Genomic DNA, 144179 nt, shown 5'->3' with positions numbered 1-144179 from the left:
AGTCTCCCCACCATTGATTTTTGCTATCAAATGTCACTTATGCTTCTTAAAAAAGTATCCATAATGCGGACTTAAAGCAAAATCATAACTCCTATTCTTTCAATGTCATAGCAGAGCATTATCTAACCAGCCCACCTGATTTCTGAAGTTGGTAATCTATGTTTGACTCAATATTTACTACAGTTTGGGGCCTAGACTCTGTAAAGTAAGATATTAAGTTGTAGAGTTGAAAATTAGTGTTGTCCACTAAAAAAGCAAATATCTCTATCCAGGAGAAAAGATATCCGCAAAGCTTGCCATTTTGCTGGGCTGTAGGACATTAACCAGTTTCGTAGCTAACTTGGCAATATGATTTCAGCACTATTTTCTTTGACTGACTGTATACACCAGTCTTTCCTATCCTCCCTCAAACCTGCTTTACTATCTGCTTGGTTTTCTCATTAACACAAAGATTTATTTAATCACACTCAATGTGTGTAGGAGGGTCCTTTAACTTTTTGAAAATGATACTTTGAAATTTCCTAGGGCTTGATCCTGGCTCATCTCATAGACCCTTCCTTCTGCTGCTGCTAGTCGGAAACCTATGTAAAGCAAATAAGCACTCAAAGAGTTGAAAATTGAACAGATGCAGCACTAGAAAAGGCCCAGAAACTCAGTCTAGAAGGAGGGAAAGGAGAGGGTTTTGAACACTGAATGAGTTAACCTATGTGGTCTCCTTTCAGCCATGTAACAGCTCTGATGCAAAGGCATCAGCCCACTTTCTAGGTGAGAAAATTGAGGCAGGGAGTGGTTAAGTAACTTGCCCAGAATCACACAGCTTTGGAAATGGCAACACCCAGGTTTGAACAGGAAGCTGTCAATTCCAAACTGATGTGTGCTCGTCCCTCCACATTCCCCTCTGCCATATTCTTAAAGACTTCAAGGGGTGAGGCTGTAAAAGAATCATTGAAGTGGAGAGAAGAAGCAGGCCCCACCAGGCCAGGATGGAGAGCAAGACAAGCGGGGCTTGTTCCACAGAGAAGTAAGTCACGCATGTTCACACTGACAGGAAGTATGCCCAAATCTCCCTGTGATTGGACAGTGGCTCAGAATAAATTTTTTTTTAACGTTTATTTATTTTTGAGAGACAGAACAAGACAGAGCATGAGTAGGGGAGGGGCAGAGAGAGGGGGAGACACAGAATCCAAAGCAGGCTCCAGGCTCCCAGCTGTCCGCACAGAGCCCAATACGCGGCTAGATCTCAACTGCGAGATCATGACGGGAGCCAAAGTCCAAAGCCTAATGGACCGAGCCACCCAGGTGCCCCAGAATAAATGCTTTAAAAACAAAAACAGGGGCGCCTGGGTGGCTCAGTCGGTTAAGCAGCCGACTTCGGCTCAGGTCATGATCTCGCTGTCCGTGAGTTCGAGCCCTGCGTCAGGCTCTGTGCTTGTGGTGACAGCTCAGAGCCTGGAGCCTGTTTCAGATTCCGTGTCTCCCTCTCTCTCTGACCCTCCCCCGTTCATGCTCTGTCTCTCTCTGTCTCAAAAATTAATAAACGTTAAAAAAAATTTTTAAATAAAATAAATAAAAACAAAAACAAAAACTAACAAAAAAAAGTCTTACAAACCTAAATGACAACCTGAGTTGTCCCTGTTGGAGTCCCTGGCTCCGGTCTGCAAAGGGTTGGGGTGGGGGAGGGGAAGGAGTTGGTTGGTTGGGAAGAACTGGGCATGCTCGGTGCTGCCCCCCCATCTGCTGGAATTGAAGGTGTCTGCAGGGGCTGGGTTGATGCTCTGCGGCATCTGTGATGCTATCCAGCTCAGTCTAAGGCCAGGTGGCCAAGTTCCATTCTGGGGTGACGTGTAACACATCCAGGCCACAACCTCCCATCTACCTTGTATCAGTTACAGAGCTGACATTTTTTGATCATCTGTCTGACTCCTGCTTTATCTATACTTGTTAGGTTTTACTGGTGTGAATCACACCTCTCTTCCTTCACTGAGTTTGGAGTACTTGATGCTATAGGAATATGCTACACAAATTAACAAATTATACATAAAAATCTATAGAATTCAAGGTAGCAACACTAATTAACATGATGTGAGAGATGGATTCTGTTGTCTCCTAGATATTAAACCACTGGCGCTCTTGTTGGCATGGTCCCCTAGGGAGCCCCACCCACTCCATCATTCTCTTTCCTACCAATTTGACACTTTCCTTGAAAGGTACACCTTGGTATCATTTTGCCTTCATTGAGTACAAACTCATCATTAATAAGACTACCTCAATTCTTGCCCTATTAACTCAAGGTAATGAAAATATTTCTATTTGGCACTAATATGTCCCCAAACATAAATGCAGACACAGGCCTATACATACACAGTAGTTCTTGGGTTATAAGGTGTTGACCTAGATCATTGTTTCTCGAGTTTTTCATTATTATCCACTCAATGAGCTTCTTGAGACATATTTTTCTCCTAATCCCATCCATGAAATTTTAATACCATAGACATACGGTATATTCATTATATGCCATATGTATAGTTAAAGATTTTAAAAGATTACAAATTTTTCATCACACTCCTCTAAGAATCAATTCTTACCCCCTAAGGAACAATATCATGCCCTTTGATAATGCATAATCTAAATCAGTGCTGCCCAACAGAAATCTAATACAAGCCGCATACTGCATATAATTTTTAAATTTTCTATTAGCCATATTAAGCAAATAAAAAGAGACAGGTAGAATTAATTTCATAATATATTTTATTTAATTCAGTATATCCAAAATGTTATCTTCCAGCAGATAACAAGTACGAAAACTTCCTAATGAGATATTTTATGTACTTATTTCTTACTCAGACTTTAAAATGTGTTCTACACTTCAATTACAACTCAATCTCTATTAACCACATTTCAAGTTCTCTATAGCCATATGCAGACAATGGCTACAGGTATTCACTTAACTCGAAATGATCAACTCATCCAAAAGCCAGGCTTACTTTCAGAAAGCTTGCAAACTGCAGAAGATATGTGTGTGGACCTCCAGAGACCCATAGATTGCAGTTTGGAGAAGCACTGACTTGGACAGTAGGAGTTTATAAGAACCCATCTAGTCAAACTTCAGTGAGCAAAGGAACCCTGCTCCTGCTGGTCAGCAATTGCAGCAAATCAAATGGTCAAGGGAGACTCTCAAAACCACTTGTCTCCTTACTCAGCTCCTGAGTCCCCACCTCTACTCTCTACTCTCTGTTCCTCGCGTCATACCCCATGCTCCTCTGCCTCATGGCTTCTCATTCTTGTCTTCCTTCCAAGTGTACCCTCCCCATACCCCCCGCCCTTCCACTGGCTGCCTCCAATTCCAGTTCTGATCTGACAGGAGCTGATTGGGTGAGGAGGTGGGCATCTTTCCAGGTTATGGCACCTCTTCGAAGTGGAGCACTCCCTCCACCACCTTGATGGAGGTCCCCTCATCAGAACGGGCTCCAGGCAGGAGGACAAAGTGAGGGAAGAGCCTGCCTACGTTGCCCACTCTAGACCCCCTTTCTTGGAGCCCCAGCCAGCCTTCCTGGCTTTCCAGAGCTGAAGGTGTCTCCAGAGTCTTACCTCGCCAGCCACACTGAGAGGAAAGAGAGAAGGGGGAGTAAGAGAACAAAGAGACAGCCACTATCCTCCTAAAGTTGCAACTCAAAACTTGTCACACACACACACACACACACACACACACACACACGCAGTGGTCCCATTTTTTATGATCTTCAGGACTCTACTTTGTCCTTGACCTATTTTCAGAATGCCACTTGCTTGAACATGGTTTGTGTGGAAGAAAGGAAGAGAACGGAAATAAGAGAACTTCCAACCATCTGGTTTTGGATTGCATCAGAGAGCTATTTTTGTGGCACAACCCCCTACACACACACACACACACACACACACACACACACACGTACATATAGCTACCAGTCTTTGTGTTTAGGAGAACATTAAATGCAGTTTGCATTCCTTTAGGACAGTGATTGGACTCTCCCCTGCCCAAGAGGATATTTGCAATATCTGGAGACATTTTTGGCTGTCACGATTAAGGCTAAGCATGCTGGTAGCATGTAGTGGGGAGAGGTCAGGCATGCTAAGTATCCTGGAGTACACAGGACAGCTCCCCGTAGCAAAGAATTATCTGACCCAAATGTCAGTAGTGCCAAGGTTGAGAAACACTGAGCTTTAGGGAAAGAAAATTTGTTTCACTGGTGAGGGGTTAGGGAGACCTAAACGCAGAAGAGGGGGAGTAAAAGAATGAGGGGATCTCAAAGCATGTTGGACAACTGAGAGAGAGCAGCCTGCCATTGAAAACACAACCCCCATTTGTATGCTGGAGAGATGTTTTTGCTACGTTATTGCAATAGGGGGAAGACACGGGTCGCTAGGATGACCCAGAAATGGGATGAAATGTAAGCCTCTGAAAGTCTGGGTGCCACGCTTGGGCCAGAATCCAGAACTTGTTGAAAGATGAAAGCTTGTCTACTGCCCCTGATACTCCACAGAAGAAATGTAAAAAATACTGGAGTGGGGTGCCTGGGTGGGTCAGTCCATTAAGCATCTAACTCTTGGTTTCAGCTCTGGTCATGATCTCATGATTCTTGAGATCAGACCCTGCATCGGGCTCTGTGCTGGCAGTGTGGAGCCTGCTTGGGATTCTCTCTCTCTCTCTCTCTCTCTCTCTCTCAAGAGTGACCTCTCATCACACTCTCTCTCTGCCTCTCTCTCAAGATAGATAAACATTTAAAAAAAAACAAAAAACAAAATAAAATGATTAAAAAAAATACCAGGGTGAGAGATGGCCAGCCCACAAAAGAACACAATAGCTTGTGTTAAACTTCTGAACCAGTCACGGGTAAATCCGAGGGGCTCTCCACCCTCTCTTCTCAGGGCACATCGCACATTGTGTACACACACAGAGCCTTGTGGAGATGGGACTTCACGATTCCTGGTAGTTTCCCCATTTGTTCTTCTATGAGTCCAGCCTTCTTCTAAACTCTTTTCAACATTCTGGGGAAGGCCCTACTGCCATCTTCATCTTGCAGGTGGGAAATCTAAGGCACAGAGAAGTTAGGTCAGTGGCCCACGGCCATACAGCTGGTGAGACGTAGAGGCAGGATTCAAACTAGGTCTGTCTGATTTGATCTGTCCTGGCTTGACACTTGACCACCAGGCCATGATGCCGTTCAGCATGGAGATCTCAGTTAATGGAGGCTGACACCTTCAGATTATTAAAGCCAAGACAAGCAGATGTTTGAATCCACCGAGCATCTCCCCTAAACCATAGCACCGACAGTTCACTGGGCCCAGGGAGAGCACAAGAGGCCCAGCTCTCACAGACCGCCGTATTCTTCCCCTTCCCCTCTCCCCTTGTGCCTACTAATTGGAAAGTCCAGGCTCCACACTTTATCTGAACGATAGAAAGCAAATTTCAAGGCACAAGAAGGCAAGCTTGTTCCCAAGGACTCTCTCAGTAGTTTTAAGGAGTAATTGAAACTCGTAGTTGACCCCAAGCCTGTGGAGTTGGCACCAGGAGGAACACAAGCATTTTATAAATGCTCTTCCAGGAGGGGAGGTGAGCTCACTTCCTGAGGGAATTACTGCAGGGGGTGTCTGCGGGGGCCAGCCCAGGCCCGGCTTTCAAACATCTGAAACGGCCCACGGTGTAATCAGGCATGAATATTGATTCAAATAAATTATGCATGTTTATACACTCGTTTATTATTTTATTCACACGCTCGCTCCATGTAGTTAGCCTGGGCAAGTGCCATGGGGCTAGTCAGCTCTTGGATGCTGTAAAAATCAGTTGCTTTGAAATATTTGGTGGCCAAAAGGAAATCCAAGTCGTTAGTGAAAATTATAAGCAAAATGACAGCAAATTTCTATCATCTGGAAGGGCCTTGGCAAGTCCAAGTCATCGGGGTCAGACATTGCCCTATTCCTCGGGCTTTCATGAGACCATGGAAGAGTGAATATGGACGGCTCCAGAGCATTCTAGCAATTATCATTTTAACAAATAGGGCTCTTTTCTAATATTCACATTCCTTTCGCATGGCCTCATGAAAACACAAACATTCACTCCATCCTCAAAAAATGCAGGCGCTCTGGGAGGAAAGAGCTACCCGCTCAGCCCCGAAGCCAAGCTGGAGGAACCAGAGATTGGTGTCAGGTCTTGGGTTATGAAGCTGATGGTTTCCGACTCAGTTGATAATCTAAACCATACCTCTGGGGGCATTGTCATGCCCTGCTCCAGGGGCCCTTCAAGAAAGAAGACATCTCTTCCAGAAGAGACCCTTGGAGGCACCCTTCCAGAAGCTTTGGCTTACATGTTGGGTGACAGTAGTCGAGAGTGGGCAGACAGGCCTGTCTGCTCCCAGATGGGAAGTAAGGTCACCAGGGAGAGCCAAGGCCCTGACAGTTCTGTGGAGTCTAGTTGTGCAGACTAAGACCCGAAGGAGACCCTCCACATGGGAGGCTGAGCTCTGATGGTCAGGGTCTGCCCTACAGATGGAGCTTTCCCCCAAGAAGCTGCATTTAAAGCTATTCCCGAAGCCTTGTGTTTTGAGGACTAAAGCTGATACTGCCCTTTTCACCCTCATATGATTTCTGGTGTTTTGTCATTCAGTTACCAGCCCAAAAGGGAAATAGAACAAAGAATTCTGCTTTCCTCAATACATGATACAAGGAAACTTATATGCTTCTACTTACTGAAAAGTCCCTGAAATCAACCTCAGTACACTATTTTTTCTCTTGATAATTATTTCAGAAGGTACTCATGCCCCAGAAACTTGCATTATGGGTTATGAATGTTTAAATTAATACATGAATTTACGTCTGTACTTTTTATGGATTGTTTTCAAATTTCATGGTCTGAGAGAATTGAAAGTAAAGTAGATAAAACCCAAGAACAACAAACTCATCTCTGAAAGAGATAAAAGTTTTCACTTTCTATGTTATGTGTTTCTACAGTTTTTTAAAACAATGAGGTGAATTATTTATGTAATAGGAAAAAAATTGTTTTTAAAGAAATGAAAAAGCAGCAACTTAATTGTAAACACTTAGACTCTTGGAGAAAAGAAACAGTATCCCAAAGTTGGGAGGGAGAGAAGGAAGGAAGTTTAAAAATTGTGTCACTATAATCCCAAAGTACAATTCTCAATAGTTTTTCACTGAAAAGATTGATCGCTCTGGTGTCATAATGGACCCAACCTCAGAGTTAGAATCCTAAGAGCCTGAGATGGAAAGTGGCCCTTAAGTAAGTGCCCTCAGCGGCACGTGGACTCAGCTGTGGCTTCCAGGCACTGAATATTAATGGAATGGGCATCTGGACATCTCCGGACACCAGCGGAAAGGAAATTTTCTAATGGAAAATTCTAGGTGCTAATGGAAGAGAAAATGGTAAATGTGAACCAAATTAAGAAAAAAGATCAGCATCGGGCTAGTTACATCAGTAGAGTATATCTCTCTAATCACAGAAAACAGTATGGCCAACAGGCCTTTGAAGCCAAATGTCCAAGCGACAGATTTGAGTGAAATTAATCCCCAAAACTCATTGGCAAGCTACATGCTGCATAGTGTTTCCTCTGTAGCGATACCTCCTAGCGAGACATTTTTCTCAAGGTTTTCTCACAAGGAGATCCTATATTGGCAGATTTATTAGTCGGTGTTATTATCCTTACAGAACATTCTATACAGAAAGGGAAATACTTGTTCGTTAACTTCTTTGTACATTCTTGACTTGGAAATAGTTGTTAAAAGAGTGATGAAATGGAGTGAGTCCTAGAGCAACGTCCCTCTACTGCGTCACTCCTTGTGAGCCCTCCTTCCCCTGGAACCCTCCCCCCACACACACAAGTAGGCCAACACAGAGGAGGGGCCGGCATCCACACCCACACACACAGTGCATGCATAGGCAGACCACATGTGTACATGCACCACACACACATACCACATACACATCACACAAACTACACACACCACACACACACTACACACATACACACACACACACCACATACACCCCACATACACACCACGTATACCCACACCACACAAACTACACACATACACACACACACACACACACCCCACATACACACCACGTATACCCACACCACACAAACTACACACACCACACGTACGCAGCCACACACACTACACTCACATACCACAAACACATATACATCACAGACACACACTACACACCACACACACTACATACACTACACATACCACACACATACACACCACACACACCACATACACAGAAATACACCACATGCACTACACACACCACACATATAAACCACACACATACATACATAACACACACGTACCACATACACACATACACATCACACACACGCTACACATACCACACATACACATATACACCATAACACATACCACACAATACCACACATATACACACCACACAAACTACACACACCACATAGATGCAACCACACACACTCCACACAGCACACATACACAACCACGCACACAATCCACGCGCATATGCATCACACACACACACTCCACACACCACACAGACACACCATACACACATATACACCACACACTAAACACACAGCACATATACACGCACTGAACACATACCACATATACACACCACACACACACATACCACACACACAGACACACCACTTACATACACCACACACATATATATACCACACACACCCCACACACACCACGTATACACATATACAGCAACACATATACACATAAACACACACATACACATACCACACACACATTCACACACCACACACACACTACATGCCACACATACACGCACACCACACCTACACACACACCGCACACACACACACACAGGTACACACCACACATACCACGTGTCCACGTATACCACAGACCGCGCACACATACACACACTACACATACCACACATATGCACATGTGCCCGTAAGCCCTGATTGCACAGGTAGCAACCCCACTGTGCCAGTCTGTGGTCAGTATCTGAAGAGTGAACAAGGCTTAGCTAGTGCGGGGCCTAATTTCGGAGACCTTTGTGCCACTGGGTAGCCAAGTGTAACAACATCCTGTGCTACTTCCAAGAGCACAATAGGCTGGGCCTCTTTCAGCTGGGAGGGGTAAAGGGAAGGGGGAAGACATTGTGAGTCACGAATTTTACCAAAACAAAGTGGACTGCATTCCACATTCTAGAAAGTGTGAGCAGCACCGATTGTATGAGTGTGTGAAAAGGAGCAGGAAAGCCCAAAACAAGCTGAGCATTCTTCTCAAGCATTTTTAAAGCAAAATGAACACTTTTTTAGAGAGGCAAGCTGTGATTTGCCATTTTTCTGGGAAGTCCCTACGTTTCCATCATTAAAGGAAGAGTTAAAAGATGGTAAATACTATAAGCCCTTAAATAAAGTGAGATTCATCTCCAAAATCTAGTGTCCAGCAGGGAAAAAAAATCAAGTGACAAAACCAGGCACAGATTATCATCCCACTTCTGAGGAAAGAGAACTTTATTCCATGGTCACATCTATGTGTGTGAATGCACAGAAAAATGACTTGAAGGATCCACCCCAAACTGCTAACAACTGTTATCTCTGAAAAAGGAAACGGAATCCCCAGTGAGGAGAAGCCAGTGATGAAGAGGCTTTTCACAGTATTCCTAATTCATTTGACTCTCCAAGAAAGAAAAATTCACTCTGGTATTACCTGCAAAATGACAAAGGCAAGAAAAAATAATAGAGGAGGGAAAAAAGAAATTGGATTTACACACATAAATAAGAATTACAACTTTTTTTTTAAACGTCATGCTTCAGTCGGCAGGATGCCCTGGTATTTTGTGTGTTTTTAAGCCGAAGGCACTTTCAAGGTCACTAGTGGAAAGCAAAAGACTTATAAGACACCGAGAGCTTCATTGTAAGTCTCTTGTGGGTCCCTAAGCTCTGAGAGGAGTCTAGGAGCTCCAGGGACTTGATGGCAGCAGACATCACTGTAGGCGGAAAGGTTCCAACTCCACCTCAGCCTCTTACTTGCTGGGTGGTCTGGGCTATTCCCTTCCCCTCTCTAAGCCTCGATTTCCCAGTCTGTAGAATGGAGTTAAAAATAGTATTTACCTCACCGGTTGAAAAGAGTGACAGAGATAAAATTCTATGATTCAGAGAGGCACTTAATGGGGCACTGAGGATATACAATAGTTGTTCTAGAAATACTGACTACCGTTATTAAAGAAGCACCATGAGGCATTCCCACCAGAATGCATGATATCATCCCAAATCCAGAATGAACAAGAAGACTCCACTCACACACTCAGCCGTCTACGAGGAGTTATTGAGCACTTTCCATGCACCAAACGCTCCTGGTACTGCATGCACTCCAGGAGTACTCACTCCACGAAATGAGTGGCAGTTCCAGCAGAAGGAAAGGTGCTAGGTGCCTCAGGAGCACATGGGTGTGGGTGGTGGAGAATTCAGGCCAGTCTTAAGAGAGGGGAATCAGGTCAGGATTCTCAGAGGAAGCAACATCTAAGACTGAAAAAAGTCAGGTAGAATGAGAATATGTCCCAGACAGAACTCAGGAGCAAAGCTTAGCCGTGCAAGCAACTCAGCAGGTAGTCAGTAACACAGATAGTTCAGGTGGAGCAGGCGATGCAAATGCAGGGGAGAAGCTCGGGAGGTAAGCAGAAATAAAAGATAGTGTACATCTAATAAATTCTCCTCCCCGGCACATTACACACCCAGTTATAGGTTTTCCCTGCTGGGCTGAACACTGCAGACTGGCTCATTGCTCTGTCAATGGAAAAACTATGTGTCAGGTCAGGGGAGGAGCCTTTACAACAACGAAAAGGCAGGACCAGGTTGGGAGATATTGGGGGAAACTAATGCCCACAGGTAAGAAGAGACATCGTCGAGTGTTTGTGAGTGTCAGGTATGAGCCACAGACAGATGAGGGTAACTAAAACCTAAATGATATGAAACTCCCACCTTAGTTTCCCTTTGCAGACACTTGCAGGTCAAGATTTCCCAAGCCTCATCTCAGGGAGTTTCTAACACAGTGTACTCAGCTGGGCCAACACAGTAGGAAAGTGCCAAGGTGACATGTAGTGGGGAACAGGTTCTGGCTCCTTCCAACAGAGCACTTGTGGTGCCCAAGAGAAAATCAACAGACCTACACTTTGGGTTTGAGCAGATGAGCACGGGAAAGGGTGAATTCTTGGAACTAGAATGAAGCCCAGGAAAATGAAGAGGTTGATCTGATCCCAGATTCTCTAGGTATCGAAAATAATGTCATCAGTATTCCTACCTTACCTTTCACTCCCTTTTCGGTTAGGTTAGAAAACTATGGCCCGCTGTCTAGTTTTCCTTTCTGTCACCAACGCTGGTCTATGGATTGTTATGGACTCAGCTTCAAAGCAATAACAGGTTGAGGAATCCCAATGTCCAATGCTCACACAGGCCCCAGTGTCTCCAAAGACCTAGGAGCCATATGTTGTATCACAGGCTCCCACCCCCACCACCCACATGATCGGACCTGGGTGTAGCCACTCCTTGGACTAGCCAAGTGAGAAGGAGCTGGGCCAGTGAGATTCTCTCACTCTTGCAAACTTTACTTGAGAGACAAGAGAATCCAAGCTGAGAACCCGAGCCGAAGGGATGCAGAGAGAGGAGACACATGAAGTACAGTAGAAGCCACAAGAGGCCATAAGCAAACTGAAGTTACAAGGAAGCCACGTTTTGAGGAAGAAGACAACATGAGCCGAATGGAGAGGAGCTGGTTGGTAAACAAAAGAGGAGCAAGAAGACACCATTAGAAGGAAAGGCTGAGAGAAAGGCCACGAAGGAGAATGTAAAACACTCACGAAGAGATGCTGGTGCTCTCAGGAACAATGCTGCATCAGGGAAGGAGCCCCAAGTGTTTCCCAGATCGCCATCTTTCACCTCCAGAGAGGCTGGCTCCTTCACTAATATGGTGGGCTCAATACTTCTCACGTACCTCAGCCAGCCTGAATGCACTTCCTGTCCTGGGGTCCAAAGAACCTGGGAACACAGATGAGAGACTCCGAGAGGCCTGGAGGAAGACATACACCCTAAGGACTAGGAGAACATGGGTATTTTTCACCAAGTCTCTGCTACCAATTTCTGAGGAACTGTGAAACATAGGAGTAGTGCCGAAAATACAGACATAGAAAATCTTTGTCTGGGTTTTATGAGGGGGGCAGATCGTGGATCCTACCACCTTGTGAACTTTGACTCTATTTTGTGCAAGATTCTAGGGCAGAAAAATCAGACCAAAGGAGGTGGTCATAGGAGCCAGCAATGGCTTATGAAGAATTGTTTGTAGCAGATTTAACACATCTGCTTTTCTAAAACTGGAATGGAAATTCAAAGAGTTTCTGCTAGACTATGCTTTTAGAGGAGTTGACTTTTTCCACCTTTGCCCCCGTGTGGAAGGCATTCTTTAAAATACAGACTTTAAAATCAAACACATCCCAAAATGTGGTGAATTAGGCACTATGACTCCTCAGTCCTTGAACATTGTGTCCTTCAAGTTTGACTTTCTACATCTAATAACATGTGATTTGTCAGCCTTCCTAAATTCTCCCTAATTACCACTATTTTTGTTAATAAGAGAACATACCAAATATGTACCAGATAGCCAGATAGCTAAATTTATTAGTTTGCTAAGACTCTTCCTCCTGCAAGTCCTCTTTTTTTGAAAAGTAAGCAGCTTTTATCAGTAATTTATTTCCAGAAGCCAAAAAGGCTGTATATCAACTTTCAACTACCTCCTGTCCCCAGAATCCCCCACTCTCACAAGCATGGAGAAACCAGTTTGTCTTACTGTTTTCAAGGGGCCCAGCCCTGTCTGCCTTCTTCTTGGGCATCCCAACTATGAAACCTGGCAGCAATTCTGGTTTTTGCATCAGTGCCTGATGCAACTCTTCAGTGAAACTGGGTTAGGGTGGGAGGAGATATGTCAGAGCTCAGGTCTTATTGGAAGCTGAACCATGACTAAGACATAGGAAATCAAGACTGAGGCTACCAAAGATCTCTCTTCTGTCTCAATAGCTTGGATCTTCACTGGTCTTATCGTTCTTTATGTTTCTAAATCCGATCCAGGATTTCCACTGCCAGCCATGGACCCAGCTCATGAGATGAGCCAATAAACTTGAGCACATTCCTGGTTCAAAAGCTTGAAGTGATCAATAAGACATTTGCTACTGTCCCATCTATCTCATGGAATGAAATTTATGGAGCCATATTGGGATATATGGTGATATTGTCAAACCAGACGTCAGACTCATCCTTGAGGAGATCATGGAGGTATTAATATTTTGAGCCATCAAGATCTTTCTTGGTTGAACTCCAGTTGAAATCAATCGTTGTCCACATAGTCTTGTTCTCTTCCTATCAGATGAGGAAATGCTAGTACTGCTTGAACCACTGCATCACAGCCTCAGCACTGGGGGCTCTGACACAATGGGATACAAGATTTTTTTATTTCTGTCACTGTATTTTTGGTCTCTGACTTATTTTTGTTGTTGTTGCTGTTCCTAAGGATTTCCATCTTTCCACTTCCACCTGTTCTTGCATACTGTCTACTTTATCCATTAGAGCCCTTAGTATAATTTTTTGAAATTCCCAGCTGGATAATTCCAACATCCCTTCCATATGTGGTACTGATGCTTGCACTATCTCTTCATATTGTGTTTTTTGTCTTTTGCTATGCCTTGTAATTTGTTCTTGATAGCCTGACATGGTGTACTGGATGAAAGGAACTGCCATAAATAGGCCTTTAGTAACATGGTGGTGAGGCACAGGGGGTGGGGGTGGGGGTGGGAGGGAAGCATTCTATAATTTTGTGCTTAGATCTAAGCCTTTTAGTGACACTATGACCCTGGACTGTGAACTTCACAAGTGTTTCTCAGTTTTTTCTCCTTAGATGGGACAGGATGGCTATAGTGGGCTGGAGTTGGGTATTTCCTTCCCAGGGTCAGGCTCTGGTAAAATAGTTTCCACTGAGTGCAGGCCCTGTTAAGAAGAGCTAAGTGCTCTAGCCTATTTCAGAATGGCTCCTTTTCTCGTCCCCTGCTGGGCAAGAGAATTTTTCCCAGATATTTGATGTTTACTGTGAGGACCTGGTCAAGCTCCTGGAGGTAAATCTCACAAAATTGTGGAGAGTTCTCCCCCTGAAGAGTTTTTAACTCTTAGACTTGTCTACTCTGAGCCCCCCACCATTTACCAATTCCAGTTCCTGCTCTCCCAGGTGGCACTGGTTCCCATACAGCTTCTACTTGGCTCTGCTCTAGTAAGCCATGACCTCCTATCTCCCCAGCCCTGGGGACAGAGGTTTGCCCTGTGTCCTCACTTCTCTTACAGATCCAAGAAGAGTTGTTGATTTTCCAGTCTGTTCAGGTTTTCACTTGTTTTTAGGATGGAGTGGTGGCCTCAAGCTCCTTCCACGAAGAGCTGGAAGCGGAAAGCCCCAAGAATTTTTTTAAATCCCCTTTGTCTCCACCATTATACCATGAAACAAGACAGGGAGCATGACTACCACCATCCACATTTTATGTTATCTTTGTTTTTAAGATGTACTTATTTGAAATGTATTGGGGAAGTTGCAGCGAGTGGGGAAAGCATGACTTCTAAAATTATAACAGCTTCATTACAAATAATTATCTCCATTACAGTCAACATTTTTTTGAGTTTTTTATTTATTTTGAGAGAGAAAGAGACAGCCCAAGTGGGAGAGGAACAGAGACCGAGAGAGAGAGAGAGAGAGAGAGAGAGAGAGAGAGAGAGAATCCCAAGCAGGTTCCATATCGCCAGCACAAAGCCCAAAGCAGAGCTTGAACTCTCAAAACCATGAGATCATGACCTGAGTTGAAACAAAGAGTTGGATGCTTAATTGACTGAGCCACCCAGGCGCCCCTCCATTACACCCAACATTTTATGTTATCTTGGAGTACATTCTAGAAATATGCTTGAGAAATAAAAAATACCCTCTGATCCATGATCTGACTTAAACCAAAAAACCTAACAGAAATCAGGGAAAATAAAGGCCACTGAGCTAAAAGTAAGTGCTTGACCCTTTGGTGTCCAAGGGCCTTTCATGGAAAGTAGGGATCATCAAAGTCTACTGGCTTTACATGGATGCTTAACTGTTGTGCTCTGTGCATAGTGACACGACTGGTTCTGGCAGAGGGAATGCCTGAAAGGACAATGTTTGGGAAATGCAGGCAAGACCCAGGTAAACATTTCTTCTGAATGGAATTAGTGCTGGGAGGAGGAGAACAGTGATCCGAGAAGACCGTTTCTTTTGGTGATTTTGTTAGTTGTCTGCGGCAGATACTGCATATTATTTCAAACATCATCTCCTACTCTGTCTAGTACAGGTCCCTTCTCTATAGAGTCTTAAAAGGGGGAAATCCATCCTTCCCAGACTCCCTGAAGAAGCACTTGTTGCTCTCCAATTGGATCCGATTATTGTCTGCATTTTTATGGGAGTAAGCAAGCGTTCTAGATTATACCAAACAGATGCATCCATGAGAGACTTGGAAAGCGTCAGTGAGTGATGGAAGGCAGCACTCATGAGGGAAGAGGGATCTGTGGCAGCCATGGCCAAGGTCTCCTCTATGGTCCCAGCAGCATGTGGTCTGGTTAGTTGGCAGTGGGGGCAGTGAGGTTTCTGCTAGAAAAGTCTCATTGTGTGGTTGGTGTTTCTTCTGGTTGCTTATTCCTGACTATGTAGTGTCCAAGCTTAGCTCCCTGGTCCTACCAGAAATTCTGTACTAACTCTGTTTGAACTAGCTGGGTGGATTCTGTTGTTTGCCTTTGAGAAAACTTGGCCTCCTCATGGTTTCCAGGCAATGAGGTGGCAGGGAATGGCCACACAATCCATTCATATCTTTCTCTCTTCTCCAGTGCTTCCACATGACCAGATAAGGCTCTGAAAGATGAATCATCTGAAAGATGATTCTGATGGGCCAGCTAAGAGACCTGAACCTAATCTTTAAAAGACACTAGAAAGACCAATGTGAAAAGTTCAGAATTTCCTCACAAACTCTATCCTGAAAACACTGCTGATATCTTTATGTTTGAAGGAACCTATCTTGAAGAAATTAATCATATCCTATATTTTATACAGGAAGCCCACTTCAATGACCTTCATAATAGTTAAAAATTTTTTAAGAAAAAGAACACTTAAAGGAAAATATGCAGTCCAATTCATTAGTGAAGAGTTTGATAAGTTGTTTTTCTTTCATCTGTCACTTCTTTTACATCTCTGAATTCAGAACTTTTTATTAGGCTTTAACATAGGGTTTCCATGTTTCATTGAGGTTCTCCTCAAAAAGATTTTTTTTAAGCAACTGCATTTATTCTGAGAACATATCTATCTCTGCTACCTTCCCTATTAGGGCAGCTTATCCTTATTTAAAATCTGGAAGTTGACCTAGGACTATAGGTTTACATAATAAAAAGAACTCATGGGGCATCTGGGTGGCTCGGTCAGTTAAACATCCAACTCTGGATTTTTGGCTCATATCATGATCTCATGGTTCGTGAGATCGAGCCTGTATCAGGCTCTACACTGGCAGTGTGGAGCCTGCTTGGGATTCTCTCTCTCTCCCACTCTCTCTGTCCCTTCCCTGCTTGCTCTCTATATCAAAGTAAATAAATAAACTTAAAAAAAAAACTCATTCACTGAGTCACACGTGAAAACCATGACCCAGAAGCTCTGGGCACAGAGCATATAAATACTCAGTAAATAAATAATAATTATGGAAGAGGGTATGAGTTTGTAAACAAAAACTAGATGCCTCTTATTTTGAGCCTGAGTATAGAACGATGTCAGGAGGATGGGGACGAGAAGGTTTTAAGCACTAGAAAAGGAATTTGATGTCCATAAAAAAGATTTCACCATCTTAGGAAAGGATAGCTCCTCTCGCTCAGTTACCGATGGCAGAAACCTGGTAGTTATTCTCCACTCCCGTCCCTTTCTCACTTCTCATAGATGATCCATCACCCAACTTCTCCATTCCAGCTCCAACATGTTTCTTGAATTCATCCATGTCTTTCCAAGTCTTCTGGCAACGTCAAAGTCCAGCTGAATATCATCTCTGGCCTGGACAACTGAAGCAGCCTCCTGACCAGCCTGCCTGCTTCCTTGCCAGGCCTCCTACCAGCCATTGTCTTCATAGTAGCCAGAGCCAACGTTAGCCACAGGGCAGCAGGCCACACCTGCCTCCACACCATGCTTGGGTCCTGCCCACCTTGCCAGGTCCATCTCAGTACCATCCACCATGCTTCATCACGTTCCCCTTCCCATTAATTACAGGCCAACCTCTTTTTTTTCTCAGAGCCCACACAGGAGAACATCTTATCTGCCTGGAATGTCCTTCCCTGACTCTTTGTGGCATTCACTCAGCTCTGAGCTAACTGCCACTTTTCAAGCCAGGCTCTCTCCCACCCCCTCCCCCACACCCCCATACCTCATGGTATGTCCCACCCCACTGCCCCTTATACTCTCCCAGCACCTGTTCTTTTCCCACAGATTGTCTCAGGGTTTGTAATCATATATTTACTCGTATCTTATCCTGCTTATGTCACTTCCCCACTAGACTTTAAGCTTCTCAAAGACTGACCCTTCCCTATTTTATTCACCATTGTGTTCCTAGAACGTAACATTGTTCCTGGCACATAGCAGGTTCTTACGTGTATCCATTTTAACTTCTGGACAGATCAAAAAGCTGCTTAGGATATTAATTCAGAAGGATTTAGCAATAAGCAACAAAGGGGGAATTAAACTTAAATGAAGAAAACTCTGGTTGAAAAACGGATCTGGCCAGTACCTCCAGAAGCTGGGGGGAAGAAATGACAACTAATTACATATACTGCTCACTCTGTGTTGTTTCCACCTGCCAGTCTTCAAAAATATAGATAACGGTCCTTGAAATTGGAGTTGCAATAACCAGTTTGTAAAGGAGCTCACATTATCTACTAATGTTACAGATAAGTGTACCCAGAAATCCACTCTTACTGTATAAACAACAGATGCATGTGCAGGAATGCAGGAATAATACTTAATTATTCATAACAGTCCTACACTGGAAACCACCCAGTGACCACCAACAGTAGGCTAGATACATAAATTATGGTTTAGTCATGCAGTATAACACAACTACCACCATAGACGGCAACAAGGATGAATTTCACAAACTCAATGATGAGGAGGCAAAAAAAAAAAAAAAAGTCAGATGCTCAAGCCACAAACTGTATGATTCCATTTATACAGAACTCAAAAAAACAGACAAAATTAAACTATGGTGTTTAGGGATACAAGCTTAAATGTAAATGTATTGATCCTATTGATCCTAAGAAAGAGCAAGAAAGTGATTGTCATAAAATTGGGGTACTAGTTACCTTTAGGGAGCAGTGGGGCCATGAGGGGGTCTCTAATTGCTGATAAAGTTCTATTTCTTGACCAGGGTGGTAGCTAAATAAGTGTTTGCTTTCGGGTAAATATTGAACGGTGTTTTTAAAAACTAAATATGCATAAGAATCACTTATTTTTGTTTTGGAATAGAGAGAATGAGAGAGACAGTGGGGAAGGGGCAGAGAGAGAGGAAAAGAAAGAGAGAGAATCCCAAGCAGCATGGAGCCCGATGCAGGGCTCAAACCCACGAACCCACAAACCGTGAGATCATGACCTGAGCCGAAGTCAGACGCTTAACTGACTGAGCCACCCAGGCGCCCCTAAAAATAACAATTCTCAAGCCTGAGACCCAGAGAGTCTGATTCAAAGAGTATAACTCAGTCCCAGGAAGTTACACTTTTTTTTTTTAATTTTTATTTATTTTTGAGAGACAGAGTATGAGCAGGGGAGAAGCAGAGAAAGAGGGAGACACAGAATGCAAAGCAGGCTCTAGGCTCTGAGCTGTCAGCACAGAGCCAGACGCGGGGATCACTCACAAACTATGAGATCATGACCTGAGCCGAAGTCGGACACTCAACCGACTGAGCCACCCAGGTGCCCCCAGGAAGCTATACTTTTAACAAAGGACTTGAGAGATTCTAAGGCAGGTGGTTCTCGGGCCAGACTTGGGAAAATAAACATTGACAACCTCAAAGTTGGAAAGGACTTTAAGGGACAGTCAGAAAGCTTACCCAGATTCCCAATTTATCGCTTGGCATGAAGGGCTTGGGGGCTTCAAGGTCCTTCCTTCAAGCCCTCCTTTGATCCAGGCATGGAGCCCATTGGTAGGGGACAGAGATACAAAGACCACTTGCAACCCAGCAACGGTTTAAGTAAACTTAGAAACAAAGTGAGGGAGAAGCTCAGAATTGTACTGCAGTGTCTCTAAGGTCACAGCTGTGTGTCTCATGAGAAAATTAACCACTGCAGAGTTTCTTCACTACATTTGATCACTTTTGTAGCTTTTAAAAGAGTGGCCTTATAATCATCACTGGGCTCAGCGTTGCTTATTTGTCAGGTGCGAAGGGCCATGATCTTGCGATGTGTGATATAGAAAACCAGGCCCGTCTTGGTGGAGGTGTTAAATCTGCAAGCACCCATGTCCAGTACAGCTGTGCCCTGCTGGAAAGACTGGTTTCCTAGGGAAATGCAGGCGGATGGAATGCGCAGACCCATTGTTTCCTTGCCTCTCTAACAGAGAACTTCCCAGAGCTTTCTCTCTGGGCAGCAGCTCCTGGGCCCCAGGCCTCTCCCAGGTGCCCTCCCCACCCCCACCTGCACCCGCAGGGCTCTGTGCCTCACAGAATGGTATGCAAGCAGTGGTGATAACAGGGAGGCTGCTGATCAACTCTGCTGGGCTGAAGTCACCATTGAAAACCACTCAGCCAGAACTAGCCAAATATACCCATTCATCAGAACCACTTGCCTCTTAAAGTTAGGTCCTAATCCCTAATGCTACTCACCAAAGAAGCCTGTGTTGTGTTGTGTTGTGCTTCAGTTCCCTGGAGACTTGTGATATCTGCACTCGGTGGGGTCTTCCCTTTATTTTTTGCCTGCTCCTCAACCCCTCTTGGGTTCTATGATTTTTCAAGGACCTGTGCTCAGGATTCCTCCAATGTTGACTGGAGCCAGACATGTCTGGGCACATCTGGAATCCCTATCTTTCCTTTCCTGGACGGAGCGGACAGCTTTCTCTGAAAACCCCTCTACTCTGATGATCCCACCTGCCACCTGGAGTCCTCTCACAGCCGGTCCCCAACCCCAAGCTTCCCAAGCCTTATTGTTGCCCGGATTGTTTCCCACCAGCCAGAGGAGTGTGTTTTGTGTTTCAACCTCACCCTCCCATCTATATAACCCCATAAGCAAAGGGAAGCTGCCGGAAAGGGTGTATTCCTAAGCTGGAGAGTTACAATCAGGGTGGGCTTTGAGGAAAATGATCAGGGGGCAGTAAGCTTCCATTGCTTTATTGAATTTGGAAAGTCTGTGAAGGAAAAAGTATTATGCATATGCAAGCATAACCTCTTAACGCATTTTCCAAGGATCTCAAATGAAAAAATTTAATACACAAAATGGGAAGAACTGCAACTTTGTGGGTGGTATCCTGGAAAAAGCTTTGGGCCAGGACGAGAGAGAGAAGGATTCTCTTCTCATTTCTGCCAATAAATAGTTTGAGGCCTTACGCAAATTGCTTGGTCTTCGGTTTCCTTATTTCTACAAGGAAGCATTTGGATTTACCAACAATTTCTTCCAGCTCAGAAATTCTATAAATTTATGGGTACACATTATTCGTATTCTATTACATGTAAGGACTATGTGAGCAAAAACTTGACCTCAAGACTTAACTGTGCTACTTGTCTCCACCCATCTTTTCCCTCCCTGTCCCAGGCAATATTAAATTTCCAACAATGCCTGCTGGGCCAGCGTCCCACCTGCGCACCACGCATGTATAGTCATTTGTGTCCTCAGTAATTAGCTTATTTCTCTCCCACCTCATCCCTGGATTGCAAAAAAGAACAAGCTATACAGTATAACATAACATAATAGGAGCAATTAGGGTTGGGGCAATGTCAATAAGCCTGGAAACTCCCAACGAGAGAATAAGATATTCAAGTCCCATAAAGTTGTTATCGTTCCATCTCAGATTTGGCCCCAAACTTCCTGGAAGCCAAGGAGAAAAAGGAAGCCCCACAGATAGACAATTAGCACCTTAGAACAGAAAGTTCACAAACATATGAACCAGCGCTTTCAGGGATGTGTGGCTTCCCTATATCCTATTTCCAAAAGATCTCTGGGGCTTTTCATATGGGAACAAAAATCAACAAAGTGGATCCTGCACTCAGCAGCCGGCCCTCAGTGAAATCGGTGGGAGAGAGCATCTGGCTTATTTTTGTACCATTTCTCATAAAACCTGCAGTAGTCTGACTATAGCTACAAAGTCAGGTGATAACCAGTGCTACACACGAAAAGGAAGAGGCTTAAGGGGGACAATGAGTGATGAAGTTGACCAGAACTGTTTTCATAGAATAGTTAGGCAAGTCCTTTCTGATTTGGTGGCATCTGAGCAGAGATCTGGAGGAAGTAAGGGAGAGAGTCTCCAGAATCCCTGAAAAGAGCATTGCACGCACAGAGAGAGCAGCAAGTGTAAAGGCCCTGAGGAAAATACCAGCAGGAGGCCAGGGTGACTAGAGTCGGGTAGGTGCTGGGACTAATGATGGGGAGATGGCATCAGAAAGGAATAAGGTCAGAGGCAGCGTGGAGGACAGATTGTGTGTGGCCAGCAGGGCTTTGGCTTTCACTGTAGGTGAAATGAGAAGACATTGGAGGCTTTCAAGCCCAGTGTGATTGATGTATGTGCAGCAGGGGCATCTGGGTGGCTCAGTTGCTTAAGCCTCCGACTTGATTTTGGCTCAGGTCATGATCTCCGGGTTCATAGAATCGAGCCCTGCATCAGGCTCTGTGCTGACAGCATGGAGCCGCTGAGGGATTCTATCCCTCTCTCTCTCTGCCTCTCCCTTGCTCGCACTCTTTCTTTCTCTCTCAAAATAAATAAGTAAACATTTTTTTAAAAGAAATAACTGCCGCAGCTTCTTCCTCCTTCTGAAACCCCAGAAGCTACAGAGAGAGCCAGGACCCCTCCTCTGCCATTGATGGGATCTTCGCAATCCAACCTGAAGATTCAAGGTATGCATAGCCCTGAGAGTGAGCAGCTCCTTAAATTTTGCCTCACCCTGGTCCAGAACTTGGCTCCCAAGACCAGAACCCCAAGAGGGCTAAGACAGTAGTTTCCAATTGGTCTTTGTTCCTTGTATCCTGTGGGTTCTTCAGAGAGATAAACACCCACCCCTGCTTGCTTGAACAAGTATGTTCTGTTTCCATCTGTGTCAGAGCTTCTGTTTTTTTGTTTTGTTTCGTTTTTAAGATTTTATTTTTAAGTAGTCTCTACACCCAATGTGGGACTTGAACTTACAGCCCTGAGATCAAGAGTTGCAAGCTCTGGGGCGCCTGGGTGGCTTAGTCGGTTAAGCCTCCGACTTCAGCTCAGGTCATAATCTCGCGGTCTGTGAGTTCGAGCCCCGAGTCGGTCTCTGTGCTGACCGCTCAGAGCCTGGAGCCTGTTTCCGATTCTGTGTCTCCTTCTCTCTGACCCTCTCCCATTCATGCTCTGTCTCTCTCTGTCTCAAAAATAAATAAACGTTAAAAAAAATTAAAAAAAAAAAAAAAAAAGAGTTGCAAGATCTACCAACTGAACCAGCCAGGCGTCCCAGAGCTTACGTTCCCTGTCAGTCAGTTATTGCTTGCAAAAAAATCTGTCTGGGAAAAAGGATTGCAGGATATTCACCAGACTGTCCTTGGTTATCTGTGGTCATCATAGGTGGGTATGGGAGGGAGGATAGAGGAAGCCAGCAGGCAAAGGTAGAAGTTATTCTAAATTGTTGCAACTATGTACTATAACCAGGCATAAATTTTGTTCCTTTTAAGGGAACATGAGGGGCACCTGGGTAGTTCAGTCAGTTAAGTGTCTGACTCTTGATTTCTGATCAGGTCATAATCTCACAGTTCATGAGGTCGAGCTCCTGAATAGGGCTCTGCACTGACAGTGGGGAGCGTGCTTGGGATTCTCTCTTCCTCTCTCTCTCTGTGCCCCTCCACTGCTCATGTTCTTTCTCTCTTGCTCTCTCCTCTCTCTCAAAATAAATAAATAAAAATTTTTAAAAAATAAAGGAAACATGGTATGAAAAAACTAAAACCTGTAAAATTATTGGAAGATGCTGGGATATGACCATTCTGAGGTGGTCTTTCGTGGGTGCTGTTCAGTCTGGATAAGGAAGAGAAAACTGGAAGGGAGAGAGGACGGGGAGTGCTTTGTCCTGGTGGACACCCCAAAACTTTCTGGATTTAATAGTAATAAAAGGTTGAACTTGATGATTCCACAGGAAGCGTGTTGAATTGGATGGTTGTCTCCACAGACAGAACCAAACAAGAAGCAGGGTATTGAGAAAGCAAGCCTCTTTATTGGTATCCTCAGGCTACCTTAACAAACGCTGCAAACTAAGTGGATTAAAATAAGCAAGTTGTATCCCCTCATCTTTTGGAGGCTGGAGGTCTGAAATCAAAGTATTACTAGGGCTGTGTTCCCTCCAAAGACTCATGGGGAAAAGCCTTCCTTGCCTCTTCCAGCTTCCCACAGCTCGGGACATCCCTTGGTTTGTGGTTCCAGTTTCAGCCTCTGGCTTCACATGGCCTCTTCCTCCTTTTCTCTAAGGTGTCTCTGATAAGGATCTTGTGTTGGACTTAGGGCCCACCCTAAACCTAGGATGATCTCCTCTGGACAGCCTTCATTTAGATATGACATTCCAAGATATGACATATCTTTTGGGGAGCCACAACTCATCCCATCCAAGGGACACTTCTAGAGACAACAGCCCACAATAAATGGTAGATGTTACGGCCTCCACCACCTGGGAGAAGCAGGAGTGCAGCCCGAGGGTGTTGCCAAGATAAAGTGAGATGTCAAGCACAAAGTAACTGCACATAGTAAGAATTCAACCCCACACGTGTAAGAAGCAGGGGAGAAGCAGGGGAGAAGCAGGAAGGGGCACGAAGCCAGAAAGCAAGCAGCTAGATGAAGGCTCTGAAGTCAGCCAAGCAGGTGTGATGGGATCAGCAGGTCAATGAGGTAGCTGGCACAGGGGACAACGTGATGACTGGGTGTGGCACAGCAGTTTGGGCCCTGTCTGCACTTTAGAATCACCTGGGAACTTCTTTAAAAAAAAAAATAAAACTCAGTCCCCTCCCTCAAAGATTCTGATTTAATGGGGTTGAATTGGTGCCAGGGCATTCATACTTTTTAATGGTCCCCAGAGGATTCTAACGTGTGGCTCAAGTGGAGGAACACTGGTAGCTGAAAGAGCAGTTGAGGGAAGTTGTCCAAGACCTGGGTTCTTCTCCAGGCTCTGATGCTCTCATTGGACCAGTAAATTCACTTCTCCCTGGTGATGTGGTGTCGCTCAGAGAAAATAACCGAGGTTGCTTTTTTTGTGCTTGTTAAACACTCCCTCCACACGATCATCTTAGCTTTGCTCCTCTGCAGGGCCAGTTTTGAGACCTTTCGTGAATGCATACTGCTCTGATTTTGCTCTCCATAGGCTTCTGCACAACTGGAGTGATTGCACTATGCTTCGGGACTCCAGCGTGGCCAGCTGTTCAAATTGTTACAAGATTTTAACGTCCACGTGATGTGTCTATCTAAGGAGACCCGTATTCTTTCAGAGCGTTCCCCAAATGTCAGCCACGGTTATTTAAAGATCCCCTCCCCATCGACGGCACGGCACCATGGCTCACTCCTTTGTCCCTCTATTCTGAGTACTCTTTCCCCCGGGGTCTGAGGAAACGTCTTTTTTTTTTTTTTTTAATGTTTAAAAGAGAGACAGTGTGATCAGGGGAGGGGTAGTGAGAATCCAAAGCAGGTCTATGCTCTGAGATGTTAGCACAGAGCCCATTATGGGGCTCAAACCCACGGACCTTGAGATCATGACCTGAGATGAAGTCAGACACTCAACCGACTGAGCCACCCAGGTGCCCCTAAAAAAAAAATCTTTTATTCTCATATCTAGCTTGAGCAAGAAAGAAGACACAAACTCACCAGAGCTCTTTGTATTGCAATACTTACTTATCTCTAGGCCTTAGAGTTTTATTACCCATGTAAAAGTGTTACGGGTGACCATACAATATCTTGAGATACTAAATTAAGTGTAATTTTTTTAACCCTCTCCCCCATGCAAGCAAGTAGCCAGGCCTGTGTTGATCCTCACAATCATGCTCTGGATCCTCAGAGGGCAGCTCAAACAGAGCACAGTCTTAGGTGTGCCCTCTTGGGTGTGTTCCCCACGAGAAGCAAGCCCAATGAGCAACATCCAGCATCTTGGGCTCTGAGATAACCCACTGAGTGTGGCCAAGGAGCTCTTCTATTCAGAAGGGGCCCTGCCATCCTGTTTAGACATTCTAAACACCACACCTGAACTGCAAAACTAAGCTACATTGGGAACAGGATAAATAATCTGTCAGGGATTGAGAACTAACATAAGGCTGAAAATAAAGATTAAATGAGCCCCTCCTGGGACAGAGAAGAGGTAGAGGTAGGAGTTTCCTGGGATTGGTATCAGCATAAGATTTGAGTGACTTTTTATTTTTTTTAATGTTCTGAAATTCCACTGTGAAATATCCAGGTTTAAAAATAATGCTAAGCCCTCCTAAGAATGCAAGTAACAGAGACAGGAAACAAACAAATCTCCTAAGTTACTGTGCTGTGGTAGAAGAGCACTGAATTGGGAATTGATATAGTTGGGCCGGCCTTCAGTGCTACCTTGTCATTAACTACTTATGCGACCTTAGGTAAGATTCATAACCTTTCCAGGGCACATGTTTTCTCACCTACAAATGAGGAAGTTGAATTACGAATTATTAAAATGGCCTCCTAGGGCACCTGGGTTGCTCAGTCAGTTGAGCGTCCAACTCTTGGTGTCAACTCAGATCATGAGCTCATGGTTCGTGAGTTCAAGCACTGTCAGTGCAGAGCTGGCGTGGAATTCTGTCTCTCCCTCCCTCTCTTTCTGCCCTCTCCCACTCACTCTCTCTTTCAAAACTAAATAAACATTAAAAAAAACTTTTAAAAAATAAAATAAAATGACTTTATACTGGCGCCTGGCTGGCTCAGTCAGTTGAGTACCCAACTCTTGATTTCAGTTCAGGTTATGATCTCATGGTTCATGAGATCAAGCCCCACATTGGGCTATGTGCTGACAGTTTGATGCCAGCTTAAGATTCTCTCTCCCCCTCTCTCTCTGCCCCTCCCCTACTTGCACACATGCACTCTCTCTCAAAATAAATAAATAAACTTTGAAATAAAAAGTAAAGTAAAATAGGGGCACCTGGGTACTCAGTCGATTAAGCGTCCAACTTTGGCTCAGGTCATGGTTTCACAGTTCATGAGTTCAAGCCCTCCATTGGGCTCTTTGCTGTCAGCATGGAACCTGGAGCCTGCTTGAGATCCTCTGTCTCCCTCTCTCTCTCTCTCTGCCCCTACCCCACTTGCTCTTGCACACTGTCTCTAAAAAATAAATAAACATTAATAATAATAATAATAGACAAAATAAAATGGGTTTATACATTTAGAGGTACAAACTTACTTTATTTACAAGGTAAATAAGTCATGGGGATGAAAAGTACAGTATAGAGATTATAGTCAGTAAGATGGGAGTGGTGTTGTTTAATGACAGAAGATGACTACACTTATGGTGAGCACTGAGTAATGTATAGAATTGTTGAGTCATTATGTTGTATACCTGAAACTAATATAATAATGTATGTTAATTATACTTCAATAAAAATGAATAAATAAGTAAAAGAATTATGTTAGACTCTTAACAATGATAGGTAGATACATACATACATAGAAAGATACATAGATACATAAATACATAAGTAAATAGATAAAATGGCTTTCTACATACACCATAATCCAAATCCATGGGAGTAAGCTAAAAATTAAAAGGGAATTATTATTTGTTTATAGTGAGGACCAGCATTGAGCTGGGTGTTCAGTGAGATCTGTTACCTCAATAAAATTTTACAAGCTATAATGACACAGGTGGTTGCCCCACTCTATATCCTTTCTACAGCCAAGAAAACTGAGGTTTCTTGGCCTGAGTAATTTTTCCCAAAGTCACATAACTTGTACGAGGTGAAGTTTGGGATTGCCTAGCTAGGTTTATTTGACTCCACAACTCGTTAAAACATGATTCGCTATACTTGCGATTTTGTTTGTGAGTTTTCATTGTTAGTTGGAGCCTAGCACAATCCATGAAACACATGGGTTTTTGGGGAACGAATGTTGACTCTATAATCCGTGATCAAACTGGTTCACCAGAAACCCACAGCAGCTAGAATAGTGCCTAGCACACAGTAAATGGTCCATAAATATCTGTTGTTAGTAGACTACTCCCCCAACATATTAGCCCAACATGCTGCTACATCTAAAAGGACCAACAGGTTCAAATGTTTGGTCTAGAAGGATACCGGAAACCATGAATGAAGCAGAAATAGCATATCCTTAACACAACAGGCTATGTGCTATTCACCATGCATTGTGGCTGGCCCTGCGAGGCTTTATCTCCCTCCACTCTCTACCTGCATAGAGAAGTGAAGGAACTGGAGAAAATTCAGAGTTGAAAGTGCTTTTGTGAGTGAACAACCTTAGACTATGGACTCTTCAGGGATCCTGGGTGGCTCAGGCAGTTAAGCGTCCGACTCTTGATTTCGGCTCAGGTCATGATCTCACGATGGTGGAATCAAGCCCCACATCAGGCTCCACGCTGGGCATGGAGCCTGCTCAAGAAACTCTACCTCTCCCTCTGCCCCTCTCCTCATTCACACTCTCCTTCTCTCCCCCGCCCCCCCAAAAAAAGACTATGGACTCTTCAGTCTCCAATGCTCTCTTCTCAGTCACCATTGTCTCACCAATCAACAGAGTTGCTACTTTTTCAATCCGTGGTTTGTCTCTAGTCAGAAAGCTACCAGATGATCTCCAAGGCAATGTTTGTGTTCAAACATTCCAAAAAGCTAAGCTGAAAAAAGGCAATTGTGCTTGACATGACACTTACACTGATTCAAAGATACACTGAATTAGATCACCACAATCTAATTTTAGAATATTTCCAATGTCCCTCAAAGAAACCCTATACACATTTGGAGTCTTCCTGGTCCCTGCTTAGCCATCCCCTTCTCCAAGCATGGATTTGTATAGATGATAGATAGCTAGCAAGCTAGATAGAGATTCATTTATTACATATATGTGTTATGTATGTAATGTACTACATGTATATTTTGTTATGTATACACTACCTGTATATTATATATTATATATATACACAGTTGACAAACAACATGGGGGTTACGGGTACTCACCACCCACTCAATAAAAAAATCTGGGTATAACTTTTGACTCCCTCAAAACTTAACCACTGATAGCCTGTTGACCAAAAGCCTTACTGATAACATAAACAATTGATTAACACATATTTTATATATTATATATTATATACTGAATTCTTACACTAAAGTAAGCTAGAGAAAATAAAATGTTATTAGGAAAAGCATAAAGAAGAGAAAGTACATTTAGAGTACTATACTGTATTTATCGAAAAAAAATCCATGTGTGAGTGGATCTGCCCAATTCAATCTTGTGTTCTTCAAGGGTCAACTGTATATTTTCCAGAGAAACAAAGTCAATAGTATATATGGAATGATGTAGAATATATGATATTTACATATATAAGGATATATATTATATGGCATATACAAGGATATATATCCAACATATTGAAATATACATTATATGAAACATATATTAAGATGTAGATGTTTCTCCAACTAGTAATATTTCTCTGAAGAACTCTGGCTAATATACCAATCTTTCCCCTGAACTGATTCATTGTCTGATTCCTGTGTCTTAGGCTCTGGATTTCTCAGGAAAGACTTCTGGGACTCAGATATATGTGGGCAAGTCAAGGAAGCAGCATACCTTGCTCAGGCAGCTTTCTTGGGCTGACATCAATTCCCAGAGAGCGACTTCCCTGTGAGTTATCAGCAACATTCCTGGCAGCTTGGAGAATGAGGGCCCTGTCTTGAAGGGGGAAATTGGGCAGCATACGACAGCATCCACTCTACCTTAAATGTTCCCATGTTCGCCAAATCAATGTGAAATTTGAAGATGTTTTGACTAAATCAATCGAGAGATCAAAGTCATCCTTTGTAGTCTGTGAAGAGGTCTTCCTTAGCTGTCTAAGAGCTCTAGCAAGCAAAGCTGAACAAGAAACAAAGAAAATTCGTCCTTGCTAAGGGACAAAAGAATTGTACAGCAACTGGCAAGGGCACGGAGAAGCTAGTGTTTAGATATTAAAAGAAAATCTTTACTTACACAAAACACTGGCAGTCAAAATGGAGTCTCACACACAAACACAGGCAGGCTGACAGACTGACAGAAAGACCAGTCGTTCTCAAGGCAAACATCTTAAGTTACAGCAGCTCTTGGCTTATTTATTTTCCCCATTAGGTAGTGCATTCAAAGGACCTTCATGTGATACACTGAAGATCAAAGTACATTTTTTCAGAGGAGAGAAAAAAAAAACCCAGAAAGGACCAACTATTCCAAATATACATATGTTCTGAGTTGTGAATATTTTCCATCCTTTGTTGTAGGAAAATAAGTTGAAGACAGGAAAGAACTAGGTGATAGAATCAATTGTGTACATATCTTTGTCAAGAGAGGACGACGCCAGATTCAGCACAATGTGAGCCTGTCTGGAAGCCGAAGCTTTCAGAATGTAAAATAATCAGTGACTCCCTTGCTGGCTATATCGTCTGCTGCTATTACATTTGAGACATTTGTAAAAGTCAATTTTCTTTTAAAGAAAAACAATAGCATATTGTGACTTCTAGATACCAAAGCATTTTCATGGTCTCAACCTTTTTTTTTTTTTAGCCACAGACAAGAGCTTTTTCTTGCAGAAAGTCCTATTTCCCCTTCTATTTCAAATATAGTATAAATTAAAGGGCCTCTTCTACATTACACTCGTGCTCCCACGAAAAGAAAAATCACACATTACATTCTTGAAAATTCCCCAATAGAAAAGTATTCTAATGTACATTTAGCAGCACAGTTCAACACATATTGATTATTGGCCTTCTGTGTGTCAGATATTACGGTAGGTACTGAGGCTATACTCATTGGCTAAGACACAGTTCTTTTACATATATATATATACACACACACATACATTTATTTATTTATTTATTTAGAGGGTGGGGAGGGGCAGAGGAAGAGGGAGAAAATCCCAGGAAGTCTCCAAGCTGTCAGCGCAAAGCTCGACGCAGGGCTCAAATGCATGAACTGTGAGATCATGACCTAAGTCAAAATCAAGAGTCAGGCACTCAACTGACTGAGCCACCCAGGTGCCCCAAGATACAGTTCTTACTTTCAAAACATGAGGAAGACAGGCAACCCCAATGCTTGGTGGGAAGTTTCAAGACAGCACATAAAGGACCGCTCTCATGACGCCGTGGAAGCCACCTGCCCGGTCCTGGGGAGGGAGTTAGAGGACAAGGTAAGGTTTCATGGAAGAAATGGCACATGAGCCTAGTCTTAGAGGCTGAGCAGCAGTGATGCATGGGATGCATGAAGCAGGGATGCATGAAGAATCCCGGGAAGGACCTTCTAGGTTTGGGGAATTGTAACCACAGGCCCCTCCTTGTTATTGTCGTTCAAAGAAAGGACAGGGTGGGAGGAGGTGAACTGAAGATGTGGGCAGAAGACAATCGTGGAGGGCTTTGAATGCCACATTAAGAAGCTTAGAGTCATTAAAGAGGATCACAGCCAGATCTGCTTTTAAACCAGTCCTTCAGGCAGCCGCACGGAGGAAGAATTTAAAGGATACAATACAGAATCAGAGAGACCAGCAAGGTAGTTCTTACAGTCCAGGCAAGAGATGGTGAGAGCCAACCAACTTCATTAGGCAGGGGCACTTGGGAGCCAGACAAAAGGGCAAATGTGACAACAATTTTCGAAGCATTAGGAGGACTGGATTACTGACAGGTTTCAGGAGTGAGGGACAGGGAGAAATTAAGGGTGGTTCCCAGGTCTCCGGATTGGGCAACTGGGTGGAAGGATGGATGCACAGGCTGTTAGTCAGAATTCAAGGGAGTAGATACCAGAACAAAAGGATAAGGAGTTTGATTCTAGGTATCTTGAATTTGAGGAATAGTTAGATGTAGATGTGTCTAAATCTTTAAAGAGAAGTCTGAGCTGAGCATGAACTTGGGACTCATTCTCATTTTCAAGCATTTTAAGGGTATGGATTTTTGTCTATTGTTATGTGTTTTATTCACTGCTCTATATCCAGCCCCTGGACCAGTGCACACCATAGGTAACTATCAGGTGAACAGCAGTAAGTTTATGGGAGTGAGGGAATTGTTTAGGTAGAAATGCAGAACAAGAAGTCGCCAGAGGACACACGGTCACATTGAAACAGATACTCATTGGGCATCTCCACTTCTCACACTGCCAACACCAACTTTATATTTCAAGTTTAGTAGAAACTACAAAGGAATTGCCAGTTAAAATTACACATCATAATTTCAGTACTTACTGGGGCACCTGGGTGGCTCAGTCAGTTGGGCGTCTGACTCTTGATTTCAGCTCAGGTCATGATCCCAGGGTCATGGGATTCAGCCCTACATTGGGCTCATGGAGCCTGATTAAGATTCTCTCTCTCCCTCTCCTCTGCCCCTCCCCACATGCTCTCCCCTGCCCGCACACGCACACACACTCTCTCTCAAAATTAAAATTAATAAAAATTTTAAAAAATAATTTCAGTACTTCCCATCATGCAATTACCTCCAGAGTAATAAAGCACAAGAAAAGCATTTTCTTAATCTACAGTGGGGAGACAAATCCATTTTATGTATTTCAACTGATTTTTATGAGCTAACGTGGATATTACAAATGGATGAGAAACGCACACAAGCCCTTGCAAACACAAACTCCTAGTGTTTCATCTAATTTTTAAAAACTTGGAAAGAACAAATTACATAATAATAAAAATGAACAGTTTGGTCTCCAGATCTATGTATTTGTGCCAGCTCAAGAAATCCACTTAGGTGGCACCTGGGTGGCTCAGTCGGTTAAGCGTCTGATTCTTGGTTTTGATCTCCATTTCGTGAGTTTGAGCCCTGCGTCAGGCTCTGTGCTGGCAGCGTAGGGCCTACTTGGGATTCTCTCTCTCCCTCTCTCTCAGCCCCTCCCCAACCTGTGTGCACACTCTCTCTCTCTCTCTCTCTCTCAAAATAAATAAATAAACTTAAAAAAAAACCCTCCATTTAGAAGACTCAAATACACTTCAAAATTATTATGTTGAAGAGCGAATTTATGATCTTGCCCCCAACTCCTGGTGAATGGCAACATCGTGCATGCAGAAACACAAGTCAGAAAACTGGGAGCCATCTCCCACACCTCCCTCCCTCCTGCTTGTCATAGCTACACTATCCCAAGTCCTGTCAGCTTCACATCTTACCTACCTCTAGAACCAAGTCACTTTCTCCCCCTCACTCCACGCTACTCCAAGGAACTGCCATCTGCCCCCTGGACTTCCCCCACAGCCTAGTAATTCTCCATCCCTCCCTGTATTGTCTCTGATCTTCCCTCCCTCCACCCCAATGTATTTGGTGCCAATCTGAGTATTTCTGTTTTTTCAAAACACAAACCTGTCACATTTCCCTCCTATATGAAGCCCTTCATTGGCTTCCCAAGGCTCACCCAATAAGGACAGATCTCCTTAAATGACCTAGAAAGCCTTCAAAACACAGCCTCAGCCTCTCTCTCTCCAATCTCAACTAGCCCACTGCCCACACTTGCTCTGGGCTCAGACTTTCCTTCAGAATCTAATTACACCATCCCCCTCCTACCCCAGGGTTTTTGCACTTGCTATTCTCTCCATTTGGAACATTCTCAGCCCCCACTCTGTAACCTAACCCATTTGGGCCTTGGTAACCCTACTATCCTTCATGTCTCAGCACAAACATTCCTTCCTCAGCCTAGGTCAGATTCCACTATTAGGGGATTTCACGGAACTCTACTGCTATTCGTCAGAACACGTGTCACTTTGTAACTATACACATTCTTCACTATATAATTATACATTCATTTGTTTAATTAAATAATAACTGTTTGTTGGACCATAAGTCTTATGTCTGTTTCTATTTTTTTTTAATTTTTTTAAATGTTTATTTATTTTTGAGAGAGAGCGAGCACGTGAGCAGGGGAAGGGCAGAGAGAGAGGGAGACACAGAATCTGAAGCAGTCTCCAAGCTCTGAGCTGTCAGCACAGAGCCCCATGCGGGGCTTGAACCCACGGATCATGAGATCATGACCTGAGCCGAAGTCGGACATTTAACCAACTGAGCCACCCAGAAGCCTTCATATCACTTTCTTGAACCCTATTATACACCCAGCTCCTAGATCAGTGCTTGGTACATAGTAGCTGCTAATAAATATCCACTGAAGTAATAAATGCATGAATGGGTAGGTCTGTGCATTTTTCTCTACAATGTCTACTTTGGATATTTGGGAGGATTGGGAATTATTTACCAAAAAATATCTCCCAAAACATAAGTACCACATGTTTTTGCACCTACCTCAGTTATTATACAAGCTATGCCCACACCTACTCCTTGACAAAAACATTTATTTATTGGTGATTCATCTGATTTAACCTTTCAAGTTGAAGTGAAAAACTAGATCAATACTCATGTAAGAATGTCAGAGTCCCTCCCCTTAAACATTCTGTCACTAAAAAGACGGGATCAACGAGAAATGGCAAATCAAAAGCTAATTCATTCCCTCCTTTACCATAATACATAATATGGACACTTTTTAAAGTCAAAATAAAACAAAAATATTTTTTAATGTTGCTTTGAACAATCCATATAACTTTATGGAAAGTTAATCAGGATATTGCTGGTTAAATATAGAATTTTAAAAGTGTTAGGCAAGCTTTGTAAATATGTTTTAAAGAACCCATACCTATATACCTTAGTCAGTATTTCACATGGTTGTTTTCTCAGCCATAGCGGGAGCAGGACTCACTGATCTTTTTATTGCCAAGGGCTCAGGCCCACATGCTCACCACCCACTAGCAATAAATGCTCCTGGAATAAATAACTGCCAGTTTCAAAACTTTCATTAAATGCTTCCTCTTTTTTCAAAAATAACTAGAAGGCATTCAGTTCAAAATAGTGTCCAGAGATTGAATCTTCAGTGTTTATATTTATTATTTTTCCTATCTTCCTCAAAAAAAAAAAAAGATACTCTGTTTAATCAGAGAGAGAGTTGTGATGTTTTTCGCACCACCTTCTAAGGTCAAAGCTGCCTGACAACAGATAACTCTGTCGCAAGGTAAGAAGGATGGCAAATCGAACATCAAGAATTACTATGTCAAGAGAACAAATCTGGAAGAGTTGGGTAGTCTTTTCACTGCAGCAGCCCCTGGAGAGTTGCCCTTTAGATCAGTTGTGCTAATTAAGAAGAAGAAAAAAAAAACAATTTATGACTCAATTGGTTAAAAGGCCTCAAATCCTGCTGGCAAGAAGTTTTCTTGTAGAAATTTTGGGACCTGGACCTGTATAAATAGGCATGACTGAGTCCAACATTGACAACGAAAGTCTTTCCTCATGTTCAAAGTGAATGTCTTAATGTATGTTTCCCCAGAAGCAACTCTGAGGAAGGATTTGGGTACAAATAGCTTATTTAGGAGTGGCAAGTGGAGAAGTGCAGTAGAGAGAAACAGAAGGGAAGACAGCCAACAAAAGGTCCATTATCAAGAAAGTCATCCCTGTGTATTATTGGAACTCAGTCCCACTGGGGAATTCCAGAGCCAGGCAGAAGCGTGGGATTCTAATTTATTCCAGTCAAAAGGCAGGAGATCTGGGGTATGTATACACCAGTCTGACCTTACTAGAAGGCTACCTCCAGAGTTGTTCATTCCTCAGCTTCTCCAGCCTGCTGTGAGGGCAACAGAGCAGGTTTGGTGGCCAGAGAAAGCCCTCTGGCAGAGATAATGCAGCTACCAACAGTTGGATTGGGCTAGCATGTGCTACTGGGGTAGGGACAGAGGATAGAGCAGGGGCACCTGTTCATAGCATCTGCCACGCTGTTGAATGGTACAGAAATAATTCCTATGCCTTGAGTGCTTGCTCTGGGCAGAGTCCTTTACATTTATGATTTCGTTTTCCAAAGCACAGCAGCCCTGGGAGGTAGATATTATTATGATAATTTTACAACTAAAGGGAGAGGGTAGGAACGTCTCCAAGGTCATGCACTAATGTACGGCTCCAAAGTCTAAGTTCTGAACCACTACCCTATGCTGGAAGGATTATCCCTGCACCTCAATAAATATACACATACCACCCATTCCTACACCGTGGAATTCACGCAAGACCAGAGTATCCTTCCTAACCGTCGGGCCATTGCACTCTTTGCCTTTACTGGTTCTTTCACGTTGGCATCGAGAGCTGTGCCAATTATTCAACAGTCAGTTGACCAAATACAGGACAACTTTGTGCAGGGTAGCGGAGCTCTATGGGCCTTTCACTGAAACTTCCAAATGAACATTCCGTGTGGCCAAGTGCTCAGCGAGAAAGAAGGTCTAATGAATCTGCATGGTGTATGACTAAAAGCAGCGCCTGAACCACCCGAGCTTGAATACAATTATAAGGGGGTCGTCCCAGTGCTCAGGGCACAAAGTAACTGTTATCTGAAGTTGGAAAGGAATTTCCTGAAATAGCTGGTAATTGTACAATGAATCACATCATAAATGCTTCCTATCCCCCAGTCCCTGATCATGACGACAAAATTGGACCAGTTAGGGCATTGATCTAGACCATGAAATTATTTTCAGAGGCTTTCCCTCCAACAGAGAAAAATCCATGTACCTAAAATAGCCTCCCTTTAATAGACTGTTACAGTAATAAAGGGGTTTATTTGATGGAACTTGCTGTGTATACTCAAAGTGAATTTGAACCAACCAAATTTCCATCCTCCTGAGAAAGTATGATAATAACTTCCTATGCATTTATGCATTAAAGTCATAGCATTTTTATTTTGTTTTGGGAAAAAAGTTGAATTATTCAGAAGTTATACTTCTAACTTCTCAGAATCCTCACTTTTTCTTCTATAATTGCTTAAAGAATCTCCCTAAATTCTTTGACTCTATGGAAAGCCCACTACTAAGAAAAAAATAATAATCTGTCCCATTATCCTTTTTAAAACTACAAAACTATTAAAAAACAACTAAAAAGGTAATCGCATCCAATACAAGATCAAATGTTTAGGAGAAGCAGGAGCTAGGAGCTCAGCTGACACAAGGAATCTTCCAGGTTCTGCCTGATGCTGTTAACTTTCTCTGTCATGCAAAGTTTCTACCACGGTTTGCATTCTCCGGAGGCCAAAAAAAAAAAAAAGTGTGAATGGACCCCACTGTCTGCGACAATTAATTACTAGAAGTGTTACTGCAGAAAGGCATCTGGAACAACTTGAAAATCAAATTAGATCATGAAACATTAGGGTCTTCTGAATTCCAGCTGATAAGGAGTCCCCTGAGATCACCTCTTCTAGAGGGAATTTGGTTTGTTCTTTTAACATAGACGTTGTAAAAAGGCTAGTGTGTAGTAGCATGAAAGAACATTTTAGCTACCCTTGGGAGGAAACCACCAAAACATGGCCTTAGGAATGACTGTTTCATAAATGCAGTGGTGGGGACTCCTGAGGTCTCTGTGATGTCCTCTCCCATTTAACCAACGACCATCTCCTTTTCTCCCAGACACAGCAGGCTTCCTTTAGAGACACACTCTTCTGAATACTAATTCAAACACACTGTGGTTCATGCTCATATGTAAAGGATGCCCTTTCTCTACTAAAATGTTCTCCTCCATAAAGCAGTGGAATAGCTCTAATTTTGAGACGAACTGGCTAGGCTTCACATGAAATAATAACTCCTAACTCATAAAAACTCAATCAGAAAAATAAATGTGGATGAAGAGTTTGTGGTATGGGGAAAATTGCGAGGTATTGGCATTGCCATCATCAATGTTGTCTTGATTGTGACTTGTGCCAGCCAAATACATCACCTGTGCATATCAGCACAGATGTGGCCGTAAAAGCACTAGGCTGTGCTAAAAAAGATGCTAAGAAATAAGAGACTCATTTTTTTAAAAATGAGTGAGGGTAAAGCTGCAGTTTATCTCATACCTAAAGAAAAGCAACTCCCTATCTTCAAGCTCAGCAGATAAAAGATAACGCAAAAAATTAGAAACTATGTACATTGATATGGAAAGGAATATTTAAAATTTAGTTAATGTACAAGATAGAGCAGCAGTTTGATACATTACCTTTTGTATAAAAAAGGGGCATATATGTATACAGGCTTAATTATATTTAAAAAAATCCAGAGCCCCTGGGTGGCTCAGTCACCTGACTTCAGCTCAGGTCGTGATCTCACAGTTCATGGGTTCAAGCCCCACATTGGGCTCTGTGCTGACAGCTCAGAGACTGGAGCCTGCTTCAGATTCTGTGCCTCCCTTTCTCTATGCCCCTCCCCCGCTTGCGCTCTGTCTCTGTCTCTCTCTCTCTCTAAAAAGTAAGCATTAATAATAATAATAAAAATAAAAAAATTTTAAGAGATAAAATCCTAAAATGACGTCTGCCTCTGCAGGTAATTTGGAGAATTTGAAGTCAAGAGTAGAACAAGGACACTTTTCATTCTCTCTATAGAGAGCTTTTTATCGTGTCCATGTATCTCTTCTTTTTAAATACTGAATATTTGGAAATGCACAGCCTGTTTAGAAAGCAGGAGCAGAGGGGTGTCTGGGAGCATCAGTTGGTTAAGCATCCAACTCTTGATGTTGGCTCAGGTCATGATCTCATGGTTCGGTTCTTGAGCTCGAGCACCGAGTCGGGCTCTCTGATGACATCATGGAGACTGCTTGGGAATCTCTCTGCCCCTCCTCCCCCCCCAAAATAGATAAACTTAAAAAAAAAGAAATTCCTTATTATAAAAAAAAAAAAAAGCAGGAGCAGAGAAGCAGAAAATCCAACCTCACACATGTTAGAGTTCCAAAAATTACACAGATTAGAAAGAATAAGTGGCATGGAATTAGTATTCATTTTAGGGAAAATTAAGACCTTGATAAGACACTAATTTGGGGGGGTTGGTGAGAGGCAGAATACTGGTTCCCCACATCCTAATCCTGAGATTAATAATTGATTAATATGTTACGTTACCTGGAAAAAAGAGACATTGCCAATGTAATTAAGTTAAGGGTCTGGAGATGGCGAGTTTATCTCTTGGGTGGGTGAGTGATGGGAGAATGAAGCTTAACCCTGCAGGGAAACTCTGGGCACAAAACACAAGCCTCGGAATTATCCAACCCAAGCTGAAATAGCGGGGTGTTGATGCACCATCCTCCGGCATTCTGTCTGAAACAGACGCTTTGATCTGCTACATGGGTGGGGGTGAGGGTGGGGTTTGATTCCTGGGTGCTGTGGGGCAGTGTGGGTTTGGTTCCTGGGAGGGAGAAGAATCTTCAGGCACAGTACTATGATCTGTTTCTACTCACAACACTTCTGACACAAAATGTGTACGGTTTCCCCGCCAAGCAGGTCTCTCATTCTCCATGGACACTGGGTGTCCTACAAGTTGATTCAGTTTTGACCCTAACTACCCAGAATTAGCACAGATCCCACAGGTTAAGGGCTCAGCCCCACAGGATTGCCCCCCACTTCAGAAGCCAACCACAAGTAGTGGGTCCCCAGGTCATGCACACCTTTGTGAGGGGTTCCTACAGCCCTATCCTCAATTTGTTATAATGACTCTCAGGACCCAGGAAACTGTTTTACTTACTGTTTCCAATTTATTATAAAGAATAAAAATGAACAGCCAGGTGAAGAGGTACATATGGAAAGGTCCAGAAGGGTCTGGAGTACGGGCGTTTCTATTCCCATGGAGTTGGCCCATGGATATGTTCACCAACTCAGAAGCTCCCCAAACCCCCACACTTAGGGGTTTTGTAGAGCTTCCATCACATAGGCACATTTGATTACATCATTGACCGTTGGTGAGTGAACTCAGTCCCCAGTCCCTCTCCTCTCCTCGCAGGCTGTAAAAAGCTACTGATACAAATGAAGGCAGGGAGGCGGGTGGTCCAAAACTTCCAGCCTTCTGATCACAGGGTTGGTTCCTCTGGCAACCAGCCCCCTCCCTAATGCCCTCCTGGGGCCCACGGAGAGTCAGCTCATTAGCATAAACTCAGGTGTGACTGAAAGGGGCTTATTATAAGACATTCTTCTCACCACTGTCACTCAGAAAATTCCAAGCGTTCTAAAAGCTCTTGTGCAAAGTCCAAATATGCTCCAGTACAATATCACACGCAGAGATGCAGATTCTAGCAGCTGGAAACTGAAGAACACGCTGATGAGTCATGGAGGTACGACGGAGCACTGCTGGCAACCACTCTTTAAAAAATTTTTTTTAAATGTTTATTTATTTTTGAGAGAGAGAGCGCACGCGTGCACTTTTGCGCACGAGCAGGGAGCAACAGAGAGAAAAGGAGACAGAGAATTCGAAGCAGGCTCCATATTGTCAGTACAAAGCTGGATGCGGGGCTCGAAACCACAAACCATGAGATCGTGACCTGAGTCGAAAGCAAGAGTTGAGCACTTAACGGACTGAGCCACCCAGCCTCCCCTCCTGGCATCCATTTCTGAGGTCAATGTAGTGACCTACCAACCATCACTGGGTGTCTCTGGCAGATACCTGTGGATGGTTCCTAACATTTCTGGGGCTGCATCTGACCAGGAGCTTTGTTTATGCTTTTACAAGTTGTGACAGCGGGATCCGTGGAAAGCAACACAGGAAATAAAAGAGTTAAAAAAAAAGGGTGAATGTTGAGGCCAGAACACAGTGGCAAACACGAGGTCCCTGTGCTATCATCCCACTCATAGAAAACACTACTGATCAGTTATGTCACTCTCCTCTTTGACCTGAACTGACTCAAAGTACTCTTCAACATCAGATGATTGGAAGCCACTCACAGACTATCAAATTTGGCTCTTAAATTTTTAGCTACAAACTTACCTAAAACAACACACACATATTATTTTATTGTCTGTAGATTAGAAGTCTAACTCAAGTCTCACGGGGCTAAAATTTAGTGTCAGCAGGGTTGTGTTTCTTTCTCTAGACTCTGGAGAAAATCTGTTTACCTGCCTTTTCCAGCTCTTGGAAGCTGCCCATAATCCTTGACTTGTGGCCCCTTCCTCCAAAGCCAGCAATGGCAGGTGAGGTCCTTCCCAAATGGCACTTGACCTTTTCTGTCCCCCTCTTCTGCTTTTAAAGACTCCAGTTTGGACCCACCCATCCAAAAAATCCAGGATAAACTCCCCATCTCAAGGCCCTAACTTAATTACATTAGCAATGTCTCTTTTTTCCAGGGAATGTAACATATTCACAAGTTCACAGAATTAGTATATGGACCTCTTCGGGGAACCAATATTCTCCCACAAAATCCTCCCCCCCAGTGGTGTTTTATCAGTGTCTTAAGTTTTCTTAAAATGAATCCAGATTCTATGCCATCTCACTTATTCTTTCTAATCTTCATAATTTTTGGAACTCTAACATTCATAAAGTGGCATAAAATTTTTACCAAAGCTGTTCTGGGTGAGTAGGCAGAAATACTCTAAAGGTTTGTTAGCTATGCATTGTGAAGACTAATTCAAATCATAAAGTCATCTAAGTGTTTGAAGTAGACAGAACTCCCTCAAATAATGCAGATTGGATCAGAATCTATCTTCTAAAATCAGCTTTATTATGGGGTGCCTGGGTGGCTCAGTTGGTTAAGCATCCGACTTCAGCTCAGGTCACGATCTTGCGTTTTGTGAGTTCGAGCCCCGTGCTGGGCTCTGGCTGACAGCTAGGAGACTACAGCTGCTTCAGATTCTGTATCTCCCTGTGTCTCTGCCCCTCCCCTGCTCATGCTCTGTCTCTCTCTACCTCTCAAAAATAGATAAATGTTAAAAAAAAAATTTAAAGAAAATAAAATAAATAAAAAACAAAATTAGCTTTATTATGGAGGAACTGACACCAGCAAACACTGGCTCGACCAAAACTCATATTGATGAACATGTAAATATCTTTGAGCGTACAAAGAGATATTCGCACACCCATGTTCATGTAAGTGTGATCGGTAATAGCCCAAAGGTAGAAGCACCCCAAATGTCCATCAATGGATGCATGGATAAACAAAATGTGGTAAATCCATATAACGGAATACCATTCAGCCTTAAAAAGGTATGAAATTATCACAGGTTACAACACAGATGAACCTTGAGGATATTACGTTAAGTGAGATAAGCCAGTCACAAAAGAACAAATACCGTTTGATTCCACTTAGATGGGATACCTAGAAGAGCCAAATTCGTAGAGACAAGAAGTCAAATGGTGGTACCTAGGGACTTGGAGGAGAGGGGATAAGGAGTTAGTGTTTCATGGGCACAGAGTTTCTGTTTCACAAGATGAAAAGAGCTCTGGGGATGGATGGTGTGATGGTCACGCATCAGCGTGAATGTACTTCATGCCACTGAACCAAATACTTAAAAACGGCTAAAATGGCACGTTTTAGGTTATGTGTACTTTACCACACTTTTAACAATGAAGATCTTTAAAAAGTGTTTAAATATCTGTAAGCCTAATTGTTTTAAAAATTGTTTACAGGGGCGCCTGGGTGGCGCAGTCGGTTAAGCGTCCGACTTCAGCCAGGTCACGATCTCGCGGTCCGTGAGTTCGAGCCCCGCGTCAGACTCTGGGCTGATGGCTCAGAGCCTGGAGCCTGTTTCCGATTCTGTGTCTCCCTCTCTCTCTGCCCCTCGCCCGTTCATGCTCTGTCTCTCTCTGTCCCAAAAATAAATAAACGTTGAAAAAAAATTAAAAAAAAATTGTTTACAAAACAGTTGCAAGGTTTCCCATGATAATATGAGAATATAGAAAAGTTCTTTCCTACGAGCAGACGCTTTTCAGCAACGCAGAAACTGGAGAGTGAGATTTACATACACTTCCAATGCTTAACAGTCTGGAGAAAAGCTATTACCACATTGTTTCCACCAACTCCTTTGTCCTTTGCACAGGAAGTTACAAAGCCCCAGAAAGTCCTAGAGTTTTGTTTTATTTTGTTTTGTTTTAACCTACAGGCTCTGTGGTGCAATACCCAGGCAGCGATTATTGGTGTCTGGGCATGAGCACAGGTGAGAAAGTAGGTCACCCAGGGGAAGCACCTGGGGTTAGGGCTTCCAGTCAGTGAGCAGGCACTGAGTTAGACAAGGCTGTGGATGGACATTGATAGGAAGGTGCTGGCAGCTAGGCTGGGCATTCGCCTTCCTTCAGAAAGTGATGGGACCGATTGAAGGTTTTTGGCATAGGGCTTGCTTGAAAAACCTGTGCCTGAGGAATGGGATTTTGTCATCATGCATGAGAACCAGCTGGAAGACTATTATAATAGTCGTTGGAGAAGTCCTGAGTGCCGGGGGGCCAAGAGGCACCTATGAGGGAAGAGAATGAGCATGAACTAAAGGACAGCGGGAGGGGTGGTGGGGTGGAGGGAGCCATGCAACTGCTTGAATGGGGGTAGGGAGTAAGCCGGCCAAGAGAAAAGAATAAAAACAGGAGTGTACATAGGGTGCCAGGCATGGACGGACATTGATGCCTTTTGGGTGGGGGATGGGAGGGAGAGGAGTGATATTTTGGCTAGAGCATGACAACTGAGATAGAGATTATAAAAGTCCTGAGTTATAAAGGAATTGAAGGACCAGAACGTGTGGCCATACAGCACCCACACCCCTGCGTGACCAAACTCTGTCTGCTGGAGCTCAGTAGCTGCCGGTCCTTCTGGACAGGACGCAGCAGTTTGCAACACTATCACTCCCTAGTGTTTCCCCTAGAGAAGCTTGTGTTTCTCTGGCCACTTAATTTATTATATTTTTTACCACTCAAAAATATTTGATTTTTTGGGTTAAAATATGTCTTTCTTCCCCCCTCTTGTTGACTGAATTTCCTACTTCTCTTAAAAGAGCTTCCTTGATGGGGCGCCTGGGTGGCTCAGTCGGTTGGGCATCTGACTTCGGCTCAGGTCATGATCTCGTGGTCAGCGAGTTCGAGCCCCGCGTCAGGCTCTGTGCTGACAGCTCAGAGCCTGGAGCCTGTTTCAGAATCTGTGTCTCCCTCTCTCTCTGACCCTCCCCTGTTCATGCTGTCTCTCCCTGTCTCAAAAATAAAACAAACATTAAAAAAAAAAAAAGAGCTTCCTTGGGGCGCCTGGGTGGCTCAGTCGGTTAAGCACTGGACTTGAGCTCAGGTCATGATCTCATGGCTCAGGAGTTGAAGCCCGGCGTTGGGCTCTGTGCTACTGTCCCTACCCACCAGCTCCTGGTAACCACTGTTCTGCTCTGTTTGTAGGAGTTCCACTTTTATTTATTTATTTTTTTAGATTCCACATATAAGTGCTACTATGCAGTTTTTGTCTTTCTTTGGCTATTTTACTTAGCATAATGCCTTCAAGATCTGCCTATGTCCCGCATAGCAAGATTTCTTTCTTCTTAATTTTTTTTTTTTTTTTTTTTAGAGAGAGAGAGCATCAGTGGGGCTGGGGGTAGAAGGATAGAGAGACAGACAGACAGACAGACAGAATCTCAAGCAGGCTCCATGCTCTGTGCAGACCCAGATGCAGGGCTCAATCCCACAACCTTGGGATCATGCATGACCTGAGCAGAAATCAAGAGTTGGACACTCAACGGACTGAAACACCCAGGCACCACTTTTATTTTATTATTTTATTTTATTTTATTTTATTTTATTTTATTTTATTTTATTTTATTTTATGTAGAGAGAGATTTCCTTCTTTTTAAAAGCTGAATAATAATACTCCATTGCTTATATATATACCACATTTTCCTGATACATTCATCCATTAACAGATATTTAGGCTGTTTCCATACTTTGGCTATTGTGAATTATGCTGTAACAAACATGGGGATAGCACAGATGTCTCTTCAAGATAGTGATTTCATTTCCTTTGGACATATACCTAGAAGTAGGATTGCTGGATTATATGGTAGTTCTACCTTTAATTCCTTGAGGAATCCCCACACTGCTTTCCACAGTAGCTGCACTAGCTTGCATTCCCACCAACAGTGCCCGAAGGTTGCATTTTCTCCCCATCCTCTTCAGCACTTGTTATGTCTTGCCTTTTTGAAAATAGCCATCCCAACCTCTCACACATAGGTGATATCTCATTGTGGTTCTGATTTTCATTTCAACAGGTACAAATTTTACATGCTTAAATTTTTAATGTTTATTTTATTTATTTTGAGAGAGAAAGAGAGTGCACATACACAGGTGAGCAAGGGGGGGGGGGCAGAGAGAGAAGGAGAGAGGACCCCAAGCATGCACGGCACTGTCTGCCGAGCCCGATTGTAGGGCTTAAACTCAAGAACTGTGAGATCATGACCTGAGTCCAAATCAAGAGTCGGACACTTAACCGACTGAGCTACCTAGGTGCCCCTAAATTTTGCATGCTTAAAAAAATGTTTCTAGGGGTGCCTGGGTGGCTCAGTCAGTTGAACATTCGACTTCGGCTCAGGTCATGATCTTGCGGATCGTGAGTTTGAGCCCCACATCAGGCTCTGTGCTGACAGCTCAGGGTCTGGAGCCTGCTTCACATTCTGTGTCTCCCTCTCTGCCCCTCCCCCACTTGCACTCTGTCTCTCTCTTTCTCCAAAATAAATAAACATTAACAAAAAAAAATTTTTAACGGTTTTAAATTTCTGCCACTTGCTCATGCAAAGTTTTAAAACATGGTAACTAGGAAAAATTTTCAGAAATCATCATTGAAACATCTTGAAGAGACCATTATTTAAACCTTACTCAGAGTCATTTTAGGCATAAAAGCTGACATTAAAAGTGGTATTCATGGAAGGCAGTCCAGGTTTCTCAGTCAAACACTTGAAAAGGTTTCATTTGGAAGTTTTATACAAATTTCATATATAATGTTTTCCCTAAATTTTTATTTATTTATCTAGTTACTTATCTTTGTTATAATTGTTATGTTATATAATATCTTTTATAACATAAAAAGATGTAAAAATTCCAAGCCCCCCACAGATAGGTGCCTTCACATCTCCGCCAGTTTATTCCATTGTGTTGTACCAATTCTTTCTATGTGCATCATGGCATAAAAACATTGAAAAGCACTAGAAACACCAGAAGAGAGAGTATCAAGAAGTGATTGGTGGGGCCAGATAGAATTGTATGTCTGCAGAAGAGGTGGGGGGCAGGGATATGAGTGGAACACTCAGTGGTGGGTGGGCTGGTAGCCTGTTTCAAATCATGAAGGTTAAACAGAAGTGTTCACCTGTATAAGCAAATAATGAACTGCAATCCATAAGCTGCTTTCTCCTTGGCTTCCTCCAGGCCAATGCTTGTTTGTAACTGAATATTTCTTAAGCAGTCTGTCTGTCATTTTACCCATAGCTAAGTCACTTCTTAATAAAACATCCTATCAACATGCAAATTCACAAGGGAAGAGAGTTGAGGTTGCCATTTTATGGATTTTTACTATTACTCACATTTAGAACCCCTCACAGTGTTTATAGTAAATTAATAGCATTGCCTTACATACAAAGAATAACTGAAATGTCATTGTAAGATGATCGCATCAAAGAGTTGGTTGACTTATATAATGCAGCGTGTTTTTTTTTTTTTTATCCAGGTTTGAGCCCATAAAGTGCCATCAACTACACACATTTCCTGACTTTCAGCTTGTATAGCCTCATTCCCCTGGAAAAGATTGCTCGGGTTTCTAGTCTTTACCTAGGGTATCATGTTGATACAGGAAAAGCATGAAGGTGGTAGCTCAGAGCTTAGCCAAGTCGGGGTCCAGAAATAAGGACTTCTAAGAATAGGGTTTTCTTTCAGGTGCCTCTGGCTCTCCCCCTCCCCCACCCCCCAAGAATGCCCTTTTTCTCTTCCTTTGACCCGGTCAATAACCCTCTTCCTTTTCTCAGCATCCCCCTCCCTAGACCCTGCCCTCTCAGGAGACAGGGCTCAGACTCACATTCCCTGTGCTCCTGGGTCCTACACCAGTCATGTTATTCTACAGTTAATTGTTCTTCTTCATACCCTGTTCTGCTATGAGTTTGTCTAGGACCAGGATAATGTCTTTTTTTAATGTTTTTATTATGAAATAGATCATGCATTCGAAAGTATATTTGTCACCTGTATGTACATTTTAAAGAACAATAATAAAATGAAATTTTTTTACAATTTCTTTCAGTAGGCTCCATGCCCAAGGTGGGACTTGAACTCACGACCCTGAGATCAAGAGTCGTGTGCTCTACTGACTGAGGCAGGTAAGCACCCCAAAGTGAATCACTTTTGAAACTTCCCAATCCCTTTGCCTCTTGCACCCCTAGAGGTAACCACTTCTCTGAGAGGGTTTGTCAAGCTCTTGCTTTTCTAGGTACTACCTGGTTTTGACCTTTGTATAAATGGAATTTATGTATGCATTTTTATGAGAATTGCATCTGACCTAGGTATTTCACCCAAGATAACGTTTGTAAGATTCATCCTTGTTGCTCTAAGGTAGCTAGGTCTCGTTTATTTTCACCTCTTGGTAGAATTCCATTGTGTGATTTCTCCATAGTTTACCTTTTCTACTTTGATGGACATTTTAGTCATGTCCATTTTATGCTATTACAAACGATGATGCTATGAACGTTCTTGAATGCACCTCCAGGGCTTCATCTTTCTCGTAGAGATATATCTAGGAATGGGATTCAACCTTTCTAGGGGATGCCAAATTATTTTCCAAAAGCAGTTTTCCAGCCTGCACTCCAACCAGTGGTGCCCCAAAGTTCCCACTACTCACAGTCTTGGTTAAACTTGATATGGTCAGACTTTTAATTTTTTGTCCAATCTGATGGATATGAGATAGTATTTCATGGCGTTTTTAAGGAAGATGGCTTTTTCATTCCCCAATTCCCAGCACCCAACAGAAGACTCTGCAGCAGGAGCTCACAAATCTGTTATCTGATGAATCAACAGCAACAATGCAAGGTGACAAGTGCCAGTAGAAACGAGAATGTTAAGAACATATTTGTAAATCTTTCTGCGTATCAGGATCACCCAAGTATCCTTTTATTTTCTCATTGACATTTTATATGAAAAACTTCAAACGTACAGCAAAATTGGAAGGATTTTACAGTGAATACCCAACCTGGATCCTACCATTAGCATTTTACCACACTTTCTCTAAGGAGTTTCTTTTGAAGAATGTCAGTTCCCCAGGGCTGAGACTCTGATTCTATAGCTCTGGGATGGGAGCAAAGAATCTCGTTTTGTTTCTTCGTTTCTGTTTTTAAACTCCCCAGGTGATTCTGATGAGCAGCCAGCCTTAGAAACCACTGCCTGAAGGAACTTGCAGCAATAAATAAAGAAGACAGATTTATAATTAGCCTAACAGGGCTCATTCTTTGTGGGGGGATTAGAGTTCTGCTGCGTGCCTAAAGCCATTTTCCTAGACCACCAGCATTCCTCGGAAATGTGTCACCCCATGTCAGATTGGCGGAGGTGTGCGCAGGTTCCTGGGAAGTGGTGGGTCAGGTCCTCCTCGCCCCAGAAGCCAAGAAGCACCCAGGTCCTGTCCACCCTGTTCCCCACTCTGATAGTTGCAGGAACTTGCCCTTCAGATCCAAGCCAGCTCCTTTCAACGTTTGGGTGTTTTTAGGGGCTGAACTATATACCCCCCAAATTCCTGTGTTGAAGCTCTAACCAGTACCCCAGAATGCGACTGTGTTTGGAGTTAAGGTCTTTAAAGAGGTAATTAAATTAAAATGAGGTCCCATATGATGGGTCCCAATCCAATATGACTGATGTCTTCACAAGAAGAGGAAATTTGGGCACAGACACGCACAGAGGGAAGACTACGTGATGACCTAAGAAGATGCCAAAGAGAAAGGCCCCAAAGAAACCAACCTGGACAAGACCTTGATATTGGACTTCCAGCCTCTGGGACTGCGAGAAGATAAATCTGTTGTTTAAGCCACCCAGTCTGTGGTACTTTGTTATGGCAGCCCTAGCAATCTGATACAGGTGTAGATGGAAAGGCTCCAAGTGTGGGGTCAGATGGCAGGGCAGGCAGACCCAGGCTCCCACTCCCTTCTCCCACAAAACAGGCCTCCATCAACAACTGGCCATGGTTGCAGGAGAAGGTGCCACTGGCCCCAGGGCCCTCCCCACGGGGCTGCTGGGAAACAGAACGTACCTTCACTCCAGGCCCTTGTTCCTCAGTGGGGTCTACCCCACAAACACAAGGAGGAGAACTGTCTATACGTAGGAGGGGTCTTCAGAGCTACCAACAGTCCCGCCTGCGGCTGACTGGCCCCCCAGAGCACAGCACCGTGACAGGGCTCAAGAACGTTTCACCCCTTACACCTCAACCCTTCCCCCTAAAAGCTCACCCACACGGAGCCTTGATTCACACAAACTCTCTCACTCACAGCGTGAAAAATGAACTGTGGCTCATGCCCCCAGATTTTGAAGTACGTAGCTTAGGTAAATGCATTTCGGTTCTGTGCCTCTTCCCACCGGTCTCAATCATGACAAATGATGAATTCTGAGTAGCAATAATGCCAATTGTGTAAAACAGCCCTTTGTGTCAGACAGAGGCTGTTTGTTTGTTTGTTTTGTATGTACCACATTTAATATCTCTTTTAGTCTTCCTAGGTACAATTAGAACCTCATGGTAACTTTTCGGACCTGCTTGATTGCAATCAGCTGTTTCTCCTGGCCCTGACCCACCAGCCACCACCGTCACCCTCCCCACCAGCCAGCCTGGCCACACCTGCCTCCCACAGTTTAAAAATCTCCTTTGGCAGTTCATTTCTTACCACATTCTCCCTTGGCAAGGCTTGTCCCCTGCAGGTCTTGTACATAGGGGATTGTCATCAGGAGTCCTAAGTGGACTCTCTACACGAGCCCTACATGAGCCTCTCCACTCAGTAATGGGGTCCCCTGGAGCCTTTGGTTTCACACTTTGCAGATCTCACCCCACCCCTTTTGTTTCTAAACTGTTTGTTTGGATTCTTCTATTCTGCAATCCCGTTTTACTTCTTGTTGCTGTTTAAACAATTCTCCTTTTACTATTTCAGCATACTCAGCACTGCTATTCAATTGCTCACTTGGTTTCCTAATTCTAACCAACCACCTTTAAATATTCCTTACCCCTCCAGGCTTCAAAGCCCCCCGCTCTTCAAGTTGGCTTGGCTGTGGGTATCTTCCTGACAGGAAGGAGGCAGAAGGTGGGGGTGGCTCATTTCAGAATTGGGATCCCTACACTGAACAAAATTGCTTTTTATGAGAGCTTGATCTGTCTATCCAGGATCAAAGAATGGCTGCACCTGAGGTGACTGTGTGCAAGAGTGGTGGATAGCTTCTTAGATGTGGACAAATGTTTCTTCTGAACCCTCAATCAGTCATCTGAAGCATTCCAGTCGCTGGAGGTTGCTCTGAGGGAGGGATTGAGTGAACATGTTTGGCACCCACTTTTAGCGGGAGCCAGGAAAGAGGGGAACACACAGTGAAGAATGTGTCTGGGAGCACCTGGGTGGCTCAGTCAGTTAAATGTCCGACTCTTGATGTGGGCTCAGGTCATGATCTCAGTTTGTGTGATCGAGCCCTGTGTTGGGCTCTGCGCTGACAGCGTGGAGCCTGCTTGAGATTCTCTCTCTCCCTCTCACCCTGCCCCTCTCCTTCTCTCTCTCTCTCAAAATAAATAAATTTTTAAAAAGTTACAATGCAAGCATTAAAAACTAAAGAATATGTCTGTGTGCATACATATGTGTGTGTGTGTGTGTGTGTGTGTGTGTGTGTAAGTAACAAGGTTAACAACTTAATCTCAAGTAGCGACAGATAGTCACAAAGGCAGAGCCAGGGATGACCTTGCCCATCAACAGATTTGATTACGCCCATGTGATTTGTTTCAGACCTGTTTCAAGAAGTCCCTCTGTTATCTCCTCTTTTGATGTGTCCTTAATGTTCCCTCTGGTCCTGCCTTAATGCCCTCAAATCTCCAACTTTAGAATTACTTCTCTGGATATAGGACCACAAGTCCAAGTTGACTTGCAAAAATATTGCCTAGTAGCCTTGTCAACCATTAACACCTTGATGCCAATTGGCTTATCAGACTCACAGGCTAGAGCTGAACTCTGTTGCCTGGAAGCCTTGTCAGTCATTGACACCTCCATACCAAGTGGGTTATCAGACTGGACAGTGCTAGAGCTCGTTTTGCAGGAAGGGATGGGGCACAAACAACTTTCGAAGGGTGGAGGCAGCTGTTTGGTGACAAAGAGCCTGCCCTGGTGGGGAGTCTCAGAGAAATGCCAGAAGGTAACAACATATGGGGCTCTGGGCCCTGCAGAACACACATATTTCAGACTTGATGATTTAACATTTCTAGCATCTAGGAGTAGAGGGAAGAGGGGGACAGCACCGAGATTATTTTCAAAGGCTGATTTCAGAGGAAGGAAAAGACGGGCAGGGAGTTCTCCTGCTCTTGGGAGAAAGGATTTCCAGTGAGTTCCCTCCTTGCTGACCTTTTAGGTTCCAACACCACAGGCTTTCTCTCCCTGTTTCTTTACATCACCACTGGCCAATTCGAACTATTTACACTCAAACTGTCTTTGCTCCAATTATAAAGCATTTGACTGAAATAGAACATAATATGAACACATTCAGTATGAACTAATGGATGTAAGACCACAAAATCTGGGTAGCTCTGTAATCTCCCTGTTCTGCACTATAAAGGGGGACAGGAGGCTCACACAGCTTCAGGGCTCTTCCCTGCACAGACGCCGTCCAAAGCCAAGGACTGTTATTTTGTGTTTGTAATTTTGAGTCCCTAAAGAAGCACCCCCATCCCAAACTGCATAAGCTCAGGCCCCACCAAACGTGGACCCACCCCTGATTATCAGCCTTGGCCACATGCTCAAGGATCATGTGGCCAAGTGTGCTTGCTGAGGGTGGGGAGAGGGGCTCATTTTAATGAGGAAAGGCAAACTTCACAAGGTCTGCTGGAATTTCTCTGCAAAATTAGCATACCTAGTGACTTGATATTGTGGACCTTTTAAATATCCTTTGCTAAGCTGTTTCTCTTTTTTCTTATTCCCCACCCCCCTTTCTCTTTCAAATTCTAGACTACTCTATTTGGAGACGTATTTATATCTTCCTCTTCCTCACCCCACCCAAGTTTATAGGAGGTTCTGAATAGAGTCTTTTGATATGACACCAAAATGTAGTGTTTCCGAGTGAAACGTTGGTGGGTTTGTTTTTCCAATTATTATGACTCTTAGGATTCCTGCTCAGCTTGGATAAATGGATAATATCTATTTAAGACCATTTTTTACTTAAGTCAATTGGTATGAAGTGACTTTCTGGACCAGCCTAATTCACAGGGCTGCCCAGCATTCCAATGCTTAATTACCTAGTGCGTCTCAAACATAAGCACTCTGGAAACTCAAATACCCTGTTAAAGAATGGAATATCATCTTTGGGACAAGGAGACTTGTCCTAGGGACCTAGGGACCTAGGAGACAACTGTGACTCCTAGGTTGGTTGTATGCTTTTTTTTTTTTTAATAACACCACACACACACACACACACACACACACACACACACACACGGACACACACCCCTCCCTAATCACACTGTCAGCCCAGAATGAAGTGAGAAAAGGCTGGTTTTACCTAAAGGGCAGCTAGTTAACTCTCTATATTTTCAAGAAATTATCTTACCCTCCCCCTCATCTGTAATTCATCTATATTCATAATGTGGACCATTTAAAATAGCACCTTTCATCTGTGTGTGAAACACAAGTGTAGCCTGCAGGTTTGAGCAGATGAAATGTTAAACACTGTAGCAGGGTCTCTCCGGAATAGGACTTTCCATTTAGGGCAAGAGGCTGAGAGCCCTTCCGCATGGAGGCACTTCCGTCTAACCCCATCACCCAAGCTTGCCTCGTTTGGGAAAGCAGCGTGGGTGGGAGCATTTGGGTGGCATACCCCAAAAACCACAGTAATTGGAAGGGAAAAAAAGCAAATATCAATTAGTAATTCCTCAGCCAGCTACCAATCTTGGTTTCCAAGGGACTCCACCTTGGGCTCTTCAGAAGCAGCAGCTTCCCAGGGACCTCGGACAGAAACGACGCGAATCTACATACATCTTGGTGCGCTGAACATTTCCCCAAGGGAGGCTCTTGTTATCTGCCCGGCTTCCCTGGCTCTCTGCCTCCCTGTCAGCCTGTGGGCCTGTCAACCAGAATGATCCCAGCTTCTCAGGGCTTCCGTGGGAATGCGAGCAGGAAAGGGCTTTGAGAATTGAGGACAGGCAAGGTGGTGGTGTTCGGCCGCGCTCTGGGCACCCCGCATTTCCCGGAGCGCTGGGGATGCTGCAGTGAGCTTCCCTGCTCCCCTAGCAACCCCCGCCCCCGGGTTCGGGCAAGTGGCTAAAAGTTAGCAAATAAGGTGGGGGTGGGGGCAGAGCACAAGGTGGGGAAGGCGAGGTGGCGAGCCGAGACCCCCCGCCCAGCGGCCCCCCGCCCAGCGGCCCCCCGCAGACAGGGCCGCGGGGGGCGGGGAGGGGGCGGCCGGGGCTCGCAGGAGCTCGCGCGGCTGGGCGCCTCCCAGGAAGGCGGGGAGGGGAGCGCCTGTTTACCCAGGAGGGCTGTGCTGATAGCACGTTCCTCGAGTTTACTTTGCTTTCCTTGAGTTTATTGTAAAGGGGTAAAGTTTTCGGATCTGTCACGTGACCCTGACAGGTCCTGCCTATGGCGCGGCAGACCACCCACGCCGAGGGCCATGGAACTGCTTAATAGAAACAGGCTTGTAATTGTGAGTCCGCGCTGCACTCCGCCGAAAGCCTCCGGCGGCCCAGCGCGCCGGGGTTTTTACACTTTCCGTTCCTTTTGTAAAGACGGAGGAGGAGGAGGAGAAGACGAAGACGAAGACGAAGAAAAAGACGACGACAGGGAAGACAAAGAGACCCGCAGCGACAAGGCTAGGGGGAGACGAGGGAAGACGGGGAGAAGACGGAGGAGCGGAGGACCAGGAAAGGGGGGCGAGGGGAAAAAAAGGAATTGATGTGAAATCCAAGCCCAGCGTCCGCGCCATCGGCACCCGCGCTCCGGGCAGGGCTTGACGGCCGGCTATGGTGAGTGCAGCCGGCGCGGCCGCCGCCGCCGCCACCGCCGCCTTGCCCTCGCGCCGCATGCGCCCCCGGGGCCGCGGGGTTGCGGGGCCGGGCGCCCCGCGCGGCGGACAGAGGGCCGGGCGCCGGGCGGCAGGGTGGGGGGCGGCGCGCCGGGGCCGCGGGGCTGGGTGGGCTGCGCCGCCGGGGCGCGGGAGCGCCGGTCCGCGTCTCCACGCTCGCTCGCTCGCTCCGGGCCCCCGCCCCTCGAGGCCGGCCCCGCGGAGCGGGGCGGGGGCCGACGGCGGCGGCGGGCCCGGCCGGGGAACGGCTCCGGGGGGAGTTCTCACGGAGGGGGTCGCCTGGGATCCCATTTTCACGCTTGAAAGGGTCGCCACCTTGGCTTCCGCTCCGCAGCCTGCTGGTGGCTCCCGACTCGCCAGCGGAGGCAGAGCTGGGTCGGAAGGGCTGGTGCGGAGAGTGACAGCGCCGGGGGGAGGGTGCGGACCGGGAGCGCGCGCGCACCGGACCTAGTCCTCTCGTCTCGGAGGCGCTGGTGGAGACCTGCTGGAGGGCACGGGCGCACGCTCCCGCACCCACACCCGGACGCCTGGAGTGCGACACCCTGGGCTAGGAGAGAAGCACCTTAAAATCCCGGAGCTCACACATTCCGCCCTCCTTCCGCCGTAGGTGGGAAAAAGGGCCAGAGGTGCTTTTCTGAGTTCAGGAAGGGAGCACGGGTGGGAGAGAGGTACGTGTTGACTCTTGCGCCCACGGAATCGGGCGTTCTGGTGCCTGCCACCCATTAGAGAGGTCGCCGGCTAGCGGGGTGCTGAGTGTGGCCTCAGGGGAGTCCTGAAGTGGGGTGGGCTGATTCAAACCCCTTTAGACCCGATGCCACACTGGGCCCACAGGACCTCCAGAGACTGTACCTCTGGGATGACATGTGCTATGCCTCCAGGTATTTAAGTTCATGCTAAAAACGACTCCTAGTGTGTGGATGAGCAATCAGTCCAAAGTTTTCAGGTGTCAATTTACAACACCTAAGAAGAACCATATGGATTGTTGTCTATGGAAGACACCCAGAGACCAATCTTTTCCTAGACCTGGGAGAGAAGACTACTTTCTTCCGCTTTTATCCTCCCTGGGGAGGGGAAATCTAAAAGGACTAGACAGAAATAAAGACCCACAATGGGTGGCTCTAAATTTTAATAATTGTGTAACTGAGGTCTTGAACTACAATAGTGCTTTTTCAGGACTATTGCATTCTGTGTGTGTTCCGTTTTTGTTTTGTTTTTCCTCCAGTAGTTCAACATGCAATTAATTGCCTCCACAAAGAAAGACAATGCTTTTTGGTGTCATCCTTTGTTACTGTAACTTATTATTTCTGGGTGGTACCTCAGGATAAATTGTTGCCCCAGGTGCATTGTGCACCCATGTTGTAAAACAAGGGGCTTTCAATTGAAAGTTTGTGTGTGTTCAGTTGTCACCCAGCTTCCTTCCACAAGGCTGTAAAATGCCTTTGAGTCCAAGACCTTTTTATATTAAAATGTTGAATCAAGGTGGACACCAATAGACCCATTCTCAATTTGGGGTATTAGCTTCATTTCAAACTCACTGTAAGAAGTGTATCTAATTTCTGGTTATAATCTAGTCCTAATCTAACAAACTATTTGAATAGGAGTTCACACCATTTGGAATGATTTTGTGGGGGGGGGGAGGCTGTTTTTACAAATTGTCTTCAACTTTCTACAGATAGCAAAACAATATGGATTAAAATATCTGTCTTCCCTGTTTTTATCCTCATTCTCTCTCTCTCTCTCTCTCTCTCTCTCTCTCTCTCTCTCTCTCTCACACACACACACACACACACACACACACACACACCTTTTATTTTCTCCCGCCTCTGCCACAGTGTATAAAGCCCTATTGAGACATGTAGGCGTGATGTGTAAACCGGATTAGCAGTATGAAAGAAAGACACACAATAAGCTGGAATTGTTTTACTTCCCTTTCATTTCTCATGCCTATATCTCTAATAAATTTGTTGCTCCAGCAGTGGGTCAAAGGGATCATGTTGCTCAGCTTCTTTTTCATGCAAGACCCAATGGCAGAGATCACTGAAATGAATGGTGTGCCTTCTGCCAAATGCAAAGCTTGATACAGATATATTAGATGGGGAGATAGAGATGAGGCAAGAGAGAGATGGAGAAAAAAATGTTCAAAGTCTGGGTCTTTCCAGAATACATCTCTATCCACTGGAGCAATGTGGGTAAGAAGATACTTGAGAAGGGGGGAATCAATACAAGGATCAATGCTGTGTTTTCTTTCAAGTTCATTGTAGGCTCTGGACATTTTCTCTGCTGCATAAAGTCTAATTCCCCTTTTCAAACTAGTATTTGAACCTGGAGTAATAAATGTGGATATTTCTGGGATCTTCTCAGGACATCTCCCCTCTGCCACCCCACCCCAGGCTCACTACAGACTCAAAAAATGCCAGTGTTCCTGGGTTTGTGCTGTAGACCCCTCATTTACTCCTTTGTGGAATTGGGAGCAGCTTCCCATTAAAGGAGATCAGGGGTAATTAGCAGCATTATTTTGACAAGTTGGCTAGAGCTGTTCCCTTTCCTCCAGTCCTGGGGAGGGGGGAATAGGGGAGGAAACAGAAGGTAGAAGGGGAAGGGGAGGGGAGTCATACATAGGGGTTTCACATTCTGTGGCTGCTGAGTCTTTTTTTTCACTCCCACCCCTGAAACCTTTTAGACTCATTTTCTACCATCACCTTTTAAATAAATACAAAAACTGCCAATGAGAAAATAATAAGGCATTCTTAGGGAGCCAAGAAAATGTGGTGGATGGTGGCATACTTGCTCAAATAGAATAGACTAGTTATCCAAGGTACCTGCTTTGAACTGTTCAGGCTCTGGCCCATCACTCACATCTTGCACCCTGGGCTCCCCACCCAGAAACAGACATTACATCAAATCCCCAGTTCCTCTCCCCATCCCAGCCTCTCAACAGGCATACTGTGGGACTTAATATAATACTTGCACTTCTTTGCATTTGAAAAGAATATTAAACTCAGGCAAAATTATAACATGGCCCAGAGATCAATTGACTGGAATACATTTACCCCTTTATTCATTTCTACTCTGCAAAAACCAGCTAAATCACACTAGATTTTAAAGACCCATTTAGTTGCATCTGAGTAACCAGTGAAAAGTCAAATCTCACTATGGTTTCTCATTACTCAGCCAAGTCCACAATTGCTTATCATTGCAATGTCCAGATACAAAGGGCAGATATTTCATTTCCCAGTGTTATCACTTGGATAATTGGATGTCAATTTTGAGATGTGTGTGGTGTGGCCATGGATATTTGAAGTATTGGAATGGAGAAGGGAAAATATATGAAGGATTCAGATTTTAAAAGTTTAAGAATATCTGTTTGAAAACTACAGACTCCTATGAAGTCTTGGATAATGATGGGGAGACCCAAATGACAATTGATAGATTGAGACGATACATTCCCCTTTACTTGGAAAGGGGAAAGACAGCACTCAACTGTTGCTCCAAAGAGGGCCAGCAACTCCTGCTGGTTGAAAAGGCCCCAAGCTCTCACTTATCTGGTAACTCTCAGGAGGGGAGCCACCCTGCAGAAAGGCCAAAAGGGACTGTCTCCCTAGCAGACACCTTCCCAGGCCTGGCTGCTTCAGCCAGCCTCATTTCAGGTCTGGAGAATCCTTATGGCTAGTTGAAGTTAACAAACCCGGTGTGGCACAGCAGTCCCCTGCACAGGGCATGCATATTAAAGCCGACAACGCTTACAAATGTAAATAAGGGCAGATTGATTAGGAACAACATTATCGCTGGGAATGTCGCACTCGCATGCATCAGCAATGAGGCAAATTGGGGGCAGCCTCAGCCCTGACCACCCAAGTCGAGCAGGCTTTTACACTGGCTCCTCTTCCCTTTCTTAAAACGTTACAGAAACAAGGCCAATTAGATCCTCAAAGTAATTCATCTCTGTGTATGAAAAAAGCAGACCACAGGGGAAGCGGCGGGTGGGGGTGGGGAGATTAAGATAGCGCTTGTTAGAGCCCAGGCTGGGGACTGCGTCCTGGAACCGATGGGTAGAATTTACAGGCCTGGACTATTGTCTGAGATGCTGAAAAGTTAACCTATCAAACAGCGGGTGAGGAGGCTGAGGGCGCTGAAAACCCGGGAGATCAATGTTCAAAACGTTTAGGAATTAAGTCAAACTGAGGGAAATGAGCCCGAGTGGAAGAGGCTTTACCATTGAAATGGTGCACATGTAGAAGCAGTCAGAGCGAGAGGATATGCAGCTGCGTGCAGAGAGTAATAAGTAACCATGATGTGTACATAGCCTATAATTTCAGTTTAGAATTCCATAATCCAAGTGGCTATACTAAAATTGCTATAAATAAAAGATTAGAGGCACAACTAATGTTCTGGTCTCAAACGCTGTAAAGGAATTTGAAAAGACAAACATAGCAATAGCAACCTATGGCTACATGATTACCTTGCTACATACATACAGCACGACTCAAATATCAAAAGACTGACATGTAAAACTAGGGGCACAACCCCCAACTCTCTGAAAAATAATTTCCAGCGGCAAGCACTTAAGAGTTTGACTTGAAACGTCTGCAGAACCAGTCAGTAAAAAAAGTTAGAATGAATCACCTTTCCTGCTTTATGTTCTTTATCAAAGATCAGGATAGCGCTTCAAGATTAAACTTGCTATGTGTCGAGCCCAATCTTCCTGCGATATTATATTTTAAGGTAGTGTCATTTTAATTGCACGGTGCTTGCCTTCCCTTCTGGATTTTAGCAGCCCTCCCAGAGCTGCGCACAAAATCACGTGCTCCTTCAGAGTTTTGAGTTTTGAATTTGCGCGCTAGCCGAGTGCTCCGGTCCTCCTGTTGATCTCGAAAACATCCTCAAGACACTTTTACTGTCTTTGTCTCTATTCTACGAGCCACCCTATTCCGCCCAGGGTCCCCCACACGTTCCGCCGGTTTGGGATTCAGGAGACAGGGCCTCCCACTGACACCAGGACGGAGAAAAAGCTAGAAGGAAGGTGGTGAGGCTGGGTAGGGAGGAGAAAGGGTTCACGTGAAAGAGGAAAAAGAAAGGAAAAGGGAAAGGAGGGAGGGGGAAACCGCCAAAGAGGAAGAAAGAGAGCGGGGAGGGCTGCCGACAAGCCCCCCGCAGGAACCGCGTGGGCCTCCCGGGTGGCCGGCGCGCCCCGCTGCAGTCCACTTCGGGCAGGGGCCGCGGACGCCCGGCAGCTGAATGGGAAGGGAACCCGTGCGCTCGGCCATTGGCCGGCTGCAGGGAGGCCGCGCGGACATTGGGCAACGTAAGGGGGCCGGACCGCCTTCAGGAATGTACTACGGCGCGTTCGGCACGTCCGTCCGCGCCGGCGGGGTGCGAGCCTCGTCTGGGCTCCCGGGAGGCCGCGCTGGAGACTTGGAGTCCGCCCGGCTCGAGCCAAGCGCACCGACTTCCCTACCTGCTCCGCCTGGGCCGCGCGGGGAGTCCCGGAGCTCGGGTGCGCGCGCAGGCGGAGGCACGCGCGCGCCTAGGCCTCCCGGCAGCCGAGTGCGCGCCGTGCTGGCCCGGCCCTGAGTCACGTGGCCGCATGGGCTCCGCCTTCTCCCTGCTCCTCCCCCTTTCCCTCCATCTGGGTTTCTTTCTTTCCTTTCCTCTCCTTTCTTTCTTCTTTTTTTTTCAATGAACACACACCGTGTGCATCTTAAAGCCACACTGCTCCAATTCACTGCTGCGGTCGACTTCTAGCTGCCGCGGGGTCCCCCTCTGCAGTTCAACCACGTTTTTAAAAAAGAAAAATACTAAAAGGAAGCAGAATCGAATTTGCGGGGTCTGGTCCCTATCTCAGGGAGGAATTTAATAACTTGCAAACTTAAGAAAAGCAAATTACACTCTTCAAAAATTCTATTTTTCAATAAAAAGCGGAACTGTGTAGATAGTTTAATTTGTCCATGGCCCCAGGATCTACTTCAGAGGGTCGCGTGTTTTCCTCCCCAACGGGAAGCGAATCCCCGGGATGTCTCGGTGACACTGGCCGCAGTGTCCTGACAAGTCCTCGCAATCAGCGCACAATTTGTTTCGAATGAATCCAACATCAAAGCCTTTATTCTCCCCAACGTCACGCTATTATTAAATATAACAGGATGCGTACCAATTTTTGAAAAAAATAATAAAACTTTAAAAACAGACTTTAAGTAAACAAAGGCACATGAGTAATAAAAGGGGGGCGTCCAAACGAACCCCAAATAGTCAGGAAAACTTTTTTCTCTTAAGGAAACAGTTCCGTTGCTCCGGATTGTTAAAAAGATTCTGTTGTTTCTCTTTTGCATATGTCATATTAAAGATTCAAATAAAAACGCCTCTGCCTCCACAAGACTACTTCGGTGTCTGGATTCCACGTTTTTAAAACACTGACTCCTTCAAACGGCGACTGTGCTGCCGTGGGTTTTGGTGTGGGGTGGGGGGGAGGATTTTAAGAAAGGGTGGCTTTCCCCAACGTCCTTACTTTCCTCTTTAACTTTCCATTTTGTTTATCTTAATGCGAGGCGTTGTTCCCTGCGAGAGCCTAAGTCTTCTCTTTAGTTAGAAAAGAAAAGAGAGGAGAAAAAAAAAAATCTGGCACACACTGGCGCACTATCCACCACCCTGTCATTATTGGTGCAGGCCTGGGAATTCAAGCCGGACCTCCCAGTATTTGCTGCAGCTTGAGGCCAAGGTGCCTCTGAAAGGGTTTTCTTTGAGGAATTTCAGAAATTGTTTAAGCGCTTAAAAAAATATTACATTTCCCCCCGTGTCTATCGCGAGGCAAATGCTCGTGGATGTGTGTGTGTGAGAGAGTGTGTGTGCGCGCGCAAAAGGCGTCTTACAAAAAGAAGACACTGTTGAAAAGAAAAGAAATAAGAAAGAAAAGGGAGGGGGGAGCATTCCTTAATGGAAGTATTGCATGCGAGAAGGTTGGCGCTCTCGGAGGCTCCCCCCGAAGCCGGGGATGCACACACTGGGGTTGCCTACCTGGGTGGTCTCTCTACTTTGGTGAGCTGTTGCTAAGCAGCTAATAATAGTCATGTTTGCTGAGTAATTTCTGCCCTCCGCGAGCCAATCGCGTCGCAGAAACCCAAGCCATCTGACAGCCCCGGGGGCGGGAGCTCCAGCCTTTTTCTCTTTCGCTCGGTCTCTCCCCCTCCACCCCCTCCCCTCCTCCTCCTCTTTCTCCAAATGGAGAGAGTTCTTTTTTTTCTTCTTCCATCTCATCTATTGAATCAAGGAGCTGCTGCGGCCGCTGCCCGCTGCACACACACAGAGCGGAGTCCCCAGGTCCCGGGAGCGAGAGAGGCGCGCTGCACTGGGGCAGAATGGTCCAGCGGGTCGGCGAGGAGCACAAGAAAGCAGAGTCCGGGACCGAACAGCCACCGCGAACCCAACAGCCAGAGCCCGAGCAGCCCGAGCAGCAGCTTCAGGAGCCGCCACCGCCAGCAGCAGCCGCCGCGGGAGCAGCGGCGACGGCGGCTGCCCCGGCCCGGCAGCGCTGAGACCCGCCGGGCACCTACGGACCCTGCGGCAGTGGCTCTGCGCTTACCCTCCGCGGCCGCTCGGGCGACCCGGGAGGCGCCGAGGGAGACTGCGAGGCCGGCGGGAGCGGCGGGGATTTGCTGGCGCTTTCTGCAGTGAAGGGGTCGCGGCGCGGGGCGGGGGGCGGGTAGGGGGAGTTGGGGACCGCGAGGAGCTCCGCGCGAGCGCCCGAAGGACAGGCTGGCTCCGCGCGCCGGCTCTCGCCTTCCCGAGAACTGGATGTGGGCAGCGGCGGCCGCAGGGACCTCGGGACCCCCGCGCAATGTGGCAATGGATGGCGCAGGGTCTGACTCCCCGGCAGCGGCTGCGGCCGCAGCGGCAGCAGCGCCCGCCGTGTGAGCAGCAGCGGCAACAGCAGCAGCAGCAGCAGCAGGTCTGTCAACCCCAGCCCGAACAGCCGGCGGCCAGCAGCGTCCTCGCCAGCCGAGCGCCCGGGCGCGCCGGGAGCCCGCAGCGGCGGCGGCAGCAGCGCGCCGGGCCGCCCGGGAAGCCTCGGTTCCCGCGGCGGCGGCGGCGGCGGCGGCGGCGGCGGCGGCGGCAACATGGCCTCGGCTGGTAACGCCGCGGAGCCCCAGGACCGCGGCGGCGGCGGCAGCTGCAGCGGGGCCCCGGGCCGGCCGGCCGGCGGCGGGAGGCGCAGACGGACCGGGGGGCTGCGCCGCAACGCCGCGCTGGACCGGGACTATCTGCACCGGCCCAGCTACTGCGACGCCGCCTTCGCTCTGGAGCAGATTTCCAAGGTGCATTTCAGACTCTCTCCTCTCCTCCCACTCTCTCTTCCCTCCTCTTCCTCTTTGGGATCGCCCCCGACACACACACACACACACACACACACACACACACACACACACACACACCTCTCCAGGAAAAGAAGCAGACAAGTGGGGATTGAAAAATTCAAACCCTCCCTCCGGTCCTAGGAGGAAAGGGCTGTCTGAGGTCCGCAGGGGGTGGAGGGTGTGTGTGTGTGTGTGTGTGTGTGTGTGTGTGTGCACGCGCCCTCCCCGGCAAGCCTTTTCCGGAGCACTGGAAAGCGGTCCACAGAGGACCACCTCGAGGGCGGCCTCAGCGCGGCACAGCCCAGTGCCCCCAGCCCCGTAGCCCCCTGCTCCCGCGCCCCTGCCCCTATTTGCAACCTAAACCCCTGTAATGCTGCCACATTTCTTAACATCTTGGAGGGGGAGGCGGAGTGGAGAGAGGCGGAGAGAGGAAGGGGGGGGAGGGAGCCGAAATAAAGGTGGTTTCCTCTTTTGGCAGCCGGTTTTGCTTTTGTTGAACATGAGATCTCTACCCCCTTAAAAATTATCCTTGGAAGAGGGCATCTCCCCTCTTCCTTTTTAGTTTTTGAGCCACCTCTTCTCAGAGCCTGAGGGGAAAGGGAAAGTTGTAAACAAATTGCCACCTTAAATCCGCGGTACTTGTCTGCCAAGCGGCCGGGTTCATTGTGTTTACGAGGCTCGCTGAAATGTGTGGAATCCAGGGAAGGCGAGCACCCAGACGGGGGCCCGCCGGGGCAGCGGCCAGCGCCGGGGAAACGCCGCCGCCGGGAGCAGCCAGCGCCCAGCCAGGACCCCCGCCTGCGCCGGCCTGGGCCCTTACCCTGTGCACTTGGCTACTTTTTACGTTTAACCAGATGGGAAGGGAGAGGAGGGAAAGATCCATGTGGCTGCCCTCTTCCGATCACAAATGTTGTCGTAAGTTGCAGATGGCTGCCCCACTTCCTAATTCAGCTCACACAGCGTCTCCCAACGCTATGGAAATGCGTCGCGAGTGAGCTCCGGCGGCCGCGCTCACCACGTGGATCCCCACTTACTACCACGCGGGGCGGGGGTCAGGCTCGGGGAGCCCGCAATACATTGTTCCCAGAGCGCGCTCGTCCCCCAGCCCCCATCCCTGCCGGGGTACCCCGAGAGGGGTAAAAGATGGGGCTTGACTTGCGGGGAAGGGACCCTTGGTTTGCTGGTTCTTAAATGGTGGGCTCCATCGCAGACATTGAGCAGCCCCTCCCTTCCCGGCTCCGGGGTGAATATTGCCTGTGATGAGTGATTCCTCTCCTCTCTGCCTCGGCTTCCCTTCCCCCTGTTCTTGCAGCCCTTCTCCCCAACGCCCCCAAGACACCTTCGGGGATGTTGCGCGGGTCGAGCGGGGGGTTGCCCCTGCTGTCGCCAAGGTGCAGCTCCCACGCTGCAGCCCCACTTTGATTTATGTCCAGGCGCCCCCCACGCTGCTCGCCTTACCCGGGGCCAGCCTGGGTTCCAGTCCCGAGGGCACCCCCCACCCACGGATGTCGCGGGATCCGCGGGCGGGTGCGCGCAAGCGGGCGTGGGCGCGCGGGCCGCGACTCCCCGGCGCTCACTCCTCCCTTCTGCTTCATCCTCAGGGGAAAGCTACTGGCCGGAAAGCGCCGCTGTGGCTGAGAGCGAAGTTTCAGAGACTCTTGTTTAAACTGGGTTGTTACATTCAAAAAAACTGCGGCAAGTTCTTGGTTGTGGGCCTCCTCATATTTGGGGCCTTCGCTGTGGGATTAAAGGCAGCTAATCTCGAGACCAACGTGGAAGAGCTGTGGGTGGAAGGTAAGAGACCTAGCGCCCGCCGCAGCGCCCTCTCGTCCCCCAGCCCAGGCCCCCTTCCCGTCCTCTTTCCAACTGATAAAGATATTTGCCAGCGTACACCTAGAGCCTTTCTGTGGCGAGCGAGAACCCCCTGCCCGCACCAGGGGGAATTGTTTATTGTTTGGGCGCCTGGCTGGGAGCCAGGCCCGCCCGACAAAGGCCGCGCTGTAATCTACTCGGGGCGCTGCGCTTTGCTAGGTGTTGTGGGAGAGAGTGGCGAGGGCGGGCCGGCGGGGGCGCCAGGCCCCTCCGCGGGACGGACCACTCCGCGCGGCCGGGGACCCCTGGGGCCTGCCGCCGCCGCTGCTCGCCTCCGCCGCGCCGGAGACGCGGTCGGAGGAAGGCCTCTCGGCTCCTGGCTCTCTTCCTCGGCGTCCTTCCCTCCCCCACCCCCACCCACCACGTCCAAAGAGAAAGAAGGGGGGGGGCAGAGAGAGGCCACCCCTCCGGCTGGAGGGAGTGCGCGCGCCCCCGGCGGCTGTGGCCGCCGCGCCGCGGAGGGCGGGGGGCGGGCGCAGCGCGGGCCTGCGGAGGCGGCGGCGTGTGTGGTCCTGTTTTTGGACAGCTTTCAACTCTGGGGGAAAAAAACATTTGTCTCAAGGTACAAAAAAAAAAGTGGGGGTGGGGAGGAAAGGAGTTGAAAAAAAACAGTAAAGCATAGACTGGAACGCATGTTTGCAAAGTAGATTAATGTTTCCTCGCGGGTGGGGGCTTTTTAAACGGTATGATTTGGGGACAAGGCTGTGTTTTGCAGGCTGAAAGAAATGAGTTTTAAGAACGCGGGTTTGGAGGGCGGGGCCACGCGGGAGCTCTCCAAGGCTTTCTGCCAGTGTTTTATACACATTCCTCAATTTGGGGGTTCTCGAAGTGTTTTTTTTTAAGCAGTTGTAAATTTAAAATAGATCTTCCCCCCCCCCCCCGAAACATTTTACATTCTTTTGGTCGCACGGCTTTTTTGTTTCGGGGGGGGGGGATGTTATTGGTGGTTGTTTTTTAATTATTTTCTGGAAAGTAACAGATTTGCTATTTGGAAACATTTAACCCCTAAACACTGCCTTGGATATCTCTGACAATAGGATGGGAAGGAAGGATTGAGGTAATTATGCAGATTTTTCAAAACAATATCTTGAGCATTCCTAGGGAAAGCTACCTAACCCAAAATTTGGAAGCCTAAGAGTTATATGTGTAATTACGTGAATGATTCCTTTTAGGATGCTGAGAACTAACCTTGGAGAATATTTTGTTAACTATGCCTTGTTTATGAAGATTCAGCTCTCTGTGTTGCAAGCATATGGTGGAGTCTTTAATTGAGAAGTGACAATTAAAATAATAGTCCAAATAATTAAGGCCAGAAAACATTCTTGCTTTAAGTAGCTTGATAATTAATACAAAAGTATTCTTTGGATTGAATCCATGGGGTAATTTACCTCAGTTGAGCACTTCAGCATCATTGGTAGATAAAAGAAGGGTTTTATTGAGCACCTATGATATCTTAACACCAAGCTTACTGAGCACCAATAATGTCCCCAGCACGTGTTAGGTACTGTAAGGGTCACTGAAGTCTGTGAGACACTCTCTGTGCACAAATCCACTCACTTACAAAATACTAGAGTTGAATGGGCTTGCAGTAAATTTGAGCTCACGGTTGAAGTGGGCCATGAAAGTCAAATGGGGAAAAAAAGCTTCTGCGGAAGTGAGGCAAATTAGGGTGACCTGGAGAGAGAGAGAAGGAGAGAGGGAGTTCTGCACAAGAGCTCAGAAAGGGGGTCAAGCAAAGCCCAAGTGAGTGGAGGCCCCTAGTGTAGTGGGAATAGGGTGCCATGGCTCATGTGTGCCCTGGAGCGCAGGGCTGTAGTTCAGAAATGATGTGATTGGCTAGGCTGTGGGGAGCTGGACGAAACAAGGGATGAGCAGAGGGGCCTCCCAGCTCTGTCCATATGTTCACACTGCACCACTAAGACCAATGAATTTGCTAAGTATCAGTGATGATGACAAAAGATAATTTTTTGCTGTTTTGAGCAAGACTTTTAGGTAGACCTTTAATACATGTAAAGAGAAGTGATGCAATTTATTTTCTTAACATTGTATATTTCTGGAGGCAACTGTGTTTCTGCATTACACACTTCATTTCAAGTCCTGAAAGAAGGAGGAACATGATTAGGGGCAGTCTCCCTGAGCTGCCGCTCAGTGAGAGAGTATTAAGGAGTGATACCTCAGACACTCAGGACTCAGTTTGCCAACTTTGGGCCTCTGAGTTTTGGTATTTTCAGCGTGGCTCACAAGTTCTTTAAGCAAATGTTATTTTACTTAATGCTATCACTTGTTGAGCAACTGCCATTACTGTTTATTATCTATTATCACATGCCTTACAACTCAATAAAGTAGCCATCTATTATATTTATTTTTATAACATGATAGTGTATGTAGTATTTCTGCATGTAATAGCTGAATTCTTGTTCCATTTTACAATGGCAAAATGTCCACTTTGCCTACTAATGATTTAAGTCAACTTGGCCTCTTGATTTGTTGATTTATCATCACTCATTCATTCATTCATTCATTGGGTATTAGATTCTTCCCGGTAGAAGAAGCAATAGTTTCATAAATGCGAGTAAACTCCACCAGGGATCCCATGAGGCCACCATACCATCTTATAATTTTAACATAAATTCAAAGAAGAGGTAACAGTGAGGAGGTCTTGTTTATGATGTAGTGAGCTTGGTGTTCATATCAGCAATAAATAGTGTAAGCATTTGTTTTCAGGAGTTGGAATTTCCTGCTGTCCTACCCTGTAGCAGATTAAGATGAGCAGCAACTCAGAATTTAGGTTAATTTGTACTTTAATCTCTTTGATAAATTCTTCATCACTAACAACACAAGAAGTCTGTTAGATGGTTGTTTTCTTAATGGAGACTGTAAATGTTCTGAACATAAACATGGGTGCTTACTACTCTAAATAAACCAAATGAATAGAAATTGGATATTTCCCTAGTTAAAAAGCAACAGGCTGAGAAAGCATAAGAGATTTTAAGGGGAGGGGAATGCTGAGGGACAGCTTGGAAAAATGCTATTTCCCTTGTGATATTTAAAAATATGACCTACCACACACACTACATAGATAAATATACAAAGGCAACTAGAGATACATATATCTACATACCTACACACGAATACATATTATATACCAGGTGATTCCTGCACAATATGTGGGGTTAGGTGCGCCAACCCCTCCACAATTAAAAATCCGTGTATAACTTTGACTCTCCAAAAACTTAACTACTAACAGCCTGTGTTGACTGGAAGCCTTACTAATAACATAAATAGTCAATCAACACATATTTTGAATGTTACACACATCATTTACTGTATTCTTACAATAAAATAAGTTAGAGAAAAGAAAATGTTATTACAAAAATCAAGAGGAAGAAAATATATAGATATGGTAGAGTATTTATATCCCCCAAAAATCTGCATATAAGTAGACCTGCACAGTTCAAACCTGTGTTGTTCATATATCTCCACTTATATTTGTATTTGTGTGTACACATAGACTTACTACATCTATCTTTGTATCTGCCAAGATAATTGTTATCTTTTTAATATTGCCGGCAAATTAAAGGGATCCACTTGATAGGCTACATCACTGATTTGACTTTCATGCTTTTAACATGCTGGGGAAATGTGGCTTTATAAGGACAGTTTGAATACATTGGCCACAATGTGCAGACCAATATAAGCTAGATAAGTTAGATTCTGTCCTATTTTTATCTCATTGGTGATAAGAATTTTTTGATTCTCTTGTTAAAATGTTCGTACAACGATTGCTGTCATCATTGTAACAGCAACCAGTTTCTTTTAAGAAACTCAACATACATTAGATGTTAGCTTAGGTGTCAGGGTTAGAGTATTTGCAAGTCAGAAATACCAAATTTAGCTCACTTGTGAATAGAGTCATGAGGTTTAGTAAAAGAATATGTGGAATGATGTTGTGGACATCTGCTGTTACTGAAGCACATGCCAGTGGTGGCAAGGTCCAGGAGAGACTAATTGTTATTTAAAAATAAAAATATTCGGGGCACCTGGGTGGCTCAGACAGTTGAGAGTCTAACTTTGGCTCAGGTCACGATCTCACCGCTTGTGAGTTTGAGCCCTGCATTGGACTCTGTGCTGACAGCTCAGAGCCTGGAGCCTGCCTCAGATTTTGTGTCTCCGTCTCTCTGTCGCTCCTCTGCCCCCCCCCCCAAATAAACAAACATTTTAAAAAAATTTTTTAGGGGTGCCTGGGTGGCTCAGTCGGTTGAGTGCCCGACTTCGGCTCAGGTCATGATCTCACAGTCTGTGAGTTCGAGCTCCGAATCAGGCTCTGTGCTGACAACTCAGAGCCTGGAGCCTGTTTCGGATTCTGTGTCTCCCTCTCTCTCTGCCTCTCCCCCGCACATGCTCTGTCTCTCTCTGTCAATATTTATTTTTAAAAAAATTTTTTTAACTTTTTAAATAAATAAAAATATTCAGCACATGTTCTCCATGCCTGCTCTGTGCCATGCATTGCATGAAGCTCCAGAGAGATGTTAGTGAAAGGCCACAGTCCCTGCCCTCAGGACCTCCACCCAGCAGGCACATAGACCACTAGCACTAGGGCAGGGACGCCTCCCAGGACAGCCCTGACAGGGGTCTGAGCCAGGCACAGGGGCTGGAGAGGTGGGGGTGCTGCTGGGGCATTCCAGAACAGAGGAACAGCTCCTGCAAAGGCTCAGAGTTTGGGGGTGTGGCCTCCAGGAGAACTCCCAGTGCTTGACTCCAGTTGGGACATCCTGTCTGAGGCGGGGAGCCTTGGGGCCTGGAAGGCCCAGCTGCATGGCAGAATGGTTTATGCTGTGTGCAGGGCATTCGGCAGAGGGGCTACCAGCTCTTCCTTTTAGTCATTCTTTGCCTGTCTCATTATCTGTACTAGCATATTTGGCCTCTAGTGCCCTCCCCGGGACTGGAGTGCTTCAGCTGGATTTCTCTCTGGGCACAGAAGGGAAATACTTTATTTTTAATCTTGCCCATTTCTCTGTTGGCTTTTCCTTTTTTGCTTAGCACCCATATCTTCCTGTCTCCCTTAATAGCTACTACCCCCCACTCCAACCCTCTCTCAGATGCAAGTTTGTTGTCACAACTCTCCAGTGGCAGAACATTGATTTATCTCTTTAAGATTTGTTTTTCCCCTCAAGCTTTGCCCAGCCCCTGGCGTCCTTTACTGCAAAGGGTTATAACAGCCTTGAAATGAATCCATATTTCGTTGTGTTTGGTTATTAACATCAAAGGAAGAAGGCACAAGTTGTGACTCTGATTTTTTTTTTTTTTTGTTAAGGAAAATTTAAAAGATGTTCTTAATGCCTGCTTGATGCTTATAAGTGCTCTCAAGTTTGTTTCTTGCTGGTATGATGGTTTCATTGTTCTTGGCTTGAACTCAGGCAGTTGTATGAGATAAATGAGCTTCACCATCCTTTCTTTAAGTTGAGAGCAAGTTTTCTCACTCTTGACATTTTTCTGGATAATTCTGTGTTATGGGGGCTGCCCTAAGCACCCCAGGATGTTTAGCAGCATCTCTGAACTCTACCCACTAGATGCCAGTAGCAGCCTCCCAGTTGTGACAACCAAAGATGTTTCCAGTCGTTGCCAAATGTGGCGGCGGGGGGGGGGGGGGGGGGAGCTGCACAAAATCACCCCAATTGAGAAGCACTGGTTTAGATAATAGATTCCAATTGGAAGACTCATGCTGTGCAAATGTAGGGCTTTTATTATGATGACATTGTGGCTGCAAATACATTGCCTTACATGCAAAGGAATTTTTTTTTCTTTAAGATAATGTCCCCTCCCCATCTCCATATTTACTGATCTAGGTAACTAATTTTTTATGCTAATAATTTAAGTTTTTTGTTTTTCTTAGAATTACATTAAATATCAAATAAAATGCATGACAAGTTGACAGAGGGAGGGAGGCGGGGAAGACACTACTGTGGGAAGACCCACTGTGTGGGGCCAGCTATGCAAGGAAGAGAAAGCTTTATATTAGAATAGATTTTCTTCAGGTAACTTAATTTTGAAGACAGACCTTGTTGCATTTCAAGAAGCGTAGTTTGAAGGTTTTATTTAGCATGAAGGTGACTTTGTAAAAAGCAGGAAAAGACACCACTAAACTTAGTTCATATTGAAATAAGAGCTCCTTTTGGAAGCCCGCTCAGTACATTAGCTCTTCGGTGGTCTAGCTCTCCTCCAGATGTTCCTATGACAAACCGCTTTTCCCCGGGTGCCCTTTTGCAGCAGAACCAAAGGGATAGTGAGGGGCTGAGACCTTGAGCCCATATGGGCAATATGAGCTCTGATTTTACTGCCAGTTTCTGCTCTGCAGGGCTGTCAGTTTGGGTGCATTTCACAAGCAACAAGGGACACAAGACCTAATGAAATGCAGCGTATTCTCCTTGGTCCACTAAGCACTTTGAAAAATTAAGAATATGTTTATTAGCTAGGTATTGATTAGATTGCAATAGCAGGCGCACACATACAGGTGCAAGGAATTGTGGTTTTTCTTTTACATCAGGAGAAAAATAGCTGAAAAATTTACATCCAACAATAATTGCTTTAAAATACCAAATAGCCTCAGGTGCCTTCTCCCCAGGGCAGCTGACCCTGGGAATCTTCCGTGTCTCTTTACTGCCTGCCACTCTTGACCCTGCCAAGGAGTGTAGAAGCCAGGTTGGGCAATGGGGTGTTTCAGACCGCCGCTTGGAGGCTCCAGAAGATGACAGCTTCCAGATGTACGAACCGCCGGATCCGTTTGTTTGGATTATGCACCACAGCTGATGGCGAGATTAACGCTGGCTGGACAAGCTATGGGAGATTTGTCTGGTTTCCACAATGCTGTGTTTATATTTCATTGGGATTTCTCCTTCAAAGCTGACCTCCCCATGACCCCCAGAGCTCTGTCCACTCAGGCCAAGCTGTAACTTGTCTGCCCTTCTTCTCGTGTTGGGGGGTCACAATTGTGCAGCGGAAGGGGCTGCTTTCATGGTTTACCACCCCCCACCCAGCTCCATGCCAGCTGTTCACCCAGATTTAGCCCCAGAAAAGTACTCTTATTTTATGAGGGTGGGAGGTGGGGAGTGGAGGGGGGTTTGATTTTAAAAGTCTTTTTGGCTTTTAAAACAAATATGGAAATGTTTTTAAAATACTTAAAAATTTTTTTAAATGTTTTATTTATTTTTGAGAGAGAGAGAGAGAGAGACCAAGTGCAAGTGGGGGAGGGGCAGAGAGAGGGAGGGAGACAATCCTTAGCGGTCTCCAAGCTGTCAGCAAAGAGCCTGACATGGGGCTTGAACTCACAAACCGTGACATCATGACCTGAGCTGAAGTTGGCCGCTTAACTGACTGAGCCACCCAGGTGCCCCTAAACTTACTTTAAAGGACACCATATCTAATAGGGGCCGTTTTGCACAAGTATCGTATTTGACTCAGCACTAGTGTGATACTATTTTGAAAAAAAGACATCCCTAAATAATCGCCATACCTGTGTGATTCTGTTATTATAACACTATTTCCTTTGCCCCTCACTGGCTCCCAGAACCTCTTCTCCCAACCCCCCTTTGCTCCCTCCCACCCTTCTTTCCCCCCACAGACTCCTAAACTGCCCTAATCATTTCTTCCCAGTAGATCTCTGGAGTTACTAGTGTGAAATCTGAAATGGTAGTAAATCTGGTTAATCACAAACTGACAGGAGGGAATTAGAACATGTATTATTTCAAACCAGCTGTGGGAGATACCAAATCCCAAGCTGCCATTTGCATCCTTGAGGTTCTTGTCTTGGTAACGGGTGGTACCCGGACCTCACTCTCTGATTGGGTCTTGTCAGCAGAAGATGTACTTCCCCTGTTGAAGAGTCATGGCATCCTATGGACTTTTGAAGTGCCTTAGAATTCATGGACAAATGGAGTGTTAAATAAGTCTTGGTCCCATGTGTTTAACGTGTTGTATGGAGTATGAAGAATTGGGCCCCTTAGCATTTCTTGAGATGGTAAGTGAAATGTAAGCCAATACATTCCAACCCAGGCACCATACTTCAGGCTTTGCATGGATGGAACTCTCACCAAAGGCAAAAGGAACATGGTGCTTGGGCATAGATGGAAGAGGACAGATTTCCTTATCCAAACTTTGGCCGACTCTGCAGCATTAGATGGTCCATCCCACATGAGAGGTCCCAGAGAGCAGAGGGTTTTGCTTATGAAGGCACTTCCAGCAGTTCATACGGAGAAAGCTCCCTGGGATTTTCTTAGTGGGAAGCTTCCCTGACTACACAGGTACCATCAGGGTCATCAGGATATAAGCACTTTTATTACTTGTTCTTTGCTTTAGAACTTTGAGTTTGGGCCCTTCATCATAAGACCTATTTATTGCATTTGTTTCTCTTAAACTGGATTTAGGATTGTGTTTTTCTTTAAATGGCAGTTTGTTTCCCTACATGTATGTATCTTTAGGTTTGACACAAATAATTTCATCTTCCAAAACAGTAGAATGCTGCATTGGGAAACTGCTTGACTGTCATAGAGATTTTTAGGAAAGATGCATCCTGTCCACAACCTTTCAAGACTCTGACTATTTTGTTGTATTTGGGTTCAGAGCATAGCTGGAAAAACAGCTGTCATGTGTTAGGGAAACTGTGTCGTTTGTGGGCAGTCAGGCACCTGCTTATGAGTGACAAGTTAGTTGTTGGGGAGATTTATAATGTGGATGTAGGGCCCTATTTCTAGAAACCCAGTTGTGAGTTGACCCAGATAGTCCACACTGCATGTGGGTCCCAGAACACCACTGGCTATGAAGGTGAGGCTAGTGAGAAGCAAGTCTCCGTACCACAGCACAAGCTTGATTTATTCTCGTTAGGATAAATGAAAAGAAGCAGTAGATTTCCCCAATTTATCAGCCAACATAGTTTTCAGTTATTGATGAAACACGTACAAAAGCAAGCAAAAGGAACTGGAAGTAGGCTTTGTTAAGTCAGTGTGCATGATTTTTTTCCCCTTAAATCATTGCTTAAGGGCTTCTGGCCCCTAGCTCAGGAATCCTGCCCAAAAATGCCAGATGTATTACACAGTCAAGTACTGCAATGTAAACAGTGCTCTGTGCCATGAGGCAGGGTGGTCCATCTCCTATTAAAGAAGAACGAGAGATTGAGAGGGAAAGAGAGGTAAGCCCTCTGCAGTGGCACAGTTGTGGTCGTGTTGTTTGTGTTTTTGGCTGCAGAGTCAAGATTTGGAAGTACAAAAACCTAGATGAATTAATACTTTTTACTGGCAAAGAAAAGCAGCTTGAATTGGGATGCCAAAGAGAGCACGATGTGGCTTGGATAATGTTGCTTCATTGGGTCAGATAAGTTTATAAAATGTTGGACCGAATGGGGAGGGGCTGATAGGAACGAAGCTGTTGTTTTCATAGCAGCATCTGTGAGCATCACCCTTTTCATCTGCTGTGAGCTCAATTGAAAGGTGAGTGAAGTAAGGCAGGGAGAGACCAGCTTCTTTCACCCCCCTCTCCCGTGTATAAGAAAGCCTCCTGGCTTGGTGCACCTTCTGTGTGTAAACCTAAGAGGTATCACAAAGCTTCTCTGGTGTTTTGTAGCACTGGGGGGGGGGGGGGGGAGGGGTAGCCCAAGATCTATGTTGCAGAATAAATGGCCTTCCAGTTTGCTCCCAGTTCCTAGATTTCAGTAAAGCAGCTACTAATGATGTTCATTTGGAGGTAAGAAAGTAACTGGACACTTTGAGCCACCCCTCCAAGTAGAACTTGTTTTACAGTGCTGCGGGCAACCCAAGGAAATTGGAACGCCTAGGCATTAGCTGTACATCCAAATAATCTAATACTAAGCAGTCCTTAGACTTACTAACTTTAGGATGTTTAAACATTAATATGAAGGTATTTTGGGAGTTAGGAGGAAATGGGGTTTCAGTTTGAATTTGGGGAGTTGTTAAAACAACTTGCAACCTGCGATAATATTATCCTGATTTTAGAAATCCATTCTGTAGAGTGATCTGAGAAAATTGCTTTTAGAAACAGGGATGGGAAACAGGCGTTTTGAGATTCAGGAAAATGTAGGCTTCTTGACTCTGGCTCTCCCCCCACCTCCCTCCAGCACTTTTTTTTTTTCTGTTTTGAACTCTCCCATCTCCCCACCCCCATTCCCTGATTTCCTTTGCTCCTTTAGTGGGGAAACCAGGAAATTTCACAAAATAGACATAAATATCACACAGTGTCTTTTGAAATAAAAGCATTCTAAGAGAATAACAAAAGAATTTTCCCTAGCTGCCTAAGAAATTATTTCTTCTCTTACCTGACTTTTCTCCATGAGGTTCATACATTGTTGCACTAAGTTTAAAAATGATAAATATGATGCCATCATTTTAGGCTACACATGATCCAGAAAAAAAAATTGCACGTTTAATATGTTGCTTAATTGCAAACAAAGCTTGCAATTTGAGAGAATTGGGATTAGGGCTAAATATCTATTAACTGCTCTTTCTAGAGATTTGGGGAATAGGATGACCCTTTTTTTTTCTTTTTTCTTTTTTTTTAAATAGGCTACAGTTTCACATGGCTTCCAAAAGAAATCTCTCTCCCTTTTTGTTTCCCACACCAATTGATTTATCATTTTGCTTGCAAGCAGATCCAGAATGTTAGGGCAAGAACACACTCACTTTTTTCTCGTAACTTTTTTGTTGCGGACCGAAACCAGTTGACTTGAATAAATTTTTCTGAGGCCTGAATGTAGCCAGCAACGTGGAAAAATCTTGCCATTCAGGGCCGTCTGAATGTACATTTCAGCCACACAGTAAGCTGCATTGGTAGGCACTGGACTGCTAAATACAACCATTTTTCGCAGCAGCGAGTTAGACAGGTGATTAGCATAATTAGCACCGAGCAGCTATACATATGGTAATGCTGAGTGTGTAAATGCCAGCTGCGGTGTAAAATTTATGTCAGGGGTCGGCAGGGCTGTGCGAAAGTATTGTGTTCCAGCTGCAGGTCAGGGCCGCCAAAGCTTACCTCCTTTTCTCTTGTTGGTGAATACGCCAAACAGAAGAGAAAGACAGAAATATAACAGATACGGCTTTGATGGAACAGCCCAGTTCTGTGCAAGAAGGACTGTTCTATAAAACACACACATACACACACCCTTGCACACACTTGCAGAAATCCCGTTGCTTTCTCTACAAATCGTGTTTACTTCATGCAGGGTGCACGTAAACGGCAGCCAGGATGCGGGTTTGGGGAGGTACAAGGACCAAGTGATTTTTCTGGGAGGAAAAGTTTTAGTCACTGAATTTTTACAAGGCGTTAAGAGTTGTTCTGTTTCTTTCCATCCTCTTGCTGACCGCCCCCCCCCCCACTCCTGCCCACATTGTTTTCCTTCAAATTAAATGGGAACACCCCTACCTCCCCCACCCCCACCCCATGGGATAGGACTGTAATATAAGGTTCCAACAGCAAGACTCTCTTCCCAAATTGCTTGACTGGTTTTAGCAAAGGACTAGAAGTTCCTTTGTGTTGTTTTTCTGAGGCAGCTCTGCTCACCACTTCACTGCCACTATCAGACCCATGACATCCTTTATAGATAAGAAAAGAATCAGTAGGGCTCTTGCTGGAAAGGAGGACAGTCTTGAATGGTTCACACCCTTGGGAATGCATGATGGGGGAATTTATGGCTGTGACGAGTTCATGCATTTTCTCTGCTGTCCCCTCCCCTTTTTTTCAGTTGGTGGCTATAAGGAGCAGTGGTGGTGACAGAATATAGTTCACACCATGCTGACCTGGTGATGAAACTTCCTCGAGGCACCAGGGGGTCCTTATGCATCAGTCCCTAATCCAGCTAATCCTGATGGCAACAAAATCATGAAAGTGGCCCCCAGGGAGGGTATGGGAGATAAAGCAGGCCAGCGTGATGTTCCTCAGGGCCCTGGGAGCCTGCCTGTGGAGGTGGGGACTCACATTGTCTTCTCCCCTGTGCGTGCTCAAGTAGGAGGCCGGTGCCAAGAGGCCCAGGCCGGATAATGGCAAGAAGACTGTTTAGAGCAGAGAGGTGATGTCAGCCCCACAGAAGCTGAGAGAAGGGAGCTGGGGTTAATGTTATGCAGCAGCCCGAATGCTGGGGTAGAGAGCCCGCAGCCCGGGCAGGCACTTGGCTTTTGTCGTGGTTGTGTTGTGTTCTGTTTTTATTTTTTGAGTGAAGAATTTAGGAGGCCTTAACTAAGGACTTAAAACTTGATAACAACACTGTCTTTGGTCCCTGGGTTCTGCTTCTTGGTCCAGCTTTGCCTCTGAGCATGCTGCTCTGTGTCGAACCCTCCCAGGCTTGCTCAGCTCCTGCAAAAGGACAGGACTTGAGTTTGCATCTACTTGCTTATAGACTGGAGCACTCAGGTGAATCTTGGTAGCGCCTGGTACAGTTCCCAGTGGGGCAAGTGTGCAGTTAGGGACAGAGCAGATCTCCATCCCGTTCCAGCCTGCCGGAAGCCAGGAACATTCTTGAGTCCACAGGCTGTGGCTTCACTGGGCCTGTCTTTGAGGGGGCGGGGCCGGGGGGGGGGTTGACCGCAGCCCTCATTTGCCACAGCAGCAAGTGACCAAAGAAGAATGGGTCTCCTAACAGATGCAGTGTGATCTTGGGAGCTGCTGGCCCTGGAGAGAATACCAGGTGGGGGGAGCTGCGGCAGGCAGCAGGTCCGGTGTGGGCACAGTGCTGGGCTGACCTGATCGTGTCCGACAGGGTGAGCGGGCAGCTCCAGGGAAAGCCATTCAGAGAAGCAGCCTGGGCGGTAACAGATGGCACCACAAACAGCTGGTGTGGGGGCTTGTGGTGGGCACATGCTCAGGCCTGCTACCCCTTCTACCACGTTCCACCCTCCTCACCACCACCACCCCCCTCAAGCTGTCCCTGGGGAGGTGTGGGGATGTGTCCTGCTCTTGTCTTGTTTTTGTGGTTTTCACTCACTGGGCTCACTTCATGAAGGCAAATTCTCTTTGGGCTATCTGATTCTAGCATTTTCCCATGGCAACACCCAAGGGCACAATCCCACGAGGAGAAAAACAGCCCTGAAGCTTAAGCAGCAGTTGGCTAGTCATGAATAAAAGAGATGGCTGGAAGACTGACTAAAACTCACAGCTCAGGAGTTTTCAGCCAATTGCCCAAATTACGGAATCTTCATTTTTTTCAATTTAGAAAACGAGCTGGTGCTAATAATTTTGCAGTTACACCCTTTGGAGATTTGTAGTTTTTCACCCTCACAATAACTAATCGCAACATTGAAAGAAGGACCTGAAGTAACTAAAGGGGAAGAAAAAAAAAATCTCTCTAGAGGCTGTTAGATAATTCATGGGATTAATCAAATGCAAATGCTCCGCTTGCATATACACAGACCCCATTTTCCTAATTGGACTCTGAGTGGGTACTTTTCAGGCTGAAAGGGTCATTTGTTTTGACTGATTGACTTTTTGAGGCTTTGGGGAGAATTAATATCTTATACAGATGACTGCCTGTTCCCAAGGCTCTGTATTGAGGCTGTTCATTCATTTATTCCTCTGACACACTGAGTGTGCGCATGCGCCTGGTGTGCCGAGATAAGTGGGCAGCGGGCGGTGCCTCCCTGAAAGGACTTGGAATTTACTGGGAAAAATACTTCGTTTGGTCCCTCAGATCACCTTTATGTGGATCACAATAAGCTTTTGCTAAAAGTTTTGTGCATGAATGCTGCAGCCGTTTATTAAGCTCTGTGCAAGGGCCATGCTGAAGAATGGTACAAGGTGGGAGAGCATCATGAGGGGAACATCTCTTGTCTACCATGGAATGGAACAGCACTGGCCCAGAGGTATGGACCCCTGGGTGGAATGGTTTCTCACCTGTGCTGGCCCTTCTTCACCTTGGAAAACCATAATGGTTTGATTTAGGGAGGAAAGGATCAGCAGAGCTTGAGCAAGAACTTCTTTGGGGAAGTGATGCTTTTTACCCCAGCTCTTTCAAAGAATTGGTTTAAGCCTCAGATTTCTGGAGAATTTGCAGGTAAAGAGGCCTAAAGCTGTGTACCCTAGTCTCTCTAACCCCCTCCTCCAAATCAGGCCCCTCTGGGGACCCCAAGGAAAATGGGGGGCTGTTACTGCCACCCATGAGGTTCTACTGAAAAAACTATCTCCTCACAGTGGCAGTAAACACTGTGGGAAGCAATGTTGTCCTTTAAGCAAAAATGCCAACCGTTGTCCTGTGTAATACTCTGGTGCAGGTGCATTCTAAAAGCTCTAGCTATGAGCTTGACACAGTCTGGTATATGGAATTCAGGACTTCTAAACTCCTATCCTCAACTAGTACTCAGAAGCCACAAGGCTCTCTCTCTCCAGGCAGTTGGACTAGGGTTGAGGGTCGGTTCCACCTCCTCTCAGCTGGGGGACCTTGGGCAATTGCAGCTACTTTTCCTCTTCTGTAAAATAAGGGTGATGATACATGCCCTGTGATGCATAAGCAACCGAATGAGGGGATGAGTTCAGGGTTTGGGAAATTTCACAACACATTGTTAACACTCACACCAGTTTATAAGGTTAGTAGTATCATTTTCATCCCATTTCATAGAGAAGGTTACTGAAGCCCAATTATGTCACAGGGACTCGTCCCAAATCTCAGTGCTGCCTTTCTGGTCCTGGTTCCCACCACCTGACTGTCCAGTCAGCTTGCCCCAGCTTGATGAGGGAACAGCACCTCACTGAGCAAAATATTTATAAATAGGTAAAGAATGAGTGGGAAATGGGTTTGCAGATGAAAAACATACACAAATGTAAAAGGCTATTTCGTGTCCCAGGATCCTGAGATAACATTTTTCATGAGTCTTGTTCAAAGAGTTTGATTGTTATTTTATTGTTAAAAGTTATTGCATTTGGAAGAAGGAAAAGAATATAAGAGGACTTTAGAATTTAATGAATATGCATGTTTTGTTTTGTTTGTGTTGAGCTTTTTAATTCAGATCCCTACCAAATAGCTTTCTTATTTTTCTCTTTTTGTCACATGGAAGTCTTTAATTATATGGGTTCTTTGCAGAAAAATTAAGTAGTAGTGATAACCCTCAAAAAGGGAAATGGGTAAAATATTATCCATAAACCACCACACAGCAGTAGTGGCTGTTCACATGGCTGTCAGCATTCATACGTCTACATCACAAATACTGGATCATATGGTTCATTCTGCTCAGTAGTCGGAAATAATTATGCAGTATTTCATGAACAGATTGTTTTTTAAATAGAAAGGACCTTGACCTTGAACATGGGACAGAGAAGGGAGAAAAACCATCTCCCCCAGACTGCACCTGTAACTTCAGTCGCTTGAAATGGGGTCTGTGGGGCTTCCTGCTGATGGAGCATCACGCTGATGTGTGATGAGGAAGACTCACAAGAAAAGGAACAGCTTTGGGCTGTCACCCCGTTGTGATTTAGGATAGGCATTTGCTAGGGTAGCAAAAATCAGGGGAGTCCATAAAGTTGCTCTGTCCAGAGAGGTTTCTGTTTCTGGTAGCTTGTTCCAGAGCACCTTGGGTGAATACTGATGTAAGACCATACGAACGCTGAGCAGCTTATGACACAGGTACACCCGAGAAGGAGCTAAGTCTACCAGTGCAACCAAATGAATGACATAATTATGGTCTCACCAAGCTCTAGCCACACTGGCCTCCTTTCTCTTCCTGCAGCAAGCCAGACATGAGGGCTTAACAGTTGCTGGTTCCTCTGCCCAGACACTGTCCCCCCCAGCTCATCAAAGTCAGCTTAAATGTTACTTCCATTTAGGTCTCCCTGGGCTACTCCATTTGAAGGGGGCTTCCCCCCCTCCCCACCACCCGGTAACTATCCTGGCATTACCATCTGTGTTTCCTCCAAGGCACTTGTCATCCCATGAGATTATCCTATTGATTTGTTTGTCTACTGCTTGTGTGCTTCACTGGCCAGCAAGCCTTTTGGAGCAGAGAACGCACCGGTCTCACCCCGCATAGCACCCCGCTGTGTAGCACACAGCAGGCACCTTCATATGCTCCCTGGGTGAGTGTTAGGACTCTTTGTCAAGTAAAGCGGATGTCGAGGAAACTTTTTAAAAAGTTACCAAATAGTTTTGCAAAAATAATAGATGGAATGTTAAATAAAATATGGCCATGTCGTATGTAAAACCGAATTGAATGCTACTGAAAAGTAGGATACAGCATAGGTGCTGGAGGCCATTCAGGGTTTTTGAACTCCAGTTGCTCAGTCTACCTATGATGAGAGTCTTGTCTTGGTTGAAAATGATTGTCACATTAGCAAAATATTACATTTATCACTAGAGCAAAGAAATGAAGGAAGAAAAAAATATTTTCAGTTCCAGAGACATGATAGACACCTTTATTAAAAAATATACATCTTTAAATATACATTTTAAAACATCTAAAAAGTGACACTATAAAGCCCTTGAGGTACGTTTTATATCTTGTAGGAAATAGCATCATTTTTGAAAACCCCTGTAATCAAATAATTGCTCGAATGTGAGGTTGGTCTGGAAGATGTAGACAGTTCTTTTCAGGAGCATGAACCTTGCATTTGATCTCTATTTTTGTGTGCACTCGTCTCTTGGATCCTCACCTTATCGGTTATAGTTAGAGGCAGCTGCTATAAAGCAGGAGAGGTGGGAGGGAGTGTCTGTGGTCCCACTCTGTTGATGTTTGTTTTTACCTCATGGTTGAATTCACCTGAAGCTCTAAGCGTCAGGAAAAATAAAGGAAGTAGGACTTTGTAAGCAGAATGAGGGATCGTGTGCTGTGCCAATGCTTCAGGAGCTGGTAGAAATCTAAATGATTTATAGGTGTGGGGTATTGATGTCATATAGCCAGGAAAAAGGAAGGAGTTGAGCTTTTTTTCAAAAAGGCTATTTGGAGATCTTGGCATGGCAGTCTGTAGCTTTTCAGAAGTGACCTCTGGACTAATAATTGGCTTTTTAGCCTCAAACAGCCTTTTTATCTCCAGAGAATGTGGATTGAGTCTAATTCAGTTCTCTAGTTAATTGCTTGAAATAATACATTGTGATTCCTGCCAGAAGGAGCCAGACCCTGCCTGCAGGCAGCTTTAGAAGAGCATCCTGAAAAGGCCTAGGACTTCATGTAAATTTATCCTTTGTTGCAAGTTTCCTATGTTTTCCTGTGGTCTTTCTTTAACTTCAAATTGATTGCAGTATCCTGGGCAATTCCCCAGGGCATTTGTCAAAGTTTTCTGCACAAGGAATCTTAATACTTTCTGTAACTGACTGATAATATCCTTCCCTCTGCCCCTCCCCATTTCTCCTTGCCCCTCCCCGCTCCTTCTTCCTCATCCTCCCCCTCCTCTCTCCTCTTGGACACACCCAACAGTATGTTGGGCCTCACCTCACAGTATTCCTCAGTGGCCTTGGCCATCTGCGTGGACCCACACACATGATCCTGCCAGTCTGTGAATCTGGACTAGCTTTCCTAATGAGGGCATTATTTGCTTTTTAGCCGGCCCCCTTGTTTATAAAATATGCCAAGAGAACTAAACAGCCCGCTGTTCCCAGTACTTCCTTACTTGCCCAAACCAAATGTTTATGTCCTTGAATGCTAAACTTGAAGAAAAAGGATTCCTCCTCGTGGGAAAGCTTACCATGATTGCTGAAGGCTCTTTCTACACTGTAGCTGAAGGCCTGTTTTCCAGTAAACATGAAACTTACCAGTGACTTTAGGAACTCTTCAGACTCACTGTTCAGACTCATCAGCTGGCCTTGGAGTGTGTGTGTGTGTGTGTGTAGGGAGGGGGAGAAGGGTAGGGGGTGCTGCTTGCTCTAGGATTGTCTCTCTCCTGCCCTCCCAGGCCCTTCTGGAACAGCCCCTTCCCTGTGACCATATTGGATCAAAGCATGCTCTCCAGAGCACTCCCAACTGCATCCCCCCACACCTACCCTGTTGGGAAGTGACACTCCCTCCCCCCCCCCCCCCCCATACCTCCCAGCCAGGTCCAGCATTCTGAGCTTGGCTTATTCTAAAGCCATAGTTGAAATATAACCTAAGACCTGAGAAAGAAAACAAAAAGCGTACCTTGTTGCCCTCACCTGTAGCATGCCCCACTGTGGCCAGCCTCCTGGAGAGCCCGGTGCTACTGGGGCAAGGCTTCTGGGCTTGCAGCAGGTTCAGGATCCCTGGGGAGCTTCTGGAACACAGGCTGCCTGCTCACAGGCAACTCAGAACCTGGTACCTTTGTTTCCGGATGCTGACCAGGTGAGTCTGATAGAGCCAGGATCCAGAGACTGGCTGTCCTGGCCACAGCTGAGACATTTGGTTCCTCTCAAGTACATCTGATGTAAATCACATTATTTATCTTCTCCTGGCAAGTTTTCTGCGGAGCACACATTTGCCACCTTTCTTTGTTTCTTTTTCAACAGGGAGAAACATTTCCTTGTTACCTTTACTAGATTATTTAGGAGAAGAGTGTAAATTGAAGCCATTTATCTTGAAATGTGCTGCCGGGGCACATTGTTTACACAAGTGAAAGAAATTGTAACAGGGGTATTTGGTCTGGTCTGCAAGGAAAAGGTGTCTCAAGTTTTCCTTCCCCTTCCCCCTTTATACATATGGCACATTAGTTAGAAGGTGCACAAAGCACGTATGCATTAGGTTTGCATATGCAACAGGTTTGCATATGCAACAGACAGGACAGTTGTTCATGGCCTTAGTATTTTTTCCGTGTTTTTTTTTTTTTTAATTGGTGAAATGAACATTGCCAGTAATAATAAAGTGAACGTTATCCCCCAAACATCAGTCCTGCATTTTCATGACCAGAGATAATTTATCCTGTATCCTGTACCTCTTAGTGAGATAACAGAACATGAATTCACGGGGATATTTCTGTTCTAACTGAAACCTGTACATGTTTGTCAGTTGGTGGACGAGTAAGTCGCGAATTAAACTATACTCGCCAGAAGATTGGAGAGGAGGCTATGTTTAATCCTCAGCTCATGATTCAGACCCCGAAAGAAGAAGGTGCTAACGTCCTGACCACGGAAGCTCTCCGACAACACCTGGACTCCGCCCTCCAGGCCAGCAGAGTCCATGTATATATGTACAACAGGTAAAGTGGCGGGAAGAAGCAGCTGGTTTTACTAAATAAGGTTGTGCTGGAAATATGCTTCCAGTGTTCAAGTAGTTTTCTGATAAGTGGGATTTTCTTAAATCTTGAATTTCATTTCTAGAGTTTGGTAACAGATCAAATATGTTATAATGTATTTTCACTAAGTATCTTGGCACTATATACCCAAATGAGTATGAGTTTTCAAGCAGCCATTTGGGTGGCTATACAGCCATTCTGAGGATCTTTCCTGCTTAAGATATTTTTGGAGCAGTTACATTTTGAATTGCCTTTAGTCAAAAAGACTGAGAAAAGAGGGGCATCTGGGTGGGGCTCTGTTGGTTAAGCGCCCGACTTCGGCTCAGGTCATGATCTCGTGGTTCGTGGGTTCAAGCCCTGCATCAGGCTCTGTGCTGACAGCTCAGAGCCTGGAGCCTGCTTCGGATTCTGTCTCCCTCTCTCTCTGCCCCTATTCCACTCATGCTCTCTCTCTCAAAAATAAATAAACATGAAAAAAAATTGAAAAGAATGAGAAAAATGAAAGACTTTACGTATGGTTACTTTGTATTCACTACAGATATTGACAGCATGTGTCACAAAGCATATAGCGGTTGAGTCACTATGGTGAATTCTTACTGACGGGTAGGCAGATATGGTGGAATTATAATACAGCCTCACAAAATATTTCCCTTTAGCTTCAAAACTAACTTAACAGTGCTGTGGGTATAATAAAAGCATATGAAGAGTTTTGGAACAAAATTGACAGTCCTTCTTCTCTATTTAAACAGTGCGTTATTCAGGGCAGGGACCACATCGTGTCCATTCTTCCACCCCCAGCATTTAGATCAGAATTTGTTGATTGACTAACTGCCTAGATTGATACATTTGAACTGGATCTTCTCCCTGAACTATTGGGATGACTGTCACTAAACCCTGTTTTCAGGGGACTGCTTACTCAGTTGGCATTTGCCTAACCCCAACCTGTCCCTCACCTCTTAACTGACTGGTTGATGACACAGTTATTCACAGGGGAGGTGAGGAAGTGCCACTGTACACCTATTCAGAGGCCAGGGAGAGTGAAGGGAGAAAATAAAAGGAAAATCTGTACTTGTCCCTGCTACGGTAACCTCCACTACCCATGGTCTTCACTGGATTGTCTCTAAGACCCATCTAGCTGGAGGCAGCACCCTAAGGTCCAGCATGAGTCACATATCTTTGACATGCTCTTGTTTCCTCATCTGTAAAGTCAGTTACTGATCAAGTGTGGTCTATTATCCTCAGGAGGTTCTGAGAACGAGATATATAATGTATGAAAAGGAGGTATTCTAGCACTCTTGTCAAGCAAACTTGGCTAGTGAGCACATCCCCGATCTTATCAGCACATCCCTCCCATTCTGCAGTGGAAGCAACTCCCCAGGGCAGTTTTGCAGAACTTTCAAGTAGAGGCCCTGCTGGGAATTTGGAAATAAGTAAGTTCCAGGGCCACTGAAAGCATGTTGTGACCCATTCTTAACACAATGGGACCCTACCTTGAAGGACTTGTCACTTAGACACTTAAGGAGAAGATGTGCGTGTCTGTACAATGAAATTATATTCTTAATCTGAGATGGAACCAGAGAACTTTTATGTGTTGGAATGAGCTTTAAAGAACACCTAGTTAAACCCATCTCATTTTTTAGATGAGAAAACCAGGAATTAGATTAACTGGACCATTTGTCCAAGTTCATACAATTTTTAAACACTAGAGCCAGTTTTCAAACCCTTTCTTCTGGCTCCAAGCCCAGGGGCTTTTTTAAGGCACAGCCATGACCTCTCAAGCAAGTGTAAATGAGTTCACTGATCAAGTGATATTGACAACCTACTCAGGCTAGATGGTCTGTGTTGATGCTATGTGGAGTTCAATATAAACATACACATAGATACATGAGTAGGTGGGTGGGTGGATGGGTGGGTGAGTGGATGGAAGGATGGATGGATAACTTGGGCCCTGCATTAGGAGCCGATGGTCTAGCTAGAAAGAGGAAAGTATCACACCATAGATGGGCATGTACGAAGCCAAACACAGATACTCCCAAGTCCAGGTGCTCCACTTATCAAACAGATCAGACCAGCAGTGTTCTGTGGTTCATGAGAAAGGGGTCATTTTCAATAGCCCTGGGCAAAAAAAAAAAAAAAAAAAGCCTAGTGGGAAGGTGTGGCATTTCAGTGAGGACCCTGAGGGATAGATGCAAAGGTTCCACAGGAAAGAGGGCTAAGTCCAGAACATTCCTTTGGGTGACCAATAAAAAAAAAGAAAAAGGAGATGAATAAATAAATTAGAGCAATTTAGAGAGACTCAAAAAAATTTTTTTCTCTTGGATTTCCCATCCCTATACTTTCCAAATTTCTTCTTTTTTCAAGTTAAACTCCCTGATACACTTGGAAAGGCATGTGCTTATAGAGCATTTTTCTAGAGATGTCAGAGTTCTTTAGTATTCTATAGATAGATGATAGATAATAGAGATAATTGGTGATCAGTATATTTAATAACATTTCTATAGAACAAGAATAAAAAACTGTAAAGTCGGTAATCTGTCTACCTGGCAATGCTGTTTACAGCATTCATGGTTCAGAGCAGAATTCGTTTGGAACACTGTCTGTTAATAAGGACGTTAACTGCCAGTAAAAATAAGTCAGTTACGTTTTCCCACCTAAATATATGTTAATACATTATAAACCTTACTAATTAGTCTCCACGTATTTTGAATTTGTGATAATTCAACTGAATTATCTGCCCTGAAGTTGTTCAGTGTATGTAGAAAAGCAGATAATGGCGTAAACAAGATTATTGGGAGAACACTTAAGAAAACAGGACTTTTCAAGTACTTTGGTAGCATTCATTTACATAAACACCCACATGTTAATTACAATTGAGTATTATCTATTCATTAAATTAAGCTTGTTGAGTCTTTACTTGCCAAAAGTTGTGTTCGTTTTGACAGATACCTAAAAGTGATCAAAATTGCAGTTCTTTCTATATGTTCTGTTGTCCTGATTTTGCATGGATTTCCATACTTTATTACAGTGAGAAATGTTTGTCTCTCCTTTCTATTTTAACAGGCAGTGGAAATTGGAACATTTGTGTTACAAATCTGGAGAACTTATCACAGAAACAGGTTACATGGATCAGGTATATTTTCTTTTTTTGCATACAATTCTCAAAAATTCCTCAATGCTATGCATTAGCCTAATGTGTGGCCTATTTTTGTTTGTTTTTTTTTTTTTAACTTTGACAGATAATAGAATATCTTTACCCTTGTTTAATTATTACACCTTTGGATTGCTTCTGGGAAGGGGCAAAGTTACAATCTGGGACAGCGTACCTACTGTAAGTGTGTGATATCATTTTCTGATGTCTGATTTCTGAACTTTAGAAGGTTTCTGTGATGTTACTTCATCATTGTTTATTCTGTTTCAGTTTTGAACAAGAAATAAAAACATTGAGATTCCATGGGCATGTTTTGAGTGAATAGTTGGGGGAGAGGGGACTTTAGCAGAATGTTTTTCCTCTTTTCAAAAAAAAAAAGTTCTGAAGGCATCATTAAATTTCATTCACTTTTACCAACCTATTTATATGCAAATAAAATGCAAATTATTTCAGAGTATGTATGATTTTTAACTCTTTAATAAGATATTTGCAGTTTTGCTGACCAAGCCCTTCCATAGGTTTAGTTTATTTTTTAAGCAGAGAATTTATTAGTGCGTGCATGTCAGAATTAAACATATTGAGTTAAAGTTCAAGATCTTCCTGTGAAGTAAAATACTAACCTTTCTTTGGATCACATTAATGGCATTTAAGGGGGAAATCCGCTATCTTTGAAGGCCGTGGCAGGGGATGCTTCACAGTTTAGCAGTTGGATATTATACATACCACGTCATTTAAGGAGTAATTGTTAATCAGTGTAGACATTTTCAGTTAATTATGCAAGAGTTCGTGCTTGGGTTATTGTTTCTGTCCTAGCTTGCACATATCTGCAAAAGCAATTTGCAGTGGCCATACCCTGACCTTCAGTGTACAGTTTTAGATGGGAAATAAGGGGTTTTGTGTTTTCTGGTTGGGAGATTCTGAATAATGACTTCAGCCTGGTTAAGCAGCTACAGTGTGGTTTGAACCACATAACAGGCAGCCAAAAGCCTTTCTGGTCTGTCAACAGCACAAATTCAAAAGTGAGTGTGGGGGGAAGTGGCCTTGATGGTGGTGATGGCAGAGGCAGCGGGGGGCTTTCGGGGTCGACTGCCAGGCTGTCAGAGAGAGCTCATAAGTATGGGATTATTAAAGGTAATGGAGATCAAATATTTTGATTGATGACATTTACAAAGCATTTATTAGGCTGGCAAGTGCTAATTTGACATTGTGATTCCTTCTCCCACCCACCCCCCACCCCCCCCTAATTTTGGATCTCAGTCTTTTGCTAGGAAGTGCCCTTTGGCTAATTGTGTAGTAGGTATTAAATATGACATATCAGCCAGTAAAGATTCTTTGATCGCTTCATTAATTTACAAGCTCTCTGCTTGGCATTTTTGTTCATGAATTACTTTCCTGACTCAGGTTTGCATACAGATACACTGGAAAGGGGCATTTATTTTGTATGCCAGGGTCCCAGAATTGCAGCACAACCAGAAAGCCTCATGCAATCCAGACACAATATATACAATATACGCCGTCTTGGAGGCTTGGAAAAGAGGCTTGGAAGCCTCCTTTCATGGTCTCGCCTCCTAATTTCTTTCACAGAGGTAAGCCTCCTTTGCAGTGGACAAACTTTGACCCTTTGGAATTCCTAGAAGAGTTAAAGAAAATAAACTATCAAGTGGACAGCTGGGAGGAAATGCTGAATAAGGCCCAAGTTGGTCATGGTTACATGGACCGGCCCTGCCTCAACCCGGCTGATCCAGACTGCCCTGCCACAGCTCCCAACAAAAATGCAACCAAAGTGAGTACAGTCCTCGATTCTTCCCTGAGAGAGAAAAACTTGATGTCTTTCCCCCATTTGGAGTTCTATTATTTTCATTTTTAAGATTTGATTCTCAACGACTTTTTTTGTCTATGGAGCTAAGTTTGTTTATAGAGCTAAATTTTGCTGTAAGATTTGCCATACGCCTCTCATTAGCCTTGTTATTAATGTTCTCTCTGAAACAAACAAGCCCTTAAAGCACTGGATTTTAACAAGGCATGTGACCTGCCTACTGATTCCCGTAATTATGTGGCTGTCTTTTTATTTTAGCCTCTTGATGTGGCCCTTGTTTTGAACGGTGGATGTCATGGATTATCCAGAAAGTATATGCACTGGCAGGAGGAACTGATTGTGGGTGGCACAGTCAAGAATAGCACTGGGAAGCTTGTCAGGTAATCCAACATATGGAGGAAAAATCCAAGCCGTCTATTTTTTGTCCTTTCCTCAGAAACCACTTCCCTTCTGACATCTGCAAGTGTATTTGCATTAATACCTAACTGTTATCCTAGCTAGCCGCCTGGTGTAATAGAATCTTAGGAAATATTACTGGACCAGACCAGCTTGAAAGAACACCTTGTGGGGGATTTTTCAAGAGGAGATTTGTTGTTTTCATTGAGACTCTAGTTAGTGACTACAGGTTTTTAGAAGACCTGTCAGGTAGAAGATCAGGACAAGTGTAAAGTGGGCAGAAAACATTGGTCATAGCCAGTGGGGTGAAATGCTGTGACAGCTAAACAAGAATGATCCTCTGTGCACTCGCGGACTCTGCTCCGGCAAGCGTCAGGCTCTCCGTCTGAGATCTGTCCCTTGGGAGAGCCGTCGTCTGGGATTTCTGCACAGGCAAGCACGCAGCGCTGAGCCCAGCATATCTGGTCAAGCTATCTACTCCCCGACCCTTCCTGTTTCACTGAATAGAAACTGAGAAAGGAAATTGCCTATTAATTTAATTTCGGGGTATATCTGTAAAAGGTTTGTAAGGTTACACCTTTAATATGGTACATCAATCTATTAAATAAAATAACCATCAGGTCCTGTTTAATGGAAACATGTGCTCACATAGAAGGAGAGAATGGCCACAAGTGAGTTGGGGGTGCTTGTTTGTGATTCTAAGCTGTGAGAACTACTTCCTGGAAATGCTGATGTTGTGTCTTTACCACCCATCACAGTGCCCATGCCTTGCAGACCATGTTTCAGTTAATGACTCCCAAGCAAATGTACGAACACTTCAAGGGGTACGAGTATGTGTCACACATCAACTGGAACGAGGACAAGGCAGCAGCCATCCTGGAGGCTTGGCAGAGGACGTACGTGGAGGTAAATCGCCAGCATTCCGACGCCTACCTTTGAATCTGGGTACAAACCCCTTAGTTACTAAATACTTCATTGTAGCAATGTTTTAAAAGATTTTTTTTTCATTAGAATTTATTTTCAAAGCAAATTGTCATTTTGGGTACTTGGTGGGATGGAAACTTTTCTTCCTTTCCTAGATAGACATTGAAAATCTTAATGTCTGGGTGATGCTAATTCTAATTGGGATGCCTGAAATACTCTGAGTAACCAGTTGTGAACTCCAGAACTAAGGCATAACAGTGTTTAAAACAACAACAACAACACTTGGTTAGCAAGAAAAGGTGTCTGGAAAACATTAGCAAGGCATAGAATCTATTCACAGCTGCAGTCCCCTTGGTTAGGTCATATGACAGGAGCTGGCCTTTGTTTCCCAAGCAGTGACCTCTGCTGAGCTGCATGTGACCTTTTAAAAATGGCCAGCAAACAAAGTGGGGAGGAGTCACCACAGGAATAAGTTGTTTTAGATTAGTGGGGAGCCGAGGGGACCCACAGATCAGTTGTACAGTGGCAGAGAGGTGAATAGGTGGAGTAAATAAAGCTTGGAGTGGGCTTCAAGGATTCTGGCTCACCGCAGCACCAGATTCTCACCTGATTAGTAATGGCCTTCATTGTTCCAGGCCCAGGGTCATTTCATGTTAGTCCAAGTTCAAACCTGGATCATGTAGAACTCTTCAATGCATCAGAAAAAAGTGAGGGTTGAGTGGAGGGGGCATGTCCCCCAAGATCTGTGCTGTCAAAGCCCATTGAAGCTTTAATTCCATGTCGGACTTTATCCTTATGTTGTGACCACAGGTAGTTCATCAAAGTGTCGCCCCGAACTCCACACAGAAGGTGCTTTCCTTTACCACGACGACCCTGGACGACATCCTCAAGTCCTTCTCTGATGTCAGTGTCATCCGAGTGGCCAGTGGCTACTTACTGATGGTAACAGTAAATTCAGTTCTCCTGGGGGATGGGGTGGTTGGTTTGGTTTTTAGTTTTTATCTTTCCATGACCGCTCCTGCTTTTTAACTGCTCTTAACACACACGTGCATCCAAGACAGAGAGAGCTCTGCTTCATAACGGTTTCAAAAGTGGTCGTGTAAAGCGTTTTCTCCCATTTGTAGTTTGCCCATCTCTGACTCATATCATTTCATGTGATGTCTGTAATGTAAATTTTTTGTTGTTGGATTCAATAAGTTCTACTTTTTGATTTGGGGTGATGGGTGGGGGAAAACATTAGAATCCTTACACATTCTAATGTTTGGCTTTTGTTTTGTGTCTCCCCCCACCGCCCCCCATCCCCCCTTGTTCCTTCACCTGCCCCCCACCCTGTGGTTCTGCTCGCAGCTTGCCTATGCCTGTTTAACCATGCTGCGCTGGGACTGCTCCAAGTCCCAGGGTGCCGTGGGGCTGGCTGGCGTCCTGTTGGTTGCACTGTCAGTGGCTGCAGGATTGGGCCTGTGCTCATTGATCGGGATTTCCTTTAACGCTGCAACAACTCAGGTACTAAAGGAGACATCCATCCACTATTTATTGACAAACACCCCTCCCCAGGCTTAGCCCTGCGGCCTCCTATGTGTCCCTGTCACCTAAAGAGTCTTCCGTCCTTTGCCACCAAGATGCCACACTTCGGGGGAGGGGGCTGCTGCCTCAAAGTGGAGCTCTTGGCAGTGGGGGGGGTGGGTCTGAGTGGGCTTGTTGCTTGGTTGAGGCACTTCACTTATCAGTGAAATTAAGACCATTTATTAGAGCCGTGGTTCCCAAACTTAGGTGTTTGCTAGAGTCACCTGGAGGGCTTGGACAACTCAGACTGCCCGGCTCCACCCCCAGAGTTTCCAGTCATCACTTCTCAGTGATGCCGGTCCAGGGCTCATGCTCTGAGATCTGCTGCTTTCCATGAGTCAGATTCTTTCTCATTTATTAATTTTAAAAAATATAACGGAGCTTAGAAATAGAAATGCACAAGATCTCCTGTGTGCTAAAACAGCTCGATCTGGGGGATTTAAGCCTCAGAGAAAACTAGATTCAATGGTGTGAGCTGTCCTTTGGGGAGCTTGGTGGGGGGGGCTCTGGGGGTAATGTTTTCAAGGGCTCGGGAGTGGTCAGAATTGGGCTTCACACATCTGATCTGCTGCCCTTTGTTTTTGCCGCAGGTTTTGCCATTTCTTGCTCTTGGTGTTGGTGTGGATGATGTTTTCCTTCTGGCACATGCATTTAGTGAAACAGGACAGAATAAAAGAATCCCTTTTGAGGTAATAGAAAAGAAAAAGAAGAAAGCTTTGGGGACAGCCAAACTCCCCTCTGTTCTTGAGTTTTTGTCCTCTAATTTTCTGTTATCTGGCCCAATAAATATTTCAGTCCCAAGTCAGTGACGTGGTACTGGCTCTAAATAAGTAAAACAAGTTAGAAGAATCTCAGAACACTTATTCTAAGGCCCAAATTTGCTTTTCTGTTTTGTGTGTGTGTGTGTGTGTGTGTGTGTGTGTGTGTGTGTCTCACTTTGTCCCCATCACACCCTCCCCCACACCTTTTTTTTTTTCAAGTGTATTTATTTTGAGAGAGAGCAATCGAGGGAGGGGCAGAGGGAGAGAAAGAGAGAAAGAATCCCAAGCAGGCTCCACACCTTCAGCACACGGCCCAGTGTGGGGCTCGAACTCATTAACCTTGAGATCATGACCTGAGCTGAAATCAAGTGAGGACATTTAACTGACTGACCCACCCAGGTGCCCCTCCCCCACACCTTTTAAATATGAAAATTTTACTTAAATCGTTATCTTGCAGCTCTGTGCTTTGGATGTCAGAGCCGTGAACAACACATAACCATGTAGATAATCCTGAGAACTTTCTCAATGCCAGTGTTAGGGGGTAAGGCAGAGATCGCCCTTTCTTTCTTATACCCCAATGTCAGCATTATCGACTCTCTGCTGTCTTACTTTGTCATGTATGTGAATTGTTCACACAGTCTGTGCTCTGAGGGCACCCTGTCCTGTGCAGTTTTCAGCACTGTGGTTTCTCGTGCTCAGGACAGGACTGGGGAGTGCCTCAAGCGCACGGGAGCCAGCGTGGCCCTCACATCCATCAGCAACGTCACTGCCTTCTTCATGGCCGCATTGATCCCGATTCCCGCTCTGCGGGCGTTCTCTCTACAGGTGAGTCTCCAGTGATGAAACCTATGGTGAGCACCCCACGTTGACTTTTCTCCATTAACACGCTTCCAGTACTACTGTAGCATGTACCATATGGATCTCGTGTGGGTGGGTGCTTCTTTAAGCCATAACCCTCACAGTCCCCCTGAAATACAGCCCAGGGTTCTTCCCTTCCTTTTAGTCCTGTAGCCCAGATGCCTGTGGCCTGGGTGTCCTCAAAGACCTGGTGCCTTAGGGAGCGGCTCTTTCCTTTACAGTTAAACTAAAATGACACCAGAGCTGCTCCATATAGGATGCCAGGAAGCCCCTGCTCCAGATATCCAGAAGTCCTCTGGTCTCATCCACAGTGCGGCCAGCTTCTGGCCATCCCTGCTTCGAAATCCCACTCGGTTTCTGTGCTTACCCCAACATGCCACCCTCTGTCTATTTCCCTAAAGCAGCCTCAACACAAGGCAGTTGTACAGAACACACTTCATTGACTATGAAGACGAGCTTGCAGTATAGACCAGGCTAGGCGATCACTTAGAATTGAACACATGGGGGTTATAATGGGTGCAGATCCTCCCCCACTCCTGCAGTCCAATCTACATATAACATTTTTTTTTTTCTGAGAGAGAGAGAGGCAGAAGGAGAGGGGGAGAGAATGTTAAGCAAGCTGCACGTCCAGTGCAGAACCCTTCATGGGGCTCAATCTCACAACCATGCAATCATGACCTGAGTCAAAATCAAGAGTCTGATGCTTAACCTACTGAGCCACCCAGGCGCCCCTGCATATAATTTTTGACTCTCCCCAAACTTAACTAATAGTGGCTGTTGACTGGAAGCCTTACTGATAACATAAACAGTCAATTAACACATATTTTATGTTCCGTGTGTTATATACCGTATTCTTACAGTAAAGTAAACTAGGGAAGGAAATGTTATTAAAATCCTAAGGAAGAGAAAGTACTTTTACAGTGCTGTAGTCTATTTATTGAAAATAGCCTCCAAGTGGTCCTGTGTAGTTCCAACTTTAGTTGTTCAAGGGCCGGCTGTATTAGCTTCCACTGTGCAGATGTATTGGCCACCCTCTGCCTGCAGGGGGTTCATTGGTGGGCCCTTGCTTGCCACCTCTCTCCTAGTTCCCCCACAGTCTCTTCTGTCCTCTCCTCTGCCTTCTTTTGGTCTCCTCGTCCCCTCTCAGGATGCACAAAAAGACTCAGAATTCCTTTCCCTTCCTTATGTGGAGCAGTTTGGCTCCTGCATTGTTCTCCTTCCAAACTAGGCCCTTTCAAAGCACCAAGATATTTTTTGAACAAAGAGCCAGCTTATGTGAACGGTAGGAATGGAGAGCTCCCTGGGCTGGGGCCACAGCAATGGTCCATTCTGTGCTTGGCCTGCAGGGCCGGTATCGCCCTTCAGCTGCTTGAAGCCCCCAGGGATCTGGAAATCGATCAGCACAGCAGGTGAAAGCTCACCGCCCAGTTTGAGATGTGGCCTTCCTGAGCCCGAGATGGTTTTGGGTTTTGATGTCTCAAAGACGTTATTGCAGTTTTGTGAATTAAATTCAAATTTTATCTTTCTTTTTCTCTTACAGTGTGATACGTAATTTATGAGATGGCCAGGTTTTTAAAGGAAACTACCTTTGGTGTCACTTTTTAAGCCTTATTACGTCCGTCGTCTTCATGTTGCTTTACTCTTGTAAATCACCAAAAGGTGATTGTGACCAGGAAGAGAAACGGACAGATGATAGATTATGTTTCTCTTTATACTTTGTCAACACGCTTCGCTCTTCTGTAGTCTTCATATTTGAATTTCACTTCACTAATGGCTAATAAAGACCTAAGCAAGTAATGATGCTACTGCATTTGGGATGCTAGACTTACTTAATATTTAGTGTAAGACAAGACATGAAAAAAGATTTTTATACCAGTCACTATGACCACCACCCCCAAAAGAAAAAGGGTTTATTACAAAAATATATATAAAAATAGAAGCAGTAAGTGAATTAATGAATAAAGGTAAGCCTTTAATGACCAAAGCACAGGAAAATGAAAATATAAGTGCTCAGTAATGTGGAAGATGAGTGAACATTGCCACTAAATTATGGGTGCAACCAAAGTTCTAGAATGCCTTTTTGCATGGGCATCTGCGCCCCCGCATTTTGTCTCCCGTTCTTATTACATATAGAGCAGATTCTAGTATTGAAAAATTGTTATCCTCCTTGGACAGTGGGACCCTGTCTCCAACCTCTCTCCTTTTCTGCTTGCCTTTTTCTCACTGTTCTTTATTTCCGCTCTGCCTCACACTCCTTCTTTTCTTCTTGTGTGTGTCTCTCATTTTCTCCTCTCCTCTCTCAGTATACACTGATGATTCATCAAGACATACTCTCCTTTAATGATATCCTATGGTGTGGTGCTGAAAAGCTACATGAGTTGTCCTTACATCTTTTAGAAAATCCAGTGCGCTAAATTCTCCCAAGGTAAGCACCTTACCAAGAAGAGAGGAGTACTGTGAGTTTTGTATTTCTATTCTGAGCCACTGGGGTACCACTTTAGAAAATTGAAGACTTCCAGGAGTCTTCATTTATTAAAGACTGGCTCCGCCATAGCACTGGCTCATGCTCTGTCAAAAAACTAACAAAAGCAAAGAAAAGGAAAGAAAAAAGAAGATAATGTAAAAAGAAGAGAGAGAGAATGTGTTTTGCAGTAGCCATCAGAAATTTACATTGGTTTCCTTTTAAATGCACTGACATTCAAAATCAACCATTAGGTAGCTTCTTCTCTTTCTTTTAGTGAATAACATTAAGTTGTGCCTCTGGGTATTCATTTGTGTTTATATTTTCAGGATACTACAGATTAAGCCTCAAAAGAGAGAGCTCTACAGTGGTTCGGTCTAATAATAAGTCCATGTTAATTTAGGATTTTTCCCTATGGAAATTTTCCAATTGTCTAACTTTACAAAAATAAATAGAAAAATTTTCCCCAAAGAAACCATCTTAGACTTCCTTGTCAATGTCCATCCATCTGTCCAAATACCACCTCTGTGCCAGAAAGCAGTGGCTTTGGTAACCAGTGCCCCGCACTGGGCTTTGCTGGTAACTGAGTGGTGTTTGTTCTTCAGTGAAAACTCCCAGAACAGAATGTCTTATTGTTCCAGACAGTATGAGGGTTTCAATGAGGGCCCCCCTAGGCAGGGCCCAGTTGTCTCCGTGTCGCAGCAGGGCCACCATGGGTGCGTTGCAGGGGGCAGGGTGGAACACGGAGGATGGGGACATTTCCCTTAAGCACCGGAATTAGAATTGATTGACAGTGCAAATCATCCCCATCATCTTTTCAGATTTTCTACAATTTCTTAAACTCCCCTTTGCTCCAGCGATGACACGTGTCCCTTGCTGAGAGACCTTGCAGTTATTTATTTATTTATTTATTTATTTTTACTATTTTAGTGCACTTGAACAGGGCACTGAAACTGTGTCGTTTTCTTGTCAGAATACGTGCTACCTGTGTATGTAATATGCCACTTGACAGTAAGCATGGGCAAGATGCTACACTTTGGAGTTCTGGGGTTCTTCATTTCCCCCACAGACTCCTCCAGTGGATATGGCTGTTACCAGATGTGTTCCACAGTCACTGTGGAAGCATCGGTGTCATTCGGCCCAGAGCACCTGGGCCACTTGCGTTCCTCATCCTCAGGAACTTCTGTCCAGAGTGAGGCCCAGAGTGTTCAATCTGCATTCCACCCCTGAATTCTGAACATGCCTATCATAGAAAGAAAAGCTGAAGGGATTCCACCTCTGGGACTGAATTTTCCTGAAAAATCTCCTTGAGAATCAAATCCGTTCTTCCCAGCACCCCTGTGGTCAGATTGGTCAGGAGTCCTAACCCCGCCTGCATCCATCCCCTCAGGAGGTGACCAGGTGACAAGAACTCCCAGGTCTCAGGCTGAGGGCTTTGACATCAAGCCTGTATTTAAATTCTGTTTACTCCATAACCTGAGGCAGGTGACCATCCTCTGCACCTCGGACTCTCTGTTAGGTAATAGTGTCAACAGCAGTAATAATGGCTGACCTGGTTGCTGTGAAGACCGGATGAATCATGTGTTAATTCCCTGGTCTCTCATTACTCCCCCTTTTACTCCTTTCTCTTTCCCTCCACAGAATTTTACGTGTCCCCCTCAGACACCGCTTGTCAGTTTCCTCCACGTGGTACATCCTTCCTCCTTGCCCCCCAGAGTCCTATTTTTGTCTTCTACACCTCCCAAGTACCTGCCTTGACCACCCTCTGCCCGCCATCCCCACACGCACCCGCACCTGCACGTTCTTTCCTCCTCTGAGCTGCTCTGAAACCCTGTGCAAGCTTTTACTACTGTATATTATCAGCCTGAATCATAATTTGTTTAAGGGTCTGGCTGTGTCGGTCCTTGGAGAGCACCGGGATTTTGTCTTATTTCTCTTTTTGTCTTTAGTACCCAGCTCAGTACCTTGCCTTTTCTTTTTAAAGTATTTGCTTCTTGGATGAATCCTCCAGGCAAAATAGTAATTTGCTTATTAAAACAAGTCTGACCTTCCATACATTAGAGTGGTTAAGTCCACAGGTTTCATATGTTTTGAGTTGATGAGGAATCTCAAAGCAGACTAAGAAGAGAGAAGTTATGTAATTTTTAGCAGAAGACTTGATAATTTTTTGGTTTTGTAGACTTGACAGGGAATAAATTATTGAAGGTCCCTTTCCAGAACTTACACTTGCTCTCTCACCTTGAGCATAAATTCACAATTACTATGAAAAGTTTTTTGCAAAGTTCTCTTCTAATTCTGTTAGGTATCAGTTATAATCAGTCAGGTTTTCTTTTCTCACCTGGAGATTTACCCAGTTGGAGAACGTTTTAGAACTAAGTAGTTCTTCAGAAAGCTTCCTAAGAATTTTTAATTTGCAAAAAATTTTCTGATGATTTCTTGGTTACTTAGCATTCCAGTTGCTTTTTTTCTTTATTGTGCCGCTTCTTTCCACGCTTTTCTGAAGGGGAGAGCCCTTTCAACTGTCTTCTGTTGACTTTCCCCTATTAACAGCCCAATTGTGTAATTTTTACTAGGTCAGCAGGAGATTTGCCAAAGCACTACAGAATCTAGCCCCATGTTTATTCTAGGTTATGGAGTGACTTTTGAATCTGTACTTATTTATTCTGCATACTATAATCACACGCAGGAATTTCTTTCTGCCTTACTCTCCTTGACCTTTTATGTTACTGTGCTCACATACCCCACAGGCTGCTCCAGAGGCTATTTGGAATGTGCCTATTAAAAACCTCAGGGGATGTGTTTGAAATTTTATTTCATGTTTTAAAGGTGACATTTTGATATACCCAATCCACTTTACATATAAATATTCTAAGTATAAAATCAGAGTTGCGTGAAACTCTTAGAAATGTTCTGAAAGAGGAATGTTTGTTTTAAATTAAAACATGTCAAGTATATTCTGTATTCTGCCTTTGTAAATTTGGTTTGATTAGGTTGCTACCAAGACACTCCTTTCATTCCTGTGTTTGTACATCATGGGTTCGTGAAATTCTAAGAGATGGAAAGGATCAGAACGATGGGGCCTGTTCTAGTCAGATGGTCTCTTAATGATGGAAGAGAAGCAAAATGATGAGAAACTCCAACATCTATTTCAACTTTCTTTCATTTCCTTACTGAAGTGCTTATAAAGATGATGTTTGGGGCGCCTGGGTGGCGCAGTCGGTTAAGCGTCCGACTTCAGCCAGGTCACGATCTCGCGGTCCGGGAGTTCGAGCCCCGCGTCAGGCTCTGGGCTGATGGCTCAGAGCCTGGAGCCTGTTTCCGATTCTGTGTCTCCCTCTCTCTCTGCCCCTCCCCCGTTCATGCTGTCTCTCTCTGTCCCAAAAATAAATAAACGTTGAAAAAAAATTTTTTTTTTAAAAAGATGATGTTTAATTTTTTTAAATTTTTTTTTTTCAACGTTTATTTATTTTTGGGACAGAGAGAGAGAGTATGAACGGGGGAGGGGCAGAGAGAGAGGGAGACACAGAATCGGAAACAGGCTCCAGGCTCTGAGCCATCAGCCCAGAGCCCGACGCGGGGCTCAAACTCACGGACCGCGAGATCGTGACCTGGCTGAAGTCGGACGCTTAGCCGACTGCGCCACCCAGGCGCCCCTTTAAATTTTTTTAATGTTTGTTTATTTTTGGGAGGGAGAGACAGAGCATGAGCGGGGGAGGGGCAGAGAGCAAGGGAGACACAGAATCCGAAGCAGGCTCCAGGCTCTGAGCTGTCAGCACAGAGCCCAATGTGGGGCTCGAACTCACAAACCGTGAGATCATGACCTCAGCCGAGGTCGAATGCTTAACTGACTGAGCCACACAGGTCGCCCAGAAAGATGTTGTTTAAAACATCTTTATTTTCAGAGCAGTCCTCTGGCATATTGGTGACCTCTGCTTTTTTTTTTTTTTTTTTTTTTTTTTTTTCCCTGCTTCTAGGCGGCTGTAGTAGTGGTATTCAATTTTGCTATGGTTCTGCTAATTTTTCCTGCAATTCTCAGCATGGATTTGTATCGACGGGAAGACAGGAGATTGGATATTTTCTGCTGTTTTACAAGGTACAATTTCTGGCTGCTGTGACTTTTATTTGTTGGGTACAAAGTGGTAGGGTTTAGAGAGGTCTTTAGTCTGTGGACTTGGAAGAAAATGTAATCAACAGGGCTTGTACCAGCGTGATGGAGGCAGAGGAGATAATGGACGGAGGATGCTTTTTTAGGGATATTGAAAGACTGGGGCTCTCCCCGCCCCCTCTGCCCCGCCCCTGCCAACAGAAGACGCAATCACAGCCCCAGGGTTATGATGTGCATGGCCATTATTTCTCCTGTGGATCACTTTTGCTGATTATCAGGAGTGTGTCATATCTGTGTGGATTCAGGCAGAACAAAGGTTTGAAAACCAACCATCCAGAAAAAATACAGCCCTTTGGGTGTTGTGGGATTGGGGGGGGTGTTTTGGGGCAGTTTTTAGGAATTATGCTTTGAAGGGGTTCATCAGCGTGTAACTTGATTTTGTCAGCCAAATTCAGGTTCAGCCATCCATTTGGCTTCCTTTGACTTACTAGTGTCTATGTCCAGATGGTTAAATCAGGTGACATGTGTGAAGTTGAGCAGTACGATATTTTCCTCCTAAATCAGAGCTATGTAAAATGGATCTTGTCAGTTATTGGCAAAAATGAAAGCACTTTGTTTCCCTGTTTCAGTTATACCACTGCAACATATTTTTCCCTCTCAGCCCCTGCGTCAGCAGAGTGATTCAGGTTGAACCTCAGGCCTACACGGAGACTCACGATAACACCCGCTACAGCCCCCCGCCCCCCTACAGCAGCCACAGCTTCACCCACGAAACCCAGATCACCATGCAGTCCACAGTACAGCTTCGCACAGAGTACGACCCCCACACGCATGTGTACTATACCACTGCTGAACCACGCTCTGAGATCTCCGTGCAGCCCGTCACCATGACCCAGGATACCCTCAGTTGCCAGAGCCCCGAGAGCACCAGCTCCACGAGGGATCTGCTTTCCCAGTTCTCGGACTCCAGCCTTCACTGCCTTGAGCCCCCCTGCACCAAGTGGACACTTTCATCTTTTGCCGAGAAACACTATGCTCCTTTTCTCTTGAAACCAAAAGCCAAGGTAATCTACCAAAACAAGATTCTTGTCTTCAAGAAATGGCAAAACAGTCTCCTTTGGAATTCATCAGGTTGCTTCTTTGGGTGCTTCTTTCAGGCCTTCTAAAGAGTCCATCCATTTAGCATGTGAGGCCATTTTAATGAGCTCATCTTCTACAGCAGTGAATCTCTATGCAGCAAGTGCTTCTGTGAATTTAGTTCAACTTCTTACATTATAAACATTTCATTCTTCATGAGCTTATTTTTAAAATGTGCTTACTATGATTACTTGTTTTTCCCTGCGGGAGAATGACCCCTACATGCTGCATCCAGGCCATTGTGGTGATAAAAGTGAGGTCTAAACCAAACAGCTTGCTTTTGTTGAGGGAGAGTCGATCCCATCCTCTGACTCTGATCTTGTGCCTTTTACTGTGTTACAGGTCGTGGTGATCTTCCTTTTCCTGGGCTTACTGGGGGTCAGCCTTTATGGGACCACCCGAGTGCGCGATGGGCTGGACCTTACAGACATTGTGCCTCGGGAAACCAGAGAATATGACTTTATTGCTGCACAGTTCAAATACTTTTCTTTCTACAACATGTATATAGTCACCCAGAAAGCAGACTACCCAAATATCCAGCACTTACTCTACGACCTTCACAAGAGTTTCAGCAGCGTGAAGTATGTCATGTTGGAAGAAAATAAACAGCTTCCCAAAATGTGGCTGCACTACTTCAGAGACTGGCTTCAAGGTAAGGTACTGCTAGAGGGCGTTCGCCCTTTGTAAACTCACCCTTTGGCCCTTGGTGTGTTCAGCGTCCACAAGTTCCCTTTGTTCGCTTAATTAAAGTGTTAGATTATAATGTAACACTGACGTGTTTCATTGACTCCTAAGTGTTGCTTAAAATTCTTATATAGACTGTTTCTGGGGCAGCCTCCCAAATCTGGCTTTCACCTATTAAATGATGCAAACAGTTCACACGGGTGACTCAGGAACTTCCGTAAGAATTTATGGGTGCACATTAGAAAATGGGAAAGTATGTTATAAAATAGGGAGCTGGGTGCTTCTAGTGCTCTTTTTTGGATGGTGGTCAGTTGGATGACCAAGTGAAATCAGAGTGATGGAATTTCTAGACTGACTTCTTGTCAGATTATGGCTTACTATACCAGCGGATTTTGCATCATTGGTGAATATAATGTAAAATTCCATATTTTGACCGTCTTTTGATTTGGCGTATGAAATAAACTTATCAGTGCTTAACCACATCTCACAGTACTTCATACTGTAATAATGAGTCAAATTCTGCTGTAAAATGCCTTTCTTACTTCTTACCTTGTTCTTAGAAACATTTCTAGGAAACGGTAGTCAGCTGAAGAAAAAAAATGGCTTAAATATGCTCCTAACTGCTGACTGAATATGAATGTATTCAGTGATTCAAGGAACATCTGTTCATTTATTCCGTGTTGACACATGCAAAGTGAAGTGGGGAATCAAGATAATTATCCACACAATTCAAGCAAAAATGCTTTTACTGAAATACCCAAATAATTATGGCCCCCAACATTTTTTGGCTTAAGTTATCCAAATGACTGTCTTAATTTCCCACTTAATTAGGCTTGTTTAAACACAGATTTGAGTGCCTTTTTTGGTCTTAAGTCAATACACTTGTATGTAAAGATTAAGCAGCCAATTTCCCTGTGAGTTTGCATGTAATGGTAAACAACTTGAGTTTGATTGAAAATTCTTCAGTACAGTTTTTCTGGCCTTGACTTCTGTTCTTACAGTTTTGTTCATACATGTATACCAGATTTGACCTCTTTTTTTGAGGAAGGCAAAGAGAACCACATGATCTTAATACTATTTTTTAACATGCTCTGAGATTAACTCAAATTTGTTCCAAGTCTTATTTTTGACAGTAGTTTGGGAGGTAGTGTTTTTCAGATAATGGGTCAAAACAGGACCAGACAGTTGAGAGATTCCCTGCTTTTCATTTTTCCTCCGTTGGCCAAAGACATGCAAATAGCTTGCCACGAATGACAAAAGAGTGCACTGCCAGTATCTGAGCAAAGGAGGCTTGTTGTAGAATTGATTTCAGTGTCTTCAGCCATTCCTTTGGAAGCTCAATATGGCATGTTAGGCGGAGCTTGGGAAGAGGGCAGAGGGGTATTGTCTGCAGGCAGCGCTGAGGGCTAACCTTTTTATAGCGTATTGTAAATTATCCCTATGCTTTCATCCATTTAAAGACCTAAAGCAGTTGGACTTGATAATCACACTTTTTTAAAGGTGCCATTGAATCATGTTCTGATTGCTAAGTGAACAGCACCCACCTAAACCAAGTGAGACCTGTTCATGCTCCCAAGTCAGGGTCCCAGCCAGCTCTAGAACTCTGCTTGTGACTCTTAGGAGGTCCCGCAGAGAGCACTGGACACAGAATGGCCAGATAATGGGACACTTGGGTTGCCTAGATACTTTTCAGGCCTGTCAAGTGGTTGATTGGGTCTTTGGACACTTCCTGCAAGGAATCAGATCTCCTTGAATCGTTCAGAACTTACTGTGCGATTGTTAAGTGTTGGGAACCTTGTTGGTTTTTAGTGGAATTATCACTAAAAACCATGTCGTGCTGTTAATCTTTATCGACATTCCAGTAGTTTGGGAGGAGTAGTTAACTCATACAAAATACATAATGGTAATGCCACATGTTATCTTTAAATGCACGTGCAAGGAAGGCTAAGTTGCAGGTAAAAACCACACTGTACATCATGTCCAAGTGGTGTTCGTTTATATTTCACACTGAATTATGCAGATAAAATTTAAATTAATGTTTTCTTTTTAAGGTTCCATATCAAGGAGAAATTGACAATTGGGATAATTAGCTCAAAACTCTCACTAGAAAATGAAGTTTAGTATAAAATTTAAAATGAGACAGGTTCTAGCTGAAACTTTTACGTTTTGCTATAAGATGGCAGTGGAGGCAAAATCCGTGTGCCTCGTTTTGTGTATAGAATCACATGTTATACATGCATCTTAGGCCAACTCATTGTTACTCAAGCTTTTTAGTAATTAGTCAGAAAATAAAATAATCTGAGTATACGGACTTAACTTTTCTATGAGGTCAGTGACTAGTTCTCATTGGTGTTTGTACTCCCAAATAGAGTGAATGGCATGGGGAGGCCGGCAGCATGGATGATGAGTTGAGCTGAGTTGCCGACAGGGTTGACCTCCCCAAATCCAATCTCTCTTACTTTGGTTCACTGTAGGGTGTCCCCAGATCCTTAGTGCATAAGTATCTTAAACTTACACTCAGATTTTTGGAACGCCCTGTTTGCCACTAGACATCATCGGTGCCCACGAGAACTCTGCTGATCTTATTCCTGCCTTCAGCAAATAACTTCCTGAGCACCTTACTGTGTTCAGGGCAATTTAGAGCATCCACGGTTCAAGCCAACCCTGGAACTCTGGATCCTGCTGCCTGGATCCAAAGCTTAGCTCCAGCCCTGGCCTGCTAGGTAGCCTTCATCAAGTTGCTTTCCAAGCCTCAGATGAGGAAACTGAGTGGAACCATAATGCTAACAGGGCTGTCTCATGAGGTGGTTGTAAGAATTACATGAGCAGTGATCAGTGTAAAATGCGAGACAGCTCAGTGCTCACTGAGCACGAGTGGCTCCCTAGGATTAAAGGATCAAGAGGGAAAGGGTTAAAGTACCACACAGGCCATGAAGTGATGAAGTTTCTATTAAGGCGAGGAAAACAGACCAGGTCTCTTTTCTGGGGAGAGGAGGGGTTGTTTTTCCTCTCCTGTTTATTTTTTTTCAAAAACAAAAAAAGGCTTTAGGTAATAAAATAACATCTGTTCCATACGGCTTGTTGTGTGCATGCCTCACTGTGAAAAACAGTCTGTGTGAGAGTTGGGAGCGCGGCTGCTCCGGTGGTCCCCCCCGCCCACCGCTCCTCCACACTGGGCCTTCTTTCACCACCGAGCCCACGGGCCTCATCCCCACATTGTTCACGTAAAAACAATGCCCACAGCAATGTCAGCAGGAAGGTTTAAAGAGAGAGACAGGGAGACAGGGTCCTGTGCCGCCCTCTCACCCTACTTCATCCCCCAAGAGCTTAATTATTTTGAGCACTAAGGGAGCCGGTATTTTGGGGGGTGGTGTCTTTGAAGTCACTCGAGGCATGTCGTGAAATGAAAGGAACCCTTCTCCCTTCTTACTGGCCATGTCTAACCCGTGCATACGCAGCTTGTTCAAAAGATGTGGTTTCCTGAGCTGCTGGGGCTGGGGAGTTCTACTTGGGAGGGGATTTGGGGGAAGCAGGGCAGTGGGAAGGAGGTGGGGTGTCAGGGGGGGTGTGGTGGGGGGAGAGTGTGTGCACACGGGATCACTCAGCCCCTAAGGCCGGGTCACCAGGGCCCTGTTTTCTCTTCCAGCACGCTTATCTCTTTACAGCTGTAGCCAAACCATCAGGTCTGTAATGATGGTTTTGATTACAGAGGCCAAGCACAGCTGTGTGTGGTGGGCTGGTGGGCTCGCCCATCCCCCACCCCCAGAAAGCCCTTTCCTTCCCCTCCCTGTGCTTGCGGTTTGTCATCTGTTCTCACAGAGCCCCCTTGTATTGGCCTGTGGCTTCCTGTTCTCAATCTGATCCAAATTTACCCCGTGAGGCATTTCCCTGCGCACACAGGCGCACTCAAGATCCCTCCCCTCCCCCTCCTCCACACCCCCCTTCGGAGGAAGGGTGGCAAAGAGGAACAGTCGAGAGTGAATAGGTGTTGGCTGTGATCTTTACACAACCTGGCAGCCGATCCCACAGCTTGTATTAGCTCCACAAGTCGAACAGATGGAACAAATTGACAGAATCGTGTTCACTCACCCTGGGCTCGAGAAGCAGCTGAGTTGCTGTTTGAAGTTGGGAGTTTGAATGCGTTTTTCCTTCTCTGAGTGTACTGAAGAACCCACGGCTTCACCTGACCGTGGCATGAAGTGGCCAATGAGCCCATGCGTCGTCCTCACCCAGCCAGCCGGCTCTCCCAAGCTCTCTCTCTCGCTTTCTTTCCAAATAGCCATGGGGGAGAAGCAGGGGTTTCTTTTTTTATGTAAAGGTAAAACACGTATATTTGATTCCCAGAAATGACTATTCCCCTCTTCCGCCTTTGCAGCAGGGATTGTTAGCAACCTGAAGTTCACTCATGAAAAGTCTAATAGTGTCACTTGAACTTGATATAGGAAAACAAGTAGAACAGAGAGTCTTTGAGGTTGACGTCAAGTACTTCCTTGTCCTGCTCAGCCTCCTCAGCCCATCCCATGGATCGTTTTGGTTAAGAAGTGTAATGTGTTATACACGTTTGCCTTTTCTAGGACTTCAGGATGCGTTTGACAGTGACTGGGAAACTGGGAAAATCATGCCAAACAATTACAAAAATGGATCCGATGATGGAGTCCTTGCCTACAAACTCCTGGTGCAAACCGGCAGCCGTGATAAACCCATCGACATCAGTCAGGTACTCTCATGGCCTGACACCCTGGGGGTTTCAGAGGGCATCGTTGAGCAGAGCTTTGGGGAAGCTGCTATACTGAAAACTGTTCGACAGCCTACCATCCCAGCCTGCGCTGTCTGGAGACCTGAGGCATCAGGGGCTGAGAGAATACTGAATTGGCTCTAATTCACTTCATCCCATCAGCTAACTGTGTGACCGCAGGCAGAGTGCCTCGCTCTGCTCCTCTGTCAAGTGGGGACAAGTGTGTTACCCTCCCTCGGGGGCAGTTGTTCTAACCCTCAAGGCAGTGCAGGCTCTTTCGGATCCTAGAAAAGCTGTGTTGTACTGTTCTGTTTTGAAAATAGTACTTGTTACCATGTTGGTCTTTATATTCCGACTTGGAGGGCTGGTAGCAGTCATTTGAATGAGCAGGATTTGGGGCGGATGTGTAAGTTAGGAGACCAGAGAGGTTACTAGAGGGGAGGATTGGTTGCATTCAACTCCTGGGGTCACCCTGGCCCAGCAGGTAGAGGAGGAGGCTAGGCATGTGGCTCTATGGTGAGGCAAACAGAAATGACGGCTGTTGGACCCTGAGCGCACCCACTGCTCTGATCACCCCGCTAGCTAATAGGAGCTGTTTCAATTTGGCGATCGTATTCTGCAACTGCATCTGCACCTTCGGTGATGCCTGCATCCCTGCATATCCCTTTTGATTCCTCGGGCGTGTTGGGAGTGTGTTCGGACCCTTCAGATTTCACATGAGTCCAGCATTACTACCGGCTCTCCCCGGATCCCATTCCCTCTGCTCCTTGCAGCTTACTTGCTTCCCTCAGGCAGAAAACCGTCATGCTAATGATCTTCCCAGCAGCTCTGTTTATTGTCTCCCCTTTTTTGCTGGCATTAAAGGTGACAGATTTACAAAGTACATTGTTCAGAGTTATTATGGAGTGTGAACTTGGTGCTTTATGGCCACATGCAGCAGGCTGTCAGGTTTGACAAGGATGTGGGCAGAGGAGCCTGTCGGAGAGATAGCAGGGGGATGCCCAGGGGCTGGGCCAGGCTTTAGGGACCAGGGACAGGGAGGAGCAAATTTGCTTGGGCCAGGCCCCCGGATATCACTTCCTCTGCCTGGGAGGGAGAAAAGCGTGCTGCGTGCACGGAGGCCACGAGCTGTGCTATGTAATTCCAGAGACGGCTTGAAGACATGCAGTTGTTACATATCCCGGGGATTAATTGAATCCAGACCCCTGAAATTTCGTTTTCTCGCTCTACTCTTTCTTCCTTCACTCTTTCTCTATTAACTGCTGTCACTGGTGTTTTTCATTTTGTTAAGAAGGCCCAAAGCATTGGAATCAGGCCTGCACCTAAAGTAAACAGGAACAATATATTTGTGTGTTTGTGTATGTGTGTCTCTCTCACAGTGTTTTCACCTAAGCAAAGCCCACAGGACCTAGTATTTGCCATGCCCGGGATGGGGCATGCTAAGCGTGACCACATCCCTCAGAAATCAGGTTACCCAGAAAGAGCGGAGCCATGCACAAACCCTTCCACTCTCTGGCGATGGGCATTTTGTGAATACACAGGTCATAGGAGGCTAGTGTTAGCAAAATTTATACAGATGTTGTTTTATTTTTATAGCTCTCCTCCATTTACTGGGTGGCATTTCCTTCAGTGTTAACAGCGGAGGTTAACTGCACACAGACGTGTATGGGGATTCTTGCCAGGTTTTTTTTCCCCTTCCCCTCCTATAAATATGTTTCTCCAGATTGTTCATTCTCTGCCTTGGCTGCAGACAGTCTTTTAGCATTCAGATTTAATTGGTTCAGTCAATTCCTGGACCATCTGCAGAACTGTGTGTGTGTTATAAACACACCGATTACTGCACCCTCTGATAAGTGCGTTTTGAAAGAAAGCAAAGGTGCTCTGATGGGATTTTCTACATGTTCAAAGAAGGGGCATTCTAGTCATTATTACAAATGCTGGGGCAGGGTTCTGCTCCCCCCACCCCTCCAGGGAGGAGTATGTTTACCTCCAGCCCCATTCTGAAGGACCCCTGTTCTTCCCGTTTCGCAGTTGACCAAACGGCGCCTGGTGGATGCAGACGGCATCATCAACCCCAGTGCTTTCTACATCTATCTGACCGCCTGGGTCAGCAATGACCCCGTGGCTTATGCCGCCTCCCAGGCCAACATCCGGCCTCACCGTCCTGAGTGGGTGCACGACAAAGCTGACTACATGCCGGAAACCAGGCTCAGAAGTAAGTAGCCCTCCAGTGGGGCCCGCCGGCAAAGGGACTTACCCTGCTCTCCCAAGCTCTGTCATGGCCCTCATCTGCTGACGCTACCCAGGGTTCAAAAGTGTAAACAGAACAATATATTTCTTTGAGTTTAAAACTCTGGGAGACACATGAGGATGTGTAATGGGATACAACCCGTGCTCTGTCACGTTGGGAAGTGAGAGCCCCTAACCTCCGTTTGTAGCTTGCACTCTAGGATGTCCACCAGGCAGCTCTCTTTAATGCCAGCTGTTCCATGTGAAAGCTGGGGACGCCTCCAGGTTGAGTGGTATTTTACTATTGCAGAGTTTTATCGCTGGGGATTATATGTTTATCTTTACTTTGTCAACTCTGGCGTTGAAGGGATTTTTGGCAAGTTGGGTCATTCCTATAAGCCACCAAGCACCTGTATTCTGTCAAATCTGTTGAAACTGGAGCAGAATAGTTCTGTACACAGCAGCATCCTCTTCCTTTCCTCTCTCAGCCGCGACCTGGAGAGGTGGTCCCATACGGATTTAATTTGCATTTATGTTTAGAGGTGTTAGTAGCTTATACCTTGGATATGAGGCCGAGGGAGGATGTGACAAAGAAGACCGGTCCCTTTGCAGACATGGCTGGAGAGGAAGCGGGTTGTGCTTCTCTGTATCTAAACCCCAGAGCCTTGTGGCAAGCAGCCAAGGCTTGTGTTAATGAAAATTTATAGTTGAGATTATAATAGGGCAAATCATGTTTAGCAAGTCAACTGAATGACCCCAAAGGGTCTGGAACACACAACGGCAGTAACTAAATGCTTGTTGTGTGAGGATTTCTTCCCCTGCTGCTGAAGACTTAGCATTGCATTAAAAAAGAAGCATGGAAGGTTTAAGTGTGTTAGATCACTAAAAGGATAAGAAAGTTAAGCGTTTTTCTCAGTAAAGCATGACTTTCGAGTTATTTTGTTCTCATAAGTGATTGAGTAAAACAGTTTGAACTTCGTATTTTCTCTTGTGTCAGTTGAACAAAAAAAATGCTCCCGCCATTGAATTCTTACAAAAGTGACTGCTTCTAGAAGATTAAAATCAAAGGTTAAATAAATACACAGATCCTGGGCTCCTCCTCTCCCCAAGCAAATTAAAAAAAAAAAAAAGAATCAAATGTTGATTATTAAAACCTTTTTGAACCAAAGATTAAAACTGTAAAGGCCCGAAGACTGCCCTCAGTAGCTCGTTAGGGGAGAAGTGCAGTGAGGGACTCTGTTGCACAGTTCCCTGTTCTGTTCGTTGTCGTGGCGGAGAATGCGGGATACAGATCTGGGGATGGCCGCCAGCAGGGTTTGCCACGTCTCTTCCATGCCTGGGGCATGCCTGTTGACCAGAGCCTTCAGCCACAGCCCCTTCCCCCTGTCTTGTCTGTCCAGTCCCAGCAGCGGAGCCCATTGAATATGCTCAGTTCCCTTTCTACCTCAACGGCTTGCGGGACACCTCAGACTTCGTGGAAGCAATCGAAAAGGTCAGAACCATCTGCAACAACTACACGAGCCTGGGGCTCTCCAGCTACCCCAACGGCTATCCCTTCCTCTTCTGGGAGCAGTACATCGGCCTCCGCCACTGGCTCCTGCTATCCATCAGCGTGGTGCTGGCCTGCACGTTCCTCGTGTGCGCCGTCTTCCTCCTGAACCCCTGGACGGCCGGGATCATTGTGAGTTCATTCAGAGGGTTTTTGGGGAAGTCGGATTCCTTTCAGCCTAGCTCTTGCTGCAGCCGGGAAGTTGTGTTTATGTCTGGGCCTCTGGAGGAGGGTATAGATTGCATCATTCTTACTATATTTATTCTGCTGGAGGTGGCGAGGTTCGTGGTTAGGTAGTAGAGCCTTTAATGGCCTTCATCTTGTGTCCCTTCTCCTACAACTTTAAACTTTCCATGTAAAGATAGGGGAGTTTTTAAACACATGTTCTATAACAGCTCCTAGCATTTATTAAACACAAACACTCTGAGCATTTATTAAATACAAATGTAATTAATTTTTTTAAATTTTTTTTTTTTTTTTTTTTTTACTTAAAGGGCCTTTTTGTGACTATATCCCAGACCTAACATAGAGAAGATTCTTCTAAAACAGGGGAGGGGGAGTAATTAGAGAAATTAGGACCAGGGGTACAGAGGTAAAATGGGTTTTGAGATGGTTTTGTGGGTGGTATGTGTTTCAAACATTGAAGGATAATGATGAACTAGTATTGCTGACCGATTTTTTGGCATCCTTCTTCCAAGTATAATACTCTCAGATTTGAAGTAAGTTTCATAGAGAGTCTAATAAAATCATGGCAGTGTTTAAATTCCATGAACTGTGGTATAGACTTCAAAATGCCAAAATTATAAAAACAGAGACCAGGGCTGGTTTCTGTACCATAAGTCTGTGCAGCAGGTATGTTAAAAGGTAAATGTTTAGTCTGCAGGGGTTTTCATGGTACTTAAGCAATTGATGTTGTCCATCTTTCATTAGCTTACTAAAAGAAAGCAAAGGAAACTTTTATCGTACTTGCTCCCCACCCCCGCCACCACTGTCCACTGCCCCACCCCCAACAAGGAAAGATCATTTACTCCTTGTCTTCCGCCCGGGGAAAGTTTACCATTTTATTTGGATTTTCTCCCCTTTGACTCAAGAAACTCCAGTGTCTACCTCACAGATTTTCTTTCCATCTCTGCGCAAATTTTTACAAGGCAGATGGAAGGCAAATAAAAGCTTTTCCTTGGATTTAACTGTCTGCTGTGTCCACCCGCCTCTCTCCTCATTTCTTCAAAGTGAAGGCGCCTGTAACCTGACCCATGTCAGCTGACCAGAAGGTCCTCTTTTTCCCTAGCCATCCTCTCTTAACCCATGGGCTCTCCAAACAAAAGCAAGACTGCCTTTGCGTAAAAGAACTTTTATTCACCCGTCCTGTCTGCTTTCTTTAGGATGCAGGGTACAGAAACCCAAAACACTAACGTTTCAACTCTGTTGTAAGTTTGGAAGGACACTTTCTGATGATTAAGATCAAAACAGAAGGAAATACCTTGTTTTAAACTGTATTAGATTTGTAGCTAGTGACGAGTCCATGTTTGTGTAATTCTTATATGCCTCAAATGGAATAATTGTCATTTTTTTTCGCTTTCTAGAGCAGGTGTGTTGGAAAACAATTCATGGTAGAATACTAAGCATTGCCTCTATGTACTCCTTGTACAAGCTGATGTCCCAAAGCAGCTGTCCCAAAACTGTCCCAAAATCTCCCTTGTCAGCAGGGACACGGTGAATTAGAAAGTAAAGGCAGGTGTCCAAGTTAAAGCAAGTCAGCACCTGCCTTCTGTCTGGGTCCCGGGTGTTTGTCCATGCCCCACCTGCAGCGGGCCCCTCCCTCCTTTGTCTTCAGCACCTCCAGTGTGTGTGTGTGCCCATCCACTCATGCTGTGCATCTTCCTGAAGGTGACGGTCCTGGCTTTGATGACGGTCGAGCTCTTTGGAATGATGGGCCTCATTGGAATCAAGCTGAGTGCTGTGCCTGTGGTCATCCTGATCGCTTCCGTGGGCATCGGAGTGGAGTTCACCGTTCACGTTGCTCTGGTATGGTGGACCTCTTCACTGAGAACTTTATGAAGAGGCAGCGTGTTTCCTCTCGCTCTCGTAGTCTCCCAAGTTGGAAACCTTTCCATTTTCTCCAGTGTCAAGGAACACACATAATGACATGTCCTAGTGAAGAGGCTCAGAGCACAGGCAGTCCTGTGCTGGGACAGGCTGAAATCTAGGCGGTGTCCTTCCCCACTGGGAAGGAGGGAGGCCCACTAAGGAGAAGGGCACGGAAGGTGAAAGAATACTGGGCCAGGTCAGCGTGGGCCAGGAAGGATTCTGCTTATTTGGTGCCCTTAGTGTCAGGTCCATAAGTTGTCACCTTGGTTCCTAAGTTCCATGCTCTGAGTGTGTGTGTGTGTGTGTGTGTGTGTGTGTGTGTGCGTGTGTGCGTGTGCGTGTGTGCGCGCACGCACGCACACACACACGAATATACATGGGTAAAGTGAGACCACACTCATAGGCCTGGCAGGGATGGTATGACTGAGGGTGAGGCAGGTCAGCAGCCAAGGAGATACCCTGGGGCCGATAAGGCAGAGGAACTCCTTCTCCCAGCTAAGCCCACCCAGTTCCTTCAACCTCCCGGCCTCCAAATTCATGAAAGCAGAAAGTAAGAGAACTGGGGTTGTTCTCAATGGCATTTCTCCCCACTCTCTCATTCTGTGCCTAGTCCCGTGAATGGTTTGTTGGAGGAAGTTAAACGTCAGGGTCTTTAATCCAAGAGGCAAACCAATTGTGTATATTTCTCAGAAAATGGTTCAAAAGCCTCCTAGCAGTGTGTGAGTTCTGTGCACACTCGCACTTATTACACCCTCATCCTTGGGGTTATTGATAGGTGCTCGATAAATAGTTGCTGACTGAGTAAATACTCATGTTTGGAATGCCCTACCTAGGAAATCTAGCATTGAGCTTGGGTCAAAGTCCTTTTGGCCTTGCTTTCTCAGTCACTAGCATTGATTTTCTTTGGGCTCAACACGTGGCATATGCATGCGTATATGTGTGCACATCTGCACATATGCTGTGTCTTGTACCTTCTTAGTTTCTCCACAGGAGTCTTTCAGGGCCATTTTTATGCACTTTGGAGACTGTAAACTTTTGTGTTTCAAAAAAAATGTTTTGTTGAGGTTGTCCTGTTTTTCCTCAGTGTATAAGGAACAGCTGATAATACAGAAGCAATATTCTCTAAATTTGGAGCCTACCCAAATTTTTTTCCTCCATTGATCTGAGAGGAGGGAGAGGGTATTTTTTTTTATGTAATGTTTATTTATTTATTTTTGAGAGAGAGAGAGACAGTGACAGAGAATGAACAGGGAAGGGGCAGAGAGAGAGAGGGAGACACAGAATCGGAAGCAGGCTCCAGGCTCTGAGCTGTTAGCACAGAGCCTGACACAGGGCTCGAACCCACAAACCATGAGATCATGACCTGAGCTGAAGTCCGATGCTTAACAGACTGAGCCACCCAGGCACCCCTGAGAGGGGATTTTTTTTAAAAAGAAGAGCCCACTAACCTAGAGCTTAGAATGTAAATAATTCTTAGTATCATTTCTTCAAAAAGGAGAAAACCTTGAGAGTTAAGAATCCACCAGTCATTTTATTCTGATGTGAATGAAAATCACCTTTTTAAAAAAACTTTGGTAGCTAGCAATGCAAATAAGAGCATTCTAGAACAGGTTGTTACAGTAAAAATGAAAACTGCAGCCTTCAAACTGTTGTGGCACCCTGGGCCTCACACGTGAGGTAGTGTGAACATAAATGTCCATACCGGTGCTGGGTAAGCAATTGAGGAATGCTTCTACCAGTTGTATAGGTTTAATTCCAAGAATTTAAGGACTCTCAAGAGCCAACTCAGCTTTGCGAGCAGTAACCCCCCGCTCAGTGCTGGTAGCCCACACTTTCATTGAGACACTCTCTACACTCAGGATATGGTGTTCCTACCTGATCCTGTATGTGAAGATCTATTTAAAGCAGGCAGTTACTGCTCTTCCAAGGTGTGTAAAATGATGGAATAAGGTTGGTGAGGAGCACTCTTCAGGGAATCAGTGGTTCCTGTCAGTTAGCTATTCCCACAGCCTAAGTTGTACGTGAGATGATAAAACCCTGCTTGACCCCTGTGGCCTCATGGCCCAAGTATGGCACAAAATAACATGGTTCCAAACCATCTTGTTGCTTTTCTCCCAAAAGAAGAAAGGTAATTGTGTTGACCCTAAAGTCAGCCCCACTCTGAAAGAGCAGATACACTTTAGAGAAAGTATGGACACTCATAGCACATTTTTGTAAACGTTTCTTTCTCCATCTGCTCAGAAGAACAACCTTAGTGTTCTTCCACAGGCTACCCAAGGGATGGGAATGCCCCCCAGTGTGTTATAGACCTTGATTTATTTTTTTTATTTTTTTTAACGTGTATTTATTTTTGAGACAGAGAGAGACAGAGCATGAACGGGGGAGGGGCAGAGAGAGAGGGAGACACAGAATCGGAAGCCGGCTCCAGGCTCTGAGCCGTCAGCACAGAGCCCGACGCGGGGCTCGAACTCACGGACTGCGAGATCGTGACCTGAGCTGAAGTCGGACGCTTAATCAACTGAGCCACCCAGGCGCCCCTAGACCTTGATTTTTAAGGGGCTGTGACCTGCAGTGTGCCCGAGCTGTCTCATCTCAGCATGTCCCAGGGCAGCCCTTAACTTTCAGGCAAAGAAAGGACTTGTGCCAGCCTCAGTCCTCTCTGTTGGGGCCCCGCTGAAAGGCCAGGCAGGGTATAACAGTAACTGACTCACGTTAAAATGGTCCTGGGTCACACTGTCAAGCCAATAGTCTAATTGGTGTCAACAGCATTCTTGACCTAGCAGAGCTTTAGGAAGGTAAAGGAGGTGGGGATATAACCACATGGAGTTAAAATAAGCTTGAATTTCTTTTTTATTTTTTTATTTTTTTAACGTTTATTCATTTTTGAGAGAGAGAGAGAGAGTATGAGTGGGTGAGGGGCAGAGAGAGAGAGGGAGACACAGAACTTGAAGAAGGCTCCAGGCTCTGAGCTGTCAGCACAGAGCCCGACACGGGGCTCAAACCCACGAACCGCGAGATCATGACCTGAGTTGAAGTCAGATGCTCAACCGACTGAGCCACACAGGCGCCCCAAAATTGGCTTGAATTTCAAGTCCTGTATTTTTCTTGTGATACTTCCAAGGTGTTTAGAGAACACAGCAACAGAAATGCCACGTCATCCACGAGGAAATATGTACTTAGCACCCAGTTGCATGCAACCCTCAACTAAGCCTACTCAGAAGTAAGATCTTGACCTGCCACAAAATCAGAAAGAATGCTGTCATTCTCACACCACAGCTCTCCCATGTGAATGCTGTGTGCTCATTCAGGTTGGGGGGGGTGGGAACCAAGGGGAGTAGCAGTGAATAAAGGGACATTTTGCTCCTTTTTGTATAGTTTTGGTTTGGTTTTTAATTTAAAGTAAATATGCTTTCTGTCTTTTTTTGTCGTTGTTCAAGATTTGCGTCAATATCAAATATGATGCAATATCATGAACAGGTCATTTTAGCGTAAGCCTAGATTTAGGTACCTGAGCAGCCCGGATTAAATAGCCCAGGAGCTAAATGGGAAGCTGTGAGGAGGTCCGTACAGGTCCATACAGACCAATTAAAACAGCTTGTATGTAGCATGTTGGACCAAGCTGACCATGGACCAGGCCCAGTCCGGGCATCTGCTCACCCCACGTCTTCTCCTTGCACAGGCCTTCCTAACAGCCATTGGTGATAAGAACCGCAGGGCCGTGCTTGCCCTGGAGCACATGTTTGCACCTGTCCTGGACGGCGCTGTCTCCACTCTGCTGGGAGTGCTCATGCTGGCAGGATCTGAGTTTGATTTCATTGTCAGGTAAGCAGAAGGGGAGAGAATCCTTATTTTTAAGAATTGTTACCACTGTTAGGATCTCTGTTGCTTACTTCCTTGTGTGTCCGGTAGACAGCAGCATGTCTTCATTGTGACTCTACTCTCCTTCCCCCTAGACTGATGGAGGTATAACTGACAAATCAGAATCGTAGTGTCTAAGGTATACAGCATGATGTTTTGATATGCCAACCAGTACATTGTGAAATGATTACCACAGTCTGTGACTCCACTTTCTCTTGCGTTTATTAACTCAGAGATATGCTGAGAGGTATAAGGAAAAGGTCTTTTTTAGAGGCCTTTTAGGGAACATCTTGGGGAGAAGAGACGGAGAGTCTGTGGCCAGCAGCAAAGACAGCTCCACAGCTTGAAACCAGAGGGCCACCCAGCACCCTGGCGTTGACCTGGGTTCCCCTCAACTGCCCAATTTTGACCTTGACTTCTCTTCCGAAACTATAGAAAACTTAAAAATACCTGAAATTGTCACCTACATTTTATTCCTTCAGGAAGCAAAGGTGGCATGCCCAGATTTCACATTCAAGTTCTCACTAAGATTTAGGGAGTCTTGGGTATGTGACTGTGGTGCCATGTGTTTGAAATCCAGGCCTAGTTTGGATACTTCTCCTTGGAACCCAAGGCAGGCAGTTTCTGGTAGATTTATGAAGAATGCGAGTTTGTGAGGTAGAAAAGGAGAGCCAAGGTTTCCTTCTGAAAAAAACTTGACAACTGCAGGGAAAGACCATTTTCTTGTCTGAAGAGCCTCCACAGCATCGTAAAGTAGCTTACTCTTGGATGTGACAGTGCTGCTCTGTGGAGGGACAAGGCCAGAATCATCAATAAGTGAAAGGCCAGAATTAGAACCGTGGTAAAGCAGAACCAAATATGAGACATGACTGCATTGTTTGGGATGCTTCAAATAATCTGGAGAGAGAATAGAAAAAGGCTTTCTTGGTGTGCATGCCTGTAATAGGTCTTCGATTTTCAAGTAAAAAGAAGAGGGTTTAAAGTTTCAGCCCAAGTTCCCTTATTACAGAAAAAAGATCTATCCATTGGTCTGTGGCATACTCCATAACCCGTTGGGCAGTTCGGCAACAGAGAGTTAGCCTTCCTTGAAGGAGTGCCGGAGTTTACTGTGTGTAGTTTAGTACAGGGTAAATGAAGAGGTAAAATAGCTCTTGCATCGTGGACCAGTACTTCTCACACCACAGAGTGCTTATGAATCATCCAAGGCTCTCTGCAAATGCAGGTCGGATTGCACTGGGTGCAGGGAGCGTGTAGAGTGGGATTGGCATTTCCAGCCAGCTCCCAGGTGATAACCCAGGCTGCCAGTCTTCTCTGCACACACTGTTAATCACCTAACAAGCCAATTAGTACATTCTTGTTTGCCAATACCAGGTAGATAGATGTATGCCTAAATTAGATCAAGGTTTTGGCCTGAGTTTTATTTTCAGCTCTTAACTTCACTTTGGCTTTTCCTTTATTTCCTTAGCACACACATATTCAGGCATTAGTAGATGTTTCTTTATGGTATAAAACCCCTGTGTCAAGCAGAGTTTCTTCTGTGTTTTTCCTCACTCGACACAATGCAGTTACAAGCACCTCAGTGCCATTTTACACAACGAATAATGTGGACCCCAACGGCCTCCGTGTAGCTTACAGTCTCTGGGGGGAGAGAGAGTTCATGGCATTTCAGAACCATGGGAAACACTGAGTGTGATGGGGTCTCAGAGAATCTAACTCAGCCCTGTGGGGACACTAAGTGAGACACAGAGGGGAAACGTAGCCAGAATTAGAGCAACCAGCTGGGAACCACGATGGAGGGCAGAATCCCAGCTCTCATCCAACCCATAGCTTCCTGTTCTCTCCCAGAGATATCAGGGTTCTTGTTTCAAGCACTTAAAAGGGCTTCCCATTTTCTAGAACTGGATGGATTAACCTGATAAAGCCCTCACTGAGGTCAACTAAATGAGCAGACATTGTATACGCTAAGCCGTCAGAAATCTAATTGGTCTGTTTATTCTACAGTTAGATGGATGGGATGCAAATGTCTTAATGCCTGCTGCTGATATATGCTTCAGCCTAAAGTTCCAGCAGTTTACATTAGAGCAAGACATTGGCGGCTTGGTTTTTACTAATGCAGTTCAGAAGTTTCTAGTGTTTACAATAGCTGCAAGGTATTTGTGTTTTTATAGGGAATCTCTCTCCTTTCATCTAATGTCGAAACATATATAGTCATGGCAAAGTTTGGTGCCTGTTCTGTTTTATGATCAAGAGGACCCTTAACAGATAGATATCTTGCCCTCCCTCTTCCCAGAACATCCTGAGCTCTCCGCCCCCCACCGCAGCCCCTCCTTGCAGCAAAATCGCCCTACACTCAGTTCCAGAAATGCACGTTTGCGTGGAGCCCACTCCCTCCAGCTGTGTGGAGTGTCCTCCAGCAGCTCTCCCGGGCTGACAGGTTTACCTTGGTATTCATGAAGGATCCCAGACCTTAGCCCTCAATGGTGGGAAAGCAGGGCCACTTGCGCACTCTCCCCTTCTTCATGGTGCTGCAGCCTTTATGTTTGAATTGGCTGACGCAAAACAAGAGTATTCAGAGATGCTAAATTGTTCAACAAAAGCTTGGCCCGCAGAGCAGCCCCCTCATTGTGGACCGCCCTCCCCCACACAGAATGGGCAGCGTTTTCTCTGCAGAAAGCTGGTTCTTGTGTTCTAAAAAGGTTGCAATTGGAGCTGTTTGGTAAAACTGGAACTCACAGAATTCTAGGCAGAAAGTTGTGATTAATGAAAGCCCAGGGAAAGCCTTACCTGATACGCTAGAGACTTAATTAGAGATTCTGCTCTAAGATGCTGAAGCATTTCACAGTGGATTAGCTGCCTGCAGAAGTGGGCTGCTTTTCCTCCTGAGCTAAATTGTTTAAATTCTACACCCTTCACTTCATTTGTTTGCTTCTGCTGGGTTTTCACGGACGGGGCCCCTCTGCATTGTATTTGTGCTTCCAATCTGCTCAGCCATTCAGCTCACATTCCATATTTTTGTGTTTGTGTAACACATTCATAAATAACATTACATGCCAGGAGATTTCAGCAAATTAACAAACTAATTTTTCTCTCTTCCCTTCACGAACTAACACTTTGGGTTGTGGAATGTAGTCCTCGAGAGTCACAAGGTAAAAAGAGAAAAAAAACTAATGTCGTGCTGAACCACAGTCTTTTAAACTGTGTGGGTTTTGTTAATTTGGGGTTTTGATGCGCTGTGTAATATTTGGGCACGTGAAGGCTTGCTGCTCTTACTTTTGCCACAGTGAATGTTCCTGTGTCCCTTTTATCTTCAAGGTATTTCTTTGCTGTCCTGGCAATCCTAACAATCCTGGGTGTTCTCAATGGACTGGTTTTGCTTCCAGTCCTGCTGTCCTTCTTTGGACCGTATCCTGAGGTCAGTAATTATGCCGGGCTGTAATGGACAGTCCCCAGGCCACCTGAATGCTGTTTTTCCTTGTGTCACTGTTCGTTTAGATCTTTAGGCAGACCCACATTGCTGATTGTTTACTTTTTCAAAATATTTCAGTAATTATGAAATGTTTTTCATAGAAAAACTATGGCTTTTTTCCTCTTCAATTTAATAGTTTGGGAGATGCAGGACTAGTTTTGTTTGGGTTTTTTAAACCAACTGATTGGCGGCCTGAGTCGTGTAGTTCGGTATCAGTGAACCATTTTCCACTCAAGATGAATATCTGGGCTTGAATCAAAGGAAGAGGGGCACAGCCTGCCTTTCCAAAGTGTAAAAGCAGAGGGCAGCTCTTTTGCTCCCGCTGTCAGGCCTGATGGTCCTCGAGGTGGCAGAGTGGGGGAGGGGATAGCAGGAGAGGCTGGGGCAGTCGGGGGATGGGTGCAGAGACCCCTGAACAAATACTGTGCTTTGCACTTTAACTGTGACCAGCAGGTAAATGGATGATCACACTTTTAACATGGAATCTCCTTCAATAGGTGTCTCCAGCCAATGGGCTGAACCGACTGCCCACCCCTTCCCCTGAGCCGCCCCCCAGCGTGGTCCGGTTTGCCGTGCCCCCTGGTCATGCAAACAATGGGTCCGATTCCTCTGACTCAGAGTACAGTTCTCAGACGACAGTGTCGGGCATCAGCGAAGAGCTTCGGCACTACGAGGCCCAACAGGGCACCAGGGGCCCTGCCCACCAAGTGATCGTGGAAGCCACAGAAAACCCTGTGTTTGCCCGCTCTACAGTAAGTCACCCTAGAGGCCAGCCCCTGCCTCCTCTATGCAGCAAATCCCAGACAGATAGGATTTAAAAATAAAGTATAGGTTAGGTAGAATCCTATGAAATTGCCAATCTTTGACTCCAACTATAAAAACATGAGTTGAGTGTGGTTCTATCTCATATAGATTGAAAAGGGCAGGGGCCAGTAACAGTAGCTACAAAAAGCATTGGTATGTGTCTTGTTTGGGCTAAGTATAATTTGAGTTTAAGGGCCAGAGGTAAAGCATGCTTTGCTTTTTTTTTTTTTTTAAGCCGTATATCATTTTAGAATAATACTTTTTGTTTTTAATGTAGTGGTATTTTTATTGCCAACAGAATGATTTTTTTTTCCTCTCACTTCTGTTACCTTTAATTGCCCTTGGTACAAAATTATTTCAATTATTAATGTCCAAGATTTTACCAGAAGGAGCTGGAGGGAGCAGAGAAGCTTAGCCTTCAGTAATTCAGGACAGCCATAAGCAGCCTGGGAGCCCCTTCTCGGAGGCTCTAAGAGCCGCAGCCATGCTCCCTAGGATGTCCTTAGCCCCCCAGGCCTAGAGCACAGCACACAAAACCCGAGGAAGGTTCTAAGGCGCGTGCTGCTCCAACTCAGGGCCTCCTGCTGTCCCTCCAGGAAATGGGTATTCCAGTCCCAGGCCAGAGCAGCCCTTCCATGAAAGAGAGAGAGGCCAACCAAATAACCTAAATTTTCCTCCTCTTACCCCCCGTGACGATGCCTGCTGAGCTGCAGTGTGAATCTGGTTTTGTTCAGCGGGAGCCTAAAAATAGGTACAAGCTGAACGACTTTGAAGTTGGTCACGGTCCTTTTGATTGATGTGGCCACTGTGTTGCTCCATGCTTTGTATAGAGACCCAGAAACCAGATTCCTAACAACCGGACAGAGCAGCACTGCCTCATGGAACTTTTTGCGATGATGGAAACGCTCCCTCTGTGCTTGCCAGTATAGTAGCCACTCACCACATGTGGCTGTTGAGCACTTGAGATGTGGCTAGTGCCACGAAGGGACTGAATTTGGAATTGTTGTTAATTTAAATGCAAATAGGCATATGCTCCTAATGGCTACCGCCCTCAACAGCATAGGTATAGGCAGTCCTGCCGACGTGCTGCATTTGTGCGAGCCGGAGCCAGATGCTCAGCAGTTCACAAAGAGGACGAGCTTGGGATCTGACTGTGCGGCACAGGGTGGAGTGGCAAACCGACAGGGGGGCAGCCCGGGTGCTCTCCGACCACAGCCCTGCATTTATGGGCAGCAGCTGTATGTGTCTGGCCAGCTGTGCTACAGAAAGCCTAGACATAGGGTCCAAATAAGGCCTCTGCCACGTCGTGGAGGTTCTAAAAGAACAAGTTTTTCTTTTGTGGGTGGAAGGCCCAGTTGGCTCCCGGGGGCCTCTCCCAGCCATTTGTGGGGCTGACTGAGCACTTGGTGAAGAGCTGTGTGTGGGTGGCCGGCGGGAACCGGAGCCAAGAAGGGAAGGCTGGGAGCGGCGGGGGGCGATGCCCCGCCTGGGGTTAGCACCCCGCCTGTTTTAACCTGCCCTCGCCCTCTGCAGGTGGTCCATCCCGAAGCGAGACATCACCCACCCTCAAACCCTCGACAGCAGCCCCACCTGGATTCAGAGTCCCTGCCTCCAGGACGGCCAGGCCAGCAGCCCCGGAGAGAACCCCCCAGAGAAGGCTCACGGCCACCCCCCTACAGACCGCGCAGAGACGCTTTTGAAATTTCTACTGACGGGCATTCTGGCCCTAGCAATAGGGACCGTGCGGGCCCCCGGGGAGCCCGTTCTAACAACCCTCGGCACCCAGCATTCACTGCCATGGGCAGCTCTGCGCCCAGCTACTGCCAGCCCATCACCACTGTGACGGCCTCGGCGTCCGTGACTGTTGCCGTGCACCCGCCACCTGCCCCCGGGCCCGGGTCCGGTCGGAACCCCCGAGGGGGTCTCTGCCCGGGCTACGGGGACTACTCTGAGACTGACCACGGGCTGTTTGAGGACCCCCACGTGCCTTTTAACGTCCGGTGCGAGAGGAGGGATTCCAAGGTGGAAGTCATAGAGCTGCAGGACGTGGAATGTGAGGAGAGGCCCCGGGGCAGGAGCTCCAACTGAGGTATGTGCGGCTGGTGGGTGGGCCTCAGCAGCAATGGAGGGGCACCCAGGGGAACGGAGGGCAGAGCTCCCTGGGAGTTCTTTAGGCTGCATCCTTGGGGAGCCCCTGGGCATTGGTATGTCCCACACTGAGCCCCAGTGACCTCTCATCTCCCTGGCAAGGATGCCATGTCCAAGCTTTGCCATCCTCGGGGAGCCCATGGAGCCCCCAACTGGGTGTCTCACCTCGCTGCTCACCTGTTGAGGGTTAGTGCAAGTTAACAAAGACGCTAACAGCTGCACCTTTCACCTGGTTTTCAGGCTTTATAAAGCCCCACCACAGGTATGTATGCCACACATACAGCTCGATGCGTCGGTTACACAGTGAAGACATCCGTGTCGCCAGGCCCCAGATCAGCCTCTCATGCCCTCCACCCAGCACCCCCAGCCTGAGTTCTAATACCACTGAGCAGTTTGCCTACTTCTGTGCTTTCTGAATATACAGACTCGTATACCTATTGCTTAGTTTGACTTCCTTTTTTTTCTTTCAAAGGGTGAGTAAAATCTGAAGCAAAGAGGCCAAAGATTGGAAGCCCCCCCCAACCCCCCCCCCCCCGAACTGCTTGAAGAAAACTGCTAAGAGTTATACGGATGTGCGCACCGGGAGAGCAGTTCAGTGTTACTGTAACCGACTGTATTATTTTGTGAAATAGTTCTATAAATATTTAAGAGGTGTACACATATGTAATATACGAAGGAACCGATGTAAAGTAGTGCGATCTGGGCTCTCTCCACTCCTACCCCCCGAGTGGGCGGTGGGGAGGCCACAGCGGGGCCCCTCCTGATTTGTACATTGGTCTCTGTGCCACAACCAAGCTTAACTTAGTCTTAAATTTCAGCATATGTTGCTGCTGCTTAAATATTGTATAATTTACCTGTATAATTCTATGCAAATATTGCTTATGAAATAGGATTATTTTGTAAAGGTTTCTGTTTAAAATATTTTAAATTTGCATATCACAACCCTGTGGTAGTATGAAATGTTACTGTTAACTTTCAAACACGCTATGCGTGATAATTTTGTTGTTTAATGAGCAGATATGAAGAAAGTACGTTAACCCCGGTGGCTTCTCCAGGTGTAGTTGGATGCGATTCTGTTTGGCTGTGCGTGTGAACACGTGTGTGGTTTCCCGATGTACTGTACTGTGATTTTTTTTTCTTTTTTTGTTTCTTTTTACTGTCTGTAACCCTTCGTGGGCTCCGCCCTAGTTAGGCTGGAAGAGTCAGGATATCTTTATTGCTTGGTGCTGGTGGAAAGCTAGCCCTGAATGTCGCCTTATCCCTCTGCCCGACTTGCTTCAGGTACAGGGCGTCTCTTATGATCATTGGCTGCTATCCAGACACTCCTAGTTCATGCCTCAGAGGAGATGGGCTCCGCTGTGTGGGTCATTGTGGTGGACGTTGGAACCTCAGGGTTTAGAGCTAACATCTGTTCATCTTCATTGGTGTTAAAGAGTTCTAGAACGTGCTTAGTGGTGAGCCTCACCTGAGCCATGAATGTTACTCTAGAGTAGGCAGCATCATTGTACCTCTCGTGACACACACACACACACACACACACACACACACGCCCACACACCCTCAAACGTTCAAGAGCATATTGGAAATCTTTTGGAGACAATGATCCTGCTATGAGTGGAAAAACCTGTTGATTCTGGGTCCACAATAAACCTGGAGGTGATGTTTTGAGTTCCTACAATTTAAACTCCCCTCTTCCTAAATTGCACAGTTGGTGGGGCTTTCTAGATCTCTTTGTATCTTCTTTAAAAATAAGTAGTGAGCATCCAGTGTGGTGGTATGGAGTCGGAAGTTCTACAGGATGAGAGCTTCAGAAGGATCCTTCTCAGTGCGTTAATGTTAACATTATGAGTACACGCTTCCTAAATAAACTGTGTCCCTCCTCTCAACCTTATTAGTGTTCTTTCAATGTGACATTGATCGAAGAGCAGGGAGATGTTAATTGCATACACCCCACTGAAGAATGTATACGGAGGCAGATCTGTCAACCAGGCATTATTTTTAAAGATTTGCTTCTGTATTGATTCTGTTGTCTTGCTTTGAGGTTTGGTCCTCCTCAGCTCTTAGCCAGAGACCAGCAACTGTCGGGGAAGCAGTGGATACCCGGACTAAGCTACTGTAGGAGCACAAAAATGGCAGCTTCCATTGTGCCCTCCTGTTTTACACAGAAAATCTCAGTCAAAAGTCAATGGGCTCCCAGTAGTACCGAGCAGTATAGTGACCTCAGACCCTAAAACTTGCCACAAAACTGTAAGATACTAATTGTAAGCCACCTGTGGCCGCCAGGTGTGTGTGTTAATGTGCCAGGGGCCCCGACGGGCCCACGTCTACTGTTTGGTGCCTCTGTCAGCCACACTGTCTGTCCACCTAATAGCCAGCTCTGCTCAGAAAACTTACGTCCTGCGTTCAGGAGAGAGATGATGCAAAATTCTGAGGTCTGCTTCCCTCTGGCTCGTGGCATGCCCTCCTCGCTCCTTTCCTGAGCCCAGCTTGTGTGGCGCATGACAGTTTGCACAGCCCTGCTTTCTGCACAGTGTAGAACTTTCTCCCGTAGTCACATTGGCAAAGGGAGAACTCGGGGGCTGGCAGGCAACTAGAATTTCTCTCTCTCTCTCTCTCTCTCTCTCTCTCTTTCTTTAAAATAGTTTTATTTTGTCTGTCTTGTTTGTTCATTTGGATGTTTTAATTTTTTTTAAATCTTTGCTGATATTTATAATTTTGTATCATAAGAATGTTTTCCTACAGTATTTGTCATGCCAGTTTATAACAAAAAATGCAGGGATTTTATTTCTATTGGAAACACTATTACAGCTATGTTTTACTTTTGAACAGAATTTTTATTTGTATAGAGTGCTTACTAATGTTAAATAGTTCAGAGTATATAACATCTTCATTAAAGACTCATGGTAGGTTTTAGTGTAAGGAGTTTAAAGGAAATAAATATTCAAACTGGGTCTCATTGTCTGCCAATTTTGGCAGAAATGGGTTTGTGTCATTTCAATTACAAAGATAAAAGTATGCCATATAATTTATTTATATGAAAATTTATTTTTGTAGTGTACATAGTAGTCATCAAGTCTTTTGACAGAAGTATATTTTTAAAGAATTTATATGTGATGAATCCATGATGTCTGGAACTTTGCTGAGACATGAGTGGGGCACGCTTTTCATTGTAAAGTACAGCAAGGAAAAGAAAATGCTTAACAGTGTTAAGAGAGTGAGATGGAGTAAATATTCATGCGATTGTGAAATGTGTATTAGTTACCATTTGTGACCTAGTGTGGTTCTCATTTTAAACCTTGGAAGGCAAAAATGTACAAACTCTCTAAATATTAATGTTCAAACACTGATAGAAATTCTAACATGAATAAAAAATAATATAACTTGTTGGTTATGTCTTTGTTCATGGAATGTTTTTTATTACAGTGTTTTATGTAGGCAGCACGTCAGGCCATCATAAACTTTGTTGATTTGTCTTAGTAACATTGCTAAAGAATCCTTTCTTGTTCTACCTCATGGAGGCATTGTTGATATATGAAAAGTTCTAGGTTTTTATTTTCTGACACCGAGAAAGTTCCTCAATTACCATTCAAAGGGATCCCCTCCTCATCACTTAACATCTTTGTATGTGATGCCTAATAATTAGAGGGAACATTTATAAAGATAAATTTGATGACTATTAAAATAAATGGAGGTGCGATACTTAAATAGGAGGGCTGACGATACGGGGCTGATTGAACCTGATCTAGAATGTTTTCTTCTGAATGTTTATATGATTACATCCCATCTTTACTAGAGCCATGGAGAAAAATAAGACCAGGAATATCATAGCGATCTGAAAGCAAAGAGCGGTGGGGAAGAACTCAAGACCCAAACTGTTACACATGGTGAGAGGTCAGCAAACTGCAGTCCATGGGCCTCCTCCTGTTTTTGTAAAAATTTATTAGAAGACAGACACACCCATTGACGTACAGATTATCTGCCTATGGCCTCTTTCCAGCTACAGTAGCAGAGTTGAGTAGTTGTGACACAGTGTACAGCCTACAAAGCCTAAAATAATTTACCGAGTGGCCCTTGGGAAAGAGTTTGCCGATCCATTTTAAGATAGGGTCGTCCTAGGCCGATGATACTCAAGAGGGGCTCATGGATCGGCAGCATTGGAGTGTCTTGGAAGTTTTCTAGAAAAGCAGAACTTTCACTGCCACCCCAGACCTACTGAGTCCTGGGAGTGAGGCCAGGAATTGTGCTTTAACCAGCTGTCCATAGTTCTGATGAATGAGCAGAGGCAATCCTTAAATTCCTTCCAGCTGAATGTGACCATGGTTCTATTATTTGACTCAGGCTACACAACCAATGCAGGCCAGATCTGAAAACAGCATAGACATCCCAACTCCTCTGGGTGGTCTTTCCACAAAAATGCATGTTCATCCCCGGGAAACAGTGGAGGAGACCTGTCAACTGCATTTGTGTCTGGGAGGCCAGAGAGAGGAATTCCTTTTTGGTGCTCTACTGCTGTGGGGCAGGACGGACCTCAGTGGAGGGTGTAGGCCTCAGACCCTCGTCCACCCTTCCTGCTGAGAGGGTTATGGGTGACCAACTCTGACTTGGGCAATTCTCTGGAAACCCTGGAGCTTCTTTTTCCTCATCCGTATATAAACTAAAGATAATGCATATCCTTTACAGACATCTGAAGGTCAAAAGCTGTGATGGTTGTGATGAGGTCTGGCCCAGAGGGGACAGTAAGAGTCAACTGAAAGAATTGGAACCTCTGTGGACCCTACACTGAATAAGATGCTTGGGTAATACAATGTCTTCCTTGATAGATGCTTTATCTTAAAAAAAAAAAAAAAAAAAGTCAAAGTGTTAAGCAGGATTTTCTATCTTATAACCTCATCTTCCTACCATGGGTCTAATCAGCAATCTGTTCCTAAAGCCCTTCAGTGGTAAATTTCATACATAATGCTCATTTGGTTCATTCAAAAGTCATGAGGAGTTGGTACTCCCTAAAACTGGCATGGAAAATATTAATTGCATTAATTGGAATTCAAATTGAGAGACGCTTTCTTTTAGACATGTTTTATACCACCAAATGCCCATTCATTACCATCCAATTTTATATTCTTTTAAAATTACATATACCTAACTAAGTAAGCTAATTTAGTTTTTCATGTTGGCCTAGGGAGAAGTTTTTAATCAGATTTGTGTCCCAAAATCCACCATATTTATTCAGGACTTAGGTAAACATAAGGCCCCATTATTTTTGGCACGATGGGCATATTTAACAGCTTTGGGAATGCTGCATGCTGCTAAATTTCGGGCAGCAGCCACGTTGATGTAAAGGCAGGTGTTTCATTTTTGGTAACTGGCATCTGACCTCCCAAAAGGAGAAGAGGAGATGGCCTATTAATCATCCAAAAAGAATATTTGCCAAGTTTTAATTACTTTTAATGAAGGTTGCACCTAATGAGAACACGCCTAGAACATGAATCTGTTTAATCATTCACATTAGAGCCTGTTGGACGCCATTTTCTGCCTCAGTTCCCTGCCGGGAAATTACAACTGCCATTACAGGGGTCTTGAAGGGACATTCCGGTGTGTTAGGAACTCAGTAGACCTCAGGAAAACGGAGGGACCCAGGGGTCTCTGTTCCATGAAGAAGTGATCAGTAGAGATGACCCAAATTAAGTTTGGCCTGGCCAAAGCATGGGCGTTCTACATGGCAGGGTGTTTTTTATCATTGATTCCCACCAACTCTTTAGGAATTTCTTTTCTTGGGGCAAAGAGAACAAGCCTTTCAACTGAGAGGGAGCCTGTGTCCTGACAATGAGACCCCCCGCCCCCTGCCCAGGAAGCAGTGTAATCTGGAAGAGGCAACCACAGCCATATCTTTCTCAAAGTCGACCAACCCCTTTACATTCCTTTTTCCTGGAGTGTGTTCTCTTCATTCATCTGCTTCCTATTTACAGGACTCAAGACTGAGGACATAGGAGTGTGATGTAAGTTATCAATGAGGCAAAAAGGAAAAAAAAAAAAAGGCAAAATAAGAGTTCACACTAAAGCAAGCCCAGAAAATACCTCTGTCAATAGTGCCATCTTTGTACACAGTGGACAACAGCTTGTGTTCTCGTGGAAAAGGGGGTGGGGGGTAAGAACCGGTTTTATTTTTATAAAGAGAAAAATCACGTAGATGGAGGAGAAATTGATGAGCAAGTTCTGACTGGTGAGTTATTATAGGAGGATTGCAGCCTGAAGCCCACACTAAGATGCCAAAAGAATAATCTTTGTAATTACAAATTTCAATCAGCAGCAGCAGTGGGTAGACTCCTGGTGAGAGCCTCTTTTGCAGCAAGAGGAGAAGCAAGATGAGGCAGGAATGGAGAAAGGCAGGAGGCCCTCTGCTTCGCACTGGGAGAGAAAACAGCTATCTATCAGAGGGCACGCGGCCAGATGTCCAGAGTGAGGCCAATACCGTGGAAAAGGCCAAAGTGCCGCCCAAACTAGGAAAAGACCGTCAAAATGAGGAAGGGGCATGACAAAAGAGAGGAATAGAACACCGAGATACGAAGATCTTCTTCAAAATGTCCACGGGCTGCAAGGGCACTTGCCAGCTCATAATACTTCCATTGTGACCAAAGCGTCAATGAACACACCTGGCCCTTCCATCCGATGGATGCTTTTTCTTTTTTTATTCAGCTCCCACCTTACGTGGAATCATGGAAGGTTATCATGAATCATGGGAATTTGTCATGGATCATGGAAGGCTAAAGCCATAGGAGTCCTTACCCTCTGGGACTGGAAAAGTCTGGAGAAGTGATATGACATTCTTAACATTAGCCAATGCCTTCAGTAGTCAAGTCAGGCTTCGGCCCTGGATCTGGTGCGGTCTGATGTTCTTATTCTCTCCTATTGCCTTCATTTACCAGCCATTTGTTTTACGTGTTATTTTCAAAGGTATGGGTGACTGCTACACAACTACACAACTACTACAGCAGAAGAGCTTCTGGACACCTCGGCTCCCATGTGTGTGCCCGATCCTGTGCACAGAGAGTATATGTCTGCACTGAAGGCAAACAGCTGCAATGGACGAAGCAATTAGCAAATCTCTGAATTATCCTTCTGATTACACTTAAATTCCAAAAGCTAATTGGCTAAAATGTTCCTCTTTAATTAGAAGCAATTAATATGTGAAGCTAGGTTTGCATTTCACAAGAGAGTTTGCATTTCATGATTGAAATCTCATAGTTCATTTACTAATGGTCTCTAATGGCTCGTAATCATAAGGCACACACAATTAGGGTGGGATTTTCAAAGTGTAAGTAAGGGAGGATGGCTGGATTTATGACCTATTCTTCCACTGCTCAGGACATAGCCCGCATCCACCTGGGACTACAAAACATACATCATGCCTGCACACGCTAGCCCAAACACACCCACACATGTAACAAGTCTCGACCTGCCAACTTTGACCCCTTCCGAATTTCCTCCCCTCTCTCTTGTCCTCTCTCCCCTGAGAAGGCTTGTCTTCTCTCCCTTACTTGGTCAAGTCAGACTCTCAACAGCAACGCCAAGACAAGTCTGGATAGAATACAGATAGATGCTACTGATGGAGGCCCAGCCTGGGGAGCAGTAATACTGGTATTCTTGCTCGGCATGTGTCAGGCCATTGGTTATTTCACCGAACAAACCCGATACATATGACATTGACAGAGACTCCGAGCGCACAGCGAAATAGGGGAAATAGAGAAGGAAGAGATAAAGCAGGGAGCTGAGGAGGGAATGGAGCCACAGAGACATGAGGAATGACTGTGGTGAGTTAAGAAAGAGAAGACAGAGGGGCGCCTGGGTGGTTCAGTCATCTCACAGTTCCTGAGTTTGAGCCCTGCATCGGGCTCCGTGCTGACGGAGCCTGGAGCCTGCTTCGGATTCCATGTCTCCCTCTCTCTCCTCCCCTCCCTAGCTTGTACTCTCTCTCTCTCTCTCTCAAAAATAAACATTTTTTAAAAAAAAGAAAGAAAGAGAAGACAGAGGCAAAGCCTGAGTCAGAAGTGTCATCTGAGGAGTCGAGGCCATGATAGGAGTCCCTCACCCACACCAAAGTAATTTCCTGAGAATAGTGGTGAATCTGAAACCAAGAGAGAAGACAGAGAAAAAAAGAACAGTTCCTTTGTTGTATGTGTTCGTTGTTTCCTCTTCCTTTTACTTTCCAAAATCTTAGAGTGAGAGATGTAGTGTAGGCCAACTACAGCCTATAGGCCAAATGCAGACTGTCACTTGTCTTTGTAAGTAAAGTTTTATTGGAACACAGACATGTTCATTCACTTTTCTATTGTCTATGGCTACTTTCATGCCACAGCGGCAGAGCTAAGCAGTTGTCACGGAGACCACAGAGCCTATGAAGCCTAAAATATTTCCTATGTGGCCATTTAGAAAAAGCTTGCCACTCCTGATTTAGAATATAAAGCCTCCATATCAAATCAGGTGTCCACTCTGACCACTGTACAGACAACGATGTCAATCCTTGCTATTCCTCAAACAGGCCAGGCACTATTTTGCTTCAGGACATTTGCACTTACTCTTCACCCCACCAGGACTGGATATTTTGTCTCCCAGACAGACACAGGCTCAGTCCCTCATCGAATTCAGTCTTTGTGGAAACGTCACCTTCTCAGGGGGTCCCTGCCATCCACTTTAAAACTGCAAATACACTCCACACCTTCCCCCCCAGCACACCTCTCTCCCTCTTGTGCCTAATTTTCTCCACACCATTTAGTATTTCCTAATATCTTCTATATTTTGCCAACTTAACTGTTTATTGTCTTTCTTACCCTAATAGAATGTTAGCTCTTTGAGGACAGGGATGTTTGGCTCTGGTGTTTCCTACTGTATCCCTGAAGGCTAGAACCATGTAAGTACAGTATTTGTTAAGAGAATGAACCCTACAAAGTACCTACTGTAATTACTCCCATTTTATGGATGAGAAAACTAAGTCCCTATGGGGTTACAAGACTTGCTAGAAATTGTAATGCAAGTAATGGATTTCTGAGCCTCCAGGCTTAAGTATGACCAGTGGGAACTCTTTCCATTGCTATTTTTTGCCTCTACTGTGCATTCTTTCCACGGCTAGTGACTGAGCCTAGTACCCTACCTAGATCCAGGCACCATTCCAGATTCTGGGTAGGATAAAAAGAGTAACAGGGCCACAGTCCCTGATACAAAGAACCTTAGACTCTATTTCTATTTCCCTGCAAATATATATAAATATAATGACACATATACGTGCATTTTTGTTTTGTTTTACTGTACTTTTTATTACAGGAAATGTCAAGTACACAAATATAGCATAGGATAATGAACCCCCATGTATCCAGTTCCAACAACTGGCAACATTTCCCCAGTTCCGTTTTGTCTGTCCTCCTCCAATTTCTCATTGTTTACTGGAGTACTTTAACACAAATCCCAGACATCATCCCATTTCACCTACAGATACTTCATTACGTATCTCTAACCAAGAAGGATTTTTTTATTATTGAAGTGTAGTTGACATGCAACGTTACATCAATTTCAGGTGTACAAAACAGTGATTTGACAACTGTATATATTATGCTATGCTCACTGCTTGCTAGCTACCGTCTGTCACCATACAACTATATTACAATACCATTGACTCTATTCCCTATGCTATACCTTTCATCCATGTGACTTATTCATTTCATAACTGAAAGCCCATACCTCCCACCCCACCAGTTTTACCCAACTCCCTCCCTCTCTCCTTCTCCGGCAAACTAACCACCCTGCTATTATTACACCAAACAGAATTGCCAATAATTCCTTTAAGTCACAGAATACCCAATTCATACGAGAACCCCCTGATTGTCCCAAAGTTGACTTGTGCATGTGTGTGTGTGTGTATTTATTTTCTCGTATGTTTTCATGCAAACCTTCCCATAATTATTCAAAATAAAACAAAAAAAGGTGGAGTGCCTGGCTGGCTCAGTCAGTAGAGCATGCATATGGCTCTTGATCTTGGGGTCACAAGTTTGAGCTCCATGCTGGGTGTAGAGATTACTTAAATAAATAAACTTTAAAAAAAACAAAAACAAAAAAAAGGAAACAAATGGTTTTTTTCAATTTTAGAATGAAATACGTTAGATAAATGAAGATAGATATACAACCAAATATAATATATAATATGATACATCATTTTTAAAAAAGGAATAAATCAAGCAAAATGGGACCCAAGGGATGAATAGATCAGGAAAGATGTCATGAAGGAGATGGCATTCAAATTTGCTCTTGAGAGATAGGATTTCAGTAGGTAGAGATTGAGGGAATGACATTATCAATAAAAGAAACAGGCTGAGCTAAGTCCCAGAAGATAAGAAATTGAGGGTGTGTCTGAAAAATGAGAGGTCCATTTTGTTGGAGCAGATGTCATCCATGAGCTGTGGTTCTCAGAGTGTTGTCCTAGGACTAGTGGCTTCAACATGACCTGGGAAATTGCTGGAAATGTATGTAAACTCACGGCAAACCCCCACCCCCACCCCAAGCTCCACTAAATCATAATCTTTGGGTTGGAGACCCAGGAATCTGTTTTAAGAAGCTGTCCAGGTGATCCTTTTCTTTCTTTCTTTTTCTTTCTTTTTTTCTTTTTCTCTCTTTCTTCTTTCTTTCTTTTTTATTTTAAAGTTGTATTTGTTTAAGTAATCTCTATACCCAACCTGGGGCTTGAACTCACAACTCTGAGATCAATGGTTGTGCTCTTTCAACTAAGCCAGACAGGCGCCCCTTTCCAGGTGATTCTTAAGCTCCCAAAGGTTTAGGAAGGGCACATGTAGGACACATGGGAAGAAAGTGACCTTAAAAGCTAGCCTACAGATAATGGCCTTATCTGTTTGCCCTCTGGAAAAGTGTTAAACAGTTACCTGATTGTGCCTGTTTCAAAGCTCTGAAGGATGGGTGAGAGGTACAGAAATAGAACCTTGAAGCAGGAAAAGCATAGGAAGCTATTGCAGTGGCTGTAAAATGGAATTATAGCAGCAATCCATTGTTTGTGTCTCCCAACATCCATTTACTTGTTGGGTTCCCATAACCCAATTTTCATCTGGAGGAACCATCCCTTTTCTGACCCTCAGCCTACTCACTGCAGGTACAGTTGTCCAGGGTCCAGGGTTTATCATTGACTCAGACCATCCAATAAGTGCATAATTACTTGGCCACAGTGGTTGGTTCAAGGACGGGAGCAGGAACCAATTAGGATCTGTTAGATGTTGTGAGACTTCATCTGAAACTTGTAAGAGTAGATGTGCTTTCAGAAGATGTGCTACCCAATGGGAAACATGCACCCATCTTGTGAGTGGTGTGGAAGACCACGTTTCTGAGAAAGGAGCCAGTACAGTGGAAGGAGGCACAGTCAAGGAAATAAGACGATGAAGTCAAAACTGCTTCCATCATTTGAACCCTGGATCAAGCTCTACCTAAAGCTCAACATTTTCAGTTCTGAAAGGCTTTGTGGTCTGGCCAACTGGAGGCAGGGTTTTTTGTCCTGAATGACCTAAACTTAGCATGGCATTGGGCTTGATGAAGGGAGCCACAGATTCACAGGACACTGACTTGGGATTGTCACTAAGAGAAGAGATTGAGGAAGCCAAACGTGATTGACATTGTTGCAGGTTGGATTCCATGAGAAGCAGACTCTGAGAAGGACATGTGTGGGGGGGCGGGGGGTGGGGGGGAATGTTCACTGGAGACAGTGAAAGAAGCAAACACTGAGCAGAGGGAGAAGTTGAACTGCCACACAGCTGGTCCTATGGGGACTGAGATGGCCCTTCAGAGTTGGATCAAATTATAGCAAGGAGGCCAGAGCTCTACACTCTCACATTGACCAGTCACTGGATATAGGCTGCCTCCAGAAAAGGGGCATAATATTGGGCCAGGTGTCTTTCTTCCACCAAGTGCAACTCCCAAAGAGAGACTGAGCTGAGCCATCAGCCACCAACAACCCCACAGCTGGGGAAGAGTGCTGAATCTGGGTGCGGAAAGAGCAGCCCAGCATTCATGACATCCAGGTTTCCTGCCCTAGTGTGCAGCTGTGAGGACAGGAATGCCTGCAGTTGAAATGAGGGAGGGAGGAGGAGTTGATGCATCTGGGAGAGGGTGGAGGCAGTTTTGAACTGGTTTAAACCTCTGTTTAAACATTTAAGGAGATGTTCCCAGAGGTCCAGACTGACATCCATCTGGGGAGCACTGGAATAGAAAGCAGAGTTGACAAGCACCTGCCAAGAGAGATTGGAGGTTGAAAGGGAGGAAGATGGAGACTGAGGAGTTCCCCATTTAGGGAGAAAGGAGAAGAAAAGGAAACTATGAAGGGAGAAATGAGGAGCAGTTAAAGAGGTAGCAGATTCAGGCAGTGCTGCAAATTCCAAGATAGTCATACTAATAGCAAATACAAATATTCCCTCCGTGCCAGGCTGTGATCATTTGTGGGCAAGGAACTTAAGGTGGTGGCAGACGAGTTGGGTGGGGGTTAATCAGTTGATGAGCAGTTAAGTTAAGGAAAGAATCTGGAATCTGGGCATAGGACAAGTGTACTTGAAGTATGTGTATTGGCTGACTAAAGTCATCAGAAACAAGAGTATGTTTTCTGCATAAATTTTCTCTCTACTCTGTTTTCATTTAATAGCTTTATTGGGATAGAATTTACATACCATACAATTCACTCATTTAAAGTGTACAAGTCAATGGTTTTTAGTGTATTCACAGAGTTGCACAACCATCACCATGGCCAACTTTAGCACATTTTGCCTCCTTTTAGCTGTGACTCCTCTAGAGCCTTCCCATCCCCCTCAGCCCTGAGTAACCATTAACGTATTGTCTGCTCTGTTTTGAACATTTCGTATGAATGGAATCATATAGCATGTGGTCTTTTGTGGCTGGCTCTTTTCACTTAGCGTAGTGTTTTCAAGGTTCCTCTGGGTATTAGTAATCTTCACTCCTTTTTATGGTCAAATAAGATTCCACTGCATGGCTATACCATGTTTGTTTGTTTGTTTGTTTGTTTGTTTTTATCATCAGCCAGCTGATGGACATTTGCGTCCTGTTCATTATCTCCTAAAAATATTCATGTACCAATTTTTGTATGGACATCTTTTTTCATTTCTCCTGGGTACTGCTGGGTCATGCGGGATATCTGTTTGTTTAATCATTTGAGGAGACATTTATAGGAAGATTGGGAGTGTTTCCCATCCAAAAATGCATGATAATAATAAAACCAAACAAATGACCATCCTAAGGAATGACAACCTCTGAGATTCCAAATCTTCATTCCTAAAGAGATAACCCCATTTGGTCACAGGGTAGCCATGAATTTAGCTGTTTCCCCACCCTTTCCTGTCACCACCTGTTCTTAGGGGTGGGACGAGTAAAAGAAGAATAGAACAGGTCCTTTGATCCTAATAATGTACATATTTTACTTGCAAAGAGTATTATGCTGCTTATGATAGAGTCTGGAGTTGGAGTCAATCTATCCAGTAGATGCCCTAATCTCTTTAAGTTCCTCTGTGGGAGCTGGGAGGGAGTAAATGATGCATGATACTGTGTATCAGATGAGAAAGGATACTAAATGGCAGGTCAGGTTAAACTTCAGGAAGAGGTAAGCAGAACCTAGAAATTCAGAAGCATGAAGGGTCATTGTGAACTGGCAGGGTCATTTTGGTATTTCTGTGGGAGGCAGGACTGGTTTTTGAGGTCACCGATCTGGCAGAGCTATTGGCACCCTATGAATAAATGTTCGGATCAGATGGGAGTAGAGAGAGTGTCCAAAATAGAGCTGACATATTTGCCAGGTGCTGGGCTTTACATTCCCTCTCTTAGGTAACCCTTAGAGCCAGCCTAGTATGAAACCATAAGTCCAATCACGCAATTAATTATACTAAGGCTCAGAGAGTCTGTCAGTTAGGGTCCAACAAGAGAGGCAGAGCCAATAAAAGACATGACAGATAGATGATAGATAGATGGGTAGTTAGATAGGTAGAGACACAGGCGGATTTATTACAAGAAATTGGCTTATGCAGTTGTGGGGACTGGCTAAGCAAGTCCAAGGTCCTCCTTAGGGAGGACAGGAAGGGAAGATAGTGATCAGGCTGGAACCCCAGAGGCACGAGCTGAAGAGAATCTCTAAACTCAAGGAAAGCCTGTACCCTCTGTGGAAGGCCTTACAACTGATGGGTCAGGCCCACTCATGATAATCTCCTTTTTAATCAACTTAAAGGTGATCAATTAGGCATTGTAATCACAGCTGTAATATTCCTTCACAGCCGCACCCACGTTAGTGTTTCATTAAATACTAAGAGCAGGTGCGTGCATGTTACAAAAAGGCCACTGCTTCCTTTCCAACCCCCCAATTCTCAAAGGAGAATAACCCAAGCAGAAATTCATGAAAGAGAATGCTGGAGACTGTAGTTGAGCCTTTACAAGGAGACACATCAGAAGTCACCACAGAAAGGTTAAGGAACTCTCTTGTCTCCATTATGAAGAACAGAATCCATTCTTACTGGTTTAAGCCAAAAGAGATTTCCTACAAGGTAACAAATGATTGAAAATAGTAACAATTACTTAAAAGGCTGGAGAAAAAAACTGGGAGCTGTGTTCTGAGAAGCACTGCCAAAGCCACAGAGGCAGACTACCAAGAGGGTTTCTGCCTCTTTTAGGATCAAGAAGCTGGGGCACCTGGGTGGCTCAGTTGGCAAGCATCCAATTCTTGATTCCTGCTCAGGTCATGTTCTCACAGGTTCATGAGTTTGAGCCCGCATCTGGCTCCTCCCCACATATGACTGTGCAGAGCCTGCTTGGAATTCTCTCACCCTCTCTCTCTGCCCCTCCTGCACATGATCTCTCTCACAAAATAAACACATAAACTTAAAAAAAAAAAAAAAAGGTTTTAAATAAGATCAAGAAGCCACCAGTGAAACCGGCCAGTTCTTGACAGCTCTTGACTGAAGCCGCCACAACCATGCTGCCCAGGAAAAACACCAGAAGCAACACAAATATGTCCCCAGACTCACTTCTGCTTTCTGTCTTCTTTGCACCAGATGGGTGAGACTAAATCAGATCCTAACTCCTGGCTGCGAGGGGGCCTGGGAAATGCTTTCAGTTCCTCACCTCTGAGATGTAAGATGGATGTTAGGCATCAATCCACCACAATAATATACAAGGTCCTCCAGCCATTAGAGAGCAAAGCCAGTATCCATGACAGGCTCTTAACCCCCACAGTACACTTCCCATGATCCAGAATGGTCTTTCCTCCCTTTTCAGATTTGGGACTTTTTTTCTGGGCCTTGTCTAGAGATATTCCTGGTCTTTACTATCTAAATTTGCATTCACCTATTATAGACAGTTTTCATTGTTGTCATTGGCTGCAGACTTCTCTGAAACCACCTATCCAGGAGCAAATAAAAACAACCCACTGTGTTTCTACCTGCTCACATGGCCTCAGGCACTGGGTGAGGCTGCGATTATGTGGAACCCTCTCTTCCTGAGCCAGTCACTCCAAAATCTTCTGTTTATGGAAGCTAGCAAAGGGGTCACTGGGCAATTAAACCTAGTGGTCTTAGTGATACTTGGAATGAGAAGAAGCATTTGGGAAACAAACAAACAAACAAACAAAAACCCTTCTGGCAACAGTGTAAGGAGAATCAGGTCTTCTTGGATCTTCTAGTTGTGTCCTTTTTGTGTCCTGGTCATATCACCCCAAAACTCCTGAATAAATCCCAGTGAACACACCTAGGCTAGCTAGGTGGGCAGTTCATGAATGAGGAAAGATTTACACATGGGTCAGTATGAAATTTAGTTCCTTTGTAGCCATGAGGAATTCAGAAATAGACATTTTAAGGTCTCTAGAGAGAACCAAATCAGCATTCCTGGCAAATATCCCCAATATCAAAGTTCTAGGTAAATGATACATAACTCCATAAATCTAAGCAAAAAGATTTTTCTGGCACAATTGTACAACTTCTTTCTGGGGAGGAATCTCCACAGTAAGTCTTTGTTTAAGGGAAATAACCTTGCTTCATGTGGCTTGTTCAGTAAATACCACACGTATATAATTTGGCTGTATACATATGAGGACTGATAAGTCACACAGCAAGACCTATGTACATATTTATTTGGAACAAGTTGATTTTCTGTAAGATCAGAAAAATCTTTGTGGGTCTGAAGAGATTATATGTTTACTGACACTGAAAAAAGTTCGTGGTCAGTTAAAAAGCAGATTACTGGGGCGCCTGAGTGACTCGGTTGGTTAAGACCTGACTTTGGCTCAGGTCATGATCCTGAGTTTGAGCCCCTCATCGGACTCTGTGCTGACAGTGTGGAGTCTGCTTGGGATTCTCTCTCTCTCCCTTTCTCCCTGTCCCTGCCACCTGCCCCCCACCCCCCTCCGCTCTCTCAAAATAAACAACAAATAAACTTTAAAAAAAAAAAAGGAGATTACAGGGGCGCCTGGGTGACTCAGTCGGTTAAGCACCGGACTTCAGCTCAGGTCATGATCTCACCATTCCTGAGTTCAAGCCTTGCGTCGCGCTCTGTGCTGACAGCTCAGAGCCTGGAGCCTGTTTCAGATTCTGGGTGTCCCTCTTGCACGTTGCCCCTCCCCCGCTCGCTCGCGCGCGCTCTCTCTCTCTCTCTCTCTCTCTCAAAAATAATAAAATAAACATTAAAAAAATTTTTAAATAAAAAAGATTACAAAAAAGTATATACATTATAACCCTTTTTCTGAAAAAAAGTATCTTGACAGCAGAGGCAAAGTCAGAGAGAGAGTACGTTTTCATGATGTGATTCTTACAAATAGTTTTCAATATTATTTATTGACATTAATGTAATATTATTTAATAATTATTATGTCATTACTTAATGTGTTGCCTTATTCATTGTTTCTTCTGTTATGTCACTTCAGTGTATCATTGTTTCAGGTGATTTTATGTTTCGTGTGAATCTGTATGTCTTAATTACTCTGCAAAAAACAGCTTTCATGTTATGAAGAGAGACTTTATTATTTTTCTTCCTCCCTTGCTTTCCCTCTTCTGTCCCTCTCCCCCACCCACCCATCTTTCCTCTTTTCCCCTTTCAAACTAGCATTTTGAAAACTAGCTTTCTTCAGGGATTGCTCACAAGAACCCATGGATCATCATGGAAGCAAGGAGCCTCCTAGAACTTCGTGATGACCACAGACATGCTCTGGGAGAAACGAAGGCAGCCTGGCCCCTGGGAGATGCTGTGAGGCAGGGCCGGGCTGGGGTCTGCCATCAGACAAAGGGACCGCAGCACATGGGAGGCGAGCAGATGCCAACAGACAGCTTTTGTGAGTCCCTTCATGTTAATTAACTTTTGTGAGAACTTTCATGTTAATTAACTTTGCTTGAGCTTTCCCTGGACTTGAAAGCTTTGGAGTGGTTTGTTTTTGCAAAATGCTTTGACTCCAGGGAGAGCCGCTTCAAGAGAGAAAAAAGGAAAAACAAAAAGAAAGAAAGGGAAAATTTTTAAGTGGGGTTTTACTTACCAGGAAATTTCTACCCTTGGCTCCGTCTCTCCCCTCCCCCTGCAAGGACTGACTCAACCATCAGAGAGAATTTTAATGGCCTTTTTTCTTTCCCTAAAAAATAAACCAGAACCAGACTTCCATGCAGTAAGAACTAGCTTTGCCTCACCCAGGCGAAGACAGGTGTGTGTGTGTGTGTGTGTGTGTGTGTGTGTGCATGTGTGTGTGTGTGTGTGTGTGTTAAAGGAAGCAATTTCAAAGTATGAAGAACTTTGGCCTAATTTATTTCAAGCTAGAGAAAAAGGAAAACAGAGCTAGATTTGTGAAGGCCAGTTCTGTAGGTGAATAACTTGCCCATCCACAAAGTGGCAGGACTGAGGTGAGAGACTGGTGGTGGTTTCATTCTTAGTGTTTCCAAGATTTTATGTGACAGAATGGGATGGTAGAAGCTAACAGGGGCCAAGTAAAAAGAGAAAGTGCTGGAAAGTGGAAGATCTAGTCAGCCGTCTAGTTATTAATAAAGTCTACACAACATCAAACTACTGACTTTTCTTCCTTCCTTTTATTATTAACATGTTCAAACATATAGAAAAACAAAGTTGAAAGAATCAGATACTCATGATCTATATTCTATAATGAAAATTTTGCTCTATTTGCTTTTTTTTTTTTTAAGAGAGAGAGGGAGAGGAAAAGAGAATCTCAAGGAGGCTCCAAGCCCAGTGCGGAGTCAGACGCGGGGCTCCACGCAGGGCTCGATCTCACAACCCACAGTGACATGGTGAGATCATGACCTGAGCCAAAATCAAGAGTCAGACACTTAATCAACTGAGTCACCCAAATACCTCTGTTCCATCTGTTTTTATCATGTATGAAATCACCCATCCATCCCTCTCACATGTCCATCAGGCCATCTTATTCTATAAGATTCTGAAGTTGCTGACATTGGTATTCTTTACCTGTAAGCACTTCAGTGTGCACCTATTAATTAGAATTCAATATTTGTTTATGGTTTGTGGAATTTTTTAGATAAAATTTACATACGGAGGAATGAATATATCTTAAGTGGACCTTTTGATGAATTTTAACCAACGCATACAATTTGTCTTTTTAAAAAAGTGATTTCAAATTTTAAAAAAAAGTTGCAAGAATAATACAAAGACCTCTCATTTGCCCTTTTCCCAAATTCACTACTTATTTTTTAACTAGTCACAAATAAGTTGCATATGTCATGTACCCTTACTTAATAATTTTGTGTACATTTCCTAAGAGCAAGTCTATTCTTTTATTTAGGAAGTTTGACTTTGATATTACACTTTTAATCTAAACTACAGTCCATATTCCAATTTTGACAGTGATCCCAATTCTTCCTAGCATTTTCCCCTCTAATACAGGTTCCATTCCTCTGTGAATTATGGTTTTAAATTTATTGTGCCTTTCTTTATCTTGCTTAATGTTTTTTGGCCTAAATTCTACTTTGTTTTAAATCATAGTGATGATCCTTGAATTCTTATTGTTTCCATTAGCCTGGTAAATCTTTGTCCATCTCTGTATTTTTACTCTTTTTGATTCACTGTGTTTTAGGTGTGTCTTTTGTTTTTTAAATAATTTTTTAAGTTTATTTGCTTATTTTGAGAGAAAGAGAGAACAACCAGGAGAGGGGCAGAGAGAGAGGGAGAGAAAGAGAATCCCAAGTAGGCTCCCCTCCGTCAGGGCAGAGCCCTGTGTGGGGCTCAAACCCATGAACCACAAGATCGTGACCTGAGCCAAAATCAAGAGTCAGACACCCAACTGAGCCACCCAGGCACCCCTAGGTGTGTCTTTTGATCACAGCATGGAGTTGGGTTTTGTTATATAAGCCAATTTGAAGATATTTTCATATATAGACAAGTTAAACCTATTCACATTTAACAAGATGACCTATGTTTGGTCTCAACTTTGTCATATTCTTAAAGTTGTATTTTTAAAGTTGTATTTGCTATGCTTCTTTCTCTATTAAGTCTATGATCTATATTAATTTTAAAGGTTTTTTGGTATTTAAGAATTTTTGTTCTAACCTTTTTTTTTAAGTCAGCTCTATGCGCAATGTGGGGCTTGAACTCACGACTGAGAGTTCCATGCTCTACTGACAGATCCAGCCAGGTGCCCCAAAGAATTTTTTATTCTAGTTATTACCTTTGTAGTTATACATTTTATAGTTCCCTAACTCCATTTTTTTTTTTGCTTATTTTCTTATTATCTGACTCCTCAGTGGTATCTTCTTACTCCCACTCACCACCATACATAACAATTTTATGCTGCTTTCCCCCTCTTTGACCTGTCTCCTTGCATTTTTAGTTGTTTTCTTTCTACTTTGTCAGAACATATAATATTTATGCTTTCCACCCATATTTGCTCCCTAATTTACTCCCAGATCTGCAATTAACTATATTGTGTTCATCATTGGTTATTTGGCTTAAGTTTTCTCTGTTACCACTTAGTTGGATGAAGTTCATTCTCTGCTATATTCTTCAGGAAGGGCTTATCCAACAGTATTTATTCCACAGTTTGGATAGTCTAGGTGAGTATAAAATCTTTGACTAGCATTTTCTGTCCTTGAGCATCATGAAAATGCTGTTTCACTATTGCCTTACTTCATATGTGGCTCATGAGAAGCCAATACCCTGCCTGATTTTCTAATCTGTAAGTAATTGGATCTTTTTGCCCGGAGGCTCTGAGGATGTCTTCTGTTTTTGTTTTTGTTTGTTTCTTTCTTTTGTTGTCTTAAAGTCTAATGGTTTTACTAGGATATGTCTTTTTTTTTTTTATATATATATGAAATTTATTGACAAATTGGTTTCCATACAACACCCAGTGCTCATCTTGGAGATAATTATCTCATATCAGTTTTCAAAGTTACACTGTGGTTGTATATGTAGACTGAAATGTTCTTTTATTTCCAGAAAATTGTCTTGGATGATAAATTTAAATACTAGTTCCATTACAATGTTTTGTTTGTTTCTTCAGAGGTCACATTATCCATGCATTGGACCTTTGTTATTTGCCTTCCATTTTAGCCACTTTGTCTCAGGTCTTTTTTAACCTCTTTATCTCATTTTAATTCTCTTGATTGTCTATTCCTTTTTGATATTCCTTAATAAGTTTCCACTGAAATTTATTTTCCACTGGGATTGTAATTTATTCTCTTTTTTTTGTAATTTGTTCTTAATTTCTTAATAATTGCATTTTTTTCTTCAGTATCTTTCAATTAATTCATGTTGCCCTTCTTGTTTTACAACCATTTCTATTCTTAGGGTTTAATTTCTTTAATTTTATGATTCGAGGATTTAAAAAAATCTATCTCTGGGGCACCTGGGTGGCTCAGTCGGTTAAGCTTCTGACTCTTGACTTTAGCTCAGGTCATGATCTCACAGTTGTGAGACTGAGCCTCATGTTGGGCTCTACTCTGGGTGTGGAGCCTGCTTGGGATTCTCTCTCTCTCCCTCTTCCCTCTGCCCCTCCCCTGTTCACATTCTCTCTTTCTCTCCCTCAAATAAATAAATAAATAAATAAAATTTAAAAATCTAACTCCATGTACGTGTATTTGCTTTAGGATGCTTAATTCAGTTTAGAGAGTAGCGTTAAGTTTTCTTCTGCTTTGTGAATAGTTTTTGTGAGGAGAATTTTCATTAGCTCAAATGTCATGATTAACATGCTCTGTTTTCTTTTTATAACTAACTGTCTCATAGGAAGTCTGCTTGATTTTTTTCAATTTCTAACTACTTGGGGGCAGTTATTTTATTCCAGTTTACTAAAGTGTATCTTCTTTAACAGATGATATTGACAGTTGTGGTGGTGGCAGGGTGGGGTGGAGAACTGATTGGTGAAATAGTGTAGTGATAAATGTTTAACAACCAGATCTCCAGTGGAAGAAATAGTCTGAATTCTAACAGTTGCCAGTTTCTGTGGTGCATGTCCTCCCTCCATGGTGGATTTCAAACTACCAAAGGGATGTTGCTGAACACAGACTTGGGAAGAGATGCTGTCACTCTTTGTGAGCCATTATATCTCCTGAACATCTTGTTTCTCTTTTATTTTTGCGTGATCTTTAACCTCCCCTCTCATTTCCTTCTTGTCCGTCCTGGCAACATCTTCAGGCACAATTCTCATTTTTCTGTTTGATTTTTTCCATGGAAGCAGCAATGTATCTTCAATGATGCCACTTCTGGTGCTGCTTAAGTTTCTCTGCTATAGCTGGTGCTTTGAATTATGAAGTCCCAGACATGTGTTCAGTATTTTGACACTTATTGTTGGACTCCTCAGGAGTGATTTTGCCTATGCTTCAACTGCATTTTTTCCCTCTCTTATTTTTTATGGGTCACTTAAGTCTTCTTTCTAACCACCACAGCAGTGGTGGGAGTATCCTGGAACTTGGTATTTATTTCTTTGTTTACATGTAATTTGAAGGTCAAGGAATTCTCTGTGTGTTAGTAATGCTGAGAGAGTGGGTCATGCATGGTTTTATTTGCACTTCTTAGTAATTTTATGTGTTGGGAAATAGATGTATAAGGATAGAAAGAGAGATTTGGATTCAGGCAGCCATCATTACCTCTCAGACATGAAGACTCTTTGGGCTTGACTTTTCATTACCAAATTCATTGACTCTTTCAAAGTCATGTTGATATAAAATGTGGGTTTTTCACTTTACCTCACTTCAGATGAGTTTAGCCCCTTAGACTAAGTCTGTGTGTCCCAGTAAGTAAACCATGATTTTAATAATCAGGCAGAATGTGAGTGGTGGAATCATCCCTACAATTCTGGGTCAGTGGGACTTGAAAATTGATCCAACCAAAACTTCAGATCAAGTCTCATCCAGCTGCTCATGTCAGCCTGACCCCAATGTGTACCAAGTAGGCAGAAATGCTTGACCTTTGATGGCACTAATAGAGGGGGAGAGAGTGAAATATGTCAAAATAATAGTAATTTAAAGCTATTTTGGGGGCGCCTGGGTGGTTCTCTCAGTTGAGTGTCAGACTCTTGATTTCGGCTCAGGTCATGATCTCAAGGTTCATGGGTTCAAGCTCTACATGGGGCTCTGCGCTGACAGTACAG

The 144179-nt window shown here is 44.7% G+C and overlaps 1 protein-coding gene across 1 annotated transcript; it reads left to right on the top strand.

The window, feature by feature from the left end:
- Positions 1-61570: 61570 nt before the first annotated feature.
- On the top strand, positions 61571-124955 carry PTCH1 (patched 1). The gene is made up of 24 exons (XM_047103076.1): positions 61571-61768; positions 63409-63601; positions 82609-82798; positions 85895-85964; positions 86071-86162; positions 87567-87765; positions 88057-88178; positions 88953-89100; positions 89929-90060; positions 90466-90621; positions 91272-91370; positions 92142-92267; positions 98736-98854; positions 99528-99930; positions 100346-100655; positions 105262-105404; positions 107454-107637; positions 109052-109332; positions 111088-111225; positions 114968-115110; positions 118459-118558; positions 119110-119364; positions 120950-121505; positions 122037-124955. Exons 1-23 carry the CDS (start codon positions 61571-61573, stop codon positions 121502-121504), a joined length of 4356 nt encoding a protein of 1451 aa, XP_046959032.1. The 3' UTR covers position 121505; positions 122037-124955.
- Positions 124956-144179: the final 19224 nt, after the last annotated feature.

The sequence above is a fragment of the Lynx rufus genome, unplaced genomic scaffold, assembly GCF_022079265.1.
Source record: "Lynx rufus isolate CCGP_SWC_20201006 ecotype Redwood Valley unplaced genomic scaffold, mLynRuf1.p SCAF_10, whole genome shotgun sequence".
Classification (NCBI taxonomy): domain Eukaryota; kingdom Metazoa; phylum Chordata; class Mammalia; order Carnivora; family Felidae; genus Lynx; species Lynx rufus.
The sequence above is the reverse complement of the archived record's forward strand: the minus strand, read 5'-3'. Positions and strand labels throughout refer to the sequence as shown.

Excerpts from the sequence above, each read along its gene's own strand:
- PTCH1 (XM_047103076.1), top strand. The coding sequence starts at position 61,571 with ATGGCCTCGGCTGGTAACGCCGCGGAGCCCCAGGACCGCGGCGGCGGC. Across the intron at positions 86,163-87,566 it reads TCTGGGACAGCGTACCTACT|AGGTAAGCCTCCTTTGCAGT; the intron begins GTAAGTGTGTGA and ends TTTCTTTCACAG. Across the intron at positions 109,333-111,087 it reads CCTGGACGGCCGGGATCATT|GTGACGGTCCTGGCTTTGAT; the intron begins GTGAGTTCATTC and ends ATCTTCCTGAAG.